The 144179-nt window shown below is 35.9% G+C and overlaps 4 protein-coding genes and 1 long non-coding RNA gene across 12 annotated transcripts in view; 3 read left to right on the forward strand and 2 right to left on the reverse strand.

The window, feature by feature from the left end:
- Window positions 1-18564: 18564 nt before the first annotated feature.
- zfyve21 (zinc finger, FYVE domain containing 21) lies at window positions 18565-27725 on the reverse strand. Of its 2 annotated transcripts, XM_082153496.1 has the most exons (8): window positions 27558-27725; window positions 26136-26186; window positions 24352-24520; window positions 22771-22846; window positions 22423-22514; window positions 20707-20757; window positions 20184-20314; window positions 18565-19278 (listed from the first exon to the last, which is right to left on the reverse strand). In XM_082153496.1, the coding sequence occupies exons 1-8, from the start codon at window positions 27681-27683 to the stop codon at window positions 19243-19245; spliced, it is 732 nt and encodes a 243-aa protein (XP_082009622.1). In that variant the 5' UTR covers window positions 27684-27725; the 3' UTR covers window positions 18565-19242. The 2 variants fall into 2 exon arrangements, with proteins under 2 accessions (XP_082009622.1, XP_082009623.1); XM_082153497.1 differs by lacking the exon at window positions 20707-20757 and having other exon boundaries at window positions 27558-27724.
- A 1076-nt stretch (window positions 27726-28801) lies between these two features.
- Window positions 28802-42332, forward strand: fhip2a (FHF complex subunit HOOK interacting protein 2). Its single transcript, XM_082153331.1, has 17 exons — window positions 28802-29128; window positions 30701-30779; window positions 30870-31039; window positions 32010-32114; window positions 32197-32319; window positions 32455-32697; window positions 32781-32977; window positions 33981-34095; window positions 34279-34355; window positions 34490-34682; window positions 35496-35668; window positions 36662-36805; window positions 36902-36992; window positions 37590-37733; window positions 38022-38162; window positions 38424-38527; window positions 39276-42332. Exons 1-17 carry the CDS (start codon window positions 29084-29086, stop codon window positions 39385-39387), a joined length of 2256 nt encoding a protein of 751 aa, XP_082009457.1. The 5' UTR covers window positions 28802-29083; the 3' UTR covers window positions 39388-42332.
- A 5307-nt stretch (window positions 42333-47639) lies between these two features.
- Window positions 47640-98018, forward strand: ablim1a (actin binding LIM protein 1a). 7 transcript variants are annotated; one of them, XM_082153365.1, is made up of 25 exons: window positions 52841-53374; window positions 68411-68545; window positions 73924-74107; window positions 74214-74326; window positions 75485-75611; window positions 75700-75793; window positions 79202-79289; window positions 81439-81497; window positions 81764-81808; window positions 83252-83329; window positions 84255-84410; window positions 85842-85886; window positions 86394-86420; window positions 86564-86690; window positions 87364-87447; window positions 87780-87827; window positions 90938-91084; window positions 91656-91741; window positions 91826-91934; window positions 92275-92336; window positions 92683-92743; window positions 92942-92949; window positions 94140-94214; window positions 96508-96588; window positions 96691-98018. In XM_082153365.1, the coding sequence occupies exons 1-25, from the start codon at window positions 53146-53148 to the stop codon at window positions 96802-96804; spliced, it is 2382 nt and encodes a 793-aa protein (XP_082009491.1). In that variant the 5' UTR covers window positions 52841-53145; the 3' UTR covers window positions 96805-98018. The 7 variants fall into 7 exon arrangements, with proteins under 7 accessions (XP_082009489.1, XP_082009491.1, XP_082009485.1 ...); XM_082153363.1 differs by lacking the exons at window positions 52841-53374; window positions 81764-81808; window positions 94140-94214; window positions 96508-96588; window positions 96691-98018 and adding an exon at window positions 47640-47896 and having other exon boundaries at window positions 92683-94133; XM_082153359.1 differs by lacking the exons at window positions 81764-81808; window positions 94140-94214; window positions 96508-96588; window positions 96691-98018 and having other exon boundaries at window positions 52842-53374; window positions 92683-94134.
- A 28744-nt stretch (window positions 98019-126762) lies between these two features.
- Window positions 126763-132618, reverse strand: dact2 (dishevelled-binding antagonist of beta-catenin 2). Its single transcript, XM_082154223.1, has 4 exons — window positions 132240-132618; window positions 129726-129858; window positions 129213-129500; window positions 126763-129051 (listed from the first exon to the last, which is right to left on the reverse strand). The coding sequence occupies exons 1-4, from the start codon at window positions 132492-132494 to the stop codon at window positions 127211-127213; spliced, it is 2517 nt and encodes an 838-aa protein (XP_082010349.1). The 5' UTR covers window positions 132495-132618; the 3' UTR covers window positions 126763-127210.
- Window positions 132619-143638: 11020 nt separating this feature from the next.
- Window positions 143639-144179, forward strand: part of LOC309486265 — a 22094-nt gene continuing 21553 nt past the window's right edge. Inside the window, exon 1 of the long non-coding RNA XR_014201418.1 lies at window positions 143639-144179. This exon is cut by the window's right edge and continues 957 nt beyond it. This is a non-coding gene — a long non-coding RNA (uncharacterized lncRNA).

Raw genomic sequence — 144179 nt, forward strand, 5'->3', positions numbered from 1 at the left:
CTGTATTTTTAAAAAATAATATAAAAAAGCTATATAATCTAAAAATATAATTAGCATTATATAAAAACGTTAAAAGTCTGGTATGTCCCCATTTAGATAGCTAAGAAAGTGTGCGTGTGTGTGTGTGTGTGTGTGTGTGTGTGTGTGTGTGTGTGTGTGTGTGTGTGTGTGTGTGTGTGTGTGTGTGTGTGTGTGTGTGTGTAGGTGTGTGTGTGTGTGCATTATCATACATTATCTAAAGTGCCTATTGCTTGGTCAAAAAAGACAGCTTTAATATATTACAGTCAATAAACATCTACCTTTCAGTGTGCTCTGAATTTAAGAGCTTATTCATTCACTTCACATCCTCCTTGTATCATTATTGGATAATGCAATAATGTTTAAATGAGCCATCAGTCCTTTTGTAAAAAATGGTTTTAATTTCCTTATTAAATAAAATTGGGTCAGGTTGTTGGCAGCCCTAAATTATCTCATTTTTATTCTTGCTTTTTTTTTTTCATTATCTGTCTTTTAAAAGCTCTTCTTTGAAGATAATATTCCATTTTTATTCACACATTGTAAAGAAGCTGATAATGGCTAATTTGTTCTTATTTCCGAAAGTGATTTCCACAAATGATTCTGCTTGAGTCACCTCAATCATTAAAGCTTTTTACTGAAAGCTGCTTAATTACTTTAAATCATTCTTTATAAATCATTAACATGCAGAAAATGTCCTGAAATATATTAAAGTAATTCTGAAAGATCCAGGCTCTAAATGTCCATTCAAGCACTGAGTTTTCAGGTTTGCAGTTACAATGGAAATTAAAAAGTACTATAAAGTAAACTTATTTAAAATAAAATCATAAAAAACTCATGTGCCACAGACTGTTCCGTGTTGAAAAAAACAACTAAAATTCACTGTCCAAAATGGAACAATTCACTAATTGTTGACCTCTGCATTTTTATTTTATTTACATAACTTTCAAGTAACACTTGGACTGTACTTCAAAATCATCTGTAAACTTTAACCTGGGCTTCACTAAACTCCACAGATATAGTGCACAAATTCATGGTGAGATTACAGGACACGGTAGTAATGGAAATCTCCACGACCCATTAAATCTTCTCCAAATGAAAGACTCCGAGCTAAAAATATTGGTTGGATCTTATTTTGATTTGGGAGGGCCGAGAGATCACAGAGTTATCCATCAATATGAGGAGCCAGTGGTCAAACAGTGATATCAGAGACTTGTCTGTGTGAGAGAACACCACAAACACAGCGAACATAGCCTGTAGGAGAGAAAAATAAAATCAAAAATGGATTCTCCGTAATATCTCAATTCCAAGATTAAATGGTTTCCAAGAGTTTCAGAAGGGATCAACATCATAAAATGTCATATTTGCAACAAGTCCGATATGAACTAATCAAATTCATCCCCCCAAAAAAAGAACTATCTTTGCAACTGAAATTGAATACTTCCTTATACAATATGCGAAAAACAGTATGCTAAAAGAGTATGTTCGAATACATAGCATTTGAAAAACAGTAGGCGAAAAGTCCCCCAATTAACTTACTACGTCCGGCGAGATTCTGAAGAGTGCATTCGATGGACGCTTTACTATCCCATGATGGCAGTGAAGCGACGCATCTGACGCTTGTAGGTCACGTGACAGTAACAATATGTCCGAATTTCATGCTACACACATTCATACTATATAGAACATACTTTTTAATGGTCGTGAAGGTCAAATGTAGTACCTACTCAGAAACTATGCGATTTCGGACGCAGCGTATGTGTTTATTTCCGTGTTTATTTGATAGAAATATACTCTGCTTGAAAAAAAGAAAAAAAACACATTTAAATTTAAGGTAAAGAATTAAGCAAAAATGAACGTGGTAGTAAAAAAAAAAAACATCCAAATTATAAATCCAATCCAAAATAGTCTAATTTGTTTGTGTGCTGTTTTCTTATTCCTATATAATCCAACATTGGCTTTGTCTTAAAGAACCTGTGTAGTAAACCCTGAGGCGCATCCAAACAACACTCGTCTTATCCTCTGACAGCCTCTCTTTTTTTCTTTTAGACCATAGCCATGGCATCCTCATGCATTTGATTTTGTTTTTTGCTTATTTATTTATTTTTGTATGTATGCGGTTGGCTTTCCATTCGTCACTTTGAATGGCTCGTTTCATTTTGTTTCTGTATTTGAAAGTCTAAAGGATCTTTAAGGAAGACAGAATGTTGAACAGAGACACACAGCTGATCAAACTCTTCACAAGACGTCACACAAAACAGCCCTGATCAAAGACAAACACTGTTGTGTGATGTCAGTAATGAGGAAAAATGAATGAGAAAAAACAACAACAATGTTTTATTAAAAATGTAAACTGTTTTAAAAAATAAATAAAAAATCTGTGGTGTACGGTGAGGGTGAGGGTGAGGGTGAGGGTGAGGGTGGGGGTGAGGGTGAGGGTGGGGGTAGGGGGGGTGAGGGTGGGGGTAGGGGGGGTGGGGGGGGGGTGTACCTCTGATTGGCTGGTGCATTGGAAGAACCAAGCAGCGCTTCATGTCTGACCTGTATTACATGAAGCAAAATTTACAATTCTGCTTATAAATATCTAGTTTGTAGAAAAGTAATAAAGTTAACTAAAACAAAATCTATAAATATCTTTCAAACAACCTGAAAACTTTGGCAATTCAAAGAGCCTGACAGGTTCTCCCATAGAGGTGTGCATATCAACAGGTACATTTTAAATATGACATGAATATTGTTTCCTGCAGGAATAATACCTGTGCATCCCGAGCTTAAAGGTGCATTAAATGATTTCTGATAAATGCTGTTGAAAGTGGATCAGACGAGCACCACAACACACTTGTAGCCAATCAGCAGTAGGGGGCGTGTCCACTCATGATGTGGAGGAGACAGAGTGAGCAAGATGAAAGACTGTAGAAAGATTGATGGCTGAGAGACATTACAAAAGAGAAAAGGTCGGAGGAATATCACTGGAAAAAGAAGGGTTATGATCAGGCAAGAGCTTTAGGAATTATTATTAGAAAATCTTTCCAGTGCCTAAGTGGAGCAATGAAGGAAGGGGTGTGTTTTTGGGGGGTTTTTTGGGGTTGATTTCAAATATCAACAGTTACTGCACATTTAAAGAAGTATTGCGAGTCAAATTGCCTGATTCGGACACCAACACATGCTAGGGAAATATTTTTATATTATTAATTTTCTTTTTTTAAATCAAACCTTGTAAAATATAATAGAACCAGAATAAGCTTTGCTGATAGTGTCAGGAGTAATCATTAAAGATTTTTTTTCCTTTGCTAGCTCAAAGCTTAATGGTGAGCTGCACAGCAAAACCACCTACAGTATTCGAAGAGCCCTTCAGACATGCAGTTTGGTATGTACAGTCACCAGTTTGCATAAACGCCTTCAGGTTCACAGGTTTTGATCGTTTAGCAGTGCATTTTGTGTGATGAAAGGCCTCTTTATTTCAGCTCTAGGGTGCAAGAATCTCAAGTTAAAGGTGAGTCATTGCATTTGAATAAGGCTGGTGAACCTACATTATACAAACTTTCACTGGATATACACTGCCAACTTGATGGAGTTGTGTGATATTCTGTTCCCACTTGACATCTCTCATTTGCCATTAGTACTTGTGGGCTTTCAATGCTGTCAAGACTAGGTTTTGGAGAGCCCAAATCCCTGTGCTGTCATGGTAACCGTCTTCTGTGCCAGGTGAGTAATGAATATTTACATTTTGATGGATGGTTATCCATCATCTTATCCCTCTGAGACACATTTAGTCTCTCAGAGCTTTGAAAAACTTAAAGGGATGGCTCACCCAAAAAATGAGAATTCTGTCATTAATTACTCGCCCCTCATGTCAATCCAAACCCATAAGACTTTCGTTTATCTTCGGAACAAAAATGAAGATCTTTTTAATGAAATCTGCGAAATTTCTGTCCCTCCATTCACAGCTACGCAACTGACACTTTGACGCTTCAAAAAGTTCATAAAGAGATCTTAAAACTAATCCATATGAATTAAGCGATTTAGTCCAAATTTTCTGAAGAGTCTTAATCGCTTTATATGATGAAAGTTTATAAGTGAAATAAAAGTCTAAATTCAATCTGGTTATCATATATAGCGATCGTGCCTTTTCAGAAAATGTTGACTAAGCCGCTCAATTCATATGGATTCGTTTTTCGATCTCTTTGTGAACGTTTTGAAGCGTCAAAGTGGTAGTTGCGTAGCTTTCAATGGAGGGACAGAAAACTCAGATTTCATCAAAAAGACCTTCATTTGTGTTCCGAAGATGAATGAAAGTCTTACGGGTTTGGAACGACATGAGGGCGAGTAATTACTGACAGAATTTTCATTTTTGGCTGAACTATCCCTTTAATAAGTCCAGCCCAGCAGCACACAGTGCCATTTCAAACACAACCTCATTATATTAAACAACACATCAGACAACTAGTGGAGGTTACTTTGAAATGTTCTCTGTGTTCTCCCTGAGACCAGCAAAAGTGTCTCCAGGTGAGAGTCACTGTAGATTGGATCAAGATCACAGAGACAGTGTCGAGAAATGCTGTGGGACCGAGTGGCAAAGAGTCTTATTATTTCTTCTCACCTCTAATTTACTCCCATACATTCAAAGTCTTGTCTCTTTAAGTACCTGTGTAATGGAGAACAGTTATGTTGATGCATGTTGAAGAAAGACACAGACTCACTCAGGAAAGGCGTGAAATTAGTAAAATTTCTCAGAGGGGCAGGGGACCGAGCCGCGTAAATTGCTCAGTTTCCAATGGACAGAAACCAATTTCCAACATCCCATGCAACACGAGGCCAACAGAGACCCTACTGGGGCATTTTTCAGAACCGAGCGCTGGCAGATTATTACATCTTGAGAGCTCTCAGTCCGCATGGAGACAAAGCAAGATGTGAAGCTTGGCTATCACTATGACCGATTTATGTTTTGTGTCAATGGCAGATTACAATCATTACAGAAACGCTCTAAATCCAAGACAATCTGCTTTGGAATAACAACAAAAAATGGCTGAGAACAGTTATTTCCATTTTTGGGATCTTATTTAACTGTCTTAAGTGACACCTGCTAAAATATATCATGAGGAACGAAAAGAGTACTGTACTGGCATATGAAAATGTAAGCTCATTTTGATGTTTCAGAAAAATGCAACTTATTTGAATGCATGAATTCATGACTTCCCACATTTAAGGCCCCGATACTCATGGCAAAGGGGTAAAAAGAAGCGTTCTTCGTTAGTGCTAAAAAGAAGTTTGAAATACATGAGTGGTACACTGTTAGTGAAACATCCTTACGCCGCCCATACTGCTGCAGTAAAGTCACATCACATTTATTTATATAGCACTTTATACAATAGATTGTTTAAAAGCAAGCTGCTTTACAGTTTTAAATATGGGAAAAAGTGTATCTTTCAATTAGAATTACAATTTAAATTTCTACAATAAAGCAGCTCTCCAGCGTGTTAATGTTTTGACCATGACAGGAGAAATAAACCGGAGAAGATTTCCATGTCAAAGAAGGCGGAGCCTCAGAGCCACTCCTACCTATTACGTAATCGCCACAGACCAATGGTAGTTTGAAGGTTTTTACCAGCCTGAGCTAATTTTTCTCATCAAGACACAGAAGAGGGGAAAAAACAGAAACAAAAAGAATGAGAAATGAAAAAAGAGAGGAGAGATATGATGAATTCAGTGAGTGAGGTTTAGCACAAAGGAGAGTTTATAGATTGGCATATTTAAAGAACCTCCTGTGGTCAGTAATTGTATTCCTTAAAACTCATCTTTACATATTTAAACTTTTTCATTTATTTATTTAAAATAGCCTTATTGTAATTTCCCTTGCCGTATTCGGTATACGCGGTTATATGAATATGCAAATTAGCCCCGCCTCCACTCACTCACACCAGCTCAGAGATCCACTCGTTGACGATCACACGTGGACCTGATTGGTTACAAGGTAGTTTGTGACGTCAGAAACACCAGCGATTTCAAACTGCGTTTTGAGACTGTCTTTAGTTCACTGCAGTTTTAAGGAGAAAATATATGGTGTGGACTTATGGATTCGCATATGGTTTGTCTTAAAGCATAGGAAAAACACCACATAGACATTTAACAACATTAAGATTTTCACCACAGGGGGACTTTAAAAATTTGTGTAAGCAAGAAAAAATCTTAAAATCCTAAGAAATAAATACAATGACAAACAGTCAGAATACATGACTACTTTTGAAAACATCAGTGCAGAAACAGGCTTTTTGCTCATTATATATTATAGAATCAAAAAGAACATTTAAAGTGCCATTTACAAAGTACTGCTTTCACTTTCACAGTTATCTGTAATGAGCCGACAATAATATGTATTAGCGTCTCTAGATTTTTTTGTCAGCTGTTATCTAGCCGAATACTGTAGGTTTTCATTTATGTTAAAAACCTTCTCGATCTAATGTTTGCAACCACAGCAATGATTTTAAGGAGTTGCAGAACATGGATGTATCTTTCACAACACGTCGTATTTACGTAAAGTATGTCACAGTTTGTTCTCTGTGGCCTGGAGCCGACGAGGCATCTGATTTGATCAGGGAAAACCAAAGACCCCAGTTAGAACTGCTGTAATGGTGGTCAAAATGAAGAAAAGTTGCAGTGATATTGCCTGTAATTCAGTGCAAGCACAACATCTATTAGGATATATTGAGCCCTTGGGATACAGAGTTAGCAGGGGATGGAGGGGTCAGAAAGTACCATGTTCTCCCTCGCGAGGACTGTGTGCGAGAACGTTCTGGAATCACTCAGGGAGATTAAAAGGAGAGAGAGAGAGAGAGAGAGAGAGAGTCTCTATGAATCTACTGAACCTCTGTTGACTTTATAAATGCGATTGGATCTACAGCGCAATTGGATTACAGGGCTCTTATTTCATTACACATTCTCTTCTTTATTGTATTATTTCAGAAAGAGTTGGAAACAAGTCTAATAGCTTTTTAAACAGGTTCCTGTCAGTGGCGTTTTAAGCTGCTGTTATTTACCATGAACGTCTCTGCTAGGCAATCGATCAGACGCCTTCATTTCAGCGTTCTGCTGTCACTCTGAGATGAGGCTGTGAAATAGATTGAGGACAGGAGGGTGGAAAACTGAACGAAAGCCACACACCCGCACACCAGCTTGGCTGGCCACAAGATAGTATTTGGTTTCTTTTCTGTCAAAGGCACGTTCTTTTGCCTTGGAGTATAACACTAGTGACAGATCCACTAAAAGCTTTAGAATGCATTCTTCAGTGCTCTGCATGGCAGGTAAAATCTCAGTCACAGAACAAATCTGCAAAGAACATCATACGGTTTATGATTCAGTATCCAGTATCCCACTGAACCTTTAAGAAACTGAATACTTTCAAACCGCATTTTTTTTTTTTTTTTTTTTTTTTTTTTTTTTTTGGTAAGGGTGAATCTTATGAAACCATGAAATTACATATGAAAAAAACATGTTTCACCCCGAGATTTAAGGAACAAAAATTAAAAATGACATAAAAAAAAAATAATATGTGTGTGACTCCATTTGCAATACTTTACAATAAGGTCTCATTTGTTAACATTCGTTAATGTATTAACTAACCTGAACTAACTATTTGTTCATCTTTGTTAGCGTTAGTTAATAAAAATACAGCTGTTAAGTTTACAGTGCATTAACTAATGTTAACAAATACAACTTTCGTATTATTAAATGTTGAAATGTTGAAATTAATGTAATACTTCAAATATTCCCTAGACTCAAGCCTAAAATTCTCCTCAAACATTTTAAATAACAGGCAAAAAAAAAAAAAAGTCCAAGTGCAGACCTAAACTGACCATCTTGAAAATTAGAAAAAGAATCTTAATCATACTTTGAACATTTTAAACTGACAGAGTAGTTACTAAGGTGGTCTGGGTGGTAACTATGGTGTTGCTAGGCTCTTGCTAATGTGTTAAGTGGTTACTGGGCAGTTGCTAAGGTGTTTTGAGTGATTGCTAGGCCAACTGTGATGAACATAGCTAAAAGGCACAGGGAAAGTTGCAATCAAAACTTTTGAAAATACAATTATGCAAATTACAAAAACAGAATATTATAAGACATGACAAAACTGAGAGTGTGCTGGAATACTGAGAATGTCCTGTTTCTATGGTTACTGTCTCCTCTAAATGATATCCAGCCGTGTTACCCTGCATAATGCTACATCATGTTTAATAACTCCTATACAAGTCATAGACATACAGTATACACAAAATAAACATTTAATAAATCAAGATCCCCAAGAGCAGCATTTCTCACTAAACCTGTCAAGAACATCAAACTGAAAATTAACTAAATAGAGCCTATTTTTAGGATCATTGTGATCATATTGATTTCAATCTATGGAAATTAAGAATATTTTCATCCCAATTCTCATTATAGTAACGCAATGCAAAATAATATGTTGGAAAAATAATAATTGTGAAGTATGTTCGCATCATGGTATGTTGTACTACATTTATGTTGCTTTAAATTTAAATAAATATCACTGTATTACAATAATGAGAATCAATGATGAAAAAAAAAAACTGATACAAAACAGTAATGAAGTATTAGAGGAAGGGTGCTTCATTTAAACTATGTCACAATGCAAAAAATAAATAAATAAAATAAAGAAATGATCCTAATGCTCCTAGGCTGTATTTTCTATATATATATATGAATTCTCATATTTCCTTTCATTTTGGGTTGAAATGTGACGTTTAGTGAAATTCATCCATATAATGTACAAGGCATATACTTAACTGCCTACAGCACGGAATAATCGCTCTGATTTAGCATTACAAGAGGCGATAAACACTGTAGGGCCATATCATATCTTTACCACTGTATGAATCAATCCTGCAGTATAAACGCAGACCAGGACACAAAGAGGATGTGATTTGTGGTTTGGTAAAGCTGCAGTAAGGAATTAATAATGAACAAATAGACAGGAGAAGATGAAAAACAACAGGAGGGACCCATTAAAGAGGGAACAATCACTGTTATTAGGATCATTACAATCAGCAAGCGCATGTAATACATGATAAACAACTTTTATCAGCAACTTTACCGCAGAGATAATGCTTGTTAGTTAAAAAGACAGGTGTTGGACTTCACATCATGGAGATAATGAAACAACAGGGCTCATTATTTCAAGTTAAAAACTTGGGAAGACTTTACTGCAAGAGAACGGTATTGTAAAAAATACTGTAAATATACTATATTATTATGATTATAAATAACTTCGCTCTGGATATTTAAGTATCCACCTGTTAGACAAATCTCATTTATATGAAAACTCTGTTAGCACTATTAAAGTATATTAAAGCTGAATTATGTCATATTAAAATACTTTCGCCTATGCAATCTTAATATGCAGAGACAACATTTTACATACATTTTTACATTTGTCTCCAAAAATCTGTTTTGGAGACACTAGTGGCACAGAAATCCAACTTTTGTTGTATAAACTGTATGTAACAAAGTCCACTGAAGGGACTGGGACTGGGACTGGGACTGGCCAAAGAGCAGGTTACATTGACAAACCAACGCTATCTCACGACCAATTCGTACAAATTCGTACGAATGATAAAAAGTTGGCTAATTCGTACTAATTCGTACGACCTCACTCGTACGAATTTGTACGATTTGTCTAAACCCACGTGATGGGTAGGTTTAGGGGCGGGGTCAGGGGTAGGTCATTCGTATGAATTCATACGAATTGGCCAATTCGTAAAATATGTACGATTTTGCAAAAATCGTACTAATTCGTACGAGTCAGGTCGTATGAATTCGTACGAATAAGCCACTTCGTAGAATTGTTACGTTTTCCCGTGAGATCGGGCTGATAGACAAGAAAACAAAGAAACATGAGGGCTATTTATACACAAGAACTAATCGCATAACAAGGAACACCAGGAAGCAATCAAACAATGAGCCAATGAGGAAACAGAGCAGAGTATCACATGACAAGACAAACCAATGAGAACATAACTGAAGAAACACATGACCAAACCAACCAATCAGAACAAGACACATAAACACGGGAAGCAGAAGACGATAGGCTTGTTCGACTTGAACCGGTGCTGCACAGACCGATCGGTTTAAGACATCAAAGTACTGCGAGTGCGATTTAAAAGCATACGAGCCGTCTGCTCTCTAATCGCTCTTGCGGTACTTTGATGTCAATCACCGATCGGTCTGTGCAGCGACGGTTCAAGTCGAACAAGCCTATAATCACATGAGGGCAAGAAAGTCACATGACAAGAAACCAGGAACAAAATTTCTAAATAAAAGACAGTCTAGTCCAGTAGGTCTGGTTTTCCAACCGCCATTACTACAAGAAGAAGATGACGAAGACCAGACCATAAAACCAAACTAAAAACAGGCATGACACTGTATTGGTGTACTTCTGTAAAATACTACTTTCACAGAACTAAAAAATAAATATGTTAGGGGAGATGGAGACAGTAAAAGAAAGAGGAAGGCCCAACTCTGACAGAATTTGAGAAAAGTGACAGGGATCTTCAACTTCTCAAGTGTTTCCAGCATAACACCTGAACTCAGAGGCAAGCATCACCTGGTGAGACAATCACATAGTCCCATCCCACAAAACTTTACAAAAGTAATTCTGCAGATTGTCTAACCTGATACTTTTCAATTCCAGCAGGCTTATTGAACAACCGAAACAAATGGAGTCACACCACACCTTGTAAATTTAACCACTCGCCCCTGAATCTCAAGCCATGCATTTATCTCCAGCATTGTGCTATTCTGCTAAACCAGTATGAGAGTCCCTGCGAAAACAAACCTCAATAAAGCAATTTAGACTCTGTTTGTGCTTCTCAAATAGAGAAGAAACATGGGATCTGTGTGTGATGTATATGTTTCTAATACAAATCATGGCTGTCAAGCTCCATAAAGAGCAAAAACACCATGAAAGGACCATAAATGTATTCGACTTTTGCATATAATATTGCAAGCCTTATGAAGTTATATGATAGCTTTGCGTGGGGTACACAATGAAATTGAACCATAAACATAAATAATCTTCCCTTCCCTTTCATTTCATATTATTATATTCATGCCGTTAAAACATGTAGAACGGAGAATGAGATTTGAAAGATGGTGGATTTTAATATGACTGAAGAAAAGGATTTACAGCTTAAATGTGTGTTTATCTGACAAAGGTCTAGCATGACTTCAGAAAAAAGAGGTCATATGTAATTTTATGCTTATTTTATATTGTCTTTTGATCCACTTTGTGGCCGCTATGACTTATATGTTTTAAAGGGTGACATAATATTGGCAGAAATTTCATAATTTGGGTGAGCTATTCTAGCTGATCCGCGAAAGTGTTTTATCGTTGTCTTTAAAAGCCTGTCTCTGACCTTGAACACTATCAAAGCTTTGCAGTTCTCTATATCAGCCCTTCATCTCTTGATTGAGTGATATCCCCAGCTACAGAGTGAGAAGATGGAGGAAAATGACCTTAGAGAAAGAAAAGCCTTTGATTTAGGAAATACCCCATCAGCTAGCGAAGTCATGGCTGACCGTACATTTAATGGTACAGTTTTCCACTGATTTAAGATCAAACTTTTATCACAGCAGGCTGATGTGAACCACTGAAACACAAATCAAAGTCCTTGTAGGAGATAAATAAGGTTGGGTGAGCATCCTGTGATCTTACTGGTGTTTATGTGATTGGTGAACCACATGCCAATGTGATGCAATTAAGTTCCTTTCACAGCAATTCCCTAATCCTCCTCTAGCTCCAAATTATTTTTCAGTGTTAGAAACCTCTGGTGTTTTAATAACTGGCACATTTAATACTGCTATTATGTGTAATAAAGAACTTGTCACTGGATTCTTTCCAAATGTTTGAGGTTTCTGCGATGTATGTTTTTAAAGAATTTTGGCAAACGGTTGCAAGTAAAGTTTTGATGCTCATTGGTTCATTATTAATTATAATTAAGTCGATTGCTGGATTAACATGTCCATCAGGTATGCTCAATTAATATGAATTAGTGGCGAAGATTTTCAGTGATTCTTTCTGCAAGTTACATAGTTACGCCATTTGGTGGTGACAAGTATTTTCATTCGAAATCAGACAAATGTAATGGTAATATTTTTTTCCAAAAATTGCTCAATACGAATTTCATGTTTACTTGCCCGTTGTACAAAGCAATACCACTAGAGAAAATTCTGTCGATACTGTGTATCAGAGAGTAATGGACCACTTACTCTTAACATTCATTTCTAAATAACGATTCCTTGTTGGGGTGGGTAATTTTATTTACGATAATATGAAATTTCATAAAACTCATCACCAAATTCAATATCACAAAAAAAAACAAATACTACTTAAAGTAAACAGTCAGTGATATAATAGGAACAAAGAAATTGATTACAAACATTTATGTATCAACTTGTCTTAGTTAAGGGAATAACATTTAATATGAAAAAATGGTGAAGTATCCCTTTAAGACCGAATGCACTCATCTAATATACTGATACGCATGCGCTTTCTTTCTCAACTGTTAATGTTCACTTACACATAAACGACTGTGTTTACGAGGATACTCACAAAGATGGGCATTTTGACCGCTCAACCCCAATAAGGTGCCAAAAATAACTCAGTTTTCACAATCTGTATGAGCAGAGGCTTTATGTGCGAGTGCGCTCCAAAAGCGTGCGCATATGCTGTAATGAGCGCTGAAAAAGAAGCGCAGTACGGCAACGTCACGAGTGTAACCGCGATAGAGACAATAGTCCAAATCTCTACCGGTTGACAAATTTCTACTGGTTAATCTATCGCCCACGCTTAGATCATTGCATCTCATCTTTATCTTGTTTCTACTATTACCAAAATCAAGAAATTCTCATGTGACAGAGTGGGCGGGCCTTTCACCCTGAAAATGGCTGCTTGTAAACACACTGCCTAATTAAGTCTTCATGGGTTCTACTTTATTGCACAGATTGAATACTGGTTGTGGTAATTACAACTAGACTCCCATTATGAATGTGTTTCATGCCTTAATTTAATTACATTTATTAATCAGTGCTAGAGTGCAAAAGTGCTGGAGAGAGAGAGGAAGAAGAAAAAAATACAGTGAGGACGAGAATATGAGTTGATGGGGGTGTTTATTTGTTCTAGCTTAGGTAGAGAGATATTGCATTGTGCTTTGCTGCCCATAATTGGATCTGATAATGATAAATTATGGAACATTTCCAGGAGATAAAACATCGCCCAGGCGCTTATTTGAAGCTGGGGCAATATACATCAAAATGAGAGGTGTGGAACAGCCACCCCCCTCAATGAGCGGAGGTGGGGGCCTTGGTGGCCTTTCACCATCAATATCATTTATTTCTCCCAAGTAGAGAAGGAATTATGTCTATAAACAATACAGCAGTAGCTGCACAAAGCCAGATTAGGGATGAAAAGTGGTCTGGCTATGTTTAAAGTAATAAGGGGGAAGGGTTTTTAGTGGGTAGATCGAGTACACTGTCAGCCCCCCAAAATAGTTTTGAGACACTTAAGTCACATTTAAAAATGTACAAATGTAATTTCATGAGAAAATATCCAATGGCATATATTTCAAAGAATCAGCCACTATCACACCTTTCTATCAGTCATGGAAAAGAATAATGCTCAGAAAACAAGGTGGAATTTCAAACAAGAAATTTAACTTGCTCATTACATAAACACGAATTTGCATCTAGGTGGACTGTAAAGCAGGATTGTGACACTTGGTGCGACTTTAAAGGTAGGGTAAGCAATTTTGGAGAGGCTAGCAATAGCAAGCTAGCTTTGCTAGCATGAGATCGTCTCCAGAGCATCTCCAAAGTCAGAGTCTGCAAAGCGTAACGAGACAACAGAAAATTACCTCACGTCTCCAAGCACATTATACGGAGCCCCTAAGGGGACATGTTGGTGGAAAAAAAATATGTGATGGGAGGAGGAAAAATAATAAGTCAATGCTTTTGCGTTCTCCTGAGAAACTTTGCGTTTACTCGCAAAACCTTTGCCTTCCCTCACAAAAAAGTTTGCGTTTGCTTGCAAAACCTTTGCCTTCCCTTGCAAAAACTTTAGCGTTCTCTTACCAATCTTTTGTGTTCTTTGCAAGTGAATGCAAAGTTTCTTGGGGATCGCAAAACATTTGCAAGAGAACACAAAAGCATTGCCAAATCATTTTTCCTCTCATCTCATATTTTTTTCTTCACCATGTCCCTTTAGGGGCTCTGTAACATTACAATAATAATGAACATAAACAACTTGAGCTCTTACTTGTACCAGCTGACTGCTGCAGATTTATTTCGCCGTTGATGGTGTTGAACACATAAATCTGAGTCTGAGGATGTGAACCGCTCCGGGCAGAACCTCACGGCTTGCTATCTCGTAATTGCGGTTACGATATGGCGTGAACGCAGCATTAGCTTGTTGTTTGGAAATATATGTTGACAGCGTATAATTGCATTCGGGCCGAATGCAATGATTGGACGAACATTGTTGGGTCTTGAGACTTTCATAGAAGATAAATGTACATGTTTTAACATTTAGACCACTTCTATCACTGATTGCTATCATGATGTGAAAAAAAGAGTTTCAACCAGTATAACAAAAAGTGTTTACTAAAAAAATGGCCCACCAGTTCAAATGTGTTTTTGTGTGTGTTTGTTTAACTCCTTGCCCTGCTGTTTAACATTAAGCTGATGAAAGTACAGGCCATTTCCACAGCAGTGCCAAGGTTATGAGAGATCACAGTGAGGATTTAAACAGGTGCTATAAAACATGAGTGTTTTCTAATAAGATCCCTTGAGGAACAAACAGCCATAGAGAGAGGTAGAATACAGGCCAGAGAGAGAGAATTAGAAGGAAGAAAAAGTAGAAGGTGGATGAACTTCTGCAAAAGAAAGATTTGCTTTTGTCATGAAGAAAAAAAAAAAGCTAATCTGGTCAGTGAAATATAAAGATGTCTGAGATTATGAAAAAGATCAACATTTTTATAGGTTTAGTTTAAAATCCACAATTTTTTTTAAATTTGTATTCATGTTGATTTCATCTTTTAAAACATTTTCAACAAAAATGTTTATTTACTATTATTTTTAAAAAGGTTTTCAAATGCCTCTTTAAATTATAAAAAGTCATGTCTGTATATCAATATATATCAATATATATATATATATATATATATATATATATATATATATATGAGAGTGAGAGAGAGAGAGAGAGAGAGAGAGAGTGAGTGAGTGAGTGAGTGAGAGAGAGAGAGAGGCAACACACTACCCTCTGTGAAGGATCAGATACAGTAAAGATATCCATTTATTGATATTTAAAAGTAACTGTGTGTTAAAAATGCACATTTTATAAATCTATGATTATACAAACCCATATTTGTGATCTCATATGAGGCTTGCCTTGTTATATTCCTGAAGAGGGCAGCAGAGATGCACACTGCATACTGCTGGATTTCATGGAACTTGACTCTCCTCTACTGTTCATTTGAAAAACAATTTTCCATTACAGCTGGATTTTTATTTTATTTTTACCTTTACATAAAAATGTAATTTAAATTTGATCTAAAGATATTCTGCAGGTCCGTGCATGAATGTGTTTGATGAATGCAGTGCAGCCAATCAAATGAATTTTCTCATATATTTATCATAAACAAGACACAACAGTTCCCTTCAGAAACATTTGATTTTGAAGTTTAAGTTGTTTCCTTATGATTATGATTTAAGATGCTATATTATTGGCTGTTCGCAAACTAGCTCACTGAATGCTGCACAGTATACAAGCATTCTGCAATAACTCAAACAGTATGTCACATGACCTCATAAAGTTGCATGCGAGTTGAACCAGTTATCAGTTAAATAAATATGCTATTTATATAAAAAATAATGGTATCTGAAATTCTAGCAGCCTAAGTCAAATAGAGAATGTCTCTTTCATTACACTGGAAATGGAAGGTCAAACTGAGTGCAATGCATTGTGGGATACAGTATTCCACTGCTTTGTTGTATTACTGCATACTGTTGTATGCTTATTGTTTAAATATTTAATGTATTATATGATATTTGTGCCAAGATAGGTTTAAAAATCTCACACACCCAAACTTTTGAGAAAATTCACATTTAAATATGGAAACAAACAATGTGTTTCTGCAAAACAGATGGTCAGAAATGCTGACTGTTTCATTTGCAATGAAAATAAAATTCAATAAAATTATTTCTTAAATAGAAAATAATGAAAATGAGAAAAAAAGTCAAAAAGGCTCACTAGTCAGATTTGTAGTTTCCACTGAAATACAACATGCAAAAAAAATAATAATTAAATTAAAATGATTATGCTGATTGTACATAGACACGCACACGCACAGCTTTAATTAAAAAGAATGCAGAGTTTTGGCCCCACAGTTTGTGAGTTTTGCTCATCAAGTCTCCTGTAGATAATAGCATGCTATTATACACCCCCAACATCATATCCGTATTGTAGAAACCTGCTGACAACTGACTCATAAACAGCTATTTACTGCTGTTTTCATGTGGACAAACTCAATGAGATCACATGTGGGGGATGTAGAAAGTGATTAACATCCATTAACAGCTCAAAATAGCATTAACACAAACCTCAAACATTAGCCTCGTTGTGCTGCACCTGGCAATATCAACAAAAAAAAGAGAGAGATTGGTTTAGTTTAGTTCAGTTTCGAAAAACAATGAACAGAAATGAATTTACAATGTGGAAAATTGGTTTAGACCATGAGTGATGATTATAAAAAGGTTGATAGGCCTTGTCCCAAATATTCCACTGCATGTCTGTCCACAAGACCACATGGTGTTCCATTTATCATTTTATGACGACCAAATTAATTTATTCAGCAAATCCTCTTTCACATACAACATCTGTGTTAGAAGAGCTCTAATAGTGTAATGGCTTGATAATGCTTTGCTTACTCATTTTTTGGTTTCTCATGGCAGAGTGTCTATGTGAAGTTTTAACTCAAAATACCCCAGATATTTTTATATAGCATGTTAAAATTGTAATTTTTTGAGGGTGAGCAGAAACGCACTGTTTTGTGTCTGTTCCTTTAAATGCAAATGATCTGCTGCTCCCAGCACAGGGGGCGGAGCTTCAACAGCTTGTGTCCTTTTACCTCACATGGACATGCACTGAAAATGTCATAACTTTTAGCCTTTTATGTTCAAACCGGATTCAGACAAAGATGGAGAGACTCAAGAAGAAGTGACAACATGTAGAATGCAACAGGACATTTCTGAATGGTTAGTTGATGAATTTATGTAGCTTATGTGTAGTTATCTTCTAGTCATTGATTAGCATATTCTGTCTTGATAATCTATAAATCGTGTTCCGGGGGCGGGTTTATGTAAATTTTAGGGTTGGTGATGTCACTAACCCTGGAGGAATGTTGTGTAGTCCCTACCAGCCGTTTGTTGTAGTCCTTATAAGGCAATTTCTTTAAAAGCAAATATCTCCCTTTGCTTTTAACTTTGAGCATTGTAACTTTGCAGATGTTGTTTATGCTCAAAAACCAACATTACACACTGACTAAAGTTTAAAAAAGTGATATCATAATCAATCACCCCTTTAAAGCTGAATGAATGTCTTGTTCAGCTGTGTACTGAACACAAGAGGGCAGCAGCTCATCATCAGAACAAAGATCATGGCTGTACACAAATGGATACTAGCTTACTGTATGCTGACACCCTTTTTGAATAGTGTGTGAAGCAGAATGCATTTTGCAACAATACGAATGTTTCAGCAAGAATGACAATTCAGTGACTGGTGTCCAGTTTATCTTAGAAGGTTATTTATTTGCATTTTTAATCAATTTTTTCCAAAATGGTTTCTGCTCAAATGAGTAAAGAAAGAGTTACGAAAATGACTGAGATGATCTCTCTTAAGCCCTCTGAGGAGGAATGAAACCTGCAACCTGTCAGTAAAAAGGAAGATTCTGCATCAGAATTAAAGGGATAGTTCACCCAAAAATGAGAATTCTGTCATTAATTACTCGCCCTCATGTCGTTCCAAACCCCTAAGGACTTTCGTTCATCTTCGAAACACAAATGAAGATCTTTTTGATGAAATCTGAGAGATTTCTGTCCCTCCATTGACAGATACGCAACTACCACTTTGACGCTTCAAAAAGTTCACAAAGAGATCGTTAAACCAATCCATATAAATCGAGCGTTTTTTTTAAGAGACTCAATCGCTTTATATGATCAACAGATTTAATTTAGACACTTTTATTCACATTTAAACACTGATCAGCGAACACAAACAAAAGCTCAACCAAAAAGGCTTGATGTGCGAGAACAAATCTTATTGGTTCTTTGCTGAAGAACGAAAGTATTATGGGTTTGGAACGACATGAGGGTGAGTAATTAATCACAGAATCTTTATTTTTGGGTTAACTATCCCTTTAAGTAAAAAGCTCAAAATATGAAATATGTTTGTGTTCTGGAAAGTAAATTAGCACAGACATGAATTGGTCAGTTGTGGACTGAAGATGTTTATTTGGTGTACATTGAAAATTGAAAATTAGCAAACGAAACCGATGTCCTAGAACAAAGTTTAAAATGAGTCCAGGCAATCTGGCTGATCTAATTTCAGTTTTCAAAAAAAAAAGAGAAATCTTGCTCTGCAGACGCAAACACGTTACAACAAATGAAGACCTCAAACATCATTCTGTAGTGTAGGAAAAACAATTCCAAAAAGTGTTTCAAATATGTAAAAAAAAACAAAAAAACACTACATATTGTGAATACTCGGGCAGTAAAAAGTAGATACACAGCATTTTGTGTTAAAATAAGAATATCTGACAAAATATATTTTGTTTACAAACTTTGATACGCGAGACTACACTTAAAGCATCTGTTAAATGGTGCGTTTATATATTATCATACATGTCCATATTGCACGAGAATCGTCGGAAAACTTGGTCCTCCCCTTGGCACAGACGGAGAAGTTGTAAGTAAATCTGGTCTGTCTCAACGGAGTAGAAGTAAAATATTGAATAGAAATCATACAAGCATCTTAGAGTACATGTAAAAATGAATGACATTATAGTACTTGGTTTTGATCTCTCTTTCTTTCTCTCTCTCTCTCTCTCCCTCTCTCTCCTTGTTTTTATTCCGTCCAAACCTCTCCGTGCTGTTTCCTTTGTCATTTCACTGGTCCTTTGACTCATACAACAGTTTGGCAGCCTAGACAAGCAGGGAACAGCAAACATAATATTACTATAATATATAGAGGAGTCCTGAAGTTCAGAAACTCCCTTCAGAAAACACAGAATCATAGTAAAGACTATGGCTGTGTGAAATTGTGGTGCTCAGCTGTAGGACTGGAAGTCCTGCTATGATGACATTATTATTAGTTAAAATATATTATTAAAACATAAGTATCACAAACAGATTTTGTTCCAACTCAAATGTAATATATTTTAGGCTTGCCTTACGGAGTACTAAATGATTTTGCTAGCAATATAAAATTAAACAAAATTGTTATTACTATAATCATTTCAAAAGCACCTCTCATTTAGGCTTCAGCTAAAAAAATTATTAGTAGGTAAGTTTGATTCACTTTCTTATTTCAGTTTAAACTGTCCCTTTCAAATAATTGATTAAAAACTTTTTCCATCATAAACTGTTTTAAGAAAAAAAAAGTATTAATTTAATTAAGAAATGTATACATACACACATACATACATACATACATACACGTCTGTGTGTGTGTGTATATACTGTATATACACACATATGTATCCATATAATGTGTGTATATGTATATACACAGACATGCACATATATATAAATAATAATAATAATAATATTATATACACACACACATTATGTAAAGACAAACTTTTATGTTAGATGCGATTAATCGATTTGACAGAACTAATATAATATTTTTTTTTTTTTTTTTACTTCTTGCATCAAGTATTTTTAATCCAATTTGAAAAACCTGCCACCCATTTCAGAGAAAATTTAAAAATATTTACCCTAAAATTAAAGAATTAATAAAACATAATACAAATAATAATAATAAATATAAATATATATATACACTTTTTTTTTTTTTTACAATGTATGCTTGAACTCACACCTACTTTGTGCATGGCTACAAGCCAGGCAGATGCAACGCGCTTGTCATCAGCAGTGTCCATGTAGAGATCCTGAAGGTTCTGAGATCCTGGTGGCTTGTACTGAAGCACCATGCCATTGGCACGGAGAGAACCCCCTAAAACAGGTCAAAGGTCAGTGTTGGTACATTCAACACAATTCTTTGTCAAGGCAACTTTCAGAGTTTGCCATGACAAATGTTCCTTATGTAGTTAATCATTGTAATTTGTACATGCACAAATTAGATGTGTGATAATATGAAATTTTATGAACGCATAATATGACGGCAAAATGGTGCTGAAGTCTGAGGGTTTATCACAGCGTCACAATAAACATGCACATGCAGCCTTTCATGAGACTGCCTTGCTTTGACATCGAGGTCACAGGAAATGAGTTCATGCAAGGTTACTTATCATATGACGGTAACAACAAGGAAAACAAACTAAATGGCACACATTTTAGACAAGGAAAAATAAAATAGACAGCAAGGAGAGATAGAGGGACGCTGACCTTCAGATATTTGATTGTCCAGCAAGCTCGTGTAAGAGCATATATCTTTCTCTTAATGCAGAGAACAAGGAAATTAAAGAAAAGAAGAGAATGTTAAAAGGAAGGAAATATAAACCAACAGAAAAAGATTTAGGTATGCATCACACTGCAATTAGATGCACATAAATTGGCCCCAACAAGTATTTGGACATGCAAGTCATGCTTTAAATGTCTATATTTTAAAGGCCCTATTTTAATGATCTAAGCGCATGGTCTAAAGCGCCCGGCGCAAGAGCATTCAGGGTGTGTCCGAATCCACTTTTGCTAGTTTAATGATGGGATAAATGGTTGACGCACCAGGCTCATGGTCTAGAAGGGTTGTCCCTATTCTCATAATGAGTAATGGGTGTGTTTTGGGCATAACGTGAAATAAACCAAACAGTCTCATCTCCTATTCCCTTTAAAAGCCAGTTGTGCTCATGGCGGATTGCTATTTACATGGCGGATTGCTATTTACATGGCGGATTGCTATTTACATGGCGGAATTTGCAAGCGGAAAGACGTAACGCGTCACCAGAGAAGAAACGGATCTGCTCGTGCACGAGGTTAAAGCGCGCAAGCAGAACATCTAATGGACAAGCCGGATTCAACCATATATTTATGTACACAATATTAATCTTTTAGATTGTAATCCTTTTATTTTTAATATTTGGCATGTTTGTGTGATGCTGTACGTGCGTTGTTGACCCGCCTATAGGCACACATTACTAACGCGCTCTTTAAATAACAAAAGAAATACTGCGCCAGGTTTCAGTTGGTCAATGGCGCAGTCGATTTCAGTTGCCTTAAAATAACAACGCGGCAGCAATGCCCCAGAACACACCTCGTTTTCAGACGAGCAGCCCATGGGCGCACAAATGCATTTGCTATTTAAACAACGTGGCGCAGGACGTGAAAATGCTAACTGCGTCGGGCTGAAACTAGCAAAAAACACTTGCGTCGCGCCTGGTGCTGCATTGCACCGGGTGTATGATAGGGCCCCATATGTTTTTGCATTGGTTATAAAATATCAAAACAAGTGTCATTTATGTTTACACCTACAGTGAACCAACTTTATACATCAATTAAAAATCACCTTTGGAACCAGTGCAGCCAATACAGTGAACCAACGATGGCAAAAAAGAATGTCTCGGAAATGTGAAGTTAGTCAAAAGAAAAGCTTGAGCAGAAAAGGTTTGATACTTTATAACTAATGCAATGACATTTTTAAGTGTGATTTAAGTGTCCAAAAACTACTTGGGGAAACTGAATAGTGTGTATATGTCCGTTGTATAGGGTTAATTTCACTCAGTACTACAGTGCAATGTTAATAGCCATCAGCATTCCAGTAAAGCAGAAATCAATCCAGCATTCACGTAGTCATGTGACTATTTGAAGCTTCCTGTCTCATAATATGTGAAGCTTTCAAAGAAATCTCTGTATATCCCATTATCCATGCTTCCCGTCTGTATGATGTGATAGAATAAATCTCAGCTCATAATCATATCCCTTTATATACATGCAAGAATTAATATTTCAAAACAAAGAGGTTTTAGCATCCTCAAATGCTGTCCTCAATGAAGTTCACAAAACTTTGCTCTTCTTCACAGTCATTACATTAACCTGGTGTCCAGTGATTAGTCTCAAAAATCAATAATTGTTTATATTGGTCTGACAGGTTTCTCCTCAAAGCCTCACCTCCCGGAGTCGAGCCCTCAGTCAACACCTGCATACTGGAAATGCGAGACAGCTCCACCTCAAAATGACTGTCACCGTCTAGGAAGAGATATCTAAAAGAGCAATAAAAGATAGACTTTAAAGGGATAGTTCACCCAAAAATTTACATTTGTTACAAACCTGTATACATTTCTTTGTTCTGCTGAGATACAAAGGAAGATATTTGGAAGAATGTGTGTAACCAAGCAATTCTCACCCCCCATTGACTGCCATAGTAGGAAAAAAAAAAAAAATGTGTGTGAACTATCCCTTTAAGATATGCTACATCACATCTAAAGAAGTCAATTGTGTGGGCGCCTACACGCATACCTGTGATTATTGGACAAGCGGCAGACCATGGTCTCTGATTTCTCTGAGGAACCCACTTTGACCCCGAAAGTTCCTCCTACAATACAGGTAAAAGGCTGTAAGGTTGTCAGCGTAAATACTTATTGGTGTATTTGACAACATTTTCCATATAAATAAAAGATCTCAGTGTTTACAGTACCAAAATTCCAAGTAGCCATTTTCTTTAGTCACACTGCAACAATAAACATCTTCAAACATCAGTGTTTTCAGATTCAAAACAGACTGTTAGACTTTCATTATGAGACAGCTCTAAAGTCAATTACATCCAGATGAAAAATCTGGGTGATGTACAGTACCATTCAAAAAGTTTGGGGTCAGTAAGACTTTAAAGATTTTGAAGAGAAGTCCCTTATTCTCACCTAGACTGCATTTATTTGATACAAAAATACATTAAAAACAGTAATATTGTAAAATAATATTACAATTTAAAATAGCCATTTTCTATTTGAATTTATTTTAAAATGTCATGTATTCCGGTGATGCAAAGTTGAATTTCCAGCATCATTACCTCAGTCTTCAGTGTCACATGATCCTTCAGAAATCATTCTAGTAAGCAGATTTGATGCTCAAGAAACATTTCTTATTATTATCAGTGTTGAAAACAGTTGGCTGATCCTGATAAGCGGATTATTTTCAGGGTGAATAAATCAAATAAATAAATTGTTTTACATGCTTCAAGTGAACTTGGGTATGACAATATTATAATATACAGTATGAAACTGCATTATCATTTTGAGATGTGCTAAAGATTCCACTTCAAGTCAAGTCACCTTTATTTATTTATTTATTTATTTATTTAGATAGATAGATAGATAGATAGATAGATAGATAGATAGATAGATAGATAGATAGATAGATAGATAGATAGATAGATAGATAGATAGATAGATAGATAGATAGATAGATAGATAGAGTATAGATAGTTTTGTATGAGTAATGAGTTCAATTCAGCTAAAAAGCAGCTCTGCAGAAAACAGTGATGACATCACTCAGCTAAGATGAGTTTTCATCTAACAGTGTCAGTGCGGTCAAAACAGCAATATTGCTGAATATTAATATTTAACAATGTTGCTGAATTATTTGTGTTTTTAAACATGAACTTTAAGTGTGTTTTAGATGAAAGCAAAGATGATCCAAATATTAAAATAGGCCAAATGAGCATGCAAAATTACATATTCAATATAGACTCGGCCCACATATAATTGATATACAGTACTGCATCCCTAGTTGTGATCACAGAACTGTGTATTTTTCCTGATTCCATCAGAACAGTATTTGCCAAACACACACTCTTGCAAACACAGAGTAGCTAAATGATATTTCCAGCAGCAGTGAAGTTGAGTCTCAGGTAAAGGATAACTCATTAAGTCAGTGTACACTGAAGTAAGCTACAGGAGTTATGTAACATACGTATACCCTCTCCATGGCCTATAATAGCAACATCATAAACTTTGAACAGTGAGTCTATGAATGCAAAAGCGGGAATAATCGTGTCAGTGGTCTAAAGCTAAAAGCATTTGAGTGCATGTTTGTTCAACCCACCGGCAGTGAGCACTTTAAGCTGTTTGTCGTAAAACTCCACCTCTTTCTGTGAAATGAGGCTGCACTCCGCACACTGCCTCACCGGATCCACAAAACACATCCTGGGCAGAGACACTTTCTGACTGCAGCATTTATCGCAGAAACACCGACCGCAGCGCCGGCAGTGATGCTGACATACAAAGAGGAAACACTTATTGCTTCAAATCCAATGCAGTTACATCAAACACACAATAGCTACAAAATAGTAAAGCAAATATATATATGAAGAGATCTGATGCAAAAGCCTCAAAGTGCCATCTGAAATTTTCTTCTAGAATGATCATTTTTATCAAGCTCGTATATTTAAGTTAAATAATTTCACATAAATGGCAATGCAAATGACTTATCAATTGTCATTTAAGTGAAATTACTGAACTTAAATATACAAGCTTTATAAAAATGATCATTCTAGAAGAAAATTTCAGATGGCACTTAGAGGCTTTTACATCTGAACTCTTCATATATACACAATATATTATATATATATATATATATATATATCAATATCATTGTTAAATGTCAAATGAACAAATATACACTGTAATTCAAAAGTTTGAGATCGGTAAGATTTTTTTAATGTTTAAAAGACGTTTCTTATGCTCACCAAGGCTATATATAAATATAATATTGTGAAATATTATGACCAGTTTTTATGAATTTAAATACCTGTTTTCTATTATAAAATGTAATTCATTTCTGTGATGTCAAAGCAACATTTTTAGGATCATTACTCCAGTGTCACATGATTCTTCAGAAATCATTCTAATATGATGATTTGCTGCTCAAGAAAAATGTATTATTATCAATGTTGAAAATAGTTTTTTTCAGGATTCTTTGATGAATAGAAAGTTTAAAAAAATAATTAAAAAAAACCAGCATTTATCTGAAATAGAAAGCTTTTATAACATTATGCACTACTGTTCAAGTGTTATATAATCCTGAAAAACAATTGTACACAACTGTTTTCAACACTGATAATAATAAATGTTTCTTGAGCAGCAAATCAGCATATTAGAATGATTTGTGAAGGATCATGTGACACTGAAGACTGGACTAATGATGCTGACAATTCAGCTTTGCATCACAGGAATAAATTAATTTTTTTAAATATATCCAAATAGAAAACAGTGATATTAAATTGAAATAATATTTAAAATATATTTCTGTTTTTTTATATATATTTTTAATCAAATAAATGCAGCCTTGGTGATCATAAGAGACCTGATTATTCAATAAAAATAACTGTTGAAAAAAACGGCAGTGTACATGCACACAAGCTAAGGTAAGTGTTATGACCAAAATCATGGTATGAGTAATTTTATATCATGGTAACAGTATATTACAATATAGTTATTCGTTTTAATTTCAGGGGAAGGAGTTTTACAACATAATGGATGTGAACTAAAAGATATAAAAAAAACATTGTTTTTAATTTACAAAAAAAGTGTTCTGTTAGGGCTTAATATTCTACACCATCACATAACCACAAAGACAGAGATATAAACACACTAAAAGAAAAGTCAGTAACAGGAAAGCAAAAAAAGAGAAAAATGGAAACAGGAAGGGAAACTTGCAATGACATCCTATTGCAAAACTAAACACAAAGACACTTAGGAACAAATCAAACTGGAAGGAAGACACTTATAAAGGGCATCTCTATAAGCAACAATACAGCAACTTCCATTGTCCTGTATGTGCGAACATTCATAACTTACTCCTGACACAAGATGAGTCCACATGCTTACCTTCCTGGTGATGAAGTCAAACTTAGTGTCACACTGCATACATCTGGGGCACTAACAGAGGACACAAATGAAACATGAATTTTTAAAGGCTCTTTATTAAAACACAGATATAGTGACGAACAGGCACCTGTATAACTCTATCTGCTGCAAGAGTCGATGGCATTTCATTAGCAGAACACCCTAGAGACTTTAGCTGAATTTAGTTCTCATATCTGTGCGTAGCAGCAATACAATCAAGGCCAAAACCTTTAAGGTAAAATTTATGGTAATGTTATCTGACAGCGGCCACAGTAAACCAGAATCAGCCTGTTTGAGTCAAATAAACCAGTTCAGGTCTGACCACAGTTTCATGTCTAAGCACTTAAAGGTTAATTCACCCAAAAATGTCATTAATTACTCGCCCTCATGTCGTTCCAAACCCGTATGACTTACATTCATTTCATCTTTGGAACACAAATAAAGATCTTTATGATGAAATCTGAGAGATTTCTGTCTACGCAACAACCACTTTGACACTTCAAAAAGTTCATAAAGAAATCAAATCCATATGAATGGAGCAGTTTAGTCCAAATTGGTGTCTCTTCAGAAAATTTTGACAAAACCACTCAATTCATATGGATTAGTTTTATGATCTCTTTATGAACTTTCTGAAGCATCAAAGTGGTAGTTGAAAGTCTTGGGGACATGACATGAGGGTGAGTAATTAATTGTTGAACTATCCCTTTAATACGTAATCTTACCAATAAAGCCCTAAATATCATGAGCTCAGCTGTATAATTTATTAACATGTTTACATAATATAGTACAGTTTCGATAATATCTACTCCTCCCAAAAACAAATCCTTTTAACTAATCTATTTGTTCAAACTTGTATTGTAAAACATTCCTGTTAACGGGTTAAATATGCATTATGGAATTTCTTGGAGAGTTGTTTCTTCCTTTAAATATAATGCGAGAATAACACGGAATGTGTTGTACAGATATAAGAGTATGCAGTTGTTTCTGCATGCCTCAGCATAATATAATGAATGGGCGTGGCTAATCATTTGACAGTCTCTTGCGTTTACGCCATACAGAATCATTGAAGAAAGTTTGTTTCATAGCTCATGCCCCAAAAATCAATCAATAACACATATGAAGAGTTGTTGTTGTCCAGTGTTTTTGTCCACAGTCGTGGATGTTTGCTCACATACACACTCTAAAGCACAGAGATGCATTGATGTCCATGCATCTGAGATAATATCTGTTCAAATGATCCAAGACTTGCCATCTTTTTTCTTTGTAACACCATCTGGGAAACTTGCAAACTATTTCCTACTGGCTCTTGTTGCCTTGAGTAAACAACGCCCAAAGACAGAGACAGACCATTGACCAACCACCACAGCATCAGCATCATCTTCATCTGTGATCAAGATTCATTACCTCTTTATCCGGAACCCACTGCGGCTCATCCAGGGAAAACGGACTGTTGAAAGCGCCGTTTTCCGGTACCATACGGAGTCCGCTCGGGCTCCGGACCAGCTTTTTGCCGTCAGGCACCGCGGACATATTTGTGTTTATGAGTGCGCAGCTGCTGCTCTGAGAAGAACAGCACAGACATCAGCACAACACTCACACAGGCACACCTTCAGCATAAGAGTCCTTCCTTTCACCATTTATATATATATATATTATATTATATATGTATTATATGTTTAATATATATATATATATATATATATATATATATATTATTATTATTATTATTATTATTATTATTATTATTATTATTATTATTACAACAAATATTATTCATTACACACTACCTTAAATGTTAACATTTTCCCAAATCCTCAGTGTATTGTGAAGTATTTGGGCACCTATGGCACCATTCAAATGCATGAATTCCAAAGTTGTCATGCCAATTGCAAATTAAGCAATTGCAAATGTTTTATTTTAAACGAGCCTTTAAATTGTATATATATATAATAATCTCGTTATCTTTCATTTACAGATTTTAAAATAAGAGTCCTTTGGATTTTATTATTATTATTACAAATGTTAGTCATTACACTTAACATTTTCCCAAATACTCACAGTGTATTGTATTGTCTAACCATGGATTTTACACAAAAAAAAAAAAAAAAAAAAGGTAATTGAGCACTTAGGGCACAATTAAAATGCATGATATCCAACGTATTCCTGTCAATTGCAAAACTGAAATAAACCAATACTTAATACTAATGTTTTGTTTAAGCGAGCCTTTCAAAAAAAAAATATATATTTTTTTTTTTTTTTAAATAATCTCGTTTAAGATTTACAGAAAGTACAAACGTATGAGTCCTTGGTTTTACAATAAGATTCCTTTTGATTTTATGTTATCCTCTTGATAATTATTAATAATAATAATAATAATATTATTATTATAACAACAAAATACACCGTTTTGAAATGTATGTGATATTTTCAGAGAACTGTGCAATGCCTCGATCGGCTTATAGGTCCTGTCAGTTTTCTATTTACAATTTAATTTACTCAGATCTTTTTTTGAAAGATCATGCATCAAAGCTTTTAAACCACCATATAAAATACAATGTCAGTACAACATTTAATTGAATATCGGCTGATCTTTTTTCTTTCAGTCTTCCAGTTTTGCCGGCGTCTGATGTGCGTTAGCAGAAGAGACCAGTGATCTCAGAGTCTGTGTTCAGTTTCTTCTAGCGCAATGAAAGTGCCACCGTGGCCTTAAAAAGACAACCCTACATTATTCTCTCACTGTAGCTGTGCTTGATTTTCTTCACTTACGTTACAGTGTGTGTTGACAAGTAAACACACACTATCGCGTTATCGGTATATATGTAGTCCAGTGTGTTTTAGTGTAAGTGTTCAATCTGGATCACCGCAGAAGGAGTAGCAAAGGAGGGAAGAGAGAGGAGATCTCCAGAAAACTCCTCCTGTCCAAAAACAACATGTTCTCCAAATTTACCTCCATCCTGCAGCACGCCGTCGAGGCGGTGAGAGCTTTTTAAACTATCTGACCACATTTAAATGACTGCTTGACTAGGGAAATGAGAAATGGGAAAGTGATAGTCGATCAGTGTTGATGTGCTGAAGGCCTGCTAGCTAACAGCTAACAGCTTATGTAGTAAATAACACATGACAGACAAAACCTCTGAAACGGGTTTAACAATCTCCCCACGCGTGTTTAAGGGTGTGAATCCGCTCGATTGTGGTTTATTGCGTTTTTATTATTGGTCTGGACATTATAAGCCTTTGTTTGCTGAGTATTTTAGCAGCTGTGCTAAATCTTGCGCAATTCGTGGATTGTTCGGTTTAAAGGTCTTCATGTACGCGAGCCTCTCGGGATTGTAATCAATGTAAAGTAACAGTTATCACATTTTAGGAGAGATACTGCCTGTACAATGTTAAATGTACATTAGGTGAATCCGTGATAGCCAGTTAGCATGCTAGCGGCTCATTTGCAGGATGTAAACAAGACGGCTGTTACTAGGACACGCGTACAAATCATAGACTGTAAAAAAAGGTACAAATCCAAACTAATGTACGATTGTCTAAACATTTTTACATGGTAGTATCTAAATGCATGTGTGTGTATAATCAAATAATATTAAGACAATCGTACATTAGTTTTGATTCGTACGCGTGTCATAGTGACAGCCGTTTTGTTTACAGTCATATATTATATATTATACTTAATTCACATTCACAATTGTTTTTGTTTTTGTTTTTTTGAATGTCATTCAATACATTAATATCAAATTAAAATAATGACAAAATGTCAATTTAATTAGCACTTATTTTAAAGTAGGATATCACAAACCCTCATTACATGCAAAATTTTTCACACATAAGTTTTGAACAATAGATATATAATCACGATACTTTTTGGCCAATATTGAAATCTCGATTATTTATCACAATTTGTGGTGGGCAATAGGATTAAAGTCTCATTTCATTGAAATGTCACAATTATCGATACTTCAGCAAAAATTAATACTAGGTTATCTAATGTAAGAAAAAGGTCCTCAAAATAATTACACAAGACAAGTAAACAGTCAGGAAATTAATGCAAGAACAAGTGTTTAACAGTGTTTTAAGTTTTTCAGGAAGGTGTACTAATGGTGATATTCAGATAAGGAATAGCTTACAAAAAAAAAAAATCAAATAATCAAATGTAAAATAACACTGCATAGTCTTATTGTACCGTGTACACCTTAAATATAGATTAATCCTATTAAGGCTACTTAAGTTATTCAGTCAAGATCAGTGAGTGATTTTCCTTTGTCATATGTTGTTTGACTATCATTAATGACTACAACAGGTTTGTTAGGCTGCTGTCACTTTAAGAGCTAATGCACATATCCATTATACAGTTACACATGCGTTTTCTTTCATTGTTTGCAGAGGACAGTTAATTTTTGTTTTTAACTTAAGTGTCCAAATACTTTTGGATTGTAATGGCGTAATGTGTTACATACATGTATTATGTTGCTGTAAAGTGTATAATCATATAGTAGGAAGGAACTAGGCATTTCATTTTTATAATAGTTCGTTCTATTTTTCAGCTTGCACCATCACTGCCATTGCAAGAGGACTTTGTCTATCATTGGAAGGCTATCACACATTATTACATAGAAACCTCAGGTAAGAGATCACCTGCAGTGATAGTCAATCTCGCTGGTTGTGCTTTATTACCAAAGAACCATACGTCATGTTCTGTTCATGTTTTTGTAGATGACAAAGCCCCAGTGACAGACACCAACATTCCCTCCCATCTGGAGCAGATGCTGGATATCCTGACCCAGGAGGAGAGGGAGAGAGAGTCAGGAGAGACGGGACCCTGTATGGAGTATCTTCTCCACCACAAGATCCTGGAGACGCTCTACACCCTAGGCAAAGCAGATGTCAGTGTTTTAGTTACAAGTAGTGCTTTTCACTGGTTTCTGTCAGTTGCATAATCACATTTTCAAAGTATTACTTGTAAATATTACGAATGTTATTCAAATGTTTTTATGTTTAGAATAAGGCTCTGTTTGAAAACTTTCTTAGGCAGCATCTTAACTCAAATTAAATCTCAGTGACAGATTTGTAATGCTCACACACTCAACAGTTTGTTTCAGGAGAGTTTTCCATTATCATAACTATGCCTAACTTTTAGAACTGCCTATGTGCTTATAATGCCTAAAACTGATGCCTATACAGCCAGTGCATTAGATTTGGGAAGAAAGCTAAGAGTAAAAATGATTTGTGGCCAGTAGAGACCTGCTCATTTACTGTGAGTCATGTTTAGTAAGAGAGACTGTATATATAATGATTCATGTTTTGACACGTTTGGGTTGATTCACTTTTTTTCTTTTGAAAGAAAGAAAGACATTATTACTTTTATTCAACAAGGATGCATTAAATTATTCAAAAGTGACAGTAAAGATATTTATTATGTTTAAAAAGATTAATATTTCCAATTTAATGTTAATTATTAAGTAGCGCAACTGTTTTCAACATTGATAATAAGAAATGTTTCTTGAGCAGCAAATCATCATATAAGAATGATTTCGGAAGGATCATGTGACACTGAAGACTGGAGTAATGATGCTGAAAATTCAGCTTTGCATCACAGTAATAAATGACAGGAATAAAACATTCAATTTTATTTAAATAGTATTACTATTTCACAATTGTACTGTTTTTTTTTACCAAATAAATGCAGTCTTAATGAGCGTAAGAAACTTCCTTCAAACATTAAAAAAGACCCCAAACTTTTGAACGGTAGTGTAAGTTAAACAATTATTATTTTAATACCTGTGATTCTTTGATCTTAGTCAATGTACCAGTAAATTCTATCTGTCTTTTTTCCTCCTGTGTGCTCTTCCCTAGTGCCCTCCTGGAATGAAACAGCAGGTTTTGAGTTTCTACACCAAACTGTTGGGTCGAATTCGGCAACCACTCCTGCCTCACATCAACGTGCACAGACCTGTACAGGTGATAAGAATTACTGTCTTCACACTTTAAACATAGAAAAATCCTTTCAATCTTTAACCGACCATCCATGATGTATCCTCAGAAACTGGTCCGCCTTTGCGGGGAGGTTCTAGCTGCTCCTACAGAGAACGAAGAGATCCAGTTTCTGTGTACCGTCTGTGCCAAACTTAAGCAGGACCCATACCTCGTCAACTTCTTCCTGGAAGTGAGTGTTGGGGGATGTGTGTAGTAGTTTGACTTTTCAAGATGGGCTCCGTCTGTGTAGGCAGCATATATTAAGACACGCTTCCGACACGCATGGCTATATCTAACATCTGAATTTCTCCCTGTGTTTCTGCAGAATAAGAATAAAAAGTTGGATGCTGCTAAAGGTGGTGGAGCTGATTTGGTGAAAGATCCGTCCTCTCCAGACACAGGACAGAATCAAAACCCAAATCCCAGTCTGGTCTCATCCGCACAGGAAGGTGCAGCAAGTCAAGCCACAAGCCCATGGGAAGCAAGTCCGTCCTCAGTCCACACTACACTGCCAAACAATGACAACTACAACCTAGTCAGCTCCCTGCTTAACCTCACTAAGAGTCCAGTAAGTGCGTCTCTCTGTCTCTAAACTCGCCATCCTGATGAATTTGATTGTATGCGTGTTAACTGATCTTTTCTCTTTCTCAGGATGGGCGTATTGTGGTGAAGGCATGTGAAGGTCTCATGCTGATAGTCAGTTTGCCTGAGCCAGCTGCAGCCAAATGCCTCACAGAGAACACTGAGCTCAGTCAACTCCTCACGGACCGGCTGGCGCAGTTCTACCGGGCCCTTCCCCAGTCCATGGACCCTCTAGATATTGAAACTGTGGAGTCCGTAAACTGGGGGTACATGACTATCTAATCCAGTACCTATATTATATTGCTAACACTTTTTACATTTATAAATATCGTTGTCAGGCAGAAACCTCATATCTCCATATTTCATTATTTTTATTTTTTTTATAAATCATAACTATTGGTCACCCTTTATGTCCATCTGTGGGTTTTGCAAATATTTAACCAATGAAAATAATGAAAAAGAGCTTGGGATTAAACCTCGTAACTCCATTGATTCCTCAAACTGTCAGTCAAACCTCGTAATTCCACCCGCCTCTATCGTGAATGAAGTGCCACAGCCAGTTTGGACAGTCTCTGCTTTTTTGCAATGCAAGGGTAAATAAAGACAGCATTTTCTTTACTCTAGAAACACTATATATATATATATATATATATATACACATAGCTACAGTAAACTTTATATTCTGTAAGTTGAATGCGATGCACTTACTACCTCAGATGACTTGCCATTCTAATGATGAACAAAACGGGTATGTCCGACATTCGCTGGTCATAAACCTTGTAACTCAGTTTAGGTATTAAATAATATTATGGCGCATGCAAGTGATATATAAAGCCACAACTTTACAACACAGTTTAATTATTTAAAAAAAACAGCTTTTTTTTCTTCTTCCATTTTCTGAAAAGTAGCGGTTGTGGACATACAAGGTTTCCTCCTGACAGTGACTTATTTATTTTTTGCATTTTGACCTAACAGCCATTCTTGCCAGTTACATTCAAAATGTTTTCACTGGTTTCTAAACTCCAGTATTTTTTGTAACTACACTACTACTATTACAACTGGATTCCATGTACAATATAATATTATACATAATTTAACTAAATACAAAATGTTGTTTATTTTCTATATTTTTATACATTTAATTTAAATAAAATAAAATATTTTTTATTACCAGTAAAATCATCACAAATATATTGTGAACATTCACTCTATTGCCCAGAGATACGTGAAACTGTTTTGAATGTTTATTGAGAGCGTGTGTATTTGTAGGCTGGATGTGTATAATCTAAAGGAGGATGCTGTTGCTTTTGTGGGAAAACGTGCCCTCATTTCCTTCCTGTCATGGCTGGACTATTGTGATCAGCTCATCAAAGAGGCTCAGAAGGTAAAGACAATTTAATAAAAAAACAGAAGATGGGTAAATACTGAATCATGCTCAAAATCTGTCTACAAATTACAAGAAAATATATAAATACATAAACATTTTTGTCCATATCAGATGGGCATTTTCACATATTGAGGTGTGTGTTTGGTACAATATTTGTGTTTTGCTCCTCTGTAACGTCAGACGGCTGCTACAGTTTTGGCCCGGACCGTGAGAGAGCGCTTCTTTGTTACAGTAATGGAGCCTCAGCTGATGCAAACGTAAGTATGTGAGCGATCTCGGGTTTGTTTACCAGTCTCACAGACTTTGAAACTGCACCTACACCCCAAAGCTATGAATTGAACAGAAAATATGAGTTTTCTTTCTCATTCTTTTCATGTTTGTCTCATTCCAGCTCAGAGGTTGGAATTCTGACTTCCACAGCCCTGTTAAACAGGATCATCAGACAGGTGACGTCAGAAGCCCTACTTCAGGAGACCATTTACTTCCTGTTGGGAGAGGGAACGGGGCCAGAGACGCTTGCTGGCATTACCCAGCATCCCCTGAGACACAGACTCATAGAACATTGTGACCACTTGTCAGATGAGGTAACCCTGGCTGCCATGACTGCATTAATCGATGCATTTCATCCTTCTTTGACCAGATGATCTAAAGGTTTTGTGAGCTCCTAAAGGTCAAACATTAACATACAAAATATGTATGTATTTATTGTTATTATTAAATTAGAATCCAGTATATTGTATATTCAATACAGCTTTTATTTATTTTAGGAATGCACAATATATCGGCCACCATATCGGTATCGGTCGGTATATGTTAATTTATAATGTTTTCGTTATCGGCATAATAAGAAAATTTGGCCGATATATTAAAGCCAATAAACAATGGATTATTTCCTTCAGCTGAGACTCTTCAGATGCGCACTGTTTGCCATGATGGTTTTGAACTGCTTGAAATATGATTGGAATCACTTCAAAAAAGGAAAATACAGTTAAGAGCAACATGTGCTGTAATATAGACTGTATAAAATTATAATGAGAACATTATAATTGTGTGTTTGGGACATGGCTTTTAATGGTGAGACTTTTGTTTTGTAATTAGCTCTCAAAAATTATATAAAAATTTGGAAATAAACTCTTGGAAATGTTTGTTCAAAAAGTATGAGAAATATATTATAGAGGTTTAGAGCTGATGAAAAAGTTGGGAACCCCTGATCTAGCAAAGCTTCTGTGGTTCCATATGTTAATTGTACTATGATCTACATTTAGAATAAAAGACGAGTGTCGGCACTATATATTAAACGAGAAGTCGTACACAGTCATTGGATGTAAATGCATTCTAGATTTACTGCAGCAATTCAGTTTATGTTCATAAAGTTCTGGTTCTGTGTCTGGTTCTAGATAAGCATCATGACTCTACGGCTCTTTGAGCATCTGCTGCAGAAGCCATGTCAGCACATTTTGCAGAACCTGGTGCTGCGCTGCTTGGAAGAGCGCAACTACATGGAGAACAAACAGCCGGAGGAACGAGAGGAGCGCGAGCACATGGAGAACGGCCAACCACATGATGCCGTGTAAGAGCTGCTGTCTCCACTGCTGCTAAACTTCCAGATCATTCTGATCAATGCGTCTGCATGCTTCTAGAACATGCAAAATCATAAATGCACTGCAATGTGTGAATGAATAAAACTTAAATGCAAGTCAACCAAAGTAATATATTTGAAATGTGTTTGGATTGGTTGCTGTATAATGATACTAATTAATTAGTAATTAAAGGTAAAGTGTTATTTTTATTTTATTTTTTTATGTTACAAATACTTTTTGATCTTAATATGCTGAAAACATAATTTAGGGTGACTTCCCCTGAAAAAGTGAAACACTTGGTCGGTATCTGTGGCAATAAAAAGCGTTGCAAGCAAGTTTGTTTTAGCTTGCAGTGCAACATTCACACAACCTATGCATTGAATTTAGGACAGCACTGCATGTTTGGTGATCAATGGCAAACAAGGGGAGTGGGGAAACCTGTTTGACAAGACAAATTACACACTCCACCTTTAATAAATGCCTCATACAACAACATTTAATTCCTATGTTAAAGAAATGGACACACATTAATACAATTAAACTGATTCAGATATTGTGCTGAATCACAAAGTGCAGAGGAATGTTTCTTATTGCACTTATAAAACACTGACGACAGCAAGACAATGTTCAATAAATAGTTCCATTTATTCGTAGTAATAATCTGAATAAACAATTCTTCCACCAAATAATATTGGTCATAAGCCTTACTGTTTGCCTCGCTATCCGTTAATGAGGCATTTTAAGTAATGGGTCTGAGTAATCAAAAATGTGCCAGACATAAATCCATAATCACTCATTCTAATAAATGGGACTATATAATGGTGGTGTTGCACTACTGTAGTTATACATTATTTATACTACAGTTCCTTGTTCTTTGTTCTTGGGTCATCTGTTGTGAATCTTCAGAGATCATAGCAGATATTTCTGTGAGATGTAGTATACATGTAATAGTCTAATTACATTGATTTGTATTGTTTCCCCAGAGATCTGGAAGAAGACCCACTGTTCTCAGATCTTTCACCCGATAACAGACTCTCCAGCCCTGATTGGTTAAGCTGCTCTCCGCCACCAAGCACAGAACATGCAAAGCCTGATGGGAAGACGGAGGTTCACAAAATAGTTAACAGGTACCGCAGGATACCCTCTGTTGTGATATGCCAGATTCATCATTTTGTGATAAATATTAACTTCCCATATAATAATTCTGCATTCTCCCCCTGTAGTTTCCTGTGTTTGGTGCCTGATGAGGCAAAATCATCCAATCAGGTTGAGGGCACAGGCTATGACACCTACTTGAGAGATGCACACAGACAGGTAAGGAAGAAATAAACAAAATGTGGTGAATATTCAATATATTCCATAGCTTTAAGTGACAGATGCATTAAGATAAAATTAAGTACATAGACATTTATTTAATTTCATAACCCAAACACTTTTGAAGTGACACACTGGTGTTGCTAATACAGCATATATTTCTATTATTTATTTTTGAGTTTATTATTTATTGTTTTATTCATTTATGGAATTTATTTGGCAGTTTACAGACGTTGTATTTGATTCCTTTGATTGTATTTGATATTTGATTTCCTCTTATGTTTGATGTATTTGTTTTTATTGGATGGGATGTTTCAATTGATATTTGATTGTAATTGTTGATTGTGTAAGAACTTTGTCTGTATAAATAAGGTTTATTTTTAAATAAATAAAATAATTACCAGATTATGAAATTGGCAAAAAGTGCATTACAATTATTATAAGATTTATAATAATAAATTATAGAATAAAATGTGTAACACTTAGTCTCTATGGCCCTATAAAAATTGCTCTGTTTATTTGAGCATGCAGTACAACATACTAACATTGACACAACCATTGGAGTGATTCTCATGATATTTGGTTGCATGTTGACAGTTTCGGGACTATTGTGGAGTTTGTCAGAAGTGGGACTGGCGCAGCAGTCCGAAACCCTTTGAGAAGTGTAATCTGGACAGTCCTTTTTTCGAAGGACACTTCCTCAAAGTGTTGTTTGACAGAATGGGGCGAATCCTCGATCAGGTATGTGAACTGATGTGTGATAGCTCTCAACGTGACAAAAAACACCACAAAAGTTGAACATACGACTTGTGCACTATAACCCAAATCTAGATACATTCGTATTTCTTCAGAAGACTTAAAATATAGTGCTTCTGTAACACTTGAATAGTGTTTTTGTCATTTTTAGATTGCTCATTCACTTTCTTTACATAGATAATAAATGTGTAAAAATATGCATTTTTATTAAAACTATCTTTGGATGATGGATGTCCTCCTGATGTCTCTCTTTGTTTCACTGTCTCCATCCAGCCGTATGATGTAAACCTGCAGGTGACGTCTGTGTTGTCTAAGCTGTCTCTGCTGCCTCATGCTCATCTTCATGAGTTCCTGCTGGACCCGTACATTAACCTGGCGCCGGGCTGCAGGTCTCTCTTCTCAGTCATCGTCAGGGTACGTCTGCTGTTCTCCACACTGAATCCCTGTTTTAAACACTATTAGCCATTTTTATGGACATATTCATATAGTCTGTTAGACCGTATGTGTCATTTAGTGTAGCGCTATATGACTGGCATTTTTGTTGGATAGTTTGAATGACTGGATAAGTGTTCGGTTTTTATTTTTATTTTTATTTATATATATATTTTTTTTTTTTTTAAATTTAGACACCTCAAAGACTGTTTAACCCACTGTTTGTATTGATGGTTTGATCAGGTGGTTGGCGATCTGATGTTGCGAACTCACCGCATCCCTGAGTTCACCCCTAAACTCCTCCTGGTGAGGAAGAGACTGCTGGGACTAGAACCAGAGGGGATGAGGTAAGGCTTGGATGTATTTATGTATGTGTATTTGCTCAAAAATCATGAATGCATAAAATACCATAGAGGGCCCTACAGTGAAAGTGTTTTTTTAATTTATTTTTTTTATCATTGAAGCAGACCATTTATAAATCGATTGTATCATGTTTAATATAAAGTTTATATCCAGCATATATAAATATTTATATATAGTATATACAGTTCTGTGCAAAATCTTAGGCACGTTAGTATTTTCACCAGAAAAAAATGGCTTTAAACAAGTCTTTTGTGGTAGTGTGTCAGTAGGAAATATCAGTTTACAATACCAAACATTCCTTTTGCCAATCATTGTGTATATATATCGTACAGTAGCACTGGGTAAAAAATATTGATTTGATTTTTATCAATTCTGATTTTGATGAACTGATATCGATTCTTAAATCCCAAGAATCTATATTTTTGGTCTTTTTTTAGTTGATTCATGAACACTAAACATTATTTTTAACCTGTCTCCAGTGTCAGTTCAGAGAGATTTTTTTCCCACTTGAGAACATTTACATGTACTTTACCTGATACTGTATATATCCAAATGAATAAATATTGAATCAAATCGAGATCTGAAATGAACCGAAACACAAGCTTGTGAATTCGAAATCGAATTTTGAAATGTGTGGCAATGCCTAGCCCTATGGTGCAGCCTGATCAGAGACTTGTTTCTTTACTGTGTGTCTGTTTTTCTGTGATAAAGAGGTTCAACTTTGTCTTACAGCGTTGATCACGTGACTTTGCTCGAGGGGGTTATTGTTCTGGAGGAATTCTGCAAAGAGCTCGCGGCTATCGCTTTTGTGAAGTTCCATGCGTCCGCCTCCACTTCCCCCTGATTATCTCGGTTGTGCACCGGACACAAACAGATGAATAAACAGACGAAAGGGGGCGGATGACACAGGAACGACAAACCCAACTGTACTCATCCCTCGGCACAGACTGCTGCCTGCGGCAGGACTCGCATTCAAGGATGCTTCATTCGTGTTATCTCTGGGATGTTTCCATAACTATGACTGAGCGTACTGTTTTAAAGGCACCGGAGAGGAGAATTTTGAAAAGAGATTTTGACTTTCGTGGAACAGCCCATGTGGAAAGGAGAGAGAGGATTTTGTAGCATTCATATGTAAAGAAAAGAAACTATAACTTCCGAACGAAAGAATGGTAATGCCAAAAAATTATGTTCAAAAGTAGAAAAAAGGAAATTGACTTAAATTTGATTCAAATAGTGAAATTCAATTAAATATTTAATTATTGATTATTGTTAGTCATTTGCAGTATCAAAGATACTGTCATCTGTTCTCTGTTCTTTTGAGGAAAAAAATAGTGTGAATACAAATGTCAAATGCAACATAAGTTAATTTGTAATGAAACATTGCAATAACTCAGGATTCAAAGTCTAGCTGTTTTTAAATAATTGGAGAACTAGACAACGAGCAGCGTTTTTAAAACAAATCCTCTCTTTTTCTTTTTCTTTCCGGTAGTGTTTGCCGACACTTTTCTTTTAAAGCGAACCGGAACTGGATTGATTTGAGACTGGGCACATTTTGCACTCCAACCAGTTTTCACTGGTGCATTTCCAGAGAGCTGTTCATCATTTATGTTCCCGACAGTGTTCCTAAACCATTTTAAGTTGTTTAACTTGACATGTTATGTGTGTGTGCCTTGGTGCCAGCTAGACAGTAGCTGTGTCCTTCATCCTGTATCATCATGTATTTATTATTGATTTAAAAAATAGTTTTAAATGAGTAGTTCACCTAAAATACACCTACAAACTCCCCCCCCAAATTTTTTGTTCTTTGAAATGGCAGAATGTGCGATCACATCATTTTCCGTGCAGTAAATATTAATGAGGATTTATGCAAAAAGTACCATAAAAGCGGTGCATATAACTTGTGCAGACAGTCTTCTGAAGCCATTGCGATAGATTTGTGTGAACTAAGAGGGAAACATTTAAGTCTTAAAGGGATAGTTCAGGCAAAAATAAGAATTCTGTCGTCATTTGCTCACCCTCAAGTTGTTCTAAACCTGTATGAATTTCTTTGTTCTGTTAAACACAATATATATATCTTTTTTTTTTTTTTTTTTAAGAATGTTGATAACCAGACCAGTTGATGGACGCTATTGACTTCCATAGCATTTTTATTTTATTTTTCATACTATGGAAGTCATTGGGGACCAGCAACTGTTTGGTTACTGCTATTCTTCAACATATCATCTTTTGTGTTCAACAGAACAAGGAAACTCATGCAGGTTTGGAGCAACTTTAGGGTGAGAATAAATGATGACAGAATATTTATTTTTGGGTGAACTATCCGTTTAAGTCTAAAGGATTTCAGTGAATGGAATTTTTTATTTCTATATGTTCTGGCACAAAGATATTGTATGATTTTGAAAGGCTTGGAACATAGGGCACACGTCATATGGATCACTTTTATAATACTGGAAAAGTGAGAAATGTAATGGAACAACATTAGGGTGAGTAAATGATGACAAAATGTTCGTTTTTAGGTGAACAATTCCTTTTAAAACTACTTTAGAGTTTATCTGCTTCCTCATAAGGGATCTTTAAAATGATACTTTTGCAATATGTGACATTGTGTAATTATACCAGCAATAGTGTTATTCATCAGGCTGCTCTTCATCTGCTCCTGCTCTTTGTAAAGGGACATTCTGAGCTTAATGCACACTGTGTACATTTGGCAAAGAAGGGGCACAGCTTGAAATAGGGTTGGGTTTTTTATTTAGTTTTTGGAGAGCTGGATGCCTTGGCTTCGTGGCTTTGTTTAACTATCTTTACAGGGTTCAGATTTATGTATCTCAATCGTTACCTTGCATTTTTCCATCCATAATACAAGTGTATGTTTAAAGCTGCGTCACGTCAAGGTTTGTCTATTTATCCAATTTACATGTGCAGAAAAGCTAAATGTCTGTCTTTTTAATTTAATTTTCTTTATAAACCAAAGGATGTATCGTCATATAGGAGCAGCGTGTCTGTTTCAGAGAGAAAGAAAAAATAATGCTTTTTATTTTATTTTATTTTATTCTTGATCATGCACATTTTATACCAAGTTCTGAACTGTGTATATACAAATGTAGAGTTCTAACAGTAGTGAAGTCTGGTGTGAAATGCATGCAAGGTCATATTTGATAATATGCAGCAAAGGAAAGCAAATCACCTCCCTAACTACCCTTCCATTCAGGGGTTTTTTTCTCTCTACTTTTGCTTATTTATGGTGATATTTGTAATGCCTTATTTTAAATGCAGTAATCGGTTATAGCCTATAACCTCTGCCGTCTTTGTTTTGAGTTAAACGCCTAAGAAAAATTGGTCTTTGTTTTAATGGTGTCTATTTTTTTTTTTAGAAGTTGTAAAGCAATGTATTCCATCGGATAAAAAAGATTCTCGGCTTTCTCCTGTAAAGTTTTCTTCTCTCTCTATCTCTCTCTCTCTAAATATGTAATTCATCTGCTTAGACCCTCTCACTGTTCTGCTTGACTGATTTATTCCCATTTCTTGTACAGATGTAGCTCACATGTCAGACGTGTCAGGACATATCTTCTGTTGAATTTGAGTGTCACTGCCATGGTGTCACAACGTGTGACACTTTTTAGAAGAACCAAGTTGTTAACCGGTTACCATTTTTTGGGATGCAATGTCATGTGATCTCAGTTGCTTGATTCTGCCGAGCCAGGGAATCTCTGTAATGAGGTTTGCTCTGTCCTGTGGCTTACTTTAATTCATTCAACTCCGTCCCAATTAAAACATTTTGCTTTCTTCAAATTTGTTTTGAATTAGTTTTGTAGTGCAGTTTATTCTGACTAAATAGAATGTTTTTGGATTATTGCATATTGCTAATATTTCATTTCAGGAGATTCAGATGAGATGTGTGTGTCTTCCAGTAGAAATCTGCATTCGGCTGCATCCGAAATCGCATACTTGAGTAGGTACGTATTTTGAATAGTAATTATAGTACATTCCATATAATATGAATGTAATCTGGATGCACTCATTATCATGTGACCTGCCAGCATCAGTTACATCGCTTCACTGCCATTCACAAATCCTCTCCTGTGGCCTCATGGGATAGTAAAGTGTTCCTCGTATGCACACTTCAGAATCTCACCAGAAGTAGTAGGTCATTTTTGCTTACTTTCTTATGAGTACTGTGAATTCAGACATACTTCTTTTGACACGTACTGTTTTTCGTCTACAATATAGTAGGGAAGTGTGATTTTTGAATGCAGCCCTAATGTTTTCTGAACTCTTGTTTAACTCTGACAGTGGATGAAGTTTGTGGTGACTGAAGAAAAGAAGTTAGTGGAGCTGGTGTATTTAGCTGTTACAAGACGGCAACACCCGGTCAGTTCAAACTATGAATTTCACTTCTCACTGGCTGGCCAGTTTATTTTCTCTTTTAAAAATCTCTCAGGCTGCTACAGATGACCAAGTGTGGGCCAAGTGTGGACCTTTATTCCTGCAAATTTTCACTCTCAACACTATAGATTGTGTCTGTGGCCAGTGAAAATGAAAATTGAAAAGGAAGAGGGGTTATCTTCACAACAGCCACAAAAAAAAGATGTTTCACAATTAAAAAAGTTTGAAGAAAAAAAAAAGTATTATGAAGGCAAACATTAATGTGCACTGATGTATTTAGTTAATTTTGATTCCATGTTGACCATGTAATCAAATTATTTAAAAGAAATTGGAACATATTTGTATATTGTTCCCATTTCGATTAACTTTAATTAATGTTGCCTTCTACTTGTCTTACTGTAAAAGTTAAGTTTTTAGTTGCTGACATGTTTTGATATTTTAAGTTTGACATAGCCTAATATGTATAATAGCCTATATAATAACTTTATAATATAATAACTACAGTGCTTAAAAATGACATCATTATAATTACTTATTGCAATCAAGCTTAGCCTCTTAAAGAGACATGTGAAGCGTATTTCCTGCAGGACCATGTTCATCTTTTTGATGAAATCTGAGAGCTTTCTCGGCCATTTGTGTAGCCATTGGAAGCTACGCAATTAGCACTTTGACACTTCAAAAAGTTCATAAAGAGATTGTAAAACTAATCCATATGAATTGAGTGGTTACGTCCAAAATTTCTGAAGAGACTCGATCGCTTTATGTGATGAATATATTTAATTTAGGCTTTTATTCACAAATAAACATTGATTAACATAAACAGAAGCTCAACCGAACCTGCTTGACGCGTGAGAACAAACCTCATTGGTTCTTGCTGAAGCTCAAACGTGCTGCGTAACACGAGATTGAATCTCATTGGTTCTTGCTGAAGCTCAAACGTGCTGCATAACACGAGAATGAATCTCATTGGTTCTCGCACGTCAAGTGAACATGCTTGAGCTTCCGTTTACCACAACTGATGTGTGAGCTACTTTTCGATGAACAGAGGGAGATATCAACGGAGGGACAGAAATCTCTCAGATTTCATCAAAAAGATCTTCATTTGTGTTCCGAAAGTCTTACGGGTTTGGAACGACATGAGGGGGGAGTAAATAATTACAGAATTAAAATTTGTAGGTGAACTAACCTTTAAGCACATATTATCAGACTTTTTGTTAATATGCAGTGTGAAAATCTGTTTCCATCTTCAAGAGAACTGTCTCATCCATAATATACAGCATAATAATTGCTGCAACTCAATAAGGAACTGAAAGTCTGTCATAATTTAATGACAAAATGTTTTTTTTTTCTTTGTGAAGATGTAAAAAAACAATGAATTTCATGGATTCAAAAAGTATAACACAAATACTGTATGTAGGAAGAGAAATAACAAAACTTTCTTTAGTTAACCAACAGATGGCACCAGACTCAGAGTAGGCTAGAGCTCACATTTGTATAGCAGACAGGGGCTAGTTGTCACAATCGTTTTAAATATAAACGTGCTAGATGACAGCACGTTTATATTTAATAATAGGCTAATAATAACATTAATAATAATAATAATAATAATAATACGTTTATTTGATATAGCCTAGCTCCTTTCAGAAAACTCAAGGTCGCTTTACAATAAAGTACAAATACACATGACATAGAAACATGACCGATATGATAACATTGATTGATAACATAGGCTAATAGATGGAGGTACATATCAGGCCTACATACAAATCAGATCATAGAGTCAGGGAAACAAGTAGCAAAAAGATATGTTTTAAGGTGGGTTTTGAAATCGTGTTATGACGAAAGGTCGCGGATGTGTTGGGGAATAGAATTCCAAAGAGTACAAGAAGCCCTTCCACCAAACGATGATAGTTTGTGCCTACGGATCGACAACAGACCGGTATCGGAAGTGTGCGAACTGGGGTATGGATGAGATAAGAAATATAGTAAGACCATGTTGTCCGACCATGAATAAGACCACGGAATACTTTGAATGTGATACGTAGGCTAGTAGGCTATTGAATACGAAAACGAACGTAACCAACGAAGTCTGCGTAAAATCGGAGTAATGTTGGAAGCTTTCTTTGTGTAGCTACAGTGAGGACCCTAGCTGCGGAGTTCTGAATATATTCTATCTTATTTATTGATGAATTGGATAAGCCATTGAAAAGAGAATTGCAGTAGTCAAGCCGTGAAGTGATGAAAGCCTAGTCTCAGCATCGCTGATATTCAGAAATGTCTTGACTTAAGCGCGCGATATAACGATGAAAGAAGGCACACTTAGTGAGCGAGGAGAAGTGTGGAAGGAAAGAGAGGAATCAAAGATAATACCAAGGTTTTTGACAGTGGTGGAAGGTTGAACCAAAACTCCAGAAATATTAACATTGTCAACACAGAAACGGGATGTAAGTTGAGGTGAACCAATAAGAAGTAGATCTGTTTTATCAGTGTTGAGTTTGAGAAAACGACTGGATATCCAAGCATTTATATCACCAATTAAAAGCTGATAGGGAATTTGTGGGGAGGATTTAAAAGACAGTTGCTGTTGAAGCAGATGGTGTAGCATTGGCTGCAAAATGCATATAGTGTGAATGTGTTGTTAGTATTTTTGTTTTCTGATATTGGACTCTAAATGTGGTGGTCATTATCTGAGAAAGTTGTCTAGATGAGGATTAGCACATCTGTGTAGTTCTGGCCTAAAATAAGTGTATTTTCTCTGTTTTCTGTGGCATTGTACAACCAACCCCACAAAGTCATGGGTTCGATCTCTGCACACTTAGAAAAACACTTAACCATTAAATACACATAATAACATATTAATGGTGCAGTGTTTAATGGATCTGAGGTTTGCAGAATGTCCAAGTGGTTTCATTTCCCACGTATCAGAATTTTGTCATTTTAATGCTGTGGCTCTCATGTAAATCAATATAAGAGTGTGTTATTGAGCATTGGCCATGTTCCCAAGTGAAGTGCGTGAAGGAGTGAAGCAGCTTACCACAATTCCACGCCCGAGCAATCACTTTCCTACCATACTTTCTAAGCATCTCCTCCTATGGGAAACCATAATCAAACTGATCTTATAGGCAAAGAGCCTGACTGCAAAAACTCTAGTATTGAAAAATCAGTAGTTATTTTTTAGTTTAAAAAAAATCTAAACATTCTTAAAACATGAAATGTTCACTTTAGAATTAAGAAAATGTTCTCTTTTATGGTAACACTTTAGTATCGGGAACACATTCACTATTAACTACAACTTTTGCCTCAATAAACTCCTAATTTATTGCTTATTAATAATTAGTACGTAGTTTTTGTAGTGTTTAAGTTTAGGTATTGAGTAGGATTAAGGGATGTAGAATATGGTAATGCAGAAAAGGCATTAATATGTGCTTTAAAAGTACTAATAAACAGCCAATATCCAAGTAATATGCATGTAAATGAAAAGTTAATATTGAGAATTGGACCCTAAACTAAAGTGTTACCACTTTTATTAAAGGTGACATAAAATATGTACACAGATGCCCATTTAAAAAAAAATTCAAATGAACCAAAACCTGTTGAATTATTTGAAAGAGTGGTTTAAGCTTAAATCTAATCCTGCTGTTCGTTTCACATCTTCACTGGAAGCTGTAAAAAAAAAGGTTTGCTGTAAGGTTTGGGTTTGTAAGATTTGTTTTAAATATTTTTGAAAGAAGTCTCTTATGCTCACCCAGGCTGCATTTATTTGATCAAAAATACAGTAAAAACAATGAAATATTATATCAATTTAAAATAACTTCAGTAGTCATTCTAATATGCACAAGAAACATTTCTTCTTATTATCAATGTTGAAAACAGTTGTGCTGCTTAATCTTTTGGTGGAAACTGTAATTATTTTTCTTTTCAGGATTTTTTGATGAATAGAAAGTCAGCTTTTATTTGAAATGGAAATCTTTTCTAACAATGTTTAAGTTGTTACTGTCACTTTTCATCAATTAAATCCATCCTTTCTTAATAAAAGAAGAGAGAAAAAATCGTACTGACCCGCGTTATTACCATTAAATCGTCAATCTTCCACCCTAGATAACAGCATCAGCCATAAAAAAAATAAATAAAAAAATCAGTTGATCGCTATTGCAGGCTAAGAAAGCTATTTTTCATCCCATATGACAAAATATGTGGTTCTGTAGAAAATAATAATGGGATATTAAACCTTAGTATTTTATAATAATGAGAAACATTCCTGTTATGACTTCACATCTGCTAATAATGAGAAACTTCATCATAATGATTTCTCAAAAATACTACGAGACACTAACTCACAATAATGACTAAATATCTCATTATTAAAACAGAATCACAATTTTTAATCACCTGTGACAGAAACCGACTTCCATATCAGACACAGTGATAGACAAACCTAGCTGAATAATACAGGCCAACTAGGGAAGAGTATTTTTTAAACAACATATTGGATGTGTGTGTGTTCTTGCATCTCTGTGTCCGACAGCATCCCGTAAATGCCCCGCCCTGCCTCTGCACCAGGACATCAGACTTCTACCTGTTAGACTGCGGCATCACCGGCCTATCCTTGGCAACCGGTACCGCGGTAACCTGAGTCTCCTCCTCCACTTCCTCCCAGTCCGGACACCAGAACGCATGCAGTGAGGACACACCGCCTCAGCACTTTCGTGAGTGTGTGTGTGCGAGGGGGGGGGGCGAGTCTGGTGTGTGCGCATGTGGTCCTGTGCGAATGTGAATAATTGATTAGGACGCAGCTTCAGAATGTCCTGCCGGGGCCGTCCTGTGAGTGTGTGAGGTTGAAAGGGTGAGAGTGTGTATATGCTTGTCAGTAGAGATGGGGGATAAGAGTGCAGTGCACCAGCAAAAACAGCCTCCTTACGATGGACTGTGCAACTACGCCCAAAAAATTACCTCCTGCTTCGGACTTGATGGTAAGCACTGTCTCAGACTTCCCAGTGTCTTGTTCTATGTGATTTATGGGTTTATCTCTATAGGAGGCTTGGGGGCTTTGTGTTTACGCTTGGTTTGTGTTCATTGTTTTCCTTTGTAAGGGAGTTGTCTCTGATATGTGCGCTGGAGCTGGATCAGTTTTCGCGAGGTGAACCGGGGAGGTTTGCTCTGCTGCAGAGAGATTTATTCCCACTGTACCTTGTGTTAGTTTGTGCTAAGCTAATTTGCTGTATGGTTCACTTCATAGAAGAAACAGCAAACTCGTCTGTCCCATGTGTGTAGAGAACATGGAATTCAATGGGAGTGAGTGAAAGGAAAAATACAAATCTGAATGATAAAACATTAATGTAGATGGTATCTAAAACATATATGAAGAGGACATGTTGTCCTGCTCATTCATTCACTGTGGTCTTTTTATATCACAGGAGATGCTCTAAGAGTGTCACTTAAAAATTTAAATTTTGTCATCATTTACTCACCCTCAAGTTGTTCCAAACCTGTTTGGATTTCTGTCTTCTGCTGAACACAAAACAAGATATTTTGAAGAATATGGGTAAACAAACAGTTGATGGGATTCATTGACTTCCATTGTATGGAAAATAAATATAGTCAATGTGGCCCATGAACTATCTGGTTTATGACATTCTTCAAAATATCTTCTTTTGTGTTCAGCAGAAAAAAAGAGATTCATACAGGTTTGGAGCAACTTGAGAATGAGTAAATGATGACGACAATTTTAATTTTTTGGGTGAACTATCCCTTTAACTGATATCAGTGGATGAATGATTTCAGCGCTCAAGAGCATGTTAAACTCTTCAGTCTTTTTGCGGTTTCTATGCCAAGTTCACGTGTCAAGTTTGAGGCATGTTTAAGATGTTTTCAGAGTTTGAGTTTCAGTGGAGTAGAGTCTAAGATGATGCATCTTCAGAGACCACAAACAAAAACAGGTGGAAGTCACTTGGCGATTTTTAGGATCACAGCGGGTTTGGAGTTGTAATACTGCACTGATCAAAACTGTGTGTGTGTGATATGCATATCTAATTATATTATTTTTTATATATTTTGCACTCTATATATACACCACCGTTCAGAAATGTTAGATCGTTAAGATTTTTTTATTTCTGTTTAAAAAGAAATCTCTTCTGCTCACCAAAGCTGCATTTATTTGATTCAAAATATAGTAAAAACAGTAATATTGTGAATTATTTTTTCAATTTAAAAATAACTGTTTATTTATTTATTTTTTAAAAATATTTTTTAATATATATATATATATATATAATAAAATGCAATTATAAAATATTTGCTGCTCAAGTAACATTTCTGATTATCAATGTTGAAAACGGTTGTTAAATTTCTGTTGTTGTTTCTTTTTCATTTCTTTGATAAATAGAAATATAAAGCTTTTGTAACATTAGCAATGTCTTTACTTTTTCACTTCTGATCAATTTAATGCATCCTTGCTAAATAAGTATTTATTTATTTAATTTCTTTCAAAAAAAAAATCTTACTGACCCCAAACGTTTGAACGGTAGTGTATAATGTTACAAAAGATTTGTATTTCAGATAAATACTGTTCTTTCTGTCGATCACAGAATCCTGAAAAAATAATTGTTTTCAACATTGATAATAATAAACGATAATGATAAGTAATGCATATTTATAGTGACCGTTATGTAAATGGTCTAAAATAGTGTTAAATTCTAGCAATGTCTAGTTTAATTTGCGGTAATTACAGGTGTTGTAAGTGATTTAGAAATTTTTCGAACCTCTTTCCAAAACTTCGCTCTCCAAAGACACGTCAAATCTGCCAGCAGTCCCAAATACACAAAACCATAGACGTACAGAGTTTCAGATTGGCTAAATAAGCTCTGGATATTGTCTTCTGCTTCTGAAAACCCATATCGGTCAACCACTTAGCCTGAAGGCCCTTTCACTGTTTCACATCAACATTGTCCAATGCATTGAAATCCTTTCTTGAACTAATTTATATTCACCAAGGTCACCCGGTCAGTAAAGTTCAATGTTCAGCAAGTTTTTTTGTTTTTTTCTGCAATGTATCAAAGCAGTTATACAGGGACCTTTTCTGTTCTAAGCACAAATGTTTTTTAGCATTTATGGTACATTTCCCACTATCTTTCTACCTAACAATCTTGTAAAATTGCCCTTTTTGTGTCATTTTCAACTTTCCATGTTGAGGTCAAAGCAGTGCATGAGTCACGTGAAAGGGCCTTGAGAGAGATCGGGAGAGAGCTTCATTTAACGGAGACAGCAGAGCTCTATTATTCATGAAGCCCTATATCACTCAGAAGCAGAGGAAGATCATGAGAAACGCAAGTTCATCTCTCTGTCACTCTAAACCCATCTCTTTACATCTCTCTTCACCCCTCCCTTTAAAATCTCATTTTCAGTTGACATGTAAATTATGTTCAACATTTGACAGTTTAAAGATTACATGCATAATTATAATCTGCCTCAGTCTGTTATAAATTCTATCAGCATCTGCAAAACCCTTTGATTCTCTTTTCCAAAAACCTAGTGAGCTGTTGCCAAGATAATGGCATGATACTTAGAGCAAAAAAAATGCATTGAATAGAAATATTGACAAAGAAATACTGAATTAAATAGAAAACCTTCAAATAGTTTGTGTTTTGTGTTATTAAATAGTGTGTGTGTGTGTGTGTGTGTGTGTGTGTGTGTGTGTGTGTGTGTGTGTGTGTGTGTGTGTGTGTGTGTGTGTGTGTGTGTGTGTCCAGATTTTTTGGCATTGTCTTATAACCTTCACTGTAAAGGATAAGTATGATGCAGCAGTTTTTCCAAAATAAGTTATCTTAGAAATGAAAGATAATTACCTTTCTGTACAACCTTTCTTAAAATATTGCTAGCATGTACATCTTTGTAGGTTTTGGAACAGAGCCTTTGTGTGTTTAATAGTATAAACTGCTGAGCCACGGTCTCTGTAATGCATCTGAGTGCAGAAAGACCCTCTGCGGGGTCTGCGGAGCAGCACATGTCTCTTAAATCTCATTCTTTACTCTATAATTTCATAACGGCAGTAGGTTAGTGCTTTTCTCCACGATTTGTCATCATTTTGGTGTATTATCTAGGTCAGTCAATGCCAGCGACTAAAGCACTCTTCGACATTACAAGTTACGTTATCAGATTACCTTTTTCAAGTAATTGATAAAGTAATGCATTACTTTTACATTTTCTAGAAAATATCTGAAAGGTTTGTTTGAGCTGCGCCCTCTACTGTACAGGTGTGAATTTGCATTTTCTTCATCCCGAGGCTCATTCATTTCACTTTTGGTGTGAAAGGGCCTTTACATTTGCCAATATATATATATATATATATATATATATATATATACATTTATATATATATTTTTTTTTTTTTTTTTTGGTTTTTAAAAAAACAAACAAGCAAGGCCAGCCCAGGTGAGCAAAAGTAATTAAAAACTAATGTAATGGATTACTTTACATAAAAAGTAACTAAGTAAAGCAATTAGTTACTTTTTTAGGGAGTAACACAATATTGTCATGAATTGCTTTTAAAAGTAACTTTCCCAACACTTCTCTTCAAACAGCATTAGATTACTAAACAATGTTTGATTTATAATTACTAATGTCTCTCATGTAGTTTACTGGACTTGTTTTTTTATCAGATCTAGTCGGTTGTCTGGATGTGGGTATTACAAAAGGTTATGTGCTCTGGATGCATTGTGTATTATTTAATATGTATTACAATTTATTATTTTATAATTATATTTGAATATCATTATATTATCATTATATCTTAATGCTTATTTCATAATGTCAGTCTATATTAATATTATAATTAATTTTATTTACTTCTTTTGATTATTATTTTATTTTATTTTTTATCATTTATGTAATTTGTTTAATTATTAATTATTATATTTTATGTTTTTTTTCCGTTGGCTGGATGCCAACTCTACTTACCACCCAGAAAATTGGCAGACAGCCCCAAAACCCATAATGAGGTTTCACCAGGCAGCACGATGGAGGATTTAGCTGTAGTTACAATATTTGATGAAGGTCAAAATCAATGAAAAGCGGTGTGAAACTCAGCAATCCCATATATTCTTACCTGGACTTTTTAAATAAATTCTCTAGAAAATTATATAAATAACTGCTGTTTCTTTTTTTCCTCTTTTATTTTATTTATTTATTGATTTTAATCAGAAAATGTCCCTGTGTTTATTTATGCCCATTTGTTATTACCTATTTCCTCCAGAGGTTAGGGAACAAATAGAGAGGTTTGGGTGGATTAATGAACTTGTAACGGTTATTACACCTCTAATTTAATCTTCATAAAACATTAATTAAACCACAGCAGTTTGACTATTTTAGTTGTGCCTAACAGCTGCTTTTATATTAATAATAGTATATTACAAAATATGTTGCTCAAGATTACAGACTCTGCGAGCATATATGAAGAATTAACATTTTGATTATTGCTGCCATGATCATAATCCTTTTTTTTTTCTTCGTTGTTACATTAGATTGTTTCATTCTGACGGCGCTTTTCTTTGGCTGAATTAGAAAATCCTGTGATTAAAGATTTAAAGGAGTTTGTTGGATTATAACTAATCTATATCTCTGATTATCTGTTTTCAGCTAATCTCGTGCGTTACATTTCAATTGTATTAATAGAAAATGGACTGCAGTTTCTAAAAACAGAATCAAACTGTTCGAATAAGGGCTTGCTAATTGTCTCAAAGATGACCATTCTTGATTTAGATCAAGATCAGGGTATTTTTAGTAGTGTCGCTAAACTGCTCTGAGCAAGGAGCTTGTGCAGCAGCTCTGGTGGCGCCGCCAAACCCCGTCCAGGAGATAATCAGGGGGCAGACGTCAGGGTTAATCCGCTTAGGAGAAGGAAAGGAGCTATTCGAGCCACTTCTTACTTTCCACTCTGGATTGGGGTTCACCTATGGTCTTCACCTGAGACAGGAGTAGGAGAATTGCATCTGGCAACCACTAAACTGTGATGAGTAAGCATTTGATTTAAGATTTAAGATTTGTTAATCTGAAGACCAGAGGGTTTTGGTTGGAGTTTGGCGCTCTCTGCAGACTCGCCTTCTGGAACGTGGAACCGGATCACCGGTCATCATCTGGATATTGAGTCGGTTGTGGAGAAGACTTATTCCTAAAGCATTTTTGGCCCAGTTTGTGTGTTTTTAAGGGCTTATTGTGCACCACAGCCATGCCTTCCCTTCCCACTTTGAACAGCCTGGGGAAACTGTGCGGCTCGGGACGCAGTCAGCTGGTGGATCGCACCCGGATCAAACGCACAAACTCCGTCAAACGCATGTCTGTCATAGAGGATGGACGTGTGGCAGAAGTGCTGTACCTCATTCCCAAACAGTCCATGAAGGAACAGCTGCCGTTTATCAACCCGGACGACTACTACCTGAGCGAGAGCCTGGCACCCGGTACGAACAGTAGTGGATTGTGCTTTATAATTGTGCTTCAAACCTAGCATTGCACACCTCTTGTTCATTGCATAATACTGTTACAAAAGAGACACTATTAGATTAGTTTTAAAATTTAGACCCATCATCAACTGAGCAATGGTAATTGTAAAGCTCAGTTGTTAATTTTTAGGAAACTTTAGTCAGTGTTGTTCCTAGTGTACTAGGTGTAATGCATTACCAAGTAATTTAATTACTGTAATTTAGTAACATTGTACTTGTGTAAGGCAACTACATGGGTTAAGGTTAGGTTTAGGTTAGTACCTAGTTATTACCCGGTTATTGTAATCACTGTATTACGTAGCCTACATAGTAAGTACATGTGGAAAAAAGGACTATAAAATAAAGTGCTACCAAATAAACATATATAAACGTATATAAAACAGTGGAGTTAACATAAGAATTTAACGGCTAATGTTAAAATGTGTGTTTTTAATATAACCTCCCTTTAAACACTGGTCAGTTCAAGAATAATTTATGCAATTTTATATTATTTATTTGAAAGAATGAACTTACCCAACTTAGCCAACATGATCTCATTAGTATTCATATAATTTCATATGGATTTTTTTTTTTTATGAATTTTCCAACAGCTTCCAAAACATGAATCCTTTTATGTATATATCAGTTGCTAAAAAGGGATTACATGCTTTTAATGGGATGGAAGCAATTAATTATGCTAATCAAGAGGTAGTGCTCATCTAAGTGCAAGGCAACATCATCACACATCAAACTTGTGTGTGTGTGTGTGTGTGTGTGTGTGTGTGTGTGTGTGTGTGTGTGTGTGTGTGTGTGTGTGTGTGTGTGTGTGTGTGTGTGTGTGTGTGTGTGTGTGTGTCTGTGTGTGTGTGTGTGTGTGTGTGTGTGTGTGTGTGTGTGTGTGTGTGTGTGTGTGTGTGAGGAGGAAAGAGCATTATGCAATTTATTAATCAGTACACTAATGTCAAAAAATGATGGTTGCTGCTTTTCGAAAATGAGTTTTATGTTACTGTAAACTTCTACAAGGATGCTTGAATCTACCAAAAAGGCTTTACTCGTATTAGACCATCGGACAGATCCAGCATGTCAGATTTCCTCCATCAGCAGTCTTCAGATTTCTTCAGATTTCTTGGGATTTGCTTGTAAACTCTTGTTTGGGTAAAGATTTACACAAACAGATTACAGCGGTTTTGTGGGAAAGGAACTTCATTTGGCTTGAAAGAAGAAGCTTTTACGTGCATTGCCGTTCAAAATTGAGGGGGTCAGTAAGATTTTGTGGTGTTGTTTTAAAAAAAATAAACAATAAGGTCTCATTTGTTAACATTAGTTAATTTATTAACTAAAATGAACTAACAATGAGCAATACAGCAATTACAGTATTTCGTTCATTGTTAGTTCATGTTAGTTCACAGTGAAATTACTAATATTAACAAATACAACTTTTGTATTTGTAAATTTTGAAATTAGCATTAACTAAGATTAATAAATGCTGTCTAAGTATTGTTTATTCTTAGTTCATATTATCTAAAGTTGTTAACTAATGAAACCTTATTGTTGTTTCAAAAAAAGATGCAAGGATGAACTAAATTGATCAAAAGTGGCAGTAAAGACATTTATAATGTTTGTATTGAGTCAAAATGTATACTTTCCACAAAAATATTAAGCAGCACAGCTGTTTTCAACATAAGAAATGTTTCTTGAGCAGAAAATCATCATATGATTTCTGAAGGATCATGTGACACTGAAGACTGGAGTAATGATCCTGAAAATTCAGCTTTGATCACAGAAAATAAATTACATGTTTATATAGATTCAAATAGAAAACAGTTATTTTAAATGGTAATAATATTTCACATAACACTTTTTTTTACTGTATTTTTGATGCAGTCTTGGTTGAGCGTAAGAGACCTCATTAAAACATTTGTCTGTGTTCTGTTTAACTGCATATTTGTTGATTTATTTTTTAAGTTGCATTTCCCTCATCCTGGAATTCCATAATGTACCATATAGATCCGCTTGGAAGAGTTTACTTCTGGACATTACTGTGGAGAGCTAAGAGCTTTTACAGGGTCATCTGAGAAGGGCAGATAGTCAGTAATTGTGGAGCAGTGTTATTGGAAAAGATAATGGCATGACAAATCAATGAAAATGCTCTTATGTAAATAACAAAGGGGTGTAATAATTTTGCAGTGCAGTGCTATTGCACAGTGATTAAAACAAATTGCACACAGTTTGATGCATGTGAAACTATTTTAATATCAAAATTAGATGCAGGGTTGGATTATGAATGGAGCAGATGCCCCAGGACCTCAGAATAGGCCCCTGGCTACTAGATTTAGTCATCTATTGTTAAAAAAAGTTAAAAACTTTTTTGCACAAAATGCAAGTTGAATCTACAGCAGAGATTATTAATATAACTATACATCTTCCATTACATTAATGCATTTGGCTGATGCTTTTACCCCAAAACTTGACCTCCTGTTCTCTGGGAATCAAGCCCATGGCATTGCTAAAGCAAAACCTAACCAGTTGAGTGACACATTAGCGCCAGTCGCATACATTTAGTTCTCCAGAAGTGTTTAGAAATGTGTCCGCTATGCACTCAACCAGTCTATGATTAGGTAAAGTAAGTTTTTGCATATGGTAAAGTGTTCATTTGTGAGGTCACGCTGCCACCTCAGGTTGATGATCCTCAGGTTACCTCCGATCCAGACTCAACCTTAGATGCCACAACAACAGATCTCCCATTCAAAGATGTGTTGTGAGGTCACGCTGCCACCTCAGGTTGATGATCCTAATGATCCTCGGGTTACCTCTGATCCAGACTCAAGATGCCACAACAACAGATCTCCCATTCAAGGATGTGTTGTGAGGTCACACTGCCACCTCAGGTTCATGATCCTCGAGTTACCTCTGATCCAGACTATATCCAAAATATAAGTTTCCCCAAAAATATTAGGCAGCAAATCTGAATTGTTTCATTGTTTTGAGTTTTGTGAACTTGTTTCTTTTAATTTAAATAAACCTAAATTTAACTGAAACTGGGCTTGGATTTATATTTCCCAGAATGCTTTGTCATGACACTCGAAATGTAAAGTAAATGCTCCAATTAAAAGTTTGTGGGTTATGTGTTTTTTGTTTTGTTGTTTTTTGCAAGATTAATGTGAAAGATTTAGTGTTTAATGTTTTGCTCTGCTATTTTATAATAGCTTCTGTTATGTTGGATTTTTGGGGGTTACCATAATGGTGAACTCATTCAGCAAGTGATATGCTATCAAAGTGTTGCATTACAGATTAAACAAGTTAGCATTTACATGCACCAATATACACTCACCTAAAGGATTATTAGGAGCACCATACTAATACTGTGTTTGACCCCCTTTCGCCTTCAGAACTGCCTTAAAGGGATAGTTCACCCAAAAATGAAAATTCTGTCATCATTTACTCACCCTCAAGTTGTTCCAAACCTGTATGAGTTTCTTTGTTCTGCTGAACACAAAGGAAGATATTTGGAAGAATGTTTGTAATCAACAGATCTCGGTCCCCATTGACTTCCATAGTAGGAAAAAAATATACTATGGTAGTCAATGGGGACCGAGATCTGTTTGGTTACAAACATTCTTCCAAATATCTTCCTTTGTGTTCAGCAGAACAAAGAAACTCATACAGGTTTGGAACAACTTGAGGGTGAGTAAACAATGATAGAATTTTCATTTTTGGGTGAACAATCCCTTTAATTCTACGTGGCATTGATTCAACAAGGTGCTTAAAGCATTCTTTAGAAATGTTGGCCCATATTGATAGGATAGCATCTTGCAGTTGATGGAGATTTGTGGGATGCACATCCAGGGCACGAAGCTCCCGTTCCACCACATCCCAAAGATGCTCTATTGGGTTGAGATCTGGTGACTGTGGGGGCCATTTTAGTACAGTGAACTCATTGTCATGTTCAAGAAACCAATTTGAAATGATTCGAGCTTTGTGACATGGTGCATTATCCTGCTGGAAGTAGCCATCAGAGGATGGGTACATGGTGGTCATAAAGGAATGGACATGGTCAGAAACAATGCTCAGGTAGGCCGTGGCATTTAAACGATGTCCAATTGGCACTAAGGGGCCTAAAGTGTGCCAAGAAAACATCCCCCACACCATTACACCACCACCACCAGCCTGCACAGTGGTAACAAGGCATGATGGATCCATGTTCTCATTCTGTTTATGCCAAATTCTGACTCTACCATCTGAATGTCTCAACAGAAATCGAGACTCATCAGACCAGGCAACATTTTTCCAGTCTTCAACTGTCCAATTTTGGTGAGCTCGTGCAAATTGTAGCCTCTTTTTCCTATTTGTTGTGGAGATGAGTGGTACCCAGTGGGGTCTTCTGCTGTTGTAGCCCATCCGCCTCAAGGTTGTGCGTGTTGTGGCTTCACAAATGCTTTGCTGCATACCTCGGTTGTAACGAGTGGTTATTGCAGTCAAAGTTGCTCTTCTATCAGCTTGAATCAGTCGGCCCATTCTCCTCTGACCTCTAGCATCAACAAGGCATTTCCGCCCACAGGACTGCCGCATACTGGATGTTTTTCCCTTTTCACACCATTCTTTGTAAACCCTAGAAATGGTTGTGTGTGAAAATCCCAGTAACTGAGCAGATTGTGAAATACTCAGACCGGCCCGTCTGGCACCAACAACCATGCCACGCTCAAAATTGCTAAATCACCTTTCTTTCCCATTCTGACATTCAGTTTGGAGTTCAGGAGATTGTCTTGACCAGGACCACACCCCTAAATGCATTGAAGCAACTGCCATGTGATTGGTTGATTAGATAATTGCATTAATGAGAAATTGAATAGGTGTTCCTAATAATCCTTTAGGTGAGTGTATATACAGTATATGCCTGTAAATGCTAACTTGTTTAATTCGTAATGCAATGCTTTGATAGCATATAATTGCTGAATCCAATATATATTTATATACAGTATATTGCTGCATGTAAATGCTAACTTGTTTAATTGGTAACGCAATGCATGGGAGAGCATTTACTCTCTCTTTCAAGTGTCATGGCAAAGCATGCTGGGAAATAGAAATCCCAGCCCAGTTTCAGTTACATTTAAGTTTGTTTAAATTTAAAGAAAGAATTTCATGAATTTAAAACAATGAAACAATTCAGATTACTTAAGATGTGTCTGTTTTGAGAACTCAGAAGAAAAAGTTCAAAATACTCATAAAAGTTCATTTGATTGAACTAATTTGTTTAATTTAAGTTCACTCTACTCAAACCGATTAATTATTTTAATTAGGGTTAGGGTTTGATTAGGGTTTACAGTGTACCTTAACTAGATATTGACAAGCAGAAATTTGCATTCTGCTTTGTTTTTGAGCTTGTGAAATATTTTGTACATTGTACATTTTGAGAAATTGTGATCAGAAAGTACACACATTTCGGCTCATTTCTACATGTGTATAGGCGGTTGTGAATCATACTGCTATGTTGTTTGAGTGGTTTTTGCTGTTCGGTTATTGTGGTGTCAGCTATTTCTGATAAACCCATTCAAAACTGCATGTATGAATGAACAAAATGAAAGGCAGAGAAGTCCTTTAAGATCTGTCTAAAAAGAATCAGTCACTGGTAAAACTTCACAATAGTGAAATATTTGGAATTTATATGTTGCTTGCAATTTGTTTATTTATGTATTGTGTCAGAATTTACCGCTATTTTTGAGTAGAGTGAACTCGGTGGAGTGTTTCTGTCCACAGAATATAGAAGACTTTCTGCTCATGTAGTTCTTTGTGACTAGTCTCTGTTGTGTCTAGTAATAGGATTGTCAGAGCTTAATCACAGGGATATTTATAGTGGATTAAACAAGATCATGTCCTGTCTGCTGTCATGATCCCAGACAAACCTGTGTGATCTAATGATATGTCACAGGTGAAGGCGGCACGGCTGGCCTTTCTCAGCAAAGATGCTGACATTGCAGTTTAGTTATTTTATGAGTAACAGGATGGGCTGAGCACATGAGTTTTGTAGTATACAGTATATGCCTAGTTCTGTCATGATCTCTATATGGCACAAACTGACGATATTTACAGCGTTAACTTCTTGGCACAAGCTGGTTCACATCGCATCTGCAGCCAATGAGCTTGCTGCTCAATATTTAAATGGCTGGTTACCATTCACTATAGCAGTTTGCACACGCTTTCATAATTCATCTAAAACCCTCCATCTTCCCCAGCACCACCTGTATAAATCTGCTAGGGGTGATTGATAAATGCTATTTGCATGTCTTACATACTCACGCAGCGTATCGGCGGATTGTTCTTTTTAATTTATTTTTTATGAGACTTTTCAGTGAAATGTATGACATTTAAAAAAATAAAATACATTTTTTAAATGCGGATGCCATTTTCATATTGAATCCTCTGAAAAATGTCAACACTTGTGATAACTCTGGCTATGTTTTCATGCATTTCAGAAAACTGCTTATTCCAGGGTTTTAGCAGAAAGCAGCAGTTTTCTGGTGTGCATGTAAAAGTACTGACAGCTCTGTTTGAGCATCCCGACCATCCCGGGACATTAAACATTGGCTCAACCTAAGGTGTGAGTTTGTTCAACCAATTCATTTACATTTACATTTAGTCATTCAGCAGATGCTTTTATCCAAAGCGACTTACAAATTAGGACTAAAAGAAGCGAGTCATCGTGAAGAGGCAAAAACAATGCAAGAAGTGCTCAAAATACAAAGTGCAGGCATTGCTCAGAGTATAGCATAAGCCAGACAAGGGAGGATTAAGGGAAAAGTAAAGGATTTTTTTTTTTAAGAGGTTAAAAGTGCTCACGGACGAGATGAGTTTTAAGTTGTCAGGGATTCTGCATCCCGGATGAGGGTGGGGAGATCATTCCACCAGCATGGAACCGTGAATGAGAATGTTCTGGAGAGTGATTTTGTGGCTCTCTGTGATGGAACCACGAGACGTCGCTCATTGACTGATCGTAGGCTTCTGGTAGGGATGCAGACTCGTAGGAGTGAGTGAAAGTAGGAGGGAGCTGACCCTGTGATAGATCTGTAATGCCTTGAGCTTGATGCGAGCAGCGAGTGGTAGCCAGTGCAGAGAGATGAAGAGAGGAGTGACGCGGGCCCTTTTGGGCTCGTCGAAAACGAGACGAGCTGCAGCGTTCTCAATCATTTGTAGAGGTTTAGATGCACATGATGGATAGCAGGCAGTGAGTGTTTGGGAAAAATAATTATTAATAAAAAAAAAATGTAATTACATTTACTGATACACACTTTAGTAATATTTTTATTCAATGTTAGTATTTCTTTGAATATTTCTTTTTTATATATATTTTAATACATATGAGCCTCATTACCGTATAAAAAGTTTTTTACCCGTTTGATATGAAACTTTTGAATGCTTGTTCTAGCTTAATGAAGCCAAATTGGCTGCCACAATCATACATTCTGCTTGGCAGAGCCGGGAACTTCAGACTGCAGAGGAAGATGGGCGAGTCCTCGGATTAATGAGACAGAAAAGGGGGATGGGACGAGGGGTGGGGGCAGAAGGAGGAGGAGAAGAGAACAGAGGGGTACAGGGGAGCAGGCACACGCCGGACTGCCTCTGTTGTTTTAGGAGATATTTAAGCTTTCTCTTACTCACATTTTCCTCTTATATTCATGTGTATTAGTTCACTGGATTTTTTCTTTTTGAATGCGGCGTTGAATCTCATTGGATACGACTCCATCAGGGCTGGTTATTGATTCATATCCACTTATCACTGATGGTCATGGTCAAGAAGAAAGGTAATTGTGTGTGTGTGTGTGTGTGTGTGTGTGTGTGTGTGTGTGTGTGTGTGTGTGTGTGTGTGTGTGTGTGTGTGTGTGTGTGTGTGTGTGTGTGTGTGTGTTAGTGAGAGTTACTGACCATCTTTATATCTTAGTGTGGTCACGTTGCACACTTTAAGAGTAAATAGACCATTATAATCTCAGAAAACAGTCACTTTATGCCTTTCGAGAGGTTTATAATACGTGTGAATTTGTTCATTACATTCTGTTCTTTCACGGCTATCAGTCCCATCATGCTTTATCTGCAGAGGTGCAGGTTGGATCTCACCTCTTTTTTTAAGGTGATTCTGACATGGTATTTTGTGGTTCATTTGTTAAACATAGGTCTTTGTTTATGTCCAGGTTGTTTGGATTTAGCCGTTGTGTTTGAGCTATTTGAATCACAGGAACTGTTATATAAAGCGTCCTTTGTGCTGCAGTCGTACCTCTCAGGTCCACAGGTTATTGGATCGGAGCTGTCGGGTCTTTTCATTGTGGGATTGAGTTAGCGGCATGTCTCCTGTCATCGCCGTTGTTTCGGCTGTGTTGCAGTTTTAAATGGGATGCAGAACCGTGAGGTACACACGCGAAGCCCGCAGCCGTCGCCATAGCAACGCTGTCAGGAAGGTAGGGTCCATTGTTGTGTCTCGCCTGCAGTGGCCTCTTTCGGTTTAAAGATGTCTCATCCCTGCTGCAGTTCATCTGCAGAGACGCACAGTTTCTGTTCATTTCCTGCATTGTGTCTTTGGCTATAATCAAGAATGGGACATTTATTAAGGTCTTTTTCCAATAATACAGAGGGAAGACTGCAAGTGTAAAATGCATCTTTGTTAGCACAAACATTTACATGCAATTGAGCCACATTAAGTATTTTAAGATCCTCATAGATGTATATCCTTATAGACTTTCAGTATTGATTTACAGTAATTTGAGAGTATGCAATATTATGATGCTACAGTATTGGGTTACTTTATTTCGATGGTCCTCTTTAGACATTCTACTAAGTAACTTAGCAACTACATGTCAACTATCTCTCACTAGAGTATTAGTAGACTGTCATTAGACTGTTAGGTTAGGGTTCGGGTTAGTAGAATAATTTGACATGTAGTTGCAAAGTTACTTATAGTCAGTGGAGTGTCTGTTGGGGAGCATCAGAATAAAGAGTTAGCAGATATTAAGCAGAAAGTCGACTAATACTCTGAGTGCTAGTTGACATGTTGTTGCAACATTACTTATAGTTAGTAGAATATCTATACTGGACCACAGAAATATAGTGTTACCTTGGGATGTTCCTTGAAAACTTGCCTGCAAAGTACTTTTTTAGTACCAAGGTACTATTATGGTGATGTCACTGTGACTTTATATAAGTGGCAAGCGAATACTTTGCTGAAGTTGTCAAATAAAATCCTCATGTAAAAGTAAACAAAAATGTCCTTCAAAGGAACGATTCATTATTCGGTTACACTTTATTTTAAGGTGTCCATGTTACACTGTAATTATACATTTAAGTACTGAGTAATATTAAAGAACTACATGTACTTACTATAGGGTTAGGAGGATTAGGGTTTGGTTTCGTTTAGGGTTAGTTACATGTTATTATGCAAAATGTATAGTTATTACTATAGTAACTACATGTAACATATGTAACAACGACACTGTAAAGTAAAGTGTTACCCATAATTCTTTTACCTTGTGCACTTTTATTCATGTTACACAACTTGCCCATGGTGGCATCGGTCTAATTTGGCCAGTTTCTACCAAGTGACAGATGAATTTACACCAATGTTTGATTTTGACACACAATCAGCAAAACATCCCCCCACTTATAAAAGTTCATTTGTGCATTTATTTTGCTATCATTTCTATGAATGATTATATGGTTAGTTGCATTTTATTATTAGCATTTTTCATTGTTTGGTCCTTGCACTCCCATAAAGCCGACGTTGTGAGAACAGATGGCACTGCTCTTTCATTACATTATTCATATATATTACCTTTCAAAGATTTGTTTTAAAGAAATTAATACTTATATTCAGCAAAGATGCATTAAAGCCATAATAAATAAATAAATGCTGTTCTTTTGAACGTTCTATTCATCAAAGAATCCTGAAAATTATCATGGTTTCCACAAAAATATGAAGCAGCATAACTGTTTTCAACATTGATAATAATCAGAAATGTTTCTTGAGCAGCAAATCATCATATTAGAATGATTTCTGAAGGATCATGTGACACTGAAGACTGGAGTAATGATGCTGAAAATTCAGCTTTGCATCACAGGAATAAATTACATTTTAATATATATTCAAATTGAAAACAGTTATTTTAAATTCTAATAATATTTCACAAAATATAAGTTTTTACTGTATTTTTTATCAAATAAATGCAGCCTTGGTGAGCATAAGAGACTTAAAAAAAAAAAAAAAAAAAAAAAAAAAAAACAGTATAGTGTAAACTTGGAATTTAAGTTCTTCAAAGAATACCATGGAGTTACCATAATTCTAGTGTCCAAAAAAAACATGGTATATTTAATGTTAATACCATGGTATTTCTTGTCCAAAGGCGGCATTGCATGTACCCATCATAGAGAAGCCAATCATATAATGCAATTGAGAAAATCCAAATCCAAAATTATAGATGAATCCAAGCAAGGTATTGGTAAAAATAGTTCAATCTATATTTGACCCTATCTTTGTGTGCTTATTAGAGTATTGAGCCATTAGCTTAGCAGTATAGCAATGCAAAACTCTATTGAAATGAACTGCATTCTATACACCCCAGTCAAGGCAGCTGTCTATAGACAATAGAGCGAGTCCATCGAGCTGAAGTAATATGAGTAATGCTGGGCTCTCAGAGCTGGAGGTTAACTGTTCTGACCGGCCCACTTAATCTTGTTGTGCCACTTCAGAGCTTAATCAGCAAATGCCTTGAGGAAGGGTTTTATAAAGCTTCACAAAGAGTTTGAAGTACGGTAGCTGTCATCTACTCTCCCACATTATTACAACTCTCATTCTCTTTTTCTGTGCATGTAAGATCCCTCAGTACAGTTTTTTTTCTTCAGTGAGTGATTAATATGCCATGTAGACAGAGAACCGTTATATGAGAGTTATACTGTATATCCAAGTGAAACAGTTCCTCGAATAAGAAAATTGGCAGGCGGGATTTAATTTTGTCCATCAGGTATTGATTGGATGGTCGGATGGTTGTGGTTTGCTATTGGTGGATCTCATGTGAGTGACAGGTTGCCCCGCCCTCACGCCAGTAAACACATCATCATAGAAGAGATGTCACTGCAAGAGGGAGGGGAAGATATTTTGATTAAAGATGATTAGATCAGATTAGAGCACATGAAAGATAAAATGATGTGCACAGATAAATAATTTATTAAAAAAATACTGCAATATTCCATAAAAAAAAGGAATTTTCCATTTTGATTTCATGGTGACTTGAAATCAAGATGCATTTACTTGAAAATGACTTAAGAAATAAAATTTTCTTACTCCATTACATATATGTTCTTGTTTTAAGCATGAACTCACTTAATTGTGATACGTTTTTTGTGACAAGACTTCATATCTTAAAGGGATAGTTCACCCAAAGAAGAAAATTCTGTCATCATTTACTCACCCTCAACTTGTTCCAGACCTGTATGAATTTCTTTCTTCTGCTGAACACAAAAAATATATATATTTTGAAGAACATCAGTAACCAAACCACCGACAAAGCCATTGATTTCCGTAATTGTATTTTATTTTATTTTTTTCTCTCTCCATATGAAAGCAATGGATCAATGGGCCCATCAACTGTTTGGTTACCCATATTATTCAAAATATCTTTTGTATTCAGCAGAAGAAAGAAATTCAAACAGCTTTGGAACAACTTGAGGGTGAGTAAATCATGACACAATTTTCATCTTTGGGTGAACTATCCATGTATGAAGTCATTTTTCATCATATAAAAGCGAGGAAACATTTCATTTACATTTTATTTCACTGTCCTTCTTCCACTTTTTAATGTTTTTAAATGTACCTTCACTGATATGCTGAATATATTTATAATGGATAATGATGCTTCAGCTCTGGCAGTGAGAGATACGGCTCTGATCCCACTTTCCAGTGCTTTGTTTAGCCTGGGACGTGAGGGTGAAGAGGGTTTGGAAAGGGGGCAGGGGAAGAGAGTCGACGCATAAATATGTATGAAAAAAGTCTACGTCTGCGAAATGAATGTCCCTCGAGACTCGTACAATCCAACACGCATGCACACACACCCAGCCCTTCCCTGTGATGCTGATTCAATAGTGCAGGGACTGTCTGTGTTTGATCTTCAACACTTCCAGACAGAATGAGTCGCTCCTTCTGGATTAGTGTAGACACCGTGGAGAGAGGGAATGACGGGTTGGAATCTTAAGAGATGCTTCCTTAATTCAGAGATTTTGAGAAGGTTTTTGGGTGCACTGCTTGATATGATATTCTTCATTTGCAGCTGCAGAACTGCTGGCAAAAAAAAAAAAAGTCTTCGTCAGTATGAAATGAAAATTCATATCTGTTTTCAAAATGCATGTTGCTGATCTTATTGTGAACAACTCATCCATCCGTCATGGTTTTTACCTGGTGATTTTTCATCAATATGTCATAATTTGACATAATGACAAAATAATTCTTTCTGATGACGTATACAGTCATTTGCAAACCCCGTCCCTTTCTTACAATCGACTGCAAGCTCACATTCAGATCTGTCACAATACAAAAGAAAAAGCTGCTTTTGTTTCATCATGAATTTAAAGAAACAGATCATCCAAATTGTTTATTTAAATCATTATTCGAAGTATTAGGTCATCCAGGGACTTTTCACCTGTTTTATGAATACTGTATTCAGACATACTACTTGGCTCACATTCTGTTTTGTGGGTATAAATGTATATATATATATATATATATATATATATATATATATATATATATATATATATATATATATATATATATATATATATATATATATACATATATATAAGAGTTCAGATGCAAAAGCCTCTAAGTGCCATCTGAAATTTTCTTCTACAATGATCATTGTTATCAAGCTCGTATATTTAATTTCAATAATTTCACTTAAATGGCAACGCAAATTACTTATTAATTGTCATTTAAGTGAAATTACTGAACCTAAATATACAAGTTTTATAAAAATGATCATTCTAGAAGAAAATTTCAGATGGCACTTAGAGGCTTTTGCATCTGAACTCTTCATAGATAGATAGATAACTGTAGGCAATGATCCACACTTGATTAACTTTGACCCTCGTTCACTAAACAGTCAGTCAGAAAATGAAGGAAGTTTAAGTGGCGCCGATTCTTCATAAATAAAATCCATCCGCTGCGTTTTCAGTGGCTCTGATGTCAGTGAAGACTACTATGTCCATTCTTAAATTCCACAACAGAACACCTAAGTTACACTTCTTATGAGACATTACACACCGGCTGTCGTTGAAACAATGGAGGATGCAGATCACAGAGGGCGGGGTCTATGCCAAACCCAGACTGTCAATCAAACCGCGTCGGTGGGGCTTAGCGCATTTCTACGTCACAGTGAGGGAAATCTAGAACAGGGCGTTCTGAGACAGTGCTTGTGATTTATTGAGATAGTAAAAAAACTACTGGGTGGATTTTTATCATTCTAGGGTGGATTTGCTCACACACTGCCAAGACACATTTATGTTCAAACACCATGTAAAAGTGAATTTTGCATAATAGGTGCCCTTTAAAGTTGTCCAAATGAAGTCTTTGATGTTGCTGCATCCACTCACAAAAATAACTTTGATATATTTACAGAAGGAAATTTACTAAATATCTTCATGGAAACATGATCTTTACCTAATATCCTAATGATTTTTGGCATAAAATAAAAATCGACAATTTTGACTCATACAATGTATTGTTGGCTATTGCCACAAATATACTTGTGCGACTTGTGACTAGTTTTGTGGTCCAGGGTCATATATATGGATGGATGGATGGATGGATGGATCACAGTTCAAATGTGTTTAAAATGACATGAGGGTGAGTAAATAATGAAAGATTCTATATTGTTTTGCATGATCTATTCCTTTAAAGCCGCCGCTGTCACATTTTATAAACACTCACAATCGTAGAGGATGTTTTGGATAAAGTGAAGCTCAAAACTAATGCAAGATTAATGGAAAACAAATGCAGATCAATAATAGTAAAAGCTTTGTGTGTTTCTAAAGGAATGATAAATGCTCGTATTGCTCAGTGCTGAATTGATAATCAGGTTTCGAGGACATCTGAGGTGAGGTGCTGATGTTTTTATAAGGGATATTTTAAAGTACATGATCTGCTGTACGAATACTAAACGAACTAGAGACGTGCATCTATACAGTCTGACTTTCACATTTCGGCACTGATTGCAATTTGATTTCTTGCTGAATATCCTTTTTAATATGCCATTTCATGATGACTTTAAGGTGCAGTGATCGTTGTTTTTTGATGTACACTACCGTTCAAAAGTTTGGGGTCAGTAAGATTTATTCGTGTTTTTGAAAGAAGGTACTTTTGCTCACCAAGGCTGCATGTATTTGATAAAAAATACAGTAAAAACAGTAATATTGTGAAATATTATTACAATTTAAAATAACTGTTTTCTATTTGAATATATTTTAAAATGTAATTAATTCCTGTGAGGCGAAGCTGATTTTTCTGCATCATTACTCCAGTCTTTAGTGTCACATGATCCTTCAGAAATCATACTAATAATGATGATTTGCTGCCCAAAAAACATTTCTGATTATTATCAATGTTGAAAACAGTTTTGCTGCTTCATATTTTTGTGGAAACTGTGACCTTTTTTCCAGGATTTTTTGATGAATAGAAATGTCAGCATTATTTTAAAATAGAATCTTTTTGTTACATTATAAATGTCTTTACTGTCACCTTTAATCAATTTAATGCATCCTTGATGAATGGAATATTTACTAATCCCATAATTGTGAAAGGCAGTGTACTTAAGCTTGATTTTGTAATGAAATGAAAAGCAATGTGTCACCATAATGGACTGTGTTACTGAACAGAATAGTAGAATTAAATGTATTTTGCATGCAGAAGCTCATATTACACATGTACTTGCACTGTCTGTTACTGTTACAGACCATGAAAATATTTTTATTTTTATTTTTTTTATGCAGTGGCGCATACACAGGAATCTCACCACCAGACGGAGAAGCCTCTGATACGCTGTGCTAAATGTGGAGAGGTGTGCAAGGGAGAGGTGTTACGAGTGCAGGCCAAACACTTCCACATCAAGTGCTTCACGTGCAAAGGTGAGTGAGTGAATCAGTGTCACTTATGCACATATACAAACCATGATATTATCTGTTACATACAAGACATTCAGTGCCATGAAGACCAGTTCTGAATCAGGAATAGATGTCTACTGTACATTCGAATTATGATATGTATGCAATATTCAGAGATATAATCTATTAGTCTGTGGAAAAGGAGAGGTGTATACTGTGCTTTTACTGTTGTCTGTTTAGTTCAGCTTTTGAACTGAGAGCAAATAAAAAAAAAACCCGATAAATCTAAAAACACGCCACGAGGTTTAGGACATCTCAGTCCTAAACCTCGTCCTGGGTCGACATTTCATTCGGTAACATTAGGCAGTTTTGATTTGATGCTGTTTAATGTTGATGATCGCATTATTTTACATAACTTGCTTTTACTTTTACATAATCGCATGTTTCTGCTTCTTCTTCACATGTCTTTTGATCCGGAGATTCAGTATTCTTTCATAAGTTGTCATAGCGCCCCCTACAGTATAACAGTGAAAACAATTTCCATCAATGGCAGGGAACTGCTGTCTCATAAATAATGCAAATTTCCATCAATGGCAGGGAAAGAGTAAAGATACATTTTGGTCGACGAGTCTCCCTCGTCTACTTGTGATCCGATCAACCAAAACGCATTAATACCTGGCGTAAATGGGGCATAATAAATTCATACATACATATTATACATACAGTATATACAGTATATGTGCTATATGGGGGAAATGTGCTTAACTGTCATGAAAATAATGTCACAATGCAGAAAATCTCAATGGTAGAAACATTTTGACAGGTTTCGAGCTTTTGGTTGCATATTAATAGTCAAATCCTCTCGCTGCCGTTCTGGTTTGCTGAATGTTTCCTATAAATCACCTCTTGTGTGAGTCTTCTATGACTCACCTCTCCAGTCAGAATTCAGGATCACTGAGTAATTGTTAAGGGTGTTATAGATGAGTTCCGGCTTGACCTATTTAGCATGTGTTTTTCAGAGTCTAAGTCTTAAGAATAAACTCTACCCACGTGTGTGTGTAGTCTAAATAGCATTAACTCTATAGGGACAGGTGAGGTCAGCAACAACAGTTGGTCACTGTTGAAATGGCAGTAGTTAACATGAAATTTTCAGAGATTTCAGTAGTGTCCTGGGGTATGCCATGCTCTATTTATAAATGTTAACCTTTAAAAAAATATGATATAAAAAAATATATTTAATAAATACTTTTTGTGAACTTGGTTTGATATATTCCGTTATAGACTACGGGTATTGGGTAATATAAGCCTTTTTTCAGAGATTTGTTGCATTCAAAGTTTCTTTTGAGACCATTAGGTGATGCTCAGAGCCCCAGACTGCCTTTTCTAATTCTCTCACTGCTGAACTTATACCAACATATCCAGATTTACCATGTCACTTCAGGGCCATTGTTTAAAAAGCCCACCAAATCTATCAGCTTTTAGCAAAACACTCAAGATTATGTGGACTATTTTGTCAGTAGCACTTGATGCAGACCTGGATATAATAGAGTCCTACATTACGGAGTAAATCCTGTCATGACTGAGCTCAGCTTTGATCCAATTAACCCAGAGACTTTCTCTCTGTCCTGCTGTACCACTTCAGTTAGACAAATCAGCATTGTGATGATATCAGATCTGCTGTGTGAATGCAGTGTGAATCTAAGTGACAGTGACATGAAGTATGTAGCACATGACAATTTGGGGGATTCATTCATGGAAGTAGCCTTGTCCCTATATACACTTCCAGTCAAAGATTTGGACATACTTATTCTTTAGAATTATTATTTTTCACAGTTCAGAAAAATAGTCATAAAATCTATGAAATAACACAAATGGAAGTATGTAGTGACCAAAACGTGATATAAATGTTGGGTAACACTAGTTTAGGGCCCAATTCTCACTATTAACTAGTTGTTTATTAACATGCATATTACTAGGATATTGGCTGTTTATTAGTACTTATAAAGCACATATTAATGCCTTATTCTGTATGACTATATTCTACATCCCTTAATCCTACCCTATGCCTAAACTTAAACACTACAAAAACTACCTTACTAACTATTAATAAGCAGTAATTAGGAGTTTATTGAGTCAAAAGTCATAGTTAATAGTGAGAATTGGACCCTTATCTAAAGTGTGACCAAATGTTGTATGCTGGACAGGTGTTGGCAGCTGTTTTTTTTCTGTTCCAACTCATAGATTATTTTTAATGAATAAATAAATTCTACAAAACTAGACGAACAGCTCTGACTTGTACTACTTGACCAGTGCAGATTCATTTTGGCATTGATAGTGTTTCCATTGAAAAGCATATTCCAAGTTCAAGCACATAAACAGCAGAACGTCAACATGATGGAACAATGAAATATTATTTTTAATTTATTAAATGCTTTATTTCTGTTACCATGAAGCAGTTGGCAATATTGGTTGGGGAATACTTTAAAAAATATTACAATTATTAACATTAACATTATTAAATACTAATTGTTTCACTTAAAAAGTAGCATTACTTGTATGTTACTTTTCCATAATTGCATAATTTCACGTATTGTTTTCAGTTGAGCACAAATTCCCTCATCATCAACCGTAGAAACATCTCAAATATGTTTTTAATATTTAATATCTGAGTTCATGTCATTCTGAGTTCATGTCATTCTCTGACTTCACTGACTTCTTAATTAATCACAGACAGAGACTCTATGAGAAATACTCTTTTAGACTAGTGGTTTTACAGATTATGAATTTTAAATATGAAAGGTGATAATGAACACGAGAGATTAAACTCTTTTCGGACGACTTTGGATCGAACCTCACAGATATTTGAATTGAATTTGCACATGACCTGTAGTGATCTGGGCAGATAATTCAGTTTAAGAGCTAATCATCTACTTTGTGTTCACCAACCTGCAGGGATTATGTCATTCTTACTGTAAATCTGTGTAATAATAATCAGTTTATCTAAACTATAATCAGTCCAGAGCAGCATACAGACAACTAGATCGTTATATTCTTCATTTATAGGCAACCTGCACACAACAATAAGACCAACATATATTTAAAAAGTGGTTTTTGAAAAATAAAATGTACATTTTAGGGCATTTTTAACTTATAAATAAATAATAAATAAAATCACAGAAAGTTAAGTTCATGCATTCAAAGTTTTGGAGTTTTCCAATTGCATATCTATTTTTTGGTGTTTATATTTAGCTAATTTCTTGATAATCGTTCTTATAGGCCTACTTCTTAAATGCATGTAAACACATGTCGCTCTCCCAGTTTAAAACTAGATTAAAGTCGCATCTCTTCAGCCAGGCATTCATATAATCCTACAGTTCAAACTACAATCCGGCCTCTAGCTCATAAATGCCAGAGGAGAACTGGCCCCCGACTGAGCCTGGGTTCTCCCAAGGTTTTTTTTTTTTCTCCATTAGGTCACCTGATGGAGTTTTAGGACACCATTAGGTCACTTGATGGAGTTTTTCGGTTCCTTGCCACTGTTGCCTTTGGCTTGCTCAGTTGGGGATATTTTGGGGATATTTAATTTAATTTTATCAATCAATAAATTCCTCTTGAAACAAACTTTGTTGTATTATTTTAATTTAATACTGTGAAGCTGCTTTGATACAATCTGTATTGTGAAAAGCGCTATACAAATAAACTTGACTTGACTTGACTTGACATGTCATTTTAATGCTAAAACATTTAATTGAATTGATTGCTTTATTATCCCCTTGGGGAAATTTTGTTGCTTGTGTTTCAACATGCGTACATACATAGACCAACAATATACATAAATATAAAATTAAAAAAATAAAAACATGAAAAACACCCAAATGAAAAAAATTGCTGGCATCCTAAATCTTCGACCCGAGGGTAATCTCTCAAATTTATCAAACAGAAGATGCCTAATACTACATAGAGAGCTCAGCTCATCACATTGAATGAGAGTTAATGAATTCTTTTGTGTCTGGGTCGTCCAGAGATGAAAGTCAGATTGTAGGAAATGTGTCAAAGGACGTTGTTGCCAAGTCCATTATTTATTCATTTATTCATCAGATCAAATGATTCAGTGCTGATTTCCACATTTTCAAAGCAGACGCGGTAATATTGCTTATTCCCCATTGATTGATATTGGTTGTGTTGTTGAGCTGCAGCTTAATTTAAGGATATTGGGATGAATATATATTTTTTTTTAAATAAATGTGTACTTTTTTGCACCGTTTTACATGTTAAGGGTTAGGGTTAACCCTAACCCTAACCCTAAAAATGAATATTTTTCATTACTAATAGAACACATGCAATTTGCATATTTATAATGAAAATTTCTCTGGCTTTGTCCATGAGACTAGCGTAGGGTGGCGTTGTCCTCATACGGCCCCTGCAGAAGTTTCTCAGTGCATAAACTCATTTTATCGGAGCGGATCGTGAAGAAGGCTGTGAGAATCACTGAAGTCTGTTACATAACATCACTGCGGAGCCTTACTGTGCACTACGTACACATTGTACACATCTATTATACTTCCACTCATTTATTCTCTCAGTAAATCGCACATCCTGCATTAGTCAGGGCCTCGGTTCACCCCGCGGGAACCCAGGATGAGGTGCGGAAAGCCATGAAAGATGGTTTGGACAATAAGACTCCAAAACAGAAAGTGGCTGAAGGAGCTCTTAAGAGCTTAAAATGAAACACAATGAGCTCTAAATGTGTTTCAGAGAAGCCTGTTGGTTCAGATTAGACATTTCAAGGTGTCTGACTATTGTGTTTTCTCAAGATCATGGTTTGGCAATTGTCCTCCACTGAGGTTTATTTTTACACTTCTATTCCTAGTGCGCCAATCATGCTCATCATGTTACAAGAAGAGAAATGTATCACAAAGAAGCCATTATAACCCTTGAAAAAATCAAGGTTCAACCTAAAAATTTCACTCACCAACTATTGTTCCAAAAAAAAAATATATATATATATATTTATATATCCTGTGATGACATCAATTTCCAGCATCATTACTCCAGTCTTCAGTGTCACAAGATCCTTCAGAAATCATTCTAATTGCTGATTTACTGCTCAAGAAAAATGTATTATTATTTTTAGTGTTGAAAACAGTTATATTTTCTTATACCATGCTAACATTTTTTCAGGATTCTTTAATAAATAGAAAGTTTGATAGAACAGCATATTTTAAATAGAATATATATATATACACACACACACACACACACACACACACACACACACACACACACACACACACACACACTGCCATTCCATCTCAGTCCTGTACATGCATGTATATTACACACCATAATAATTTGATTCTAAAAACCATCATTTAAACGGTTGTGTGTGTGTTTTTCTGTAGTATGTGGCTGCGATCTGGCTCAGGGAGGATTCTTCATGAAGAATGGAGATTATCTGTGCACTGTGGACTACCAGCGCATCCACGGCACCCGCTGTAACATCTGTGGAGAGTTCGTGGAGGGGGAGGTGGTGACCGCGCTCGGAAAGACCTATCACCCAGCATGCTTTGTGTGCACAATCTGCAAGTAAGAGCCGAAGAAAAAGCCACTCACACACTAGACATTATATACAGTCACTGACATTGTGGTTTATGGTAAGCCCAACACTGATCGTATATTTCGTGACCTACAGGAGACCATTTCCTGCTGGAGACAGAGTGACATTCAATGGCAAGGACTGTCTGTGTCAGTACTGTGCAGAGCCCATGTCTCCAGGACACACCAAAGACGTCGTCGGACCCAGCAGTGAGTGCAGGACCTGAAGCTACAGCATCCATATGAGTCAATGACACAAAACCAGTCAAGAACATGCCAGGCACATTTTTCAACCCAAAATTATTTTTCATGAGACCTAAACACATTTGAAGTCAAATTATTTAGGCAGCGGCTATTTACACTAACCGATAAACACTTTATTGTTAAACACGCGTTAGACACTTTTTTTTTTTATGCGCCTTATCCTTACACTATTGATGCTCTTGACAATCATTTGATTGTCCGTTATTTTGTCTGGTCCAATCAGATGTCAGTAGGCGGAGTTAGTGTAAATAGCCTCTGCTGATAAGGCAGGCTCTTTGCACTTAGTGTAAATAGACACTCCACTCAATCCCATTTGTGCAATGTGGAGGGGGAAATTATATATTATTGGTAGTATTTGTTATGTTATCTTGAATTTTGGCATTCTTTTTTAATTAATTTATTCCAGCATTCTGCTACATTTAAGTAAAAATACGTAAAAATCTGTAAATTACCATAGAGAATAATGGGGAAAATCTTAATTCTTATTATGTAACTTGCATAAACTTTATAAAGCAGCTTATTTAATCACAACTTCCTTAATGGTCAAACATTTAAACTTATGAAAGAATTAAAAATACCATCAGTGTAAATGAACTATAGTAAGAGTTCAAACTGCCACACAGAGACATTGCATCCACACAACAGTAGCCTATAACTTTAATGGGAAAGGAAGTGATTGTAAAAACACTTAGAGATGCACTGACATGAATTTACACGTGAAACAGTAAATTATTCAGACCCTCCATCTATCCTTGTTCCCTGATTCTGAGTGTTTGGGGGCTTTTTGGCCAGGATCCACCTACTATGATCAATAATTAACTGTTATTTTCTCTTAAGTCTATAAGCTTGGCTACTAAAGCCAAATATCTTCTTTTATTTATAAAGTAAAAAGTAAAATGTGAAGAAGAAAACAATAGCAGACGTATAAATGTGTGTTTAGAAAATGCTGATTCACAACATGGTGATCAAGATCAAGAAAATATTTTGGCACAAAAATAATGGCCCGAGCTAGTAAAAAAAAATTGTATATATATATATATATATATATATATATATATATATATATATTTTGGCAAATCAGTTTTTCTTGTGTTTGTGTTTCAGGTTGTGCAGGCTGTGGCAGAGATATTAAGAATGGTCAGGCTCTGTTGGCTCTCGAGAATCAGTGGCATTTGGGCTGTTTTAAATGTAAAGCCTGTGCAAAAGTATTGACTGGAGAATACATCAGCAAGTAAGACACATTCATACACAAAATCCATCCAATCCATCCAAAATGTTGGGTGACTGCATGCATTGGTTGGTTCTCTGTATGTGCACAGAGACGGCGCCCCCTACTGTGAGCAAGATTATCAGGTTCAGTTTGGAGTGCAATGTGAGGCGTGTCAGCAGTTCATCACAGGGAAAGTCCTGGAGGTACGAAAACACACACACACACACACACACACACGCACACACGTTGGGTTTCCATGTTTATGTTCCATGTTCCATACCTACCCTTAAACCTACCCATCGCAGAAAACATTCTGCATTTTTATATTTTCAAAAAACATCATTACGTTTGATTCATTCATTACTTATTGTTTTTCTCTTGGGGACCAAAAAATATCCCCACAAGATCAAATATTTCTGGCATTACTATCCTTACTATCCTTGTAGTATCCATGTCCTCACAACATAGGGATACCCGAACCACACACACAGACTCAGTTTTGAAGTTCTGGACTGGTAAAAAACTGACCCTTTGAAATAATTTGAGCAATGTTGTTATTGTTAACAAAAAAATGTGTAATAAAGCTAAAATATAACTTAAAAGAAAATTTGAAATGTTACCTTGAAGTACTAAAGTTAAAGTACTAAAATTACTAAAACTATCTGGGGTAAAAATAATTAAAACTGTATATAATTATTTAAAATCAATAAAAAACTAATAAAAATGACAAAAGCACATAGCAAAATTGCTAAAACTAAAATTCAAATAAAAACTGAAAATATAAAAGCTGATTCAAAATATTAAATATATACTATAATAGTATATAAATAATACTTAAAAGAATACTGTCTTTGAGGTGATTTATAACAAAATTCACAGATATTCACATTTAAAACTAACAGTCTTTCTATTCCAAGAAAATACACCAAAAATATTAATGCCACATCTTCTTTGTAGAGACATATACAATTTTTCTTCAATAAAATGTCCTCTAGAATGAGAATGTCCTGTTGATTATAACCACCTACCACCGATTAAATGCTTCAACAGTAAAATCTTAAGCAAATAACGCCCTCAGAATATGTCCAACTTCCTGTTTGAACAGGAAAGATGTCAACACAGGAAAGAATATTGCGTTCATCAAACAGGCAAACCAACACAGTGCTAGAATTGTTTTGTTTGTTGTATTCAGTTGTTTCATACAGTCATCAGCCAATAATTCCCTGCGTGAAACACTTTCTGATCAGCACAAACCGTATCTGTGCTGCAATAGTCTGGGTCATATTTTCTTTTAAATGTTTTTTAGAGCAGACCTGTGACCCATTTTGGTGTCCTAACCCACCATTTGAGTTTCACTCTTTTAGATCTTACGCAACATGAACAGTATATTTATCACAGCACACATTTGCATGTCCCACAACAAAAGATGGTTACACTTTATTTTGATGTTCGCCTTTAGACTGTTATAGTCGACTAGAAGTAACGTGGCACCTTACATGTCAAATACATTTACATTTACATTTATTCATTTAGCTGACGCTTTTATCCAAAGCGACTTACAATTGCTATATATGTCAGAGGTCGCACGCCTCTGGAGCAACTAGGGGTTAAGTGTCTTGCTCAGTGACACATTGGTGTCTCACAGTGGATTCGAACCCGGGTCTCTCACACCAAAGGCATGTGTCTTATCCATTGCGCCACCACCACCCCATTAGTAGGATTAGTGATATTAGAATAAGTTGACATGTTCTTACAAAGTTACTTAAAGTCATAGGGCCCTATCTTGCACCCAGCGCAATTGACTTTGTACAGCGACGCATGTATCATTCATACAGCGACTCACGTCGGTAAGTTAGGAAATACACTTGCGCTCCCGGGGGCGGTTCAGCGCAAAGAGGAGGCGTGTTCCGGCGCAAACGTTCCTTCATGCTATTTTGCACGTTTAGAAAACAATTGCGCCACTAACCAGGAAAAAATTGTTTAAAGTCAGTGGCGCGTTGCGCATGTTATTCATATACTATTTTAAGGGCGCATGCTTGGCCATAATCAATGTAGCGTGTGCACAACGCGCACTTTGATTCTCTCATCTACACAGACGCAGCAGTTATCATTTTTGCAAATCATACATTATTACGATAGATAGATAGATAGATAGATAGATAGATAGATAGATAGATAGATAGATAGATAGATAGATAGATAGATAGATAGATAGACAATTTATCATAAAAGCATACATCTAGCTTACACATTTACCCAAATTATCATACACCTGTTTAACCGAAGTTAATTTGGGTGTGTTTCTCCATCCCAAACGTCCCTGACGAGAACGTCGGTCTCCTCGGCTGTGAACCGCTCCTGGCAAATCCGCCGTTATAATAGGAATCCGCTTTAGAACAAGCGCGCCTGCTCTTAAAGGGAATGTGAGATGTCGCTCTGATTGGTTTATTTCACGTTACGCCCAAACCACACCTATGAATAATGAAGCTACTTCAGACCAACCCATTTTAGATTTGCGCCGGGCGCAAGAGGCATTTATCCCGCCGGGAAAATAGCAACAGCGCCAAGACCCGCCCACAAAGTTACTTGCGCTTTGCGCTTGACACTTGCGTTTCAGATCGTTAAAATAGGGCCCATAGTGTCTGTTGGGGAGCATAAAAATAAAGAGTTAGCAGATATTAAGCAGACAGTCTACTGATACTCTACTAATACTCTAATGAGAATGTGTGTTCACACTTGGAAGGTTTGCTGGTGCAATTGCTCTGTTAGTACGGTTTATTTGAATAAGTGTGAACGCTGAACCTTGGTGTGTGCCAAACAAACGGACCGAGGCGCCTGGCGTTATAAGCTCTTCACGAGTTCTCAGCTGGTCAAAATTTCATCATATGTAGGCTACGCACATACAACATGTGCAGGTTCGGTGTTAAAATGCCAATCTGAACGCTAAGCGGACCAGGACCAAACGAACCAAGCAAGTGTGAACACACCCTTATATTCAACAGAATATCTAAAGGGGTCCATCAATTTAAAGTGTCACCCAAAGACACTGATTGTGACACAGACCTGCAGCACAAAAGCACGTTACACACATCCGATCTCTCACAGATAACCGTCTACAGTTTCACAACAGTCTCACAGCAGACGATTGCAACAGGAAATCTCATCCGGCTAATTGAATCTGATTGGCTGTTAGAGAGACACTTGCCTTTTCTTTTCACACTTTAAGCTTTTCCTGTTTGTTATAATGGGATGTGTTGGTGCATCACCGCTCTGGAGTATAACACACTCTATATGAAGGACTTTGAGTAGTTTGAGATCACAAAATACTACACGTTTAGTAAGTCTCTCTTAAGACTGATTTTTGCGTATGGATATAGTTCAAAGGTTTTGAGATGATTTCTGCACTGTAAAGAGAGAACACAGAACCTTTCTGTATTATATTTGATAAGCTCATTGGTTCTGGTCATTTGAATAAAACGTGTGTCGTCTCACATGATACACATGCAAAGCATCAGTTTCTCTGTAACAGTCTGTTTAGTTATCTGACTTTATGGTTGTTAGTACAGTTCAACTTTAAGCGAATCGATATAGTGATGTGTGTTTCTCCACAGGCAGGGGACAAGCACTACCACCCCAGCTGTGCTCGCTGTAGCAGGTGTAACCAGATGTTTACAGAAGGAGAGGAGATGTACCTGCAAGGTGAGTCTGAGCCTTTACAGACAGCACATATAATATGTATTTGTTCTGCAAAGGAGGAGCCTTTGTCAATTCAGTAAAATTGTATGTTAAAACCCTGTTTCTTTTTTATGATTTGACTTGTCTGGTTCAACTACACTGTAAAAAAATTATGTTCATCCTCATTATTTTTGTCATTATTTGAGAAGCAACATTACTTATATATTAAGATATGAAGTTTTTTTATTACTTCAAAATTAAGTGAGTTAAAACAAAAAAATATCTGTCAGTGGGGTAAGAAGAAATACAGCTTAATTATTTTTCTTAATCCACTGGCAGATATTTTTTCTTGTTTTCGGCAAAACACACTTAATTTTAATTAATTTCTCAGAAAATAATATTTAAGGGTGCTTTTGTTTTCATTTCCATGATGCTTTTGTTTTGATTTTAGCTGAGCACATTTTGAAGGGTAAATCGGACTTGTATCCCTCTTGGGAATAGTTATTTTTAGTTTGATATCTGTGTTTTTATTTTTTTTATTTTATACCATATACAAAAATTAAAATTCTGTCATTAATTACTCACCCTCATGTCATTCCAAACCCGTAGGACTTTTGTTCATCTTTGGAACACAAATGAAGATTTTTTTTGAGGAAATCAAGTGAAATCTAAGTGACAGCTACGCAACTGACACTTTGACGCTTCAAAAAGTTCATAGAGATCGTAAAACGAATCCATATTGAGCGGTTTAGTCCAAATTTTCTGAAGAGACAAGATCGCTTTATATGATAAACACATTTAATTTAGACTTTTATTCACATATAAAAATTCATCAGTTCACACGTCATGTTCACTTGACGTGTGAGAACCAATGAGGTTAATTCTCGTGTCACGCATCACGTTTGAGCTTCAGCAAGAACCAATGAGGTTCATTCTCGTGTTACGCATCACGTTTGAGCATCAGCAAGAACCAATGAGGTTCATTCTCGTGTTACGCATCACGTTTGAGCTTCAGCAAGAACCAATGAGGTTCATTCTCACGCATCAAGCAGGTTCGGTTGAGCTTCTGTTTATGTTCGCTGATTAATGTTTATATGTGAATAAAAGCTTAAATTAAATCTGTTCATCATATAAAGCTCTTCAGAAATTTTTGACTAAGCTGCTCAATTCATATGGATTAGTTTTACAATCTCTTTATGAACTTTTTGAAGCATCAATGTGATAGGCTACTTAATTGCTGGACTATGTTTAACCAAATGTATTTATTATAATTATACTTAAAATAATATAACGCCAGATAAATTAAAATAGTATGTTGTTTTGGTGTACAAAGTGTAGCTGAGCACATTGATTTTGAGGGGTAAATCGGACTTGGATGCCTCTTGGGACTAAATAGTTATTTTTAGTTTGATATCTGTATTTTTTATTTATATTGTATTGTCTTATCATGTATAGTATATGGTGGCAGATAATGATGCACTACAAAATGCAATACCTTTTAAAAGTTTGGGGTTGATTTTTGATCTTCTCTTGTCACTAAGGCTTCATTTATTTGGTCAAAAATACAATAAAAACAGTAATATTATTAAATATTATTACAATTCAAAATAACAGTTTTCTGTTTTATAGATATTTAAAATATAATTTATTCATGTGATGCAAATCTGAATTTTCAGCATCATTACTCCAGTCTTTAGTGTCACATGATCCTTCAGAAATCATTCTAAAATGCAAATTTGCTGCTCAAGAAATATGTATTATTATTATTAATATCGATGTTGAAAAAGTTGCTCAGCTTAATATTTTTGTTTATTTTATTCTTTGATGAATAGAAAGTTAAAAAGATATGCATTTATTTGAAATAGAAATCTTTTGTGACATTATAAGTGTCTTTGTCACATTTGAAACATTTAATGAAAGTATTAACTTATTTAAAAAAAAGTAATATATGTCCACCATGCTCTAAAAATTGAGATTATCATCGTTCATTTAAAAAATGAGTAGTTGGCCAATAGATGGTCACCTCACCTCAAAATCATGTACATATTAATTTTAATTCTTCTTTATATGCGTTGTCAATAATTTATCCAAGTCACATGACTTCACTCTAAATGTGGCCTCTTAGCCTGGTTGTCTTTGGTTTATTTTGCCTTCTGTTTCATTGTTTATGCAGGATCAACAGTTTGGCATCCAGGCTGTAAACATTCAACTAGAGGCGAGGAGAGACAGCGGGTACGGCCCTTTTTCCATGTCACGCTTGTATCCGGTATTTACATGTTTGTCCTGTATAGTTGTTGTCTGTGTGTTCTTCTCTGCTGACTCTTTTCTGAAAGTAAGCAGATAATATCTCATTGCTAGCTTTTAGGTTGTACTTTCCCCTTCTGGCTGTTCTCTAGTAGACATGTCGCTCAAACAATCGTTCCGGGAACCCCGCTATAGGCTAGGTGATTCAGAATCTTGTATGATGTCCAACCAAACCCCTGTGTCTTCCTCCACAGCTATTGCCTGCATCTCTAGCTCTACTCAGCAAAACAGAAAGGCAGGTACTGTACTCTCTGTCAGCTGCGGCATGGCATCGCATGACCATGTGCTGCCCCCTGCAGGTGGAGGATCGCAGTGCTCCTCACTGGCAGTACACTCAAGCCGCCTGCTCTGTTTTAGACATAAACCATCATTAACATCTGGTTTATTCCATCTCATAGACGCTGATGCCACAGAACAGACAGTAATCAACATCCCAGTTACTCTGTTTAGTCGATTAGTAAGTCAAAAGTTGGATATTTGGTGTAACCTTAAGGAAACTCTGACTCGCATTCCTTCGGTCTTGTTGTATTGCTCCAGTATTACCACATAGGCCTCAGATCAAGCCAGGCATCTGTAATCACGCTTGCTGCATTTCAGTATGCTGAGTAATATCAGATGCCCTTACATTTCCCGCCATTGGAAACATGAGATCGCCATTGACATTCATTGTGTGGACGGCAAATGAATGATTTCATTTGTTTTAGGTTTGTTTTAAAGGTTCTGTCATCATTTAGTTCTGGCCTTCATAAGATATAGGTCAAAACACACTGGTCTCGACTTGTTGTTTTAGTTTAACTTTTAGTAATATTGTTATGTGCTTTTGTCATTTTAATTTTAATTTATTTATTAATTTTAAATATTGCTATTTAGGTTAATTAGATATTTATTTCAGTTTTAGTTAGAGTTGGTTTTAGTTTTGATTTATTTCAAGTTAATCATTTTAGTGCTATATTAATTATTTTAATTCATTTATTAATTTATTTTTAAATATTGCTATTTAGGTTTATTAGATATTTATTTCAGTTTTAGTTGGTTTTAGTTTTGATTTATTTCCAGTTAATCATTTTAGTGCTATATTAATCATTTATGTTTTCAACTAGTATTTATATTTTATTTTATTTCAGCTTTATTTCAATTAACATAAATGTTTAAAAAAAAAAAGTTTTAGTTAAGGGTCAAAGTTTTAGTTTTAGTTAAGGGTTTTCTTAGAACATTTGAAGAATTTGGATAAATGCATTTATAATATATTTATGTTGCACTCATGTCAGATTTGTTGTGGATGCTTGTTGGTTATGTCTCACAATAAGTGAGTCATAGCATTGATCAGCTGACTGACTTTCTGCACCCTGATTGGCCTTCTATATTTTACTCTACACTATAGTGTATCTCTTTACAACCATGTGCAACAGTTACAAAATGTGTTAATGTGTAATGTAATGTAAGTCAAAGTCAGAAAAAATACATTAGGCCAAGTTTATGTGCAATAAAGCAAATATAGGTAAATCTTCTGCTAAAGGGAAGTTTATTGAGTAATCATGGATCATACTAATCATTATGAACTTCTAGTTAGCTGTTTAGATGCAAATGAATTATTATTTTATAATTTTCTCTGCTGTTGTTTTTATTTAAAGCTTATGTTGAATATAGTTTTTTTTTTTTTTGGGGGGGGGTTTGCTCCACAGCCGATGCGCTCGTCGACCGAGAGTATATGTTCCAGACCTGGTTCAAGCATACCTAGCTCACCGGGTCACACCATATATGTAAGTGCATTAGTTCATCATTGTGTGAGTTCATATATGTGCATGTATCATATATACATACCATAGTTTATTTTTTTACCCCAAAGTTTTTCTAATATATATATCAAAAGTAATTATTTTACATCAAAAGCTCAAAATTGACCGTAAAAACTTGTGTTACAAAAGAGTTTTATTTCAGATAAATGCTGTTCTTTTGTATTTTCTATTTATTAAATAATCCTGGGGGGGAAAATGCACAAAAATATGAAGCAGCACAACATCGATAATAATTAGAAATGTTTCTTGAGCAGCAAATCAGCATATTAGAATAATTTCTGAAGGATCATATGACACTGAAGACTTTTAAATTCAGCTTTGCATCACAGGAATAAATTACATATAACATATATTAATATATATATATTGTAATAATGTTTCACTGTATTTTTGAACAAATAAATGCAGCCGGGGTGAACATAAGAGACTTCTTTCAAAATCATTAAAAATACAGTATATACCGACCTCAAACTTTTGAAGAGGTAGAGTAAGTACTTTTAATGCTGATTACTCAACAAATATCTATAATTATTGTGCATTTTATTGGACTTTACAATATTATAAATTGGCTTATTTGAGTTGTCATGTAGTTTTATGGATGTTAAAATAGAAGTCCTGATAGATAGCTTTCTTTTCTGTCATTGTGAATTCTGACAGCAGTGTTGAAATATAAATAACAGTTAACTTATTAAAGCAATAACCTTGATAAAATCACTATAACATACAACTTAATGGCTTATTGTTTCTTTTTTTATTATTTAAATTCTCAAATTTTGGCCTTTGATTGGCCCTGGGAGAGGCTGTTTGTAGAATTTAATATTTCCACTGCTGTCATGTAGAAATTCATATATGTGTGTGACTCCCTGTGTGTGCTTGTGTTTCTCTCTAGGCAAAAGTAGACAATGAGATCCTTGATTACAGGGATTTAGCAGCCATTCCCAAAGTCAAAGCCATTTATGACATTGAGCGTCCAGATTTAATCCACTATGAGCCACTTTACACCACCACACTGGAGGAGTCAGAGGAGGGAGAGAGTGTGGGAGAGGTAAAAAGAAGTCAAAAAGAAGCTCTGTTCCAAACCATAGAGACCTTTCTGTCAAGACAGCATCATAGGTGACATGCTCCTGATGAGAAGGCTGGTTCAAAAGGCAAACTGCAAAATCATAGGCAAATTACAGCAGCATTGCATATATACACACACTGTGCTGGTCAGAATTATTTGCTCCCCTGGAAAATATGATCAAAGATGGCTGTAAAAAATAAATCTGCATTGTTAATCCTTTTGATTTTTTATGAAAAAAAAAGCAAAAATCTAACCTTTCATTGAAGTAAAAGAATTGAAAGTGTGGGGAAAATCACATTATGAAATAAATGTTTTTCTCCACAACACGTTGGGAACAATTATTTGCCCCCTTTTATTAAATACTTTTTGCAACCTCCTTTTTCCAAGATAACAGCTCTGAGTTTTCTCCTATAATGCCTGATGAGTTTGGAGAACACCTGACAAGAGATCAGAGACCATTCCTCCATACTGAATCTCTCCAGATCCTTCAGATTCCCAGACCCCTGTTGGTGTTGCTTCTCTTCAGTTCAGCCTACTCATTTTCTATAGGGTTCAGGTCAGGGACTGGGATGGCCATTGCAGATGCTTGGTTTTGTGCTCAGTGACCCATTTTTGTCTTGATTTTGATGTTTGTTTTTGGATCACTGTCCTGTTTGAAGATCCAAACATGGCCTGTTATAAGATTTCTAGCACAGGCCATCAGGTTTAGATTTTTTATCTGTAGGTATTTGATCGAATCCATGATGCCATGTATCTGAACAAGATGTCCAGGACCTCCAGCAGAAAAGTAGGCCCAGAGCATTAAAGAGACAGCAGAGTATTTCATTTTACACATGGGGTACTTTTTTATCCCTATGTGCACCAAACCCATCTTAAGTGTTTGCTGCCAAAAAAGCAATTTGTTTTTGTTTTCATCTGTCCCGTTTGAAGGTCTAGTAGTGTCAGTTACTTTTTAAACGTTCTATGGACAGATGAAACAAAAAAATAGCTTTTTGGCTGCAAACACTTAATATGGGTTTGGTTCAATGCCTCCCTGAGTCTTGTGTTTTTTTTTTTCTGGGAACGAACAAGTCACAATATTCCTCTTTTAAATAATTCCCACCCAAGGCATATGCAGTATGAAAAGCATGAAGGCATGAAAACCTATTCTTGTAGAGCCCAAAAACAAAAGCACTACGTAAAAGGGCATTCAGCAGATGAAATTATAATAGGATATTATAGGATACTGCCTAAGAAGGTACATTTGTAGGTAGTAAATAGTGATGCAGCTCACTAGGGTTTGAAACAGAGCTCTCAGAGTTCAGTAATGAACACAGACTAATACATTTTTTGTGTAAAAGTCACTTACAGTAGTCCTTTATTTGACATTCACCTGGAGTTTATTATCCCAACACAACACCTCTCTGTTGACAGCTGCAGAGCTCCAGGAGAGAGTGTTCACCCATGCCAGACGACAGAGTAAGTTATTCACATGACCTGTTCCACTCATTCTCATGGCACACTGTATGTGGACTAGCTGTCCCATTTCTGATTTAATGATTCAGACGGGTTCTCAAGAGTCACTAAGCCACACAAATTCTCTGCTGTGCATCCATGATTTACTTTACTTTGTAAACTAGTATGGATGGATTTATAGATAGATAGATAGATAGATAGATAGATAGATAGATAGATAGATAGATAGATAGATAGATAGATAGATAGATAGATAGATAGATAGATAGATAGATAGATAGATAGATAGATAGATAGATAGATAGATAGATAGATAGATATTTTCTTAAAGCAAAATATAATTTCTCTTTTCTTTCTTTTGACTTTGGGATAAAATTCTTGTTCCTGACAGGTGTTTATTTATTTTTTTTAAGATTTTCCCCCATAGCTTTAATAGTGTCCCAGTTACAATGTGAATTTCTTCACAAAAGTTTCATTGTATGCATTTCTTTTTTTGCCCTGTTGTTTCAGACCAGGTCACCCACACCGACTGCTGAGGTAAGTCAGATTTTGAGTTTATTTTGAATGCAGGCAAAAATAAAATGATTACATCATAATAAATTGTGGAGAATATATTTTCAATTGTAAGAATGGCATTTTTTTTAACAGTGTTTGTTTCCTGCATGTTTTGTTTTTTTCAGGGTTATTATGACATGAGAGAACGTATCCTCCACAGGTCGACGAGTCAGGGCTCCATCGGCTCTCCCATTTACAGCCGCCACAGTTACACACCCATGTCCCGCTCACCACAGCACTTCCACAGACCCGGTGAGCTATGAACCCTGTCTGGAGTGTCCATCAGTCTGCTGTCTTCATAAGACTCAATTTAATATTTAATCAAATCAAAATTAATTTTATGGATTATTTACAGCTTTCTAATTTACAGCTCCCACCCCTCAGTGTCCAAATTTAGTTTTAGAATAGAGAAAACCTTTCCAAATCCCCTCTATAACTAGGACTTGTAGAAACCGTGATGCACTACTATTCAAACATTTGGGGAATTTAAAAAAGTAAAAAGACAAGGACAAAGCAATCTTTATTATTCCAAACTTTTTACCATTAGTGTATATGTATGTAAATGTTGTCTTTTATCACTAGACATTGTTACATTTGTGCATATAATATATAAGTGTATATATTGTGCATATAAATGATCAAATCATCTTTCTTATATTTATTTATTAAAAAAGAGTGTGTAAACATGCCTTCATTTAGTTTTTAACTTAATTATTTATTTTTAAATACTGCGTTTTACTTTGTTCATTAAACATTTTGAGTCAAATTGAGGCTATATACATATACATATACACACACACACACACACACACACACACATACACATTAAATATTGATTATTAAAGAATGTTGTTTTTAGCTATTTCGCCCAGCCCTAATTTGAGCTATTCTCCCTATTGACCTCTGACCCTGTTTCTGATTGGAGGCACTGAGCCGTCCAGTGGTCGGAGTTCCCCAGGGTCCAGCACCCCTCCTCTCCCTCTGACCCCTAAACATTTTCACCTGCCAGGTACTGTTGGGATTCTTCCAGCGGCCCTCTGTGTGTCAATCCCAGCATGCCCCTGTGTTTAAGCACACTTTCACAATTCATTACATTTTCTATATCTGGTTATCTCTCTGTCTTAAAGTGCCAGTTCAACTAGAAATGAAAATTCTGCACAAGCTAACAGCACTCACATTTTTGTTCAGAAAATATGAAGATCTTATATCATATGTTAATTTGGTTTATTAATCGTTGTTGCATTTTGTATGTGTCATTGCTTTTGTTTATTCTTTTTAAAACCCAGTAACTCTGATATCAAGAATTACAATTTTAAATATTTACTCTTTCCTTTCTTTCAGATCAAGGAGTAAACATCTACAGAAAACCCCCTATCTACAAACAGCATGGTATAGTCATTCAGAATCTTTGAGGTCAACACATTAACTGTTACATTGATGAATGATAGGAAATTAGATTGGGACACATGCCTATTGATTTATAATACTACTACTAAAGCAGTGTTTCCCAACCAATTTGTGAAATATGGACTCATACAGCCCCATCTAAAAGGGATAGTTCACCCAAAAATGAAAATTCTGTCATTAACATAACATGTTGTTCCAAACCCGTAAGACCTTCGTTCATCTTCGGAACACAAATGAAGATATTTTTGCTGAAATCGATGGCTCCGGGGGGGCTCCATTGACAGATATTTAATTAACACTTTGAAGGCCCAGAAAGGTAGGAAAGACATCGTTAAAATAGTCCATGTGACAACAGTGGTTCAACCTTAATCATGAAGCGACGAGAATACATTTCCGACGCACGTTCATGTCTTTCCTACCTTTCTGGGCCTTCAAAGTGTTCATTAAATAGCTGTCAATGGAGCCTCCCCTGAGCCATCGAAATCAATATCTTAATTTGTGTTTCGAAGATGAATGAAGGTCTTACGGGTTTGGAACGACATGAGGGTGAGTAATTAATGACAGAATTTTCATTTTTGGGTGAACTAACCCTTTAAGGTACCCGTCACAAACATACCCGTCACAAACACCAAACCTTTTAACTCATATTAAAATGGCCTTAATTATCATTTTCTAGCCATGTTCCTATCCTCCTTTTTTTTTTTCAGCGAGACTCCTGAGCTAATTTGTAAAGTTTTGAAGAGGAGTTTGAGAAGATAAGAAAAAGATTATCTGAGAAAGACCTAATGATAAAGTGAAACTTTAGGTAGAACATTTAACAAATTTAAAGTAATATGCACTCTTTGTATGTTGAAATTGAAATGCTATTGAAGCTCAAGTAGAAAATATCACACAAGGGAAAATACACTTTCATTGGTAAAAAATGTTATGAGAAGATGTAACTTATAGAATGAAGACTTACCAGTTTAACACTGCAAAATGGCAATGTTTAATTCCCCGCTGAGGAATGTGCACCCCTGGACTGGTTTTTAAGCATTGCATTGTGAAGATTGCATCTGAGTGAACTAGTTCTTAAAATGCTTGCCTATTTTTACTTAATTACTTTACTTATGTAAAATGGCTAGACAGTTCTATCATTGCAAGCATTAAAGCACTCATGCGGAGCAACTAGCTGTTCTGTTTACTGTTCAAGTCAGTTTACACAATCTTATTCAGCATCTGCATGACATTTAAAACAGCATACTGAATATACAGGCACGTCCATGTTCCCTTTAATGCTGCTTGCCTCACAACAGCAGGGCATTTCTACGGCCTTATCGATGAAGAAACAAATCTTAACAGTTCAATGGGAACCTCAGCTAGGGTCGAAAATTCTTATTGAGAAAAAATCTTAAGGTCATGGAATTTCAGAATATTTCAAGCCATGACTGTGTATGGTTTGTATGTCACTTTTCCATAATTCTGTGTTTTGTTTGTCTGTTTTTGTTTGGAAACTGTGAGTCCCTCCACCTCATTAATATCTGCTTGTGTGCCATTTAACACCACCTCAATGTTAACATGTAAGTATTGTTTGAAGTCTTCTCAACTGAGCTCATTTCACTATAAATATCAATCAACCAACCGATCAATCAATCATCATTAAAGCGTCTTTTGATGAGTGCCTGATGAGCTTTCATTCATATTCATCAATAACAAAACTTGCAAAAAAAAAAAAGCACGATTTTTAAGTTAGATCTGCATAAGTTAGAATCTGCTCATTTATTTAGTGACCCCGTATTACCAAACATGTAAAGTCATGTAAGTAACATCTGTTCATTTTTTAAATAATGATTACATTGACAGCTTGTTGCTGAATCTCCAGTATTGTTTTTCACGAAGCATTGAAAAAAGTAAATAAATAGGCCAAATCTTAAGTTTATTGGTATTTAAATGGGTCATATCACACAATATTGTTTTTTTTTTCTCTCTCTGAGGTCCAATTATAATACTAGTACTGTATATAATATTGGTGCCAAAAACTTATAAGTTGACAATGTATTTTAATTTTTTGCTGTTGTTCTTGTATGCAAATGCCCTTTTCGCATGTGAAATGAGATCAAATGCTTTTGCACGTGCAGGTTTTCTGTGGAGTTCAATGTAGTTTGTTTCTCCATCCCAAGACAATCTGCACTGAAAAGTGTCTAAATTATATTAAGATCAGCATAAAATGATCAGGGATCTTGTTAAAAAATAAACTTCAGCCGCTTGTTTCTAATGTTAGGATAATTTGGAGTCACATGCAGAGCGGCAGGTGCTACACATAGACAGACAGACAGACAGACAGACAGACAGACAGACAGACAGACAGACAGACAGACAGATAGATAGATAGATAGATAGATAGATAGATAGATAGATAGATAGATAGATAGATAGATAGATAGATAGATAGATAGATAGATAGATAGATAGATAGATAGATAGATAGATAGATATTTGAAATCACCAAAACAAACTCGCACCACCCCTATCTTGATAGCTCTGCCCCCACATTCACGTACACGCTATGCAACACAGGCTCCTCCCCCCTAAAGAGTGGACACACCTCTTACTGCTGATTGGCTACAAATGTGTCTTGGTGCTCGGTCCGATCCACTTTCAACAGCGTTTCTCAGAAATCGCTTACTGCACCTTTAATTGGTCTGATGTCAAAGAACAAGAGATTTCAGTTGTCTTTTTTTTCCATCATGGAGGGCGTTTTACTTTATGTACCGGATCCTTCATGATATGACCCCTTTAAAGTATAGCCATTCGGAGATAGATTCAGCAGGTCAGATCCCGCTACCTTCATGCAATGTGTTCTGAAGCCAGTGCTTGTTTGTCAGATTCCTGCATGGCTTATTTTGGCTGAGTGATTTATGATATAGATGTGCATGTTTAGCATGCAAGCTAACAACCAATAGTCTCTATAGTAGCATTGTGAATGTGAATGAGGAGAGGCCTTAAACTCTTATGCCACACATGGCTTGCAGCAGGTGGTTTTTCTGCTATCTGTTGGTTAGATGTTGGTCTAGCCACACTGATGGTCCAGCTCCCCTGGTTTATTGATCTAGATTCAGCTGCCTTTGCAGCCCAGAGCAAGTCTGCTGATGACATCATCAAATCGGCCAAATTCCCCTCAGCGTACGCCCCTGGTCCAGACTACCCAGCAATGATAGAGACAGACTGCTGGTCCTTGCCGATCTCCCATGCTGCCCTAGGTACTGTGGGAACTACAACCTTGCCATCAAGATTTAAAGCAGATTTATTAACATATAGATAGATGCAGATGTAGACGTAGATGCAGCTAATGCTAGTAAGTAGCAAGTTGCTTCTTCCTGATTAATAGTTTAATATTCAACATCAAATTGAAATCTTATAGAGTACTTTTTTCTTGCAGTACTGTAAAGTTTGTTTATTGATCATCATTGTGTTTCAAATTATTGTATTATCGCATTAAAACAGCTTTTGGGGCTGGATTAGCATTAAAAAAAAAATAGTGTAACGTTAAAAAGTTTTAAAATCGAATACTGAGATTGACTTCAAACGTTTGTGTTGTCTTTCTGTCCATGTGTTACTGTGTAATCGTCTGTCTTGATGTAATACACAAGTGATCATTTCATTTCTGTTCTGTAAATGTAAAATGTGTTTCCTTTATATGAAAACAGATTAATGAATGCAGAATTTTGCATAGCATAGACTGGCTTTCTTTTTCATTAGCTCTCTCCTCCATCCTTGATTTCAGGTGTTTGTGACTGACTAAGGTGTTTTTATTGTCGTTGTGCCGCTCAGGAACAGACGGGTGGAGAAGGTCAAGAGAGGAGGATGAGGAGGAGCTTCAGAAACGCAGACAGATTCAGGAGGAACATCTCAACAAGGTCAGGAACTGAAAGAATGATGCAACTCAAAGAGCAGCTCTAGAACTTATTCCTGTCTAAATGGCTTCATGTTTCTGATTCCAGATCCAGTCTGGTTTGGGGAAAATGATCCTTAAAGAGGAGATGGAGAAGGAGAAGATCCGAGAGAGTCATGAACGGAGTCAATCGGCACAGCGCTACGAGCATGGAAGCAGTAATGCTCCTCAGTACAATAGATTGCAAACTAGACATTCATGTTCTAGATCTTGACGTTCTTCATGATTGACAAACAGGGTTGCGACCCATTCAGAATTGAACTGAAAATTTATATAAAATTCCAACTGAATTGCTGAATTTTTATTGAGGTAGTAAGGATGCAGAATTTGAATTTAAGGAATCAGGATTAATGGAATGAAATTTATACTACATATATTTAAAAGTACATTTTAAAAATAATAATATATATGCAGTATGTACATATACATTATATACAGTGTATATTATTGGACCCAATTTTTTCATGGTGAATGTATACTATGTTATTACAATTGCAGATCAGAGTTCACCGTCTAAATCAGGCTCACTGCCTGGATACGGGCGGAATGGACTGCACCGGGTAAGATCCTTTCTTTTGAGGAATCTGTGGGACATTACTTATTAATCCTAATATAATATAATATAATGTAATATAATATATTGATTAAAGAGATATTACACTGTCAAATTATTAACTGTTAAATTATATTTAAAGATTATTGGAGTACTTTTTACAAGAAAATACTATTTCAGTTTGTATACTTTAATTGTGTTACTTTCCGTTTGAGAAATTTATTAGCCATTTCTGAGTTGAAATTTTGTAAAACTAAATTCCACACCAGTTATTATTTATTTTTATTATATATTTATTTTTAGTGCATTCAACCCATTTTGTCTGTTTCTAATGTTTGTTTGTTTTCCTCCAGCCTCAGTCGACTGATTTTACACAGTATAACAGTTATGGGGACGTGTGTGGTGGGATGAGAGGTTAGTTTATCTGTCTCTTTATTTTATTTAACTTAAATTACATATAGGAACATGTAATGAGAGCAAATAATAGTCAAAACTGTATTGGTCTATGTATTTTGGAAGTATAAATGCATATGGATAATAAAGTTTTTCTCATATTTGTCATTTTAATGAATGAAAATAAAAACAAATCTTTTTTTATTTTCTTCTTAACAGAGTTTCAGGTACGTAGATATGATTACCTCTTGGAATCACTCAGTGTTTTCATTTATCCTTATTGCTTTCTTATAACTGATATGCAAAATAGGGTACAACGGGGCTAATGGCACACCTTTAAGAAAAAATTGCTTTTTCACTACTCTCATAGTGTATGATTGCAGATAAAGATGTGTTTGTATTGAACATTTATGGAGCAACAGATTTTGTGTGAAATAAATTGTTATAAATGTATGAGGTGGTAAAAATGCACACATTATTTATACAAATACTTTAGCTAAAATAATGTTTTTAATCATTTCTAAGTTAATACTTGTTCAAAATTATCACTTTAGCAAAGTTTGTACTATTTTTTGTTTATTTTGATAAATAAAGAATTCATTTTTGTTCAATAAATAATTGAATAATATGGAAATATATTTAAAAATTATAGAAACAAAATTATTTAAAAAAGTAAAATTCTGAAAGCATTGAAGGAGATCCCATGATAATTTAATATAGATTTACAGTAGTAACAATAAACGATATTTTATTATATGATATGATTAATATCCTATTTTTTAAATATGATGGTTTCATTATAAATATGTTGATTATCTCTAAGGTGGACAGCCAACCTAATATATGATATTTACCATCTGAATCTAACCATGTCATGTCAACAAATGGATAAGTCAGCTAGCTGTTTATTATCATGTTAATTATTGTGTCTTTCACCCTAACAGCAGATGGCGCATTTTACCCCAAATATCATACTTTTACACATTCTTCCGTTATTGAAAAACTGTTGTTTTAATTAACTTGAACAAAACTGAAGACCTTTGTCTCAAAATATATTCATTGATTTTAGCAATTCTCATTTTCTACTTAAATCTACAACATTGTAAAAAAAAAAAATCTAATATTAGTTCAAAGTATAGGCAGATTGCATCAAGGATCAGCCAAAAATCCGCTTGCATTTTTAAAAGCAGAAGTTTTGGAAAGTGCTGTGGCAAGTTTTTGTGCAATCTAGTATTTTAGAGGAAAATAAAATCAAAGGCGCCTTTAGCCCCGTTGTACCCTATTCTTTAAAAAATAGTATCTTCTACATGCTCATACTCATTCAAACAACATTATGTGAATTAAAATTGAAAGAAACAGCTGTCATGGCTCATTAAAGTAGCTTCATGTTCTCACTCTGTCTATGATCTGTTTCTAGGCCATGCATGATGGCCACCGTACAGCCACTAGAATGGACAGAGGAGTGTCTATGCCTAACATGCTGGAACCAAAAGCAAGTGTAACATATTAAACTAGCAAAACATTATCTGGTATTGAATACGAGTTCAATTATTAGGCTGCTTAACATCCAAGGAAGTACTTGGATATGTAATGGTTCTCTACAGCCGGATTTAAGGCCCATTCACACCAAGGACGATAGCTATAACGATAAAGATATAGACCTTCTGTAGTCCCGCCCCTTTTCAGCTTTGGCCTCATTGTGTTCTGTCTTCTAGTTTGTATTTCATGAAGGAAAGCTCTTATGGATTCATGAATGAACCGCTCGTTTTAAAATCTTTCCGGTCCACTGGCATTTGTTATGACATCCACTTCAAACATCAATGCTCAGGATAACTTTCGTTAACTCTACAATACAGTTTTACAATACAGGTCAGAATTATTGGCATCCATGGTAAATATGATCAAAGATGGCTGTAAAAATAAATCTACATTGTTCATCCTTTTGATCTTTCATTCAAAAACGTTTGCAAGAATCGAACCTTTCATTGAAGTAAAAATGAAAATGGGGGGAATATCACTTTGTGTAATAAATGTTTTCCTCCAAAACATGTTGGCCATAATTATTGGCACCCTTTAATTAAATACTTTTTGCAACCTCCTTTTTCCAAGATAACAGCTCTGAGTTTTCTTCTATAATGCCTGATGAGTTTGGAGAACACCTGACAAGAGATCAGAGACCATTCCTCCATACAGAATCTCTCCAGATCCTTCAGATTCACAAGTTCATGCTTCTTCTCTTCAGTTCAGCCCACTCATCTTCTACAGGGTTACGGTCTACAGTCTACAGTTACCCATTTTTGTGTTGATTTTGGATCATTGTCCTGATGGAAGATCCATCCACGGCCCATTCTAGTATTTCTAGCCGAGGCCGTCAGGTTTAGATTTTTTTTATCTGTTGGTATTTGCTAGAATCCATAATACCATGTATCTGAACAAGATGTCCACGACCTCCAGCAGAAAAATAGGCCCACAGCATTAAAGATCCAGCGGTATATTTAACCGTAGGCATGGGGTGCTTTTTATCCCTGTTTCCACCAATTTAGACAATATAGATACAACTAAGTAACATCTTTAGTTGACTGGAACTTCTGAATTATTGCCCTGATGGTGGAAATGTGAATTTTCAATGCTTTAGCTATTTTCTTACAGCCACTTTTTTATTTTGTGAAGCTCAACAATATTTTGCTGCACATCAGAACTATATGAAGTCTGATGTGCAAGAAGTCATAGCTAGACAATTTCATGTTCCTAGTCACCCTGGTGTGCTAACATTTTTTTAATATTGAATATACTTCAGAGATATTTTACTCATAAAAACATTCTAAGGGTGCCAATAATTGTGGCCAACGTGTTTTGGAGAAAAACATGTATTTCATAATGTGATTTACCCCCAACTTTCAAATTTTTTCACTTCAATGAAAGGTGAGATTAAAAAAAACAATTTGAATGAAAGATCAAAAGGATAAACAATGCATATTTATTTGTATAACCATCTTTGGTCATATTTACCAGAGTTGCCAATAATTCTGACCACAACAGTAAGTAATTCCAGCTGATTGTTCTTCGACATAAATATATAGAGCAACCGCAAAAATAGAAGGTGAAAGACAAAATTCTAAAGATGGCTGCGCGCTTATTTTTGTGGCGCATAAGGTCTATAGTTCTAAATCTAAAAGAATAGACACCACAACTATAATGGCACAGAGAAACTGTCCCAATTCAGAGTCTGGATCCTTCGAAGGGCGCATTCGAAGGCGGATTGCGTCACCGCTGCACGACGAAGGCTTTTCCAGTTTGAAGACTCCTTCAAATGCGGCTTCAATATACATTTTTTCGTTTCCTGTGACATGAAGGATACAACAGATGGATCCTTCGCGGCCTTGCCTACCCCAGAATTCATTGCGCGCCAGTGACGACAGGATTTTATTTTTTGACAGAGAAATTGCCAAATTACACTTTTAAACATTGGTATGCAGCCTCTGAATTGGCGAAATTGGGACATTTTCAGAATGATTTTTTCTATCTGATGAACGATAAAAACATGACAGCCAATCAGAATCCATTGAGCATTTAAAGCGGCAGTAGGCAAAACTGCAGGGCGTGATTACAATAAACAGAACGATATTGTCCGCTGGTGTGGACGCTTATAGAGTTATCTTTATAGTTATCATTCATGGTGTGAACGGGCCTTTATGCTTTCCTGATTCATTTGACCCTAGACTACATTTCAAACAATTAAAACGAGTTTGTGCATTTTTGTACTGATTGATATGTGTCCTTTAAAGGTATATCCATATGAAATGCTGAAGATAACCAGCCGCGGCCGCGCCAAACTGCCCAGAGATGTGGACAGAACCCGACTAGAGGTAATTGCTCACAGCATATGTATCACAAAACACCGCATTATGATATAATCAAGATGCTCTAGGTGATTTTTATACTTTATTAATTTTCACCTGCATTTCTAGCGCCACCTGTCTCCAGAGATGTTCTTTGAAATCTTTGGGATGGAAATTAAGGAATTCGACAGGTTACCTCTGTGGAAACGCAATGAACTGAAGAAGAAAGCCAAACTCTTCTAACCAGGATGTACAACATCTACACACACTCACATGATGTATCATACAGCTGTTTGCTAATCTTCTGTCGTTTCTTGCTAAAACTATAGCCAGAAGAAAGTACCATGCTGCAATATTATCATATGATGTGAGTTTGTAATAAACGGAGGGTCCAAGCATTTCAGATATATCTCCAAAATTCGCAACACTTTGTTCTCTTTGTCTCTGTTGTTTTAATTTTCCCTCTTCCAGAAATGAGTCTTTGTCTTTTTTGTTCTTTGTTCTTCTTGCATTCCTTTGAAAATCATGTTCATGCAGGTCTGATCATCTGAACCTTTGTACATTTGCAGACATAATCCATTTAATTCAGCGTTCCAGTAAAGACTCCTCTGTTTGCGTCACTTTTGTTCAGGGAGGGATTGTAGATGCTACACTGTGTGGGTGTCTGTGTCTTTGTACTTGTTCATGTAAGTTTTGAATGCGTTCAAAGAAATGTAATCCATAGCACATATCCATGTATTCACCCTTTACTACTGTACCAGCCTCTAAAGCATCTGTAAAATTAAAGGTGAAGCGTGTAATTTCTGGGCCAATAGCAGCAACAAATATAATAAAAATATTAAAAAAAACAGCTAACATGGAATGTTCTCAGAATGTTCTGGCAAGGTTCTCTCAAAGTTATGAACAAACATTCTTCTGAGAACGTTAATAGAATGTTCTTTCGAAGTTATCTGGTCTTTAATAATGCTATTAAAACATTAGCACAAAAAAATATTTATACATCATGCATGGACTGTTTTTCTGAAACATTAATCTGTCTTTCAAACATTGCTACTTACTACTTAAAAACATGCAAAATTAACGTTCACATAATACTTGTAAGATGATAAAACAGAGACAACATTCCTTTAATGTTTTCTCTAACGTTCTCATTTAAAAAAAACAAAAAAAAACTGAACGTTTTAAATGTTTTGAGAGCATTCAGAAATAACGTTTTCATAACTTAATCGGAACGTTAGCAAAACGTTCTTAGAACATATTTGTGTTGGCTGGGTTGGTTGAGCCAAAGTATGGACTTCTCAAACCTATATCTTTTTCATTTGAGACCACTAGTGGTGCAGAACTGACACATTTCACCTTTAAGCTTTCTGAAGCTAATTTAACTGTTGAATCAATGCTGATGTCCTTAGTATATTGTACATTTAAATAATAGAATACAAATTTAAGGTAAAAATGAACTGCATTTGACTTTTTTTTTTAAAGAGCTGATACTCACACTGCCAATTTATTGTATTTCAATTGTATTTCTACAGTAAATGAAAATGTTTCAATGAGCAACTCTCAGTAAAACCAAAGGCATTACAAGAGAACGGGCTCTAAAAGAGTTGTAGTCTACAGCTGTTTTTATTTTATTTCATCCTCATTAATCAAATCTGACGTCTTATTGTGTAACTTATTTCTTAATGCACACTACAGTACACTAGGATTACGGTATTAGCTGGACCAAATCAAGACGAATTCAGATGAAAACATTCTCATGAAACACCATGATCAATTACAGCGACAGGTTTGAATAAAAGATGAGGAAATACATTATGTCTACTTCCTCTGTTTCTCTCTCATATTAGGAGTGGCTGCATGTCAATGTTTATGAACCAGATTTCTTTTTATAATAAAATAAATATTTTTTTGTTAATGGTCCTTCAACTAGATATAGGGTTGACACTTTTTGACCATTTATCATTTTACTGATATTTATATAAATTTCCACATTTTTTCATTTGTCATTTCCATGATTTTTCTCCATATGCTGAAAAGCATATTAAAATTACCTTAGATTTCCAGATTTTCCATGAATATGGGAAGAGTGCCGAACAGCAGCTTTTATTATCCAGCATTATTGTAAACAATACTTTTATTTTGTCTAACAGAATATAGTATAGTCATTTTTAAGGACCATTCAGTATGTTTTAATAATTACTAAGAGACAAACTGAATATGTAAGCACCACTATTTGCTGATCAAATGCAAAAATATTACACTCATTATTTTAAAAGGTGAAAATCATATTAGTTTCATCATAAAATCACAATAAATTGAAGACAGGTGAATTTTTGAATAATTTTGTTTTGAGCAAATGTAATTTTGGATGACATGATGCACTGAAATGTAATACAATTTAACCAGGGTTTTCCTGTGTCCTTAATATCACTTTCCATGTCTTTTGTAATTTAATTTTTAAAAGGCTAGTTACTTTGTGGCATCATCCAACAGGAAGTGACATCATTTTGGAGGGAATTTCACAGCACAAACCTCTGTAAGTATTAGTGATGGATTTGATGAGCTCTGTGATGTTTTGCAGTATTAAGTTGATTTGTCTCATTCTAAAACATTCCATCCGGTCTGATAAAACGACAGATGGTAAAAAAAAATCTCAAAATTAACCTCCAGTTTCATGTAGCCTAACCAAACATTTACTCCCTCATGGAGCAGTGGCTGACTTCAGCTGTTTATTCCCATTCTATCAGGCATTTTGGAAATATTTTTTCAAAGTTTGTTCTGAATAACTTTAACGAAACGATTCCTAAAAATTACAACATAAGCATATAGAATTGTTTTTTTGTTTGTTTTTTTTACTTAAAAAGGTAGTGCATACTGTTTATAGGATTGATTTTGATACTGTATTTCTCCTCTAGAGGGCCACAGTGTCGCATTGTGTGTATTTGCTGGTGTCACTACACATATAAAGCTCTGTCTGTCTGTCTTAAGTGCAAATAAGAATCCACTAGAATGATTGTACCTCTCTGTCTTAAATCAATGGATCTGCCTATGACCTATCCTTTGACCATGATATAAAATAAAAATTCAATAATGCATGAATGGGGATGGTAAATCACAACTCATAAAACTGCCATAAAGGTCAGCAGGGACACTGATGTAATTAGTAACTATCTGTAAAAGTATAAATCACCATTAGCTAAATTGTGACATTAAAATAGAATTAGCCTATGTATTTTAAAACAGACGGATTTCACTTTCAAAAACCCCATCACAATGGGATCTTCTGATGATGTTTCAGCAAACAGTCCGACCCATTACATATATTTATCTTGGATTACATTTTGCAATATTACCAGCGAATGACGGTTCGTGCTAATATATGTTTAGCAAGCAAAGCATTATGATGGGAGAAACTTGGCAGCTTCACAGCTTTCCAGACCATAAACACACGTGTTTTTCTGTCATGGTGGGGAATTTCCATCGACTTCAGTTGTTTTAACAATGAGCTAGGGATTAAACCCTCACAGAAATCGAAAAAATTAGCATGTATTTTAAGCAAATTTCAGGTTACTTACTATTGGGCCTACTTTTGTGCACATTTATTTTCCTAACGCAGAGACGCTCTCTCCTGTCGATGCTATTGATGACATAAGAGTGTGTGTGTGTGTGTGTGTGTGTGTGTGTGTGTGTGTGTGTGTGTGTGTGTGTGGAGCCAGACAGCGATCAATTCTGTGCCTCCTGTGTGTCTTTGTAGGTTGGGCTATAAACAGTCCTGTCTTTAATTAAACTCATGCTGACCAGCAGGGAATGTAATAACCCTTAGCAAATATAGCCTACTTTTGTTTTCTCTCTCTCTTTTACCTAAAGTGAACACACTCCATCCACGATGACAGATGAAACGAGAAAATGTTGATTATAAATAAAATTATTTTAATACACACATTTTTATTAATTTTTTTCTCTGTAAATGTTAGATAAATAGCTTAGAAACTATTGTAATCAACTGTGATTTGTGATGAGTCTCAAGCACTATTTTGCTGCCAATGTAGAGTGTTCCAAATTGATCACTTATGAGTGTGTGTGTGTGTGTGTGTGTGTGTGTGTGTGTGTGTGTGTGTGTGTGTGTGTGTGTGTGTGTGTCCTTGTGGGGAAATGTTTTGGTCCTAATGAGGAAAACAGCTTATAAATCATACTAAGTGATGTTTTTGGAAAATGTAAAATTGCAGAAAGTTTTCTTTGATGGGTAGGTTTAGGGTAGGGTTAGTGTATGGGAATAGAATATAGAGTTTGTACAGTATAAAAAACATTATGTCTATGGAAAGTTCCCATAAAACATGAAAACACAACGTGCGCATGTGTGCGTGCGTTTGTCTGTCTGTCTGTCTGTCTGTCTGTCTGTCTGTCTTGATAGCTGGAAGGTATGTATGTGTTGTGTGTTATCTGTCAAATGTTGACCTGGATTGGCAGGACAGAGCAAACAGATCATAAAAAGTCATAAAGGTGGAGTTTATTGTCCAAGAGCAAACCAGCTCAACAGACACCGCTCTCTCATCTGCACTCTTTCTGTTGTGTTTCTGTCTGTATCCATATCTGCTTATGTGTTGCTTATTTATATATATGCAGATGCAGATGCCCTACTGTTGAATTCCTCTATAATTATTAATACACATCTATCTCTGAGTGTCTTTCCAACTCTTTCATATGCAGTGAATTGTGAACCTACATTGACCTTAGTTCAGGTGTGATCTGGAACTGGTGACAGAGGTTCAATAAAACATGAGCTTCAATCAGACATTGGCTATGCAATGTGCTTGAAATCTCCAGTAAGAACAGATGTAATGATTGAGATATTAAGTTTTTTAAGTTCCTCATTATTTGATCATGACTGACTGGTGTTAAAATATTATGCAAAATTGGATTAAATGCAAAATAACATTACAGCATGTATGTTTAAAATGTTTAGATTTAGTTTAGACTTCAGAGATATTTTTTTAAACTGGTTTTGTGTCATATACCACAACATCATTAGACTTTCATCACTGAATTGTTAGTTTCGGAAGAACTGGCTGAGAAATCAACAACAGGTTTACGCAACATCACAAATCCACACGATTCATAAGAGACAAAAAGGTCCATGCCAATGAAATGTCAGTGCGTCATGTGAACTTTTCACAGTCAGCGAGGCAGAAAGAGTTTCCTCCCGTTCGAGACAGAACTCGTGAAGCATAACCCATGTTCCCAAACTCCTCTATTCTCTATAATGTTCATAACTCAAGTCTGTGAATGCTTACTGTATAACCGGATGAGGATCCCATCGTCTCACTGAATGGGTCTTAACCTCAACACAGATGATCTGTTATGTGTTTTTAACATGTTCTCCTTTGACTGATGACTTGATGTCCTGTTTCTACTTGTTGACTTGTTTCCAGTACTGAGATAAGAGTCCAGAAATTATTTCTGTCTGAAACAAGTGATACAGTGTCACGCACAGGCCTGCGGTTAAAGGTAAAGTGTGCAATATATCTATGTCATCTTGTTTTTATACAGCACAGATTGTTTTGAAGCAGCTTCACGGTAATACACAGGAAAAATGATCAATGATACAAGCAGAATTCAATTCTGCAGCTCTAAAAAAGACAATAGTGTCATTATATTCAGTTCAGTTCAGTTCAGTGTTGATTCAGTTCAGTTCAATAACTGTGAAGCTCATCAATTATGAAATGAGTTCAATTCATATAATCAGCTCTTGTCTTCTGTCTTCACTTTGAGTCAGTTCAATGTTGATTCAGTTCAGTTCAATAACAGTGTCGATGTTGCTCAATTAAATTTAGAATATAATAAACCTATAGCCTGAATTTGGAGCAGGACTAGTGTTGGGTTTATTGTTTTTTTATTCTGTTTGGTAGCGCTAGTGATGCAGAAATGTCCCACTTCACTTTAAATACGTGTGTAAACAGGGTCCAAAACGTTTTGTGACTCACTCAAACCGCTTGCAGAGCTGATTATCTCCAGAATCCCTAACGCAGGTTTCTGGTTTGTCAGTTGACTTGTTTTCTCTCTGAGGGGGTGAAGAGCTGTCATGTTTGTCCTTTGCACCTCAGTGTGGGGTCATCTGATAACACTGCTTTGGTATGTGGCTGTGTGTTTAAGGAGCAGATGATGATAATGTGGCACTGCAGGAGAGATCCTTCTGACTGTGATCTAAAAGTCTAGTTATTTCTGTGAATTGTAATTCGATGAGAAGATTGCAGATTTGCACTTGAAAACAGGAACAAAAAAACTTAATTACAATCAGTAAAAAGTTATTTATTTTCCAGTCTTGTCCAGTTCCAGTTTCCAGTCCTGTTTCCACTCAAAAAATAAAATAAAAATCCAGTCCCATTAATATTTTGGAATCAGCAAGGACACCCTAAATTGATCAAAAGTGCCAGTAAAGACATTTATGCTGTTACAAAAGAATTATATTCTAAATAAATGGTTTTGAACTTTCTTTTCATCAAAGAATACTGGGGGAACACTGTATCATAGTTTCCACAAAAATTAAGCAGCACAACTGTTTCAGAATTGATAATAATGATAAATGACAAAAACATTTTTTTTTATCAGCAAATCAGCATACGAATAATTTCTGAAGGATCATGTGACACTGATGACTGGACTAATGATGCTGAAAATTCAGCTTTGCATCATATATATATATATATATATATATATAGTAGATTTTAAAATATAATTCTAAAATATATTCAAATAGAAAACGGTAATTTTACATTATGATTATATTTCACAATAGTATTGTTTTTTTTTGTTTTTTTTTAATCAAATATGCAGCCTTGGGGAGCATGAAAGACGTCTTTCACATTTAAAAAAATCTTACCGACCCCTTTTGAATGGTACTATTTTCTTAGTCCTTCATATAACTTTCGGTTTTACATTTTCTTTCCCAAAATGTGGCTTTGAAATAGGCTTTCATACTACTACATTTTTTTGCAATCGACACTGGCAATAACATTTAACAATTACTGTGAATAAGGCAATAAATTGTTTCATATAAAAAAAATAAAAAAAACTGTATATAGTTGTACAGATAACGAAGAGAGATATACTGTGTTCACTGGATGATTGCAGGTTTTGCTGTATTGAAATATGGAAACAACACTTAAATATATAGCTGCTGAACACATAAAATATTAGACTGCACTTTTCACTGAAGTACTCATGAAGTCTTGTGAGTGCTATTGATTATTCTGGATGTGGAAGATGCAAACAGCTTCTAACACAAATTAAACTCAAACACATAAACAGAAATAGTCACTTCGTCACTTCCATAAAGCAGAACTGACGTGCAGCTCGTCTTGTAACAGAAAAGCTTGTAGAGTCACAAAGGAATAAGAAACGGATATAGCTGAGACGCAATTGGTTCTTGTATTGATTTTATCTGATGTCCATGATTGGACTTTTATTGCCGTTTTAAATTATGCCATCTTTAATTAGTGAGACTGAACCAAGGGTCACCTGTAAAAGAAGAGGCTTATACGTTATGACATGAAGAGATCATTTCCCTAGTAACGCAAACATGGTTAAGCCTCTATACATGACTAAGACAGCTGACAATAATATATCCTTCAGCCAGATGGGGTCACTTCTCTGGGTCCATATCTCAAACCTTGATCTACACAATCCTTGTCCCTTAGCATTTTGGGATTGATATATCCCTGCTAAAAAGGCCAGCATATACTAGCACGAGGCCAGCACTAATACAAATAGTCACACAGATAATCTGAGTTCACTTTATTTGAGTTTTGCTTTTTAACACACTCACCGGCCACTTTATTAGGTACACCTTGCTAGTACTGGGTTGGACCCACTTTTGCTTTCAGAACTGCTTTAATTCTTCATGGCATAGATTCAACAAGGTGCTGGAAACATTTCTCAGAGATTTTGGTCCATATTGACATGATAGCATCAAACAGTTGCTGCAGATTTTACGGCTGCACATTCATGATGTGAATATCCTGTGCCAGCACATCCCAATGGTGCTCTATTGGACTGAGATCTGGTGACTGTGGAGGCCATTTGAGAATAGTCTCATTGTCATGTTCAAGAAACTGAGATGATTTGAGCTTTGTGACATGGTGTGTTATCCTGCTGGAAGTAGCCATCAGAAGATGGGTACACACTGTGGTCATAAAAAGATGGACATGTTCAGCAACGATACTCAGGCTGTGGCGTTGAAACGGTCCTCAACTGGTTCTAAGGGGCCAAAAGTGTGCCAAGAAAAGTCCTCCACACCATTACACCAGCAGCAGTCTGAACCGCTGATACAAGGCAGGATGGCTCCATACTTTCATTCTGACCCTACCATCTGAATGTTGCAGCAGAAATTGAGACTCATCAAACCAGGTAACATTTTTCCAATCTTCTATTGTCCAGTTTTGGTGAGCTTGTGTGAACTGTGGCTTCAGTTTCCTGAGACGCGTTTCGCTGTATACGTATACATTTTTTATCGTATTGGCGTTTCGTCCACACAGATCCGGCGTTTTCGGAGACTGAAACCGCTATTTTTTTAAACCGGGTCCCAAGGTGGATAAATCTGAAAACGCCACCCTTGCGTTTTCGTGTGTACGGCCAATCCGTACATTTTGTGAAACGATGATGTCATCACACCAAGTGTCAACTAGTCAGACACCGTTAAGTCACAGCAACTACATTTATGGTTTTTCATATTGTTCAACAAAGTTCTTGTTTAAAAAAGAAAAAAGAAAAGAAAAAAAGAAGCTACTGTGCCTAATATTATTGTTGTATACAGCATAGTATACAGCGCGCAAGGTTTATGCTCATGCTTTAAGTCTTCTTCTCCGTTTTTAGTGTATGTCTGTGGCAGAATTACAGCGCCACATACTGGTCTGGCATGTATACTACATTGTTTTGAGTTGGTTTCAGTGGTTTCGTGTGTACGCAGATATTTCTTGAGACGACGCCGTGTTTACGTAATTTTTTTTTTGAAAGGGGAAAAAAAATTATCGGATAGGGAAAGCTCTGGCTTCGTGTAGATGTGGCAAGAGATGCTCTTGAATGTCTAAATGCATTGAGTTGCTGCCATGTGATTGGCAGGTTAGATATCTGCATTAACGAGCAATTGAACAGGTGTAGCTAATAAAGTGGCCGATGGTATAAACTACAGGGGCTCAATGGGCACTGTTTACCATCTTTTGGTATTTAGCAGGACAACTATTGCAGATTATTTATGGCAGCTGTACACAAACTCAGCTGTGCATGAAGACAGATAGTTTTCACATAATCAGATTGAAGAGGCCACTTAAAAACTCAATCAATCAACTGAGAAATACATACAAAATATCCTTTCAACATGTCCACCAGTGACTGAACCGTTGCTGTTTCCACTTAGAATGGTATTCACCTCTGCAATCATCTCTGTTTATCTTTCCTGGAAGAAAACGTTAGCAGCCAGTTAGCGCCCAGTTTATAGCCAGGTGAGAGGTGTATGCTGTAAAGAGCTGTGGATGATTTAATGAGTGTTTTTGCTTGTGTCTACAACACTGACCTCCTGTTGCCATTTAAAACTGATCTCATTAACGGTTTGTTACCTATGGATGGTAGCTAATGCTCCTGACATGTTGGGCTACAGGATATCTCACCTCAAGCTGATGATTTATTCTAAATCAGGCCAGATTAAGGCAAGCATGTACAGGATTGTGCATAGTCGGATATAAATAAACTGTACTATAGTGACCAAATCCACTTAAACTATTAGGCTACTAGTTAAGCTAGACTAATGAGAGCTTGGTGAACTGATTACTATGCAAACCTTTTCATAAAAGTAAAATCAAACCTTAAAATACTAAAAAAATTAATTTCAGTTAAAACAAGATAAATATACTTTAGAAGCAACTGCATAGTTTTCTGATTGTATTGTGTATTTTATCTTGCACTGTTATGCAATGTTTACTCATTTTTAACTTACAGTAACTCATTTTTTAAATGCAATGTTTTTAAACAAATTTTAATGCTATTACAGAAAGACCAAATACACTGTAAAAAAATATATCTAAGTTGGTTAGGGTTAGGGTCAGGGTTGAAGTTGGAGTACATTTTACAAGGAGGTACTTTCAGTCTGTCTACTTTAAAATGACACATTTAATTCAATGTTACATGCCGTTTCTTTGTAACTATTTGTGATATTTACTAGCAATTTCTGAGTGAAAATTGTTTCAAAGTAAATCTTTCACCATTTTTTTCAGTGTACACTCATATTTAAATAAATTAAAATTAAAGTTCAATTTGAATGAACTAAAATTAATTTATTTTAAAGTCCTTATATCTTATGCAATGTTTCTTTTCAAGTAAATGTATTTTGTTGCAATGGTTTTTAGATAAGTTTTATTTTGTGTATGTGTGCGTATGTGATGATTTAAAAAAAGTTGGTAAAAACTGGTAGACATTCTGCTTTATCGATTGCTTTACAGATGTGAGAGTGAAGATATACAGTAATGAGAAAATATAGAGCAAAATGTGTCCTAAATGTTAACATGTCATAAAATTGCGTATTCCTTGATCTAGATTTTGGTCTGCTCACACCTAATTCTCAGCATTCTTTATACTTTTAGGCTAGACTGTATTAGCCTTTAGCACTCTGTAAATGTGCTCCTCTAAAGCCTCCATTGTGGGTTACCGTGGAGAATGTGCCTTATGGTGCAGGAAGTGAGGGGATTTGTCCTCTGACTGTTTGGACAGGGGTTCCCGCTGAGGGGACAAGCTGTGATTCCAAACACCTTTTGAATAAAAGCTTCAGTGCACTTACAAAGGCGAGAGTTGAAGCGTAGTGCCATGCTTAGATTCACTGTAACATGTAAATGCAGTGCCTACAATTTGAGGAAAACCAAGTTCTTTGTTCAGTAGAAATTTATGAATGCCAAATGTCTCTGTGAACGACTTTGTAACCTAATGTGAACTAACTGCGCTTCATATGCATGCGAGAACAAAGCTGTTCATGAATACGGATGTCTACACAAACTGTCTGGATGAACAAAATACTGTATTGGTTCCTTTATGTCTCATGGCTTATTTAAATCCCCTTTGAATATTACAGAATGGAATAGTGAGATTTTAGCATCACGGTTTCCCTTCTACACCAACATCCAGCAGATGGAATTGCAATAACAGCGGGTGAGTCGAGGTTAATCAGCTGTCAGTCTCTTTCTGGCCTGTTTTTACTCTAGCTCTATAATGACTTTCACAGTAAGAACTGTGTTCTCCCAAATCCAATTGCATGCAACGCTGTCAACATTTTGACTGTACCTGCTTATATATGTGATGTAAGAATATGCCAGATGTATGAAAGTGAATGAGACATTCATGCATGGACTGGGGAAATATTATATAAAATATAATTATAATAATTATAATTATTAGGCACTTTTATGTAACAGTAGTTGATTTTTATTTAAACAAAAATATAACAAATTAATATTTTTCCAAAGCCTTTTATGTGTAGATTGATTTTATATATATATATATTTAGCTTAAAATATGAAAATCTCTTATAATAATATGGATGTTGATGATCTAAACGGTAACTAATTTTGTAAAATCAAGTAAATTATGCAAAATTCTGCACAAGAATAATAATAAAAAATAAGTTTGTTTTAATTTGTTTATATTTTTTATTTCTTTAATATACATTATATTTATTATTACTATTGTGAACTTTTATTTATGTTTAAGTAGATTTTTTTAATCATGTCTCATCATTTATTTTTGATATTTTTCAAATCCTTTGTGTAGATTTTATTATTTTACCCTTGACCCAGACCCTTTTCTAACCTAAAATATGAAGATCATCATCTTTCATCTAAAAAATCATCAATATTTAGAATGTTTAAAAATGTGATGATCTCAACAGTAAAAGTACTTTATTCAAATTATGTAAAATATGCAAAATTATGCAAAAAAGAGAAAAAAAAATATTTTTTTAATTGTATTTATTGTGTACATAAAAAATACTAGCTTTGAAATTAGCCTTAGCAAGACAAGAAGTTGACCTTTTTAATTGAATGTTTAAAATGTGGTCATGTCCATCACAAAATAAAAGTTGATTTGAGAAGTGGATGAACATTTGTTCTTGATGGTTTAGGGGAAAACACAGCATAAAAGTGTTCGACACAAATTAAACAAATTAGTGGACAAAAAAAAACCTAGTTATAGTTTGGAGAAGAGTTTAAGTCCACAGGGCCACAAGTAAAGTACCTATTGTTGCAGGTATAGGTAGAATTCTGTAGGTAAGATTCAAATGTCTGATTACCATCATAAAACATTGAATTTCTGCATTATATATTTGCTTCTACTCTAGCACAGTTGTCACACACCTGTCTACTCATTCTGCATCTTTACACTCCACTTCGGCTGCACACGACTTCCATCTCATACATGAAACGACACTGTCTACAAGTACAGAGAGGTTTTATGTTCAACATAGCTGTAGACATCAATTTTCATTGACTGATACATTAAACAGCAAACGTTTGCTTTATCAATCAAATCATTTTTGTTATCCATCCATCAGTGCTTGAGTGCTTGTATCCACGTGTGTGTGTGTGATAGGCTGTGACCCTAATGGAAACCCATGTTGAGAAAGACTGCAGGAAGTTGATGAATGAGAGCTCTTCCCTCATGACCCTGTGACCTGAACTCCCACTACACCCTGCAGGTACTAGTCTGAGGTCATCACAGGATTTTACAGCCAAACCCCACCCTATGAGGTCAGTGGTCTTTACCCTCGACAAAGTTCCCTCCCGCAGGACAGGTGTAGAACGAGTCTGAAATGCGCTTGATGTGGAACTTCACATGCTGACGGATGAAATGCTCAAACCTGCTCGCGTCTCTCTATAGACTTCAGTCAGGGTAGATACCATGTTTCATTTCAAGCACATGAGGCTTTGAGGCTGTTCACTGAGTACTGATGAAGTTTATAACAAACTTTTTTTCAATCAGTTTTAACAAAATTAAATATTCAGAAGGTATGCGTTTCTTAAATTAAGTTTTAGGCCAATAGTATTTTTCATACCCAATTCACAATTTTGTTTTCTCTTTTTGTAAGAAAATAAAAAATAAAAAATAAAATAATACAAAATAAAACTTACACTTATAAACATACACTATGAAAATTTTTTTTTTTTTATTGATCTTGTTTTAAGGATATTTCTCTTGGTAAACTAAATACAAAAATAAAGTAAATTTGACCTAGAAGCTTAATATATATTACTCAAATTAAATATGCATTAAATAGGCATATACCTTGACTAAAGTCTATTAAAGGATAAAATAAGTAGGATATATACGTGTGTGTATACGTGTGTGTTGTGTTGTAAGTAAAGATGTCCATCAGCCAGACTGACATGATTCTGAAACACTGAAGTATAGCTGACCTGATGTGCCCTTCGCCCTCAGGATGTACCACAGTTTTGACCTCTGTCTGGTTTCTATTACTCTCTGAGATAGTTTCCTCAGATGAGTCACCTGCTGTCTGGACCACAGTCTGGCTGACCACTAAAGACTAATGGAGGGTGAGTACAGGTGAGAACAGGAAACGCAGTAATACTGTGGAGGAAATTACTACTCTTACCAGCATTTGACATGATAACGCTAGTGTTCAGAAAAATACCTGGGGTGCCTTTCTTTTGTTGATGTGCTACTCTAGAAACTATATTTTCCACATTCAAGTGAAATATAATTATTTTATATACAAATACCATACATGTAATTATTTTTGTTTTGGCTACGAACTTTATTTTGGATATGTTGTTTCTCTTGTTTGATCAAATTTTTTTTATTTGTTATTTTTTACAAATTATGTTAACATATTTTGGTTTTCTGAAATAACCTGCAAAGTCCATTTTTATACCAATTAGGGATGGGTCATAATGGTCGACTAATCTGTTATAGTTGTCCAACAACCGAATAGTCAATTAGTAAGGAAAACTGGTTGTTTAAATAAATCTAATTTTATTTTACTTTCCTTCTCTGAAAACCTCCATGTTAAAAAATGTGTCTTGCGCCTTCAGAAGCGTTGTGTTAAGATGGCTTTAAAAAGTCAAGTTGAAAACTCTCTAACGTTTAAAGTCCCCCTGTGGTCAATAATTGTATCCCTTAAAACTCATTTTTTTATCACCAAAATTGCATATTTAAAGTTTTTTCCTTGATTTTTTTTTTTTCTTTATGCCTTAAAATAGCTTGAATGTAACTCTTCACCCTTGCCTCATTTAGTATTCGCAGTTCTATGAATATGGAAATCAGCCCCGCCTCCACTCACTCACATCAGCTCGATCACACGTTGATCTGATTGGTTACAAGGTAGTTTGTGACGTCAGAGACACCAGCGATTTCAATAACCGTGTTTTTGAGTCTCTTTAGTTCACTGCAGTTTTATGGAGAAAATACTAGAAGTAGTATGGAGAAAATATTGAAAATAGCAATGGTGTTGACTTATGAATTTGCACATGGTTTGTCTTAAAGCATATTAAAAACACCACATAGACATATAAACAACATTAAAAGACTGATTTTCAGTCACTTTAACAATCCCTTGCATTCTGATCCATTCCTTTGTGCTCCATTAAGCTTCGAAGCATAATTATACAGGGCTCCCTTAAGATGATTAGTTGACTAGTTTTCAAATTAGACATCTACTTAAACTAACAGCTGATTGGTTTGTGAAATTCATTACGTTTGCTGAAATTATTAAATGTTGTGATGTTATTGCCATCAAGAGGTGCATAGATTTTTGGTCAAGATCTTGTATTGAGAATGCAAGAGTCGAGGACTCTGTAAAGTCTCCTCCAGCACATCCCAAAGACTTTCAATGAATTTAAGATCTGGACTCAGAGGAGCATCAGTTCATGTGTGGAAATGATTCTTCATGCTCCTCACAAGCATTCTTTCACAGTTAGAGCCTGATGAATCTTGTCATCCTGGAATATGGCCATGATGTGTAACATGGTTGTGAAAAGCTACACACTCCATCAATTAGGGTTAGAAGAACTGTTGCCAAACATATAACATGCTAGAAACATAATAATCACTGCAATAATGATCCAATCATTGACTCTTAAGCATTTGCCTATTTAAATCCAAACATTGTAAATCCAAACAATGTATAACAACTGAACATGTCAATAATTTGCTATTCTGTCCATTAAAGACCACATGATAAGAGTCATTTCTGCAATGTGTTCAATGTTGAATCTTAATGATTAAGTGCTTGTAAGCAGAACTGGTTCGTATGAATCGGTGTCCCCACATGGAGATGAGATCAATGTTGGGTGAATTTCCATTTGCTGGATGATGAGCTCATATAGAGCTCATGTTGATTTGTAGATGAATAGCAACATGTATTTTAAATGCCTGATTTTTTGTCAATGCTATTGATCATGCCCATTGATATTTATCTTTCGATTACTCTAGCAGACTGGTAGAGTTTAGAGGAGGCCGCTGGCCTGATGCCAGGTCATGCTGGGGAGACGCTCTGACGCCGTCCTGCTGAGATCCGGTAGGATTACTGTTTACATTGAGCTCCATGGGAAATGGCTTTCATTGAGGGTGTGTGTGCTACAGTGCTAAGTCATACACACACACTGTAATCCAAGAGCCATTAACCGCTGCATGTGATGATGGATAGACTCTGTCTAATGAAGCATAATTGACTCCAGATGTGTGACTCACCCGGTGTGTTTACTAACTGCTCACTCACACAAACAGCAATACACAAAGAACAATGGCAATAAAGCTTCTGGTGCATTCTTTGGTAGATTGAAGACATTGTTGCATAATCATCTTGATAACACCTGAGTTTAACATTAATCAAGTGCAGGATATTCAAATCAACCTTTTTATGCAGAATGTAAATATTAGTTACACTACAGTGGCCACAAAAAGCTCTTGTACGCGATGGTCTTATTCAAAAGTTTAAAAAAACAAAATGTTAAAATAAGTGGAAATTTAGAATGAAATATAACACGATTAGACTTTTCTAGTAAAACATTTAATATTCAAATATTAGGTTTCAAATTATATAAAGAAAATATTCAAAATATTTAAATAATTTGAATCAATTGTTTGTAGATGGCAGACATTTCATTTCGCCAATTCGTCAGAATTTTACGAGGTGGCTAATTCGTACAAATTCATACGACCTCACTCGTACGAGTTAGAACGATTTTTGCGAAACCTTATATATTTTACGAGTTGCCCAATTCGTACGAATGACCCACCCCTGACCCCGCCCCTAAACCTAACCATCACATGGGTTTAGACAATTCGTACGAATGACCTACCCCTGACCCCGCCCCTATAACCATCACATGGGTTTAGACAAATCGTACGAATTCGTACAAATTGGTTGTGAGATTGTGTTGTTGCATTATATTACAAAATTTTAAAACAAGTGGAAATTTAGAATGAAATATAACACGATTAGACTTTTCTAGGAAAACATTTAATATTAAAATATTAGGTTTAAATTGTAAAAAGAAAGTATTAAGAATATTAAAATAATTTAAATCAGTTGTTTGCAGATGCCACTTGGTTTGATATTTTGTATCAAATTCAGTGACATTCAGACATTTTGTGATTTCAAAATCCACAAACAACAAAAACAAAACATATTTTCTCTCAAGATATTATGAAAAGTTTTTGTTTTTTGTCCCTAAAATAAAAATGATCCTAGAATAACAACAATCTTTACCACTAAGTGCAAAAACCGTTGAAACTTTCAAATGATTTGTGTGTGTGTGTGTGTGTGTGTGTGTGTGTGTGTGTGTGTGTGTGTGTGTGTGTGTGTGTGTGTGTGTGTGTGTGTGTGTGTGTGTGTGTGTGTGTGTGTGTGTGTGTGTGTGTGTGTGTGTGTGTGTGTGTGTGTGTGTGTGTGTGTGTGTGTGTGTGTGTGTTTTCTGCAGATGAAATATTATACCTGTGCATAATTATTAAGTGCATAGTTTCTAAAGTCATAAATAAATTGAGCACACGCCTTCTAATCAAACTAGTGTATGTATATTATACCATTGCTAATATTTATATAAACGTAAATGCTTATGAAGATGCCTATGATGATGAAGGTCTTGTCCATGAATGTCTTAGCTGAGGGTATTGTCTTGTATGGTCTGCTATTTTCATTGCGTGTCCTTATGTGTTTTAGAACCTTTTCTGAGTCAAGAGAACCTATTCCACAGCTGTTCTGCACCTGTTCATGTTCCTCAATAAACCTTTATTATAACCTTTGAGGATTCATTTCACTGTATCATAGATAGAGCAATAAAACGTTTAACCACCCTTAAAGACATATGATACGGCATGATACGGGAAATCAACGCGCACGCATAGAAAGCTACGTGAAAGCAAACGATCGGGAAAGGGAAGTCGTGAATAAATGTTCCCTTGGGAGCATCGGTTCCATTATTGACTATGAGGAGCAGGCTTCAGTACGGTTAAATAGCTGATCTGTACGTACCAATCAAGTACTTGAGTAAATGTAACTCCAGTAAAAGTATAAGTATTTATTTTTAATATTACTTGAGTAAAAGTACAAAAATACGTTATTTAATTTTTTCATTTTATTACCAAAACTTATCATACATTACTTATTATTATATGTAATACACTTTCACAGCATATTTACAAAGTTCACAAATAACAGATAGTCATGATTTTCATTTGTAATAATCAATACTAAAAATCAGCATTAGTAACTTACTTTACATCATTCGAGCTCTATTCCGAGTTCATTTTGACCAGATCATTTACTGCAATAGGATCAGTCAGATTCGTGATTTGTGAACCAGTTCAAAGGTTCTTTGGAAAGAATTGTCTCATTCACGAATCAGACATTGCTGTTTGGTCTCAGGTTGGGTATTGGATGTCGATTTCTTTAGTTTGTAATAATGAGGAATATTTTTTGTGAAATGTAGTGGAATAAAAAGTAAGATATTGGAATGCAGTGAAGTAAAAATAAATATTTCCCAAAATAAAAATAGAGAGAACCAATGAAATATTAAAAACTGATTATGTTGTTATAGTCAATGTATGCTTGTCCTGTGACCTTTTTGTTTTTTTTATGCAATTTTTGCATTGTAAAATAAAAGCTGTAGCTGTAGTTTGCCATATAATTTTTGTTAGATAAATATTACACTCTAAAAAATGCTTGGTTGTTTCAACCCAACTTTGGGTCAAATATGGACAAACCCAGCCGTTGGGTTAAATTTTTACATTACATTTTTAACCCAACGTTTGGGTTTGTCCATATTTGACCCAAAGTTGGGTTAAAACAACCCAGCATTCTATTCGATAATCTGATAGATTCCTCAAATTGTGGCTTTTGTGAAAAGTTGCTACAACTCTATAAATGATCGAACTTAAAAATGTTGCCTGGAAGACAGTAAAACATGCACCTAGAAACCACAAACTGCCTAGCAACAACCTCTCAACAAGTTAACAACAACTCAGAGCACCTCAGAATCGTGGCTGCGGGTTTTGCACAGACAAGCAACACTCGCATATATAACTCAGATAAAACAAAAGTCTGGTAATTATCATAATACCACAAAATTGTCTTCAAATCACAACAGAGTTTTATGAGAGAATCCCGTCTGAGCTGGATTAATGTGTAGCAGCAGATGTGATGCGTAATTCTAATGAGGTTTTGTTTTGAGGGGATGATGGGAGATTTGCCGGCGTGTTTTGAATCTCCCACCCATGCAGCTCTTCAAGTCTTTCACGTGTTTTACTGACAACAGAGAACAAAGACCTCTTATCCGCTGCTAAGAGAGTGTGGATTGTCTTTATTTAACTCTCTCTGTCTCTCTTTTTCTCGCCGTTCTCATTTTGCAACTGCTCCAGAGTGTCGTGTTTTTAACATCCATCAATCAGCTGTCGCATGCCTCATGTCAACCAACACTGTGCTAATGGCAATGTCTTTTGGGATTTTATGGCCGGAGCAAAGTATCCACAAAATGTTATCTCCTCAGGAATTTATGGGACATAATGAAAAAGTCAAATACAAACTTATCAATCTGTCTTCAAACACTAACTTTAGTGCAAAATGACATTAGCAAAGAAAAAGATGAACAGATAGGCTAAAAACCCATGCAATAAACTCATTAAGCTAGCTAGTCTCTGAGCTGTCTATCATACCTGCAGTTTTTTCATTTGTAAAATTTCCTTCATAGGGAATTTTTTAGGCAAAATGAAATAATTTACTCACCCTCATGTTGCTCCAAATCAGTTTTCTGCCATGGTCACTACAATAACTAATTGTAGTTATATGGAAAAAGAGGTGTATTGAATATTTCTTTAAAAAATATGTATTTTTATTATTATTTATTCATTATTTTGGGGCAAAAAAACCTTCAACACCCATAATGCACCACCAGTCTGCTATAAATACGGTTACCAGAGTCAAATGCCACCTTGTTTTTGTAGGAAATAATACTTAGCAAACTTTTAGTCATTATGGTGTCCATTTGTATTGTCCCCGGGTGCAATGCTTTGGTCTGGGTGTATTTCTTTTGCCACTTGCAAACAGAAATTTTGTTTGTGGGTGAGTGACCATATAAGACTTCTGCAGTGTTTTCTATTTAGATCAGGATTTTATCATCGTCAAAACATAATTGCTTTAAATATTTAAATATTTTGACATTAAAAAATATAGACAGCCATAGTGAATATAGTGGCCAAGAGTGATGTCCGGAGGGGGATATTTGTTTTTAATGACCATACAAGTTCGATTAAACCATCAAAATATGAGGAAAATATTTTATGCTTTTTATTATTTTAAATATGAGGGAAGAACAAAACACTAAACTTGGTTATGGTATTTATCTGTCAAAATTATTGGGCAAAAAATAAGGCAAACTACAGCTACAGGTTTTATTTTACGATGCATAAAAACAAAAGGCTCACAGGAAAAGGCATACATTGACTATAACAACACAATCAGTTATTAATATTGCGTTGGTTTTCTCTGTTTTTGCATGTGTTTATAATTTCTTTGTATGATAGCTTGTCCAAAAATTCCCGCACAATTTGGCATGTTTCATTGAGTTATCACAACTAAAACGATTGACTCCAAGCACAACACAATACAAAATCATAAAATAAAAAATATATAATATTTGAATAAAGGGTGAAAATGTGAAAAGACATAACTTTGGGCCACTACTGCATATGAAGGGGGTATTTTTTGCAAGCTTAAATAATATATTAATTCAAAATGAACTAAAAACTTATTGAAATAAAATATATATGAGGTAAAATATAAGACTATGCATTTCTGTATAATCAGTCATAGAAATTCAATTTAAATATTTCTTTTAAAACAGTATAGAAACACCTCCAAAATTGTGCAAGATATTTTTTTTTTGCAAGATCGATCACATTTCTCAAAAATAATGATAGATTCCTGAATTTATTTATTTCCCTGTCACACCTACCTTATAACAAAAGTGAAATGTCATTTTAAATGACACATTGAAAAGGAAGTGACATCTTTAACAAGTTCACATTAGCATAATATAATTTGTTTGTCAAGTCCAATTGTCATCTGCAATTAACAGGGGAAAATATTAAAAAATATTCAATTAACAGGGGAAAGTCATGTCACAGCATGACTGTTAACAGGATGATCAGCAGACATTTCCTCCCCGTTATATTCCCCGTGAATGTGCGAAGTTGTGCCTTTCCTCTCTCACAGTGCTTCTGTTTTTGTGAGATGAGGTATTGACAGAAGTGGGATCCTAAACAGCGAGCAAGAGCCCAAAATCAGGGCATGTACCAACACGCTCCAGTCTGGGTAAGAAGATGCCCACTCATGCTGCACTCCTCCAGTGAGACACTGAAAACCAATTCTAGAGAGAGACCTGGGACCCAGAGGAGATGATGTTTTCCTCTATAACAAGCACTAAACACAGAACACTACGTATAACATCTAATTGGATATTCCCTAAAGTTTGAGCAATGAGCTTGTAGGTCAAGCTGTTTTGGTTCACTTATTCCTTGAAGGTGATAAATAGAATGTGCTCTTTTTCCCCCTTCGAGTAAACAGAGTAATGATGCTCAGTGGTGTCTGGAGGAGTGGGAGGAGAACTCAGATTCATCTCAAACTGAGATGGCAGTGAAACGGTATTTGCTCTGAGAGCTTTTGAGGATGGCATAAGTTCAATTTTATCATTGGTAGGGATGAAGTTTTGTTTCATAAATTTAATTTGTTGTTGCCATGTTTTTTTTTTTTTTACCCTTAACCATTTTTGTATCCTCTAAACTCCATAAAGTGTCTGCAAATAAACAACGGAAGTATGATGCTAAAAATTGTTTCACATACATATACTGTGTTTTACATATTACATATGTTTGTTTGTTTTTTATTGAAAGAAGTCTCTTATGCTCACCATGGCTGATTTTTTTTTAAACCAAAAACACAGAGAAAATTTTAATATTCTAAAATAATAATAGTAATAATTTTCAACTTTAATATATTTTAAAATGTAATTTATTTCCGTGATAATAAAGCTGAATTGTCAGCATCATTACTCCAGACTTCAGTGTCACATGATCCTTCAGAAATCATTCTAATAGGCTGATATGGTGCTGAAGAAACATTTCTTATTATTATTATTATTATTATTATTATTATTGTTGAACAAATGTTGAACAGTAACAGTAAGATGTTGTATCATTCAATTTAAATTAAATATTTGTATAAATGTGGTTCTTTAGTGTGTATTATGTTTTATTGGCCTCATGTTTGTCACGTACATTGTATTTTATGTTGAATAGCACCGCGCACCATACCAGTAAATTGCACATCATTTTATGATCTTGTCACTTTGGCATCCCTTACAAGTACATCTGGTGGTATCAGTATAATCATCAAATATAATGTGTGGGTGATTATGAGGCTTATCTGTAAATGTTGCTTATGATCTTCAATTAGCCTGGTATCTCAACCTAGGCAGATGATCTGGAGTGATAAGATTCCTGTTATCGGTCATTCACCTCACTGGCATTTGAAACTCTCAACAGCTTGTCTAGAATGCATATGAATTAAGATTTGCTTTCTCCATTTATTAAACAGAGATAAGCCATACGATATTGAGTGGTAATGTTCCATTGAAAGAGACAAAAGTAAGGACTTCTTGGGAGACATGTCTGTGCCATCCAACCCCAACCTTTTTTTTTAACCCAAACAGGGCGATAAAGACCCTAAAAAAGGTGCAGGAGTCTTAAATAATTTATTTTGAAGATAAAGAAGGACTTATTCCACACAGCCACCTTTGCATTCGTTCCAAATTCACATTATTTTGTGAAAGGTTTTTTGTTTTGTTATTGCAAAGTAGGAATGACAACTACAATACGTCAAATTTTAATTCCGACACTTTATTTTCACCAGAAAAGCTTTGTTCATAGGTGACAAGCCCCAAAGTCCATTAGGACTCGAGTTGGCTTTCATGCGGTCATCATAACAGCACTTCCAATGGTTTTATGACTTGTGCCCGGGCAAACGCTCTCACACGTGCAGGAGGAGATACAGGAAGGGAGGAGAGAGGTGTCTGACTGAGCCACTTCTCCTCAAGAGAGATGAAAAGACACCTCCTGCTGAGTCTGAGCTTATTGTCTGTTGAAGTGTTGTGGATGTAACCGGGAGTGTTGAAGCTTCAATAAAAACAGTGTCTCTCTTTGTCAGGCATGACTTTAAAGATGCTTTTAAAACAAAAATCTCTTTAGTTATCACTCCTGTCAGAGCAACGACCTTACCCGAACTGTTGCTACTTCTGTGACACGTTCATTAGTGGTGGGAAGTTTCAGAGGAAATCCTGACTGAAGCTTGGGAGGAAATCCTAATTGTTTTTCTTCAGTTCCCCATATTACCTCAGAGACAGATCGAATTCATCAAGCGGTGTGGAGCAGAATGATTTTGTTAAACCACAGCTCTCTGGGGCATATCCTTTATTTCCTCTGAGTATTCTGTTATCTTGAGACCTTACGTGGTTAGGATGGCAGGAAAGACCATCTGTTCTTCCGCAGGGTCTTTGATGTGGTCAACACCAGCACATAAACCTCATTTTAACACTAGGAGATGAGCCTTATCTGTTTCCCACAACAGCTGTGGAAAAGGCTTTCTGAACTCGAGGCAAGAATCACTATTATTATTGAACATACTCAAGGATGAGGATTAAAACACGTCTAATTCTATGTATTAAACTTAGGTGTGTAACTCATCCCACAGAAGATATAGGAAGAGCCAACAACCTCCTTAGCATCATGGCATGCGCACCAATCGCATTCTCTTCAGAAAATGGAAATATGTAGTTATTTCAAGACCCCATGATATCAAAATTGGAGTTTTGTGGTTTCTAGTCCAAAGTCCATTTACAGTTTTCAAGATTCTTTGATAAATAGATTCAAAAGAACATCATTTATTTGAAACAGAAATCTTTTGTAACATTATGCATGTCTTTACTGTTGCTTTTGATCAATTTAACGCATCTTTGTGGAACGGTAGTGTAATGTTATAGGTGCATTTTGAAAAGTAAGCTACAAAGTTGATTTTTATAAACACATTTTTCTACTTAAAGGGTTAGTTCACCCAAAAATGAAAATTCTGTCAGTAATTACTCACCCTCATGTTGTTCCAACCCTGTAAGACTTTCGTTCATCTTCGGAACACAAATTAAGATATTTTTGATGAAATCTGAGAGCTGGCTCACTCCTCCATAGGCTGCTAGGTAACTGATATCTGCCAGTCCAAGTTAGTAAAGACATCGTTAAAATAGTCCAAGTGACTACAGTGGCTCAACCTTAAGTTTATCAAGCGACGAGAATACTTTTTGTGCGCAAAAATCCCCCAAAATAACGACTTTATTCAGCTATTCATTTTCTTCCGTGTGGGCCTCTGAGTGAGTTCACGTGAGCGACACTACACATGCGCGAGAACTGAGATGATGACGCTCACGATCATCCACGCCATTCATTTCACGTCAGAGGCCCACACAGAAGAAAATTAATAGTTGAATAAAGTCGTTATTTTGGGGGATTTTTTTATTATTATTCTCTAGAAAGAATTTTGTTTTCCTTAGTCTATCTGCCATTTATAAAATGTGCAGAATTAAATGTTCATATGATATATTTGCTTTTAATACATGAAATACATGTGAAAATTAAAATCAGATCTGACTAGATGTAACATAACATTTAAGACATTTTGAAGTTGTATGTGTTTAGAAGGGAAAATGCAAGCACACCAGTCTTGTATCCTGTAGTTTTTAAGCTTAACTAGACAATTGTGAGAGTATAACATTTATAATTGTATATGTTACATATATGGATTCCTGACTAGACAGTTCCCAGGGAGTGAGCTGGGATTATGGGTGATCCTGGGAAGTAATCTGACTACTACTGAACATTGGCATGAGAATAGAGCTGGTTAGTTAATCCATTTCCTGTTATTCTTAAAAGGCTTAAAGGAAGTGGTGGAGAAACATCTGGAGGTTGTTTGGAGCTCCTTCCAGGGCAGTAAGAGGGTTAGGAGCCTGGGACGGCTGCTATCGGGGGGGAGAACACCACCTGTCTGGAGCTGTTGACAACGGAGGATGTGCTCTGACATAATACTCAACTTCCTCACTACTAAATGCCATATTTACAGGCAAGGAAAGAGGAAGACAACATGCAAACATTGCATCTTTATTTAAACAAGACCCTGTTGATGAGAGTCACTGTGGATGTGTTTGTGTTCCGTGTGTAACCGGTGGCATAATAATGTAATAATGATTACCAAAAAAAAAATTGTTGCCTCATCCCACATTTTTACAGAAAGGCACTTACAATCTATGTACATGGCCATAATGAACACTGAAATATTCACAGTTTCAAAAGTGCAGACATTACGATTAAACGTTAAATGTGTTTTGAGACTATAGAGAATCACACTCTTAAAAATAAAGGTGCTTTAACATCCAAGGAATCATCCCATTCCGGACAAATGGACAATTTTCTTTGAAAACACATCTTTTTCTCTCCGTTTTGGCCTTCCGTCCACATGTAGATGGCATTTTTGTCAACAAAGACGGAGCTTTTTGAAAACGGCAATATTGGGGTATTCGAAAACGATGATGCATGTTTAGTCATGTGACACATATTGTACCAATAGATATCTATGGTTATACTGGCATATTTACTTTAATTAAAGATAAATGTTCCTTTTTAGATTCTTCATTTTGCAGTCCTGAAAAGATGACAGAAAATGTACTTGCAATTGCTATCCTACAGCTAAATTGCATTTTAGTCAATACGGTTTTGAATGTAACCTGGACACAACAGTTAGCGGTGGGATATCTTGCTAATAAAACAATCATGCCAGAAGATAGTGTGAGAAGTTTATTATGTCTGCTCTCTCGGTATCATCTCGTGAGCTTTTATTATGTTTTATGCATGTGCATTAAAGCATTTTCAGTTTCAGTGTGGATGAGCAACTTTTGGAAAACACTTGAAAATGCTAGAGTGGACGGGAGCAAAAGTTTTTGAAACAAAAACACTGTTTTTAAATATTTCCGGATTAATGTAGACGTAGCCTTATGAGAGTGTAGAACAAGACTAATTACATGGCCACAAAAAAAAGTTAAAGCACAACTAGAAGTTCCTCTGCTTAGAAAAGTAGCCACATCTCAAAAGGAGATTTAGACCACGTTGCAGCTCAAACAAATAAACTTCACATTTTTCATTTTGAACCCACTGGAATGCTGGTCCCTATTAACTTCCATTGTACATATAGCCTTGATTTTTGCTTTAAAAGATGCCATTTTTATGGGAATTGATCAAATGCTGTAAATAGAGCTTAACTTGTACTTGCAACATTCCTATAAGAGCCTGAGAGAACAACAAGCACTGTATTTAGTTGCATTTACCATCATTGCTCTTCATACACAAACACAGACCACATGTTTAAATTAAATTTTTTAGTAAAATTTTTCTCACAATGTCCTTTCTTGTGTCATGTGACTCCCTAACCTCAGCCCCCATTCTCTGGCATCACACAATCCCACACACAATCGGGGGGAGGGGCGGTCGTACCCTTTGTCCTTCTGTTTACTGTACATATGAATGGACGCAGGCAGGGACAGGAACCCCTGAACTCATGAATGTGAATGGAGTCAGGACACCAGCCTGATGAGCAGGTCTGGCTATTAGAAGTGTGTATGTGCGTCTGTGTAGTAAGGAAATGAGCACTCTTTGGTCAGCTTTCTACAGTGATTACATTACATTACTTTGCGGCCATAAACATTGAATTTCATGATCATGTTTTTTTGTGTACGATTTTTTTATCACTACATAGCACCTACACTACCATTCAAATTTATCAGGTCAGTAAGATGTTTTACATTTTTTGGGAAATAAGTCTCTTATGCTCACCAAAGCTGCATTTATATTTATATATATATATGTTTAGCCATTAGCCATGTGCAGCCATAACTCCAGTCTTCAGTGTCACATGATCCCTCAGAAACTATTTCAAAACAATTTCATATAGTTTTGATGACTTTACTATTATTCTATGTGAAAAATGGACATGGTGCTAGAAAGGCTGACAGTCGTAGGTTTGAATCCCAGGGAATGCATGAGAGGATATAATGTAGACTTTCAAATGCATAAAGGTGTGTCCAAACTTTTTGACTTGAGGTGTACGGGAATGTAATGTTATTTGAGGAAATGCAATCAGTTTTATTCACAAGATCTTGCATCCTTAAGATATTGAATCCATGATATGTTTGGCTAAATTATTAGGTTTAAAACGTGACATGAAGGCTTTGGCAGGTTTAGCATGCGTATGCGTGTTGGTTTTCAGAGAGGTAACCTAAAGCGTTCTCATTGTCAACACATTCAATACAAACCTTATTTCAGACCCCTATTCTTGGAAATGCATCTACGTATGAAAGGGTTTTCAGAACTGTATGAAAATGTCTTCTTGTTAAGCTTTGCTGCAAAACAACAATGACCAAGTTTCATGCTCTGTGCATGCACCAAATTACAGGCCGAGTGAATGGAGAGAGACTTGTAGCATTGCTAGAGGGGGACATCTGTTGAACAGGGGGACAGCTCAGTGAATTGTGACACAGATGACAGTGGGCAGCCGTGTGTTTGGACTGAGGATTACCTCATCACTAAAAGAAAGCAGAGACCCTTGCATCCCCCCATCCTCTCTGCTTTTCTCCCTCCCTCCATCCTGGCTTTAATTATCACCCGTCTGTTGGATGGCCACTGTTCCTTTGTGGTTTCTCTCTATCTCTCATCCCCCATTAAAAACCCTGTTTCACTTGTCTGTCACGTTAACATTGCATTAGAGATGTGACATTGACAAAGAGCAGTTAGAAGCACACTTTTAAACTAAACACAACACAGTAGTATCAGCAAATAGTGATACCAAATACAGTGGTACAGTTTACAGGAAACAGTTTTGTGTTACATGTTGTTTTGGTTTATATAGGCTATAATATCATACTAATGCTATTACCATATACTTATATTACTAATACTAATAATATACTAATACTATATAATACTCTGGCAGTTGTGTAAGCATTGTGCATCTTTAAATATCCAACTCTTGTATGGTATCAGTTTATTTAAACATGAGTATCAAAGTCACCTCTTAGGAATCATTCTTCATGTTGAAACCACCGAGTCATCCATGTGGATAAATCTTTCAAAGGCTGTCCAGGTCAGAGGAGGCTGGAGTCCCAGTGGGTGTTGACTGTGCATGGAAGACTTGAGCCATAATGAGATCCCTAATAACAGCAGTAACCCTTCAGAGTAATATGCCTCCTGTGGATAACCAAAATTCACAACTACTCCAGCCGTCTGTCTATTTCTTCATCTTTTGTCCCGCATGTCTAACTTCCTTTAGGTTTGTTTTTCATGCCATACACCTGTCTTTATTCTGGCTTCTCTCTCTCTACCAAGCATATTCCTGATGTGTATTGATCCTTTCTGTTTCTCCTTCCCTTCTTTCCCATCATCTGAGTTCATTTTACGCTATAGAAGAGTGTGAAATCCTCAGGTTATACTCATTATAGAGTGGTCATATGTTGGGTTTTTATTGATATTCATCCATGTTTACTACATTAAGCCTCCTTTTGATTATTGTTTTATATGTCAGAAGCAAGCTGAATTTGAGGTTCATTTCTCTCCAGTTTTGATGTCAAAACGCTCACAAGTATGCATAGCGACACTGCGGTAATACACAAAAATCTAGGTGTGTCAATCAGGTTTTGCTTAGACCGTTTAACTTGTATCCGATAAAAGAACAATGTTTAAGGCGTTAACATGACCTTTACATTAATTCTTAAGTAATTAAACATAATTGGTGTAAGGTCATGCATGTAAACATATTCTAAAACAACAAGATTTCAAAGCTGTTTATCCATGCTTTTGTGTTGAATAGGACTGCTTCATAAGATCTTATGTGATTAAATGGCCATGTTAAAGGTGAACAGCACAATGAAAAAGGCATGCAGGGATAGTAGCTGTTCTATGTTCTTTGTGTTATCATGGCATGATTTATTCAAACTTCCCCAGATAGAAAACTTGCAAACATAATATTTTTAAATATTTTTAAAATAGAACTAATATGCTTCATTTTAGAACACGCCAACACAGAAGTAAGCAGAGAATTAGGGTTTGTCACATACAATGGCCCCAAAAATATTTGGACAAGCTAAATACTTTTTGGGCCAATGATTATAACATCTCTGAATAATTTGACAGTTTAACTTGTGTAAAATGTTTTAACAAATCTGCCGTCGCATCATCCAAGTGGATGCTGCACATTGGTGGTGGTTGAGGAGATTCCCCCTTCTATGTAAAGCGCTTTGAGTGCCGAGAAAAGCGCTATATAAATGTAATGAATTATTATTATTATTAAATCAATTTAAAACAAGGGGTAAATGCAGTCATTTCAATGCAATTAATTTAGTCAACTAAAAGCAAAGGAAGGTCAAGGCTTTGAGGCCAAGCTGGGAAAGAAAGGTTTGGGAGTGTGTGGTCATGACCTCTATGTTGAACCTGTTGACTAGGCATCAGGGAGTGCGAGATGATCCAGCTAGACAGCTGGTGAAGGTGAATGCAAACACAGGGTCAGGCTTGCTGGCCTTGACCCAGCGCCAAAGAAAAACAGAGTGACCTATGCTCTCTATAATCTCGTGATTTGCTTGATGTTCTCAGACACAGATGCAACTCTGTCGGACACAATCACGATTATTACACATGATTTTGGGGTTTTATGATGCTATGCACTTAGAAGAAATTATTTTTATTTTTTTCAAGAACTATCATTAATGTTCAATATTTTGTGCCATAAGTGTTGCATTTTAAGGCAAGTTAATAGTTGAACTTGATTCAAGTTGGATAAAGAGGAATTTCAATGCAGTGCTCGCTTTACAGGCACTGTAAATTATGCTTCTTATATAAATCCCCTTCCCAGAGCCAGAAACAGTCTTAAAATACATGGTCAATTGTGTTGAAGGGGTGTGTGTGTGTGCATTGTCATGGTGATAAGACCAAGCAGTGTAGTAAATTGTAAGTAAAAGTTGATGACATTCTAGAGTCTGTTAAGAGAGTTAAGCTCCTTTCAACCCAGACTAGCAAAGATAAAACGCATCCAGGGGCCCGAGGACCATCTGGTTTTCACCTGTGTTGAGTCTATTCAGAAACCAAAAACCCCATTCCAACCTCTGTGACACTACAGGAATTTTAATAGAGATTCTAAGACAGAGTAAAAGAATGAGATTTAGAGATTCTGTCTACTCTTTGATGTCTGACATCTATTCTTCTCTTGGTTTTAATGCTCATCTTTCATAGATTGTTGCTTTAACTATTTTTTCACCTCCTTAACAGACTTGCAGCCTCAAAGCTCTCACCTTTTTCTAGAAGATCCACTATGGATCTGATCTTGCATGGATAAAAAGCTTGCACAGATACAAGCACACTCTGAGGTGGGACAATGGACTCTTGAATGCTTATCTGGTATGACCACTTAATACTGACAGTTATGTTCCTATGTTTTACTTGCGCTATAATTTTAACATAGACAATATGGATAAGAAAGTAAAGGGAAACTCCATTCAAAAATAATATGCATAGCTGAAATTAACGTGGAAAAAGCAACAGATTTTTATTGAATTACATAAAGTACAGTTTTGTACCAAAAGCAGTTTTCACATTTGATTACACGATATTCAAAGACCTTATTTACAGTGTATACATATACATATCAATAGAGGATGTTAGTGTTGTCGAGAAGCCCAATTTTTTTCAGCAAAATATATGACTGAATCACTCAAGTCTTGTGATAGTTGTGATAGTGTTTTGGGTTTAAGTTAGCTGGACCTCAGTGATCAGTTGTGGAAATTACAACATATGACATTATTGGATTTCAACCCTCCAAATACTCTTACGAGTTACAGGTTGTTTGGATTACAGGTGCAAATGAATCATGACCAGTTTTAAGATTGGTAAAAAGGGCTCCAAGTGAGTCCCAAATATCAGGTGAAGCTAAAGGTTTACTTGACAAAATCCACCTGAAACCTTAGTGAAGCTACACCAAAGTCATAACCTTGAGTGACGCTGGCTGAAAGCGGCGGATCTTCTTCTTCAGTGCTCTGGAAGCTTTGATGCGGCAGGCTGCTGGTTCTGAGCGATGCTGTTGCTGAAGAGAAAACCCTGCTGCCGTGGTCCCCATCGCTGCCTGAGCCCACACTAAACCCCCTTCATCTTCCTCTTCTTCCTCCAACAGGTCCTCCTCATCCAGCGAGAGACTGCTGTCTGAGTCTGAGGCCGTCTGAGAGCCTTGGCTGGACTCGCTGTCCCCAAAACGGTTTGTGGTGTAGTTGCTCATCTCTCCATCACTGCTTGCTGCAATAGTAGAGTGAAAGAGCGACGCACACTCGGCAGAATACTCAGAGAACTCTGACTCACAACGAGGAGGATAGCGGCTGGAGATTGGCGCTGCGGGATATCTAGATTCTAAGTAACTGAAGTAAGAGGAGGTGGAGAGCGAGTGAGGAAGGGCCTGTGGAGGACAGCCCCAATGACCTGAGCGAGGTCTGGCACTAACACTCCTTACCATGGACACCTTTCGAGAGTTCAAGACTTCTTTGGATCTCTGGGTGTGGAGAGTTGGGGGCAACAGGATCTCAGAAGCGGAAGGCCATTTCCGAGAACTCTGTTTCTTTTTGGCTTGATCCAGAGGAAGGTGCACAGGTTCAGGGGCTTTACGGGACTTTGTGGACTTGGAGGTTTGACTCTGTTGTAGGTGAGGGTTGTTTTGGGTGTGGTGTGAGTTGAAAGGTCCATTACAACTGCAATCTGAGCAAGAATGTATCTGGGACTCTTCCAGATGTGTCACTTTCCCTTTGCATGTGCTGGACTGCTTTAAGTCAGCTCGGGTTTTGGTACAGAACTCTCGAGACAAGTGTTTTTGCTGCTGTTTCTTTGAAGATTTTTCTGAGCTCTTCTTTTTCAGTTTTACAGATTTAGTTTTCTTGTCTGCCTGACGCACTTTCACCCTCTGAGACCCTGCAGGAACAAACTGTGCATGGACAAACTCTGATGGAGGTGTAGCACCCTTATCATCAAAAGAAGCTCTACCGTCCTCTCTTCTGAAGGTAAAACTTGATCTCCTCTCTACTAGCTTTGGGACCATAGATGACTCCTTGGGAAAATGTCCATTCCCCTTTTCTGAATGTCCATTGTCAGACTCGGGACCATTCTTGCCTATAGCATTCCTTATGGGTAAGTAATTATTTTGGAGATCCATGGAAGGTGCTGAGTGTGTGCCATGGCACGACGTCTGGACCACAATTGCTTTGAAATTGGGCTCAAAACCAGGTGCGTTCCTCTGTTGCTGATTTAGTGCTGAAGATGTTTTTCCAGTCTCCGGTGCATTTTCTAAGGGCATTGTTGTTTGTTGAAGGGATCCCAGTAGTTGAGGAACGTTGGGCTGTCCATAGGTCATTTCCTGGGATCTGGGTCTTTGCTCCTGTGTACTGCTAACAGTATCATTTCTTCTTATGCCGTTTAACAGGTTTATCTTACTGGAGCTTCGCTGTAGTATCTTGTTAATGTATCCAACAGACCTGGAGTTTGTGAACCCTTCGATTGGGTTTTGGGTTTCCTCTTCAAGACTCACTTCAGGCGTTCCATCAAGTGCTAATGCACTTCCCTGATCACCAGTGCAACTGAAGATGGGGCTTTGTAAGGCCACAGCATGCAGTGGACTGGGGTAACAGTACACTTCTGTCCCATTGCTAGACACCAGGTTACTCTGGTATTTGGGGTCTACTGAGGGGTTTTGGAGGCTAGCACAGGGTTTAGAGCTCTTCACATCAGTGGATTTGAAGGAGCCAAAACCAGGTGCGATCATTCGGTCGAGGTCCCCTGAAAGAAGAACCCAAGAACATTTTTATCAAGATACTTTACATTTCAGAAGTTAAGCTGGTTATGACTATAGTGACTACAATAAGAAACAACATATTCTGATAGTACATGCCATAGTACTTTGCACAAACTTTACCCTAAGAACACATTTTCATGCTCACCTGTGGAAACAGGTCTTTGCCTTGCTGCTCGAGCGGTTGCTGTTCGTATACAACTGCTACCGAGCTTCACTCCTGAACGTGGTGCATCAGACTGGCCAGTGCTCTCATCAGCAGAACAACGTCGAGACACACCAGTCTGTCTAGAACCATTACGGCCATGTGGCACATATGAGTTGGAGAGAAGTGGAAGCAGACTGGTTTGAGATGAAGAGGAGAGACTCTCGCTGTAAACAGAGGTGCAAGAGTTGGACAGTGAGCCTGAACCACCATCACTGAGCTCGTAGAACCCTGGAAGTAGAAATTAGGACTATTAGATGCAATGCAGAGTACCAAAAAATGCTTGATGTTGTCATTTACGTCTGAAATGAAATGTTGGAAGCTGGTGTAAATTTGAAGTCTTTAAAGGGGAAGCTTGTTATGTCTGTTTGGTGTCATAAATGGAAGAGAAATTACACTCTTCACCTTCAAATGAAAAAGGAAGTATGTGATATGTGAATGGGTATGTTTAGTCACCTGAACTGGGTCTGCTGTCACTCTCTAGGTGTTCAGTGGATGCTTTACACACATCCAGTTTCAGCTCATTGATCTGTTGGTCGAGCTGCTGGAGATGAGTCTTCAATCCCACATCCTGTCTGCGTAGACGTGTCTGCAGGTACAACACACATTCACATATATCAGTCTCAACATGTTAGCATGCAACACAACTGCTGCAACTGTATCCTGACTGCAACTGCAAATACATCACATATCATTCAATATTACATACAAGATATCTGATACATCATGCAATTTTAGCACATTTATGAACCACATGAGCACATTTATGAACCACATGAGCAGAGTTGTATATAAATTCAACAGTTTTTCATGTAACAAATACTAAGCTGAAAGTTTGAGAACAGTGTAAGTGTAATAAACTGTAAGTCATGCACAAAAGAACTAACTAAAGTGTTCTTTGTTAAGCTACTATTCATACTCATTCCAAACTAACCACAGAAGAACATTGAACACAAGATGCTTCCAGACATTTAATGGCTGATATGACTCCTGCTGTTATACGATGTAGACAAGAGGAGAAAAAAAACAGAAGGAGGAAGCAAATAAAAAAGGAGAGCGGTTGACTATTAACTAGGCAAGGATAAAGGGTAGCCTGGGGGAAGTGCTGTAAGATTACTAAACTCTCTCCTGCAGAGGAGCACAAACTATTGTGTAAACCAAATGTATGGGTCCAAGAGGAAATGGCATGCCAAATACAGATCATCTATAATGGTTGACTGTAAACCATCTTTGCAAAGTAAAGGGTCACACCTTTGCCAAACTCTGACAACGCATACTTTAATCTATCGTCTTTGTACTTGCCAGTTAGTGAAAGAGAACAATGAGGAACACTAATCCAATTTTATCTGAGGGTATAACCGTAAACTATAGTTGTGTGGATAATGTAACCGGTTGCAACACACCACTTAAATTCAGAAAATCCTTAGTGATAATACCCTAAATGTTATAACTAATGGTTTTCTTAACTTAAGAGGGTTTGTTGCATCTGGGAACTGACATTTGGATAAATATGAAGTCAGAGCCGCCAGATGTTTTCTCAGGGTTCCTAGAGATTTGACTAATGAATCTTTTCTTTTTAGAGTGTTCACAATAAGCAATTTATAGGCTGATGAAATCATTCAGAGCAGAGCATGACTAGAATGATTTAATTCACTATAAATATTTCCATGACTTTTTAAAAATATATATTTTCCTGGAAATCAAAATTAACTGCTATTTTGTTTAAGTTTTCTGTTAATTTTAGGGAGTGGATTTACAAACAGAATATCAGAATCTGCACACATACTTCTACATTGGCGGAGCACTTATTGCAGATGGTATCAACTGTGCAATTTCTCTGTGCTTTGGAAATAAATAATCATTTCGTAATTAATTGAAATGGTGTAAGAGCACTAATGCCAGTCTCTTATATGTCTATAGACCAGAGTCACTTGGACTATCGAGTATTAGAAGGGTTCAACAAAAGTCCAAAAGGTTCAAACATGCATCGGCTGTGGGGTCAAATCTGTGTCGCCGACCGAGCCACAGTTCCTCTGTTGCCATTCTCATTAAATTGGGTTAATCATCAGAAACGGACCGGCCCCCCTCAGAGCCCTTGATTTATGACCCCTCACTATGACCCCCAGCTGAGCTTGTGATTCAGCACTGGATTCAGTCATCAAGCCTACTGCCAAACCATGCACAAAATACACCAATGAATCCCCCCTACAGTAAGAGCACACAGGAAAGTAGCTTTATGCAAAGATTCTCATTTGCTGATAGATAATACACAAAATACTGTAAAAGAACTGACTAAATCACAGAAAACATCTGGTATATCTATCTACATATTCATCCAAAATGATCACCTCAAATATGTTCACACATTTGTAATAAAATGTATGTCTGAAGGATTTTCAACGAGCAGTTAATGCTTTTTACATGATTTTGTCAGTTATAAATGAAAGTGCAGACTGTCTTGATGTCGTGGACATTTCTTTACTAAGCTGGTGTAAATAGTCATATGACTAGAATTGACTAGAGTAGACAAGAATAGCTGTTCAATCCAGTTTGCTTCTCTAAGATGATATCTTTGTCAAAGCTCTATCAAAGTAAGCCAAATAAAAGCTGTTAAAGCATAATACAGATAATATATGATGCATATTTTATATAAATTGTTGAATATTGATTATTTTTATATTAAAAGGTTTGTTTTAACTCACATGTAAACATGTCAATGGTTACAATTGTGAGCCAGCTGGAAAACACAAAGCCCGATTTTAGTGTTTTTTTATTATCATTATTAAATGAAAAGTAAAAAATAAATATGTGTTTAAATACTTGCATATAGCCTACATTTTTGTTGCTCACAATACCCTGTTATAACTTATTTTTTACTCCGTAGTTACCCACTGTATACAATTGTGATCAAAATGAACCACATATTTTCATCAAAATTATTGTCACCTTGTCTTTAATAAGATGTCTTACCAGCTGTTGTTTTAGCAGAGTAAGTGTTTCCTCCAGTCTCAGCTCTTCTGTGCTCACGTTCTCGTGTTTTGATGTATCGGACTCTTCTCTGTTCAGGGTCAGAGCCCAGTGCACCATGGCACTCTGTTTGTCCCGGAGGAGATGCAGTTCCTGCAGTCCGGCCAGCGCTGCGTGCAGCCTCTCTCCTGTCCTGCCCCGGTCCATTCCTGCAGCTGCGCTCAGCACACCTGATCCAGATGTTTTTCTCCCCAACATTATCAGACGTGCTGTTTAGACATATCCAGAGAGGCGAGGGAAATAATGAGATCCGCTATGTGACTGAGCTTGTCCAAAGTGCGTCCCAGTGTGCAACAACTATTGTGTTTGGACGAAGCGCATGTGACTGTGTATACAGTACCTGTACGGGGCGGTGTACAAAGCAACCCCGCCCACTTTCGCGCTGACCGTGGAAAACCCCGCCCCTCGCTGGCTGATTGGCGGACATTGACTTAGGCTGGTCAGTGAATTTGCCAATCCTTCTTTGGTAAATGTCTGGGATATTATTCTTAACGAGGTTACGTGATCAAGAAAAGAAAAAAAGTGAAGAAATTAATATTCATTAGCTGCTCTGTCTTGTAGGATTTGAAAAATCGCTGGCGGTTACGTAGATTTCTTTTAGAGGGAAAGTCCCCCCCCCCCCCCCCCTCACCCTCACCCATTTACTCACCCTCAAGTTGTTCCAAAACCTGTATGCATTTCTCTCTTCTGCTGAACACACACACACACACACACACACACACACACACCGTCTCATAGCCTGTAACCGAACAGTGGATAGCCATTGACTTCCATAGTATTTATTTATTTATTTATTTATTTATTCATACTATGGAAGTCAATGGGGCCATCAACTGTTTGGCTACCGACATTCTTCAAAATATCCTCTTTTGTGTTCAACAGAAGAAAGAATTTTCATTTTTGGGTGAACTATCCCTTTAAGACCAAATGCTCTGTGTCTTAGAAAAACTATGAATACAAGGACTGTTTTTTTTATTTAATTTGTTTATCAAACACCAATTTAAAACATGTAAATGGTTATATTTTTAATCCGCATTAAACTGTATACTTTTTCTTATGTTTTTGTACTTTTATCAATGTACATTATCCAATAAAGAAATCCATCTTCGTTTGAACAATTAGCCACTAGCGCCCTCTTGCGTACAATTACTGACTTACAGAAAACCTGAAAACCTCAAAATGATCAACATATAATACCCATAATTGGCATGCAATTATCGAGGTTTTGGACATTTAGGCATATAGTGCATCACTTTGCATAATTCCTTTACAAAAGCTCAAGGTAAAAAACAAAAAAGACATTTATATTTCGAATTTTTTTTAAAAAAAAATTTTTTTTTATGTTGAACATGTCATGCATCAAGCAGAGTTATGTTGAGAGTATCCGGAATCAATGTGCATTTTTTTGTGATGTAGGCCTACACAGGAAACGTGTGTTGATGAGAATAGGGCAAGATAGCATCAGGATTTGAGCCCTCATCGCTGGCAGTGGCGCTGTGAGGTAAAGTCAGACTGTACCACACTGTCTTTCCCCTACAGCTGGCATAAGTTTACCTCTGTCAGCCACAAGATGTGGGAGAGGAAGTGAGATACAGGGAGAGAAAAATACATACAACAAACAGACCTTTCTATGAGTAAGCCAGATCATGCCAAATCTGATCAAGATTAGCCTAAATACAATGTTTTATCAATGTTATAAAATATGAGATGGTTTGATTAGATTTTTTGAGTCAACCATCAAAACAAATGAATTGCACAAATCCTGTCCGGGTCAAAATTTACCACAAAATCAGAACATAACATGACCTAGAGATGTCTTTGTGAGATTCGTCCATACAGTGACATCGCTGAAGTCAAACAGAAACAGAATCTTATGTGAGACAACAATGACTAATATACCTGCTATTGTGTTTAACATAAACTTCCCACAGGGAGACACTGTCCTGTGTTACAAAGATGAGATGTGATGTTACCAGCAGGTGGCGCTATAACACAAGCATTAAGTGCTGTATTTGACCCCTGTGTGAATCTCACTAAAACATGGTCACACGTCACCCTATTGATATTGTTTCCATTTTCTTGTTTTATAAGTAACATTTTCTATATCTTTTTTTATTAATTAATTTTATAATAATTCTTATGATTCTCAATGGTGATTTTCATTAGATATAGTATTTTTAAACTTCTTTACAGTACTATTATACAATGATTTTGTACATTTAAATCAATATATATTGCATTACAGTAATAAGAATGAGACGTTCCTTTCATTTTGGAGTAAAATATGAAGAGGACGTGTTATTGACAGGTTTCATGAAATGTACTCTCTTACACAGAGTGAAATCTCAGAATGTCATATTAAAGGTAGGGTAGGCAATTTCGGAGAAGCTATAGCAATAGCAAGCAAGCTTTGAAAGCACAAGATCCCACCCTCCCTTTAGATGACAGACGGCATTAAACTACCTCATGTCTCAAAGCACATACAATACAATAATAATGTATGTGAACAACTTACAGAGCTCTGGTTGTACCATGTGACTGCTCCAGATTAACTTCGAAAGTTGATAGTGTTGAACACATAAATCTGTAATTACGGTCACGACATGGCGTGAACTCAGCATAAGCTTGTTGTTCTGGTTCAGGAGGAACTATAGAAGGCGGCTGCTGTTTGTTTATGGCTCTCGGTGATTGTCTTCAACTCTGCATAGCCTCGAACGCCCTGATGATGTGCAATGTCTGTGTGAGCAGGGTGCGCAGAGGTATAGAAATGCATATTGACAGACAGATAGGACATCGTGTCATTGCATTCGGACCGCATGCAATGATTGGATGAAAATGTTTTGGTCCTGAGACTTCCACAGAAGATATATGTACATGTTTTAATATTTAGACCACTTCTCATATTGATTGCCATCAGGATGTGAAGAGAGTTTAAACCAGTGTAACAAAAAGTGTTTATAAATGCCTACCCATACCTTTAAATAATTCAACCAAAATCAAAACAAAATAACTGTTGCAAATATGAAATCACTGGCCAAGACTTTGAACTATATACATGATCTGTAATAAGGATGTTTACAAAACTACTTCTCTCGTATGTGTGATGTTGGCTGAGGGGAAATGTCATGCTGCAGTGCTGTGAGGGTCCGGTGAGTGTGAGTGTCTCAGCCGTTTGCTTTGATCAGCGTGAGCCGGAGGTCTCGGACTGTAAACCAGCGCGTAAGAGGAAAGTGATGCTTATCTTGTCTTGCCTTGAATCTTGAATGATACAGGTCCAGTGGACATAATAATGCTAAATGCCCTTATCCCCTTCAAAGCACTTCCATATAGTGATGTCATAATGGTTTTGATCACTCAGTGTTCTCGCGGCCTCTATGAATACCAGTGAGGGTGTAAAAATAATAGATACATTCTGATGTAATGTCATATAAACAAACACACAAGCTCTGTTGGAAAACCCAGTGTGCTGCTTTGCTATAAATACTGCAAAAAAAAAACAAAAAAAAAATGTTCTTCCTCAGTATTTTTGTCTTATTTTCCAGTAAAAATATGTAAACATTCTTAAATGAAGATATTACTTGAGATTATAAAAATGATCAGAATTAAGTTGCTGAAAAGAAGAAAAAATATGTGCAAGTGGAGTAAGAAAAATAATTTAGTTTTCCCTTTGAATTAAATTTTACTGGCAGATGTTATTTTCTTGTTTTAAGCATAAACTCACATCATTTTGATACATTTTTCAATGTAATTTTTATTCTCAAGTAAATAAGAATGCTCAGATATTTGTACTTGTGCTTTGTACTGATGAAGAACACTTTTGCTTTGTATTTAAGCCTTTTATCAGAAGCCATTTTAGCTTAAAATGTTTGCAGTGTAGTTGTAATAGCATTTTTACTAGTAAGAATAAAATTAGAGAGCTCTCTAATTCAGTTGTTACTAGTAAGAATGCAATGGCAAAGCTCTTAAAAATGAATGGAAGTCAATGGATACTTGTATGATTAGTAAAAATTCAGGAGGACTAGTAAAAATTCAGTTGTGGAGCTCTCTAATGTATTGAAGCTTGTTTTAAAACAATTTTAAAGATAATTGCGAAAAGATAAAATACTTTTTTTCTGGCAAGTCTGACTCAATGACTTATTTTCTCAGAATTGTGAGATATAAACTCGGAATTGTGAGTTATAAAGTCCAATTCTGAGGACAACATTTGTTTTGTTTTTTAGTTTTTTTTAATGTGAGAGTTTATCTCACAACTCTGACTTCATAAATCACAATTACTTTATGACTTTATAACTCACAATTACAAGAGAAAAGAAGTCAGAATTGTGAGATAAAAAGTTGTAATTACCTTTTTTTATTTTTTATTCTGGCTGAAACAAGCTTCCATAATGGGAATTGTTACTAATAATAATTGAATTAGAGAGCTCTCTAATCATAATTGTTTTGAATTGTAGAGCTCTCTAATTTAATTCTTAAAAATGCAATTATGAACAGTAACGCTGGGAATATTTTAAGCTAAAATGGCTTGCCATAAGAGTGAAAATAAATGACACCAAAAGGTTTTCCTCATGGCGTGTTGCACAGCAATGTTCTTTTAAGTAACAGATCTTGATAAAAGTTCTGTTTTCATCTCTACTCCTTAATGTAATGCTTTTATCTTCAATATGTTTTTCATTTTTTCCATGTAATTTTTTTTTTTTTTCATTGTTTATCTCTCATTCTCTCTCATCCAGCTTCATGAATGCAACCGTCCAAATGAGACACAAAGGCCTCCAAACACAACCATAGCGACAGACAGAGATGCCGCTCAGAGCTTTTAAAGGATCGGAAAATGTGAGAGGGCAGAAGAAAGGAGCGCTCGGTGATAAGGTGTACCTGTATTTGTGAGACAATAAAGGACAGGTCTCAAACAACAGGAACTGCAGCAGGGGGAGAGAAAGGTAAACAGGAATCTGTTCTCATATGTGAAGCTGAGACAGTGAGTGATGAACACAAGAAAACAAACATGTTGGCAAGCCTCGCGGCCTTCAAGCCACCAGCATCTGATATCATGCACAAGGTATTTTCCTGGATGTGTATACTCTGTGTGTGTGTGTGTGTGTGTGTGTGTGTGTGTGTGTGTGTGTGTGTGTGTGTGTGTGTGTGTGTGTGTGTGTGTGTGTGTGTGTGTGTGTGTGTGTGTGTGTGTGTGTGTGTGTGTGTGTGTGTGTGTGTGTGTGTGTGTGTGTGTGTGTGTGTGTGTGTGTGTGTGTGTGAGTGTGTGTGTGTGCTTTGTTTTTAATGGAGTTTTGTTTGGGTGTATAGTGTGGATTGTTCTTCTGAAAATATACATTTACTGTAACCCAAGAGCAAAACGTTATTGTTGCTTCATATTTAAGATATTTTGGAAATCAATTGGAAGGCAATTGGGCCCATCAACTGTTTGGTTATCCATGTTCTTCAAAATATCTTCTTTTGTGTTCAGAAAAAGGAAGAAATTCATACAGGTTTGGAATGAGTAAATGATGACAGAATTTTCATTTTTGTTTGAACTATCCCTTTAAAGGGGTGGTTGATTATGATTTCACTTTTCTAACTTTAGTTAGTGTGTAATGTTGCTGTTTGAGCATAAACAACATCTGCAAAGTTACAATGCTCAAAGTTCAAAGCAAAGGGAGATATTTACTTTTAAAGAAATCACTTTTTAAGGACTACAACAAACGGCTGGTAGGGACTACACGACATTCCTCCCGGGTTAGTGACATCACCAACCCTAAAATTTACATAAACCCCGCCCCCGGAACACGATTTAAAGAATATGCTAATCAATAACTAGAAGATAACTACACATAAGCTGCATAAATTCATCAACTAACCATTCATTCTACATGTTGTCACAAATTTTCAGGGCATGTCTGTGTTGAGTGCAAGCTGTTGAAGCTCCGCCCTCTGTGCCGGGAGCAGCAGCTCATTTGCATTTAAAGGAACAGACACAAACTGGTGCGTTTTTGCTCACCCTCAAAAATGGACAATATTAACATGCTATATAAAAATATCTGTGGGGTATTTTGAGCTAAAACTTCACATACACACTCTGGGGACATCAAAGACTTATTTTACATCTTGTGAAAAGGGCATTATACCACCCCTTTAATGTATATAGCAGCTCAGATAATTTGGTCTTGGAAGAATTTAATGAGAAATATTTGAGATTATATTGAGATCTCTGGCTAATGTTGATATAAATGTTGTTTAATGTCTGATAATCATGTGCGTAAGCAATCTTATTTCGCTATTGCTTGTTTCTGCTACATCTTCGCTTGTTTTACTTCTTCTGGAGATTCTATAAGATGCGTAATAAAACCCATACCTTAAGACAGTGAAAACATCCTAACGTTACCGAAATGTCAAACCCAGGAAGAGGGATAGGACTGAAGCTTTGGGGGTGTTGATGGACTCGATCTACTCAAACTATGTTTTGATCATCTAATATTGATTGCTATGTTTTGATCATCTAAATCCCATACCAAAAGTCTTTAACAAAAATAGAATTTTCTCATCTTTTTATTCAAAATGTTTTTTGTTCTTTGCTGTTGTGTAAAAGCAGAGGCTCTTTTGATATATTGCATGTTCAGATAATCATAACAATTATCTGAAAGTTTTGTGGAAAGAAAGAAAGAAAGAAAGAAAGAAAGAAAGAAAGAAAGAAAGAAAGAAAGAAAGAAAGAAAGAAAGAAAGAAAGAAAGAAAGAAAGAAAGTATTTGTATAAATATGTAAACAGTTATTGGTATGTGTGTGGGAGTTGTTGTGAAGAGTGCACGTGTGTGTGTGTGTGTGTGTGTGTGTGTGTGTGTGTGTGTGTGTGTGTGTGTGTGTGTGTGTGTGTGTGTGTGTGTGTGTGTGTGTGTGTGTGTGTGTGTGTGTGTGTGTGTGTGTGTGTGTGTGTGTGTGTGTGTATGGTCTCCTGTCATGAGGGGTTTCCCATGCTGGTTGTCTGATTGAGTCTCTAAGCTTTATTCACTAACAAAACCACAGATATGGGATTTCAGACATCAAAGAACATTTTCTCTTTACCTAAAAACATTCCCGAATCCCTTCAGCACCTCTGAGAGACTCACACAAACACTTTCCCACAGAAAATCACTTCTTTACACACTATAGCACATCTTTCTTTCAGTGTACTTATAGTTATTAAATGCATTAAGTCACACTTGAAAATGTATGAAAATAAAGAACCATCTATCAATTTATTATCAAAAATAAATTGATCAAAATGTTTTTTCAACATTGAAAATAATAAGAAATCAGCATAATATGAGAATGATTTCTGAAGGATCATGTGACACTGAAGATTAATGATGCTGAAAATTCAGCTTTGCATCACAAGAATAAATTACAAAAAAATTATCAAATAAATGCAAACTTGTTGAGCATTCGAGACTTCTTTCAAAAAAATAATAAAAATCTTATCAACCACAAACTTTTGAATGGTAGAGTATATCCCCTAAAAATTATACATAACGGTTTGATAGTCAACATGAAAATGCATTCCTGATTTTATTGTGCACATTATTCCAATATTTGCCAAGAGAGCGGTGCAGGGATGACGTCAAAACCTGGAAGGCTAATTTGCCACTGGTTCCCTCGAGAACGTCCAAGTATTGTCAAGTTATGTTTACCACAGACCGTATTTTACTCATAAATTGAAAAACCTCATTATAAAAACCTGTTGGAAAATCCAGAGGGAACCACTTCATAGCATTAGTCTTCAGGGTTTTGATGTCAGGACTGCAGCACTGTATTGCAAACAATTTAACCTCCTAATCTGATGTTAGAGAGGGTTTGAGAAGTCGTTCAGAGGCGGGGGTCACATTTTTCTTTTTATTAAGAAAGTCAATTTTGATTTCATGTTGCCTTTTAGTGTCCAAATACTGGGCTTTAATATTAAAAAGGGCAAACCCTTAAAGGCTGCCCTTTTCCACTGTAATAATTTCCACAGAGATGAGAAGTATTGATTTACTCTTATGTTATGTTACTCTCATGTGGAGGCGATTTGTCTGATTTTATTAGTGCTGTAAATGTCATGCAGTGAAAAGGAAAGCATCCCATAAAGTAAACCTGTCCATCCGTTCCTGTGGTTAGGCCCGGCATTACCCACAATCCTCTTTGTTCTAAACCACATCTGAGCATGAACAAAGCCAAGCATCTCTGATATGTCAATGAGATGTCTACACAAGCCAAGGGCATCAACACAATGTGCAATGCAGATTGTTAATGTATAAACCGTGTGTGTTTCTGTGTGTGGAGGAACATGTCCGAACATGTTTCTCAGCTAGTCACTACTAATACGTTATTTCCCCTTTGTTTATCTTTTAAGAGGGTATGTGGGGGCTTTTATATTATTACAGTATATACTGTACACCGTATCAGCACTGCTAGAGTAGATGAAAAGTCTGTCATCATCATTTAATCACCCTCATGTTGTCCCAAACCCGCATGACTTGACCCGGAAGACAAAAGGAGATTTAGACAGAATGTCTGCTCTTTTCCATATGAAAGTGACCAAGGCAATCAAGCTACAAAAAAAAAAAATCATAAATATAGTGCATGTGACATGTGAATCCAAGTCCTCTGAAACCATATGAAAAATTCCAGGCTCTTCTTTACATCAAGTTATAGCATTAAGACTTCCATAGCATCAAAATATCATTCGCACTTTTGTATAGTCAATTCTTGCAGCATCTCATTTGGTCACATGACATGAGAACCAATGATGTGTGGTATCATTTATGCTAACACTTTATTTTAAGGGGATGTAGTTACACATCACTACATGTATTATAGTAATAACAGTAAATTATGCATAATTACAAGTAACTAACCCTAAACCAAACCTTAACCGTAACTCTATAGTAAGTACATGTAATTAATTAATATTACTCAGTGTTTGAGTAAGTACAATGTAACTGTCACTTTAAAATAAAGCATAACCTCATTGACGTCAAAGCTTGCACAATGTGTCTTTATTTTGCATATCTGACAATGTTTGAATAGCTGATATGAAAAGGAAAGATTGTAATAAAAAATTATTTCATTTTCAAATAGTGCAATCTGTTGCATTGAGAACAGAAGGAAGAAATCATATGTGCTTGAAACAACATAATGGTGAGTAAATGATAACAAAATGTCAATTTTTTGGTGACTTCACATAGAAAACCATTCGGGTTTGGCTGCTGTTTTTAGTGGTTATGAAAATGTATTCATAGGTTGTATACTGTATTTCTCAGGCATGACATTTTTTGCATTGGTTTATTCATGATTTTGCAGAATCAAAAAGTTTGTTTAATGCAGGAGAAGGATCATTTGTTTCCACAGAATTGGACACAATATTTGTGATTGCAATAAAGATTGTAGAGATTAAATTTGCAGAATCATTTGATGAATAAAGTCATTTTGAAAATTGCATTTTTAAAGATGGAACTGGATAAATATTCTGAATGTTCAGATCCAATCTGACTTCTGACCTCAAGTGCTGCCTGAATCATAATCATACACTGTTCGTTCGTTGGCCAGAGGAGAACGGAACTTAATTAATTACTTTTTTACAACAGAAATGAACCATCACTGAACTTACTTAAGCTGGACTATGACACTCTTTTCTTCTAGATCTGCTGTAAAGCCGAAACAAACTTTGTTGCATTATTTTCCTGTTGTCACTGTAAAGCTGCTTTGGGTTACACTTTATTTGAAGGTGTCATTGTTACAGTGTAATTATATATTTAAGTACTGTGTAATATTAAGTAACTACATGTACTTATAGGGTTAGGAGGATTAGGATTTGGTTGAGAGTTAATTGCATGTAATTATGCATCATTTACTGTTATTATCATGGTAAGTACATGTAACATATGTACTGTAACTAAGACACTGTAAAATAAAGTGTTACCCTGCTTTGAAACAATCTTGTAAAAGCGCTATATAAATAAAGGTGACTTGACTTGACTTAAAGAGGTTTCTTATGTTCAGCAAAAGCTGCATTTATTTGATAAAAAATACAGCAATATTTAAATATTTTTTACAATTTAAAATAAATGTTTTTGTAATATAAATGATTCCTGTGATGGTAAAGCTGAATTCTTTTAGCATTTTTACTCCAGTCTTCAGTGTCACATGATCCTTCAGAAATCAATCTAATATGCTGATTTGCTGCTCAAGAAACATACAGTTCCACAGACGCTGTGACGCTCATCTTTTTATGGATTTATTTATTAATTTATAGGTTTACTCATCTGCTCTCACACTCGTTCATTTCATGGGACTGTCGTATAACTCAAGAGGATAGATGGCTGTGTGCATGGACAGAAGGGTTTTGCCTGAAAGACTTCATTTTGCTCGGGGAGATTATGTTTTAAGGGTGAGTATAAAAACGTCAAGGTCCATTCAAGAGTGAGTTATCCAGACCAACCTCCGGTGGCTTGTATTCAGACACAGGTTCTCTGCTAAAAGAGAAGCACTCTTTCTCCAGGAGCGGAGAGAGCTAGAGTGCTTTAAGAACGTGTAAAGTGTTGGGCCAAGTTGAATTCCACACGTTGCCATCGTAAAACAGTCAGCAAATTAATGTTAATCTGTTTTTTAATGGAGTATCCCACAAGTGACCACACTGCTCAGGAAAGTTTGACTTGCTGCCATCTCCAATAACAGAGACAGGAGAGGTGGACTGATAGACCTGATTTACAGCAACTCTAATGTAAAAGTAAACCTTTGAGTAAAGGAGCCTATAATGTGTCCATGCATCTGAGAACGCTGTCAATCCATTCATTTTAAATGAAATGGGGCATTGCAAGAATATAGAGGAAAACACAAGATTTGCAAGAGACTTATAATAACGTTTTATTTCGATAATCCACTAGACATTATATAAGTAACTTTGCAACTAGGCTACATGTCAATGGCAGTCATTAGAGTATAGTAGAATGTTATAACTATAAGTAACTTTGCAACTACATGTCAATAGCAGTCATTAGAGTATGCTACTTTACTACTTCATCATTTATTTTGATGCAACCAGACATTCTAAGGGACTATAAGTAACTTTGTAACTTTAAGACAAATTATTCTACAAACCCTAACCTTAACCTAACAGTCTACTAATACTCTAGTGAGAGTTAGTAGACATGTAGTTGCAAATTAATGATTGACATGTAGTTGCAAAGTTACTTATAGATAGAATGTCTAAAGTGGACTATCGAAATAAAGTGCAACCAGGATGTGTTTTAGGATATACTGTCGGTGTCACATGTGCCCTCTGGACTCTGTGTGTGTGTGTGTGTGTGTGTGTGTGTGTGTGTGTGTGTGTACTGCTCCTTCACAGTCTTCTGTTGTCTGGCCTTGAAGTATGATAGGCTACCTATACTGACCTTTTGCTCCTCAGAGGACTTACCTGTGTTTCTTGTTGCCTGGAAGATATAAAGATAAGTGATTTATCTAAGACTGTCTATTACCTGTGTTAACCCATCTGATTTTTCCCAGACTTTGCCTGTTTCTCCAGTGCTTCTGATCTAATAAAACTCCCGCACATGGGTTCAACTATATTCGTGTCTGTGAAGTATCTTAGTAGTCGAGTACTTTAAGGAGTAAATTTATGTTGCCTAGAATCATACTCTGCTAAAAAATATATATATATATATATATATATATATAACTGATTATTTCTGTCTTGTTTTCTAGTACAAATATCTGAACATTGTTAAATAAAAATAAATTTGCTTGAGATGCTAAATGACACAAAAGATATTAAGTCTTGATTTCTGAAAAAATTCATTTCTGAAGTAATTTTTCTTCTTAAATATAAATATATCTTGAATTAAGTATGTTTAGATATGTTTATACGACACAAAAATACCAAC

Source organism: Leuciscus leuciscus (genome assembly GCF_965113295.1).
Source record: "Leuciscus leuciscus genome assembly, chromosome: 22".
Taxonomy (NCBI): Eukaryota; Metazoa; Chordata; class Actinopteri; order Cypriniformes; family Leuciscidae; genus Leuciscus; species Leuciscus leuciscus.

Excerpts from the sequence above, each read along its gene's own strand:
- fhip2a (XM_082153331.1), top strand. The coding sequence starts at position 29,084 with ATGTTCTCCAAATTTACCTCCATCCTGCAGCACGCCGTCGAGGCG. Across the intron at positions 32,320-32,454 it reads TCGTCAACTTCTTCCTGGAA|AATAAGAATAAAAAGTTGGA; the intron begins GTGAGTGTTGGG and ends GTGTTTCTGCAG. Across the intron at positions 37,734-38,021 it reads TGGGGCGAATCCTCGATCAG|CCGTATGATGTAAACCTGCA; the intron begins GTATGTGAACTG and ends GTCTCCATCCAG.
- ablim1a (XM_082153365.1), top strand. The coding sequence starts at position 53,146 with ATGCCTTCCCTTCCCACTTTGAACAGCCTGGGGAAACTGTGCGGCTCG. Across the intron at positions 83,330-84,254 it reads CACCGGGTCACACCATATAT|GCAAAAGTAGACAATGAGAT; the intron begins GTAAGTGCATTA and ends GTTTCTCTCTAG. Across the intron at positions 84,411-85,841 it reads AGGGAGAGAGTGTGGGAGAG|CTGCAGAGCTCCAGGAGAGA; the intron begins GTAAAAAGAAGT and ends CTCTGTTGACAG.
- zfyve21 (XM_082153496.1), bottom strand. The coding sequence starts at position 27,683 with ATGTCCGCGGTGCCTGACGGCAAAAAGCTGGTCCGGAGCCCGAGCGGA. Across the intron at positions 24,521-26,135 it reads TTGACTTCATCACCAGGAAG|CATCACTGCCGGCGCTGCGG; the intron begins GTAAGCATGTGG and ends TTTGTATGTCAG. Across the intron at positions 22,847-24,351 it reads GCTTAAAGTGCTCACTGCCG|GAGGAACTTTCGGGGTCAAA; the intron begins GTGGGTTGAACA and ends CCTGTATTGTAG.
- dact2 (XM_082154223.1), bottom strand. The coding sequence starts at position 132,494 with ATGTTGGGGAGAAAAACATCTGGATCAGGTGTGCTGAGCGCAGCTGCA. Across the intron at positions 129,859-132,239 it reads CTCTGCTAAAACAACAGCTG|ACACGTCTACGCAGACAGGA; the intron begins GTAAGACATCTT and ends TTGTACCTGCAG. Across the intron at positions 129,501-129,725 it reads TGACAGCAGACCCAGTTCAG|GGTTCTACGAGCTCAGTGAT; the intron begins GTGACTAAACAT and ends TTCTACTTCCAG.